This window comes from Momordica charantia (genome assembly GCF_013281855.1).
Source record: "Momordica charantia cultivar OHB3-1 chromosome 4 unlocalized genomic scaffold, Mcharantia_2.0 BLBB01000004.1, whole genome shotgun sequence".
Lineage (NCBI taxonomy): Eukaryota > Viridiplantae > Streptophyta > Magnoliopsida > Cucurbitales > Cucurbitaceae > Momordica > Momordica charantia.
The window spans coordinates 19,739,152-19,883,330 of NW_028275162.1; the positions used below are offsets into that span (position 1 = coordinate 19,739,152).

At 32.4% G+C, this 144,179-nt stretch overlaps 10 protein-coding genes, 1 long non-coding RNA gene, 1 other non-coding gene and 1 pseudogene across 16 annotated transcripts; 6 read left to right on the forward strand and 7 right to left on the reverse strand.

Moving 5' to 3' along the window:
* Positions 1-9,817: 9,817 nt before the first annotated feature.
* LOC111020043 (uncharacterized) lies at positions 9,818-13,948 on the forward strand. 2 transcript variants are annotated; one of them, XM_022296598.2, is made up of 6 exons: positions 9,819-10,595; positions 11,064-11,275; positions 11,748-12,036; positions 12,149-12,234; positions 12,316-12,407; positions 13,091-13,948. In XM_022296598.2, exons 1-6 carry the CDS (start codon positions 10,266-10,268, stop codon positions 13,321-13,323), a joined length of 1,242 nt encoding a protein of 413 aa, XP_022152290.1. In that variant the 5' UTR covers positions 9,819-10,265; the 3' UTR covers positions 13,324-13,948. The 2 variants fall into 2 exon arrangements, with proteins under 2 accessions (XP_087979018.1, XP_022152290.1); XM_088122892.1 differs by having other exon boundaries at positions 9,818-10,595; positions 12,149-12,407.
* Positions 13,949-15,234: 1,286 nt separating this feature from the next.
* Positions 15,235-17,099, reverse strand: LOC111020044 (uncharacterized). The gene is made up of 3 exons (XM_022296599.2): positions 16,853-17,099; positions 16,554-16,759; positions 15,235-15,814 (listed from the first exon to the last, which is right to left on the reverse strand). The coding sequence occupies exons 1-3, from the start codon at positions 16,943-16,945 to the stop codon at positions 15,502-15,504; spliced, it is 612 nt and encodes a 203-aa protein (XP_022152291.1). The 5' UTR covers positions 16,946-17,099; the 3' UTR covers positions 15,235-15,501.
* A 6,169-nt stretch (positions 17,100-23,268) lies between these two features.
* Positions 23,269-31,124, reverse strand: LOC111020072 (Nucleotidylyl transferase superfamily protein). Of its 3 annotated transcripts, XM_022296634.2 has the most exons (12): positions 30,955-31,124; positions 30,756-30,854; positions 29,844-29,928; positions 28,360-28,429; positions 27,542-27,602; positions 27,394-27,447; positions 26,671-26,827; positions 26,491-26,587; positions 25,014-25,126; positions 24,751-24,857; positions 23,752-23,862; positions 23,269-23,654 (listed from the first exon to the last, which is right to left on the reverse strand). In XM_022296634.2, the coding sequence occupies exons 1-12, from the start codon at positions 31,042-31,044 to the stop codon at positions 23,538-23,540; spliced, it is 1,161 nt and encodes a 386-aa protein (XP_022152326.1). In that variant the 5' UTR covers positions 31,045-31,124; the 3' UTR covers positions 23,269-23,537. The 3 variants fall into 3 exon arrangements, with proteins under 3 accessions (XP_022152326.1, XP_087979355.1, XP_087979356.1); XM_088123229.1 differs by lacking the exons at positions 30,756-30,854; positions 30,955-31,124 and adding an exon at positions 30,579-30,703; XM_088123230.1 differs by lacking the exons at positions 30,756-30,854; positions 30,955-31,124 and adding an exon at positions 30,426-30,485.
* A 7,098-nt stretch (positions 31,125-38,222) lies between these two features.
* On the forward strand, positions 38,223-41,171 carry LOC111020069 (receptor protein kinase-like protein ZAR1). Its single transcript, XM_022296630.2, has 2 exons — positions 38,223-40,050; positions 40,163-41,171. Exons 1-2 carry the CDS (start codon positions 38,556-38,558, stop codon positions 40,828-40,830), a joined length of 2,163 nt encoding a protein of 720 aa, XP_022152322.1. The 5' UTR covers positions 38,223-38,555; the 3' UTR covers positions 40,831-41,171.
* A 2,632-nt stretch (positions 41,172-43,803) lies between these two features.
* LOC111020046 (alpha/beta hydrolase family protein) lies at positions 43,804-53,168 on the reverse strand. Its single transcript, XM_022296601.2, has 9 exons — positions 52,745-53,168; positions 52,529-52,606; positions 51,188-51,895; positions 50,908-51,010; positions 48,852-48,952; positions 48,498-48,672; positions 44,868-45,038; positions 44,674-44,774; positions 43,804-44,524 (listed from the first exon to the last, which is right to left on the reverse strand). The coding sequence occupies exons 1-9, from the start codon at positions 53,015-53,017 to the stop codon at positions 44,465-44,467; spliced, it is 1,770 nt and encodes a 589-aa protein (XP_022152293.1). The 5' UTR covers positions 53,018-53,168; the 3' UTR covers positions 43,804-44,464.
* Positions 53,169-62,997: 9,829 nt separating this feature from the next.
* Positions 62,998-66,238, reverse strand: LOC148211988 (uncharacterized). Its single transcript, XM_088122976.1, has 3 exons — positions 66,051-66,238; positions 65,674-65,850; positions 62,998-63,523 (listed from the first exon to the last, which is right to left on the reverse strand). Exons 1-3 carry the CDS (start codon positions 66,236-66,238, stop codon positions 62,998-63,000), a joined length of 891 nt encoding a protein of 296 aa, XP_087979102.1.
* A 5,306-nt stretch (positions 66,239-71,544) lies between these two features.
* LOC148211989 (uncharacterized) lies at positions 71,545-72,108 on the reverse strand. Its single transcript, XM_088122977.1, has one exon. It carries the CDS (start codon positions 72,106-72,108, stop codon positions 71,545-71,547), a length of 564 nt encoding a protein of 187 aa, XP_087979103.1.
* Positions 72,109-73,443: 1,335 nt separating this feature from the next.
* Positions 73,444-73,550, forward strand: LOC148211990 (small nucleolar RNA R71). The gene has a single exon (XR_015790586.1). It is a non-coding gene; the product is annotated as a small nucleolar RNA R71 (small nucleolar RNA).
* A 9,822-nt stretch (positions 73,551-83,372) lies between these two features.
* On the forward strand, positions 83,373-84,070 carry LOC111020054 (uncharacterized). Its single transcript, XM_022296614.2, has one exon. It carries the CDS (start codon positions 83,417-83,419, stop codon positions 83,828-83,830), a length of 414 nt encoding a protein of 137 aa, XP_022152306.1. The 5' UTR covers positions 83,373-83,416; the 3' UTR covers positions 83,831-84,070.
* A 1,531-nt stretch (positions 84,071-85,601) lies between these two features.
* Positions 85,602-95,141, reverse strand: LOC111020038 (uncharacterized). Its single transcript, XM_088123179.1, has 7 exons — positions 94,984-95,141; positions 94,694-94,842; positions 87,774-87,923; positions 87,173-87,697; positions 86,968-87,041; positions 85,918-86,847; positions 85,602-85,799 (listed from the first exon to the last, which is right to left on the reverse strand). The coding sequence occupies exons 2-6, from the start codon at positions 94,815-94,817 to the stop codon at positions 85,918-85,920; spliced, it is 1,803 nt and encodes a 600-aa protein (XP_087979305.1). The 5' UTR covers positions 94,818-94,842; positions 94,984-95,141; the 3' UTR covers positions 85,602-85,799.
* A 16,693-nt stretch (positions 95,142-111,834) lies between these two features.
* On the reverse strand, positions 111,835-115,225 carry LOC148211991 (uncharacterized; annotated as a pseudogene). Its single transcript, XR_015790316.1, has 3 exons — positions 115,102-115,225; positions 112,975-113,117; positions 111,835-112,719 (listed from the first exon to the last, which is right to left on the reverse strand). The product of XR_015790316.1 is annotated as an uncharacterized LOC148211991 (transcript).
* A 22,002-nt stretch (positions 115,226-137,227) lies between these two features.
* LOC111020037 (zinc finger CCCH domain-containing protein 15) lies at positions 137,228-140,829 on the forward strand. Its single transcript, XM_022296583.2, has 3 exons — positions 137,228-137,339; positions 137,914-138,551; positions 140,117-140,829. The coding sequence occupies exons 2-3, from the start codon at positions 137,919-137,921 to the stop codon at positions 140,447-140,449; spliced, it is 966 nt and encodes a 321-aa protein (XP_022152275.1). The 5' UTR covers positions 137,228-137,339; positions 137,914-137,918; the 3' UTR covers positions 140,450-140,829.
* Positions 140,830-141,700: 871 nt separating this feature from the next.
* On the forward strand, positions 141,701-143,590 carry LOC111020031 (uncharacterized). The gene is made up of 2 exons (XR_002602610.2): positions 141,701-142,086; positions 143,137-143,590. It is a non-coding gene; the product is annotated as an uncharacterized LOC111020031 (long non-coding RNA).
* The last annotated feature ends 589 nt before the right edge of the window (positions 143,591-144,179 follow it).

Sequence of the window (144,179 nt, forward strand, 5' to 3'; positions counted from 1 at the left end):
AGGGATAGCGAACCCCCTACGAAGGGATCCGAGGTAGTGCTCAGGTATCCTAGAAGGGTATTCCAAACCCTGACCTGAAGTGGAGGCGTCACTATCCTCCCCGTCATCGGAGATTCTAAAGTTTTCTATCTCCTCGAGCTCGGACTCTAACCTACGAGCTAAATCGGATCCTAGGTTGCTGCTAATAGAGGATGACATGGCAATTACGTTCGAAAGAGAGAGGGAAGAGACCGACCTACCAAGGGTTCGAGCTGCCTTCAGATCGAACTCCAAGAATTCAAGGAACGTAAGGTATGATCTGAAGGATTGGGGCATTTATAGCCCGTCGGAAGAATTTCCCCACCGTACACGTGTAATCAACGAGTGGCTAGGATCCTTTCTGAGATCCGAAGCGTCGGAATATTTGAATATTCCGACGATAAATCTTCCGCGACGGTTGTATTTTTCCACGAATAGGAAGTCGCCACGTGTCCAAAGCAAGTCGAATGAACTTCTCTGCCAGGTCGAGATCGGACCAGACAGAGAGGGGGCCAATGTTTGGGGAAGGGAATACCCTGGACACGTGGAGGACCCCTATTGGTGCTCCAAGATGGCTCATGAGTCATGCCCAGCTCGGATAGCCGAGATGGCCGCCACCAACGCCGACAAATGCTAAGTATGAGGGCCGAGGTGAACCTGGCCTAGGTCTGACCTACCGGGGAGCTCGGTATGGGCCGAGATGAGCAACTGTCTGCGGCGTGATTATCGGGCGTAACCGTCGGTCCCGAGATTACCGGGTGTAACCGACGGTCCCGGGATTACCGAATGTAACCGTCGCTAGGTTAGCGGGACCACCACCCATAAGTAGAGGACCTCACTCCCCGATCAGGTACGATGATTTCTGGCTTCGAACTAAACTTGGAATCCGACCTATACTGACTTGATCGTCGAAGTGCTCACCTTTTTGTGCAGGTCCGCCCAAGTGTTCAGGTCGGTCCGGAGGCCGAGTTCGAGCTACAATCAGGAACATACTGTTGTGCACATCCTTGCATAAACATTTCATGCTACTCAAGTTTATGGGATGAAAAATGAATCTCCACAAATATTTATCTACAATTTAAAGGTGCACATAGTTTTAAATGATTGTCGAGAAGTTGCGTAAATTGCATAACATTTCTTTTCTATTATTTCGTTCTATGTCTTATTATCTTCTAATTTTAAACGGAGGTTTTCTGCAATTTGTTGATCATAGTCATTTTTGCAAATGAATGTAATTTGAAGAAATTTTGGGATATTGGATTAAAGTAGTTAAACTTATTTTTCTCCCTAGCTTCAGATGATCAATACCGAAAAAATATCGATTAGCACTCCTAACGATCTTGTTATTCATTTTCCGTGAAAATGGGAAAGCACGCATTTAGTGGAGGAAACGGTTGACACACTTTGAAATGAGCTCTATTTTTTTTTTTTGACCGCTGAGCTATTTTTAGTTGTTCTACTTTCTATTTTATATTTTTTACTTTTGAAAATACGTGTTTATAAATATTTTTTGTTTCTAGACAAACTGAAGACTGTAACTATTTTTTTTTCTTTTTTTGAAAAAAAATTTGGGAAATTAGAGAGATATTCTTGAAAGAGAAAATTCCATGTGGTGTGGAGACGGAAGGTGAACCGGGAAATACGATCCTTACGGAAAAATTACCTGTTTTAATTACTCTCTCTATATATATAAATAAAGGTTATAATAGTACGGACGGATCAAGGGCAGAGCAAAAAATACATTCCTCATCTCCATCCTTAAAAACAGTTCTCCCATCCTTGCCTCCACCCTTGTCCGAGATGAGGATTGCTCACTCTACTGGTTCCCTTGATGGTTCAAGAATGTGTGGTTGGCTGACTTTTGTTTGTTTGCTTACAGTTCATGTCCACTCGTCATGAATTTCCGCCCGCCCCGATGTGGAGTCGCAACTCTTCCTGTAGAAACCTCTTTCAACTTTTTCAAGTGATTCAGTTAGTAGGAAAGTAAGACGTCTCTCCTGCAGGCCGAAACATTTCTTTTGTCTCGATGTAGTTCTCCCATTGTAGATTGAGATATTCTTCGAACTTAATGCACAAATAGATAGAATAACAGCAAATATCATCTGTCTAGCCTGCATATTCGTGGAACTCCATCTCATTTATCAAGTTTTTTCTCGAGATTTCAGCAACTGAAAGGGAAGTGGTTTAGGAAAGGACTTTCGAATCGGATGTGCTTGTCCAACGAAAATGGCACTGACCTTGCCAACCAAGTCCAAATCAAAAAGAAAGAAGAGAACGTGTTTGGAGGGGGACCCAACGAAACTAGAAATATTGTTACCAAAGATAAAATAAAAGATTTATAGGAGTATAGTTAGTGAGTGAGAGATATGTCAAAGAGAATATTAGTTAAGAAAGGAAATGAAATGTTAGATAACCACTAGGAGGAGAAATTTTATTGAATAAACCTCGAACTAAACCTTCCCCAATAAAATATAGTGAGAGAAAATTGAATGAGAACAAATTTAGAAAAAAAAATTTGAGATTTATTTATTAGAGAAAAAAGTAAATTAAAAAAGAAATAAAAGTTATCGTGTGAGAGAAGATTTAAAGATAATAAAGATAGAGAAGTTGTATATTATGTCTTTTAGAGGAAAAATAAATTGGGAAAAAAGAAAAGAAAAGTTATAGTGGAGAAATCATAAAAGTAAAGTTAGAACATGACAAAAATAAAAATAAAAGTATTTTAAGGTGAAAAATTTAGAGAAAAAGGAGAAATAGAAGTTAAATATCCCGGTGGTAAAAATTTTAGAGGGAGAAAATATAAAATTTTTAGAGAAACTTAAAAGAGGAGGAAAAAATTTAAAAGAAATCGAAATTTGTTAGAAGAAATATGCTAGAAAAAAAAAATCACCGTAGGGAGAAAAAATGAGATTTAAAAAAAATCTGTTTAAAAATTATTTTTTTCAATTTACTAAAAATTTAGAAAAAAAAACAGAAAATACAAAATTGAATTAATTATCAAATAAATTTGTTTTTCAAAAATTAGAAAACAACTGTCAAGTGACCTCTAAAACAGTAGTTTCGAAAAATTAATAAATGTGTTTTTAAGAAATAAAAAAATAAAAAATAAAGTGAGAAAACATGCCCATTCTTTAAAAATTAAAAACTAAAATGAAATACTTATACCATGGAACCTTAAATTTTGAAGTTGAATTTCATTTATATGATTATTACATTTTTTTTAAACATATGATTATTACATCTACTTGCTTAATAAGCTAATTTTCAAACGTCACTTTAAACATTTTTAAATCATAACTAAATATTGAAAAACTTGAAAAAACAAATGATTTCCATGAATATGTTTTTTCAATTAAGGCGTCTGTTTATAAAATCTAAAATAAACAAAAGATACAGTTGGTCACTTTTTAAAATAGGCAGAGGATATTAAGTTCATAGATTTCGTGGGAAGAAAAATCAAGTACCCACCCGTGGACGCATCTACTCCGCTTGAGATAATAAAGGTGGAAATGTAAAGTCAGCAGAAACAAAGACCTGACTAAACCATCAAGCTGAGACGCGTGACATCGTCCCATCGACCTGGGGTCCCAATAGCCATAATCGTCGATCGAAGCGGTTACAACACCCATATCCTCCTTGCTTGCCTATAAAAGGGACACTTCATCTCATTACCTATATACACTATTTTGCTCCAAGAGCGACTTACTATAGCTCGTGCTCACTCTAACTTGGGCGTTAGAGTATTTGTTCCTTTTACAGGTTCTTCTTGCCTTAAGGTCACACCTCGATAGCTCGTCCAACTTGACACGTGATTGACCTATGAAGTAGCTCGACAGAATCTTGCATCACCCGATTGCATTTATATCATTTTGAAAAGTCGAGCCAATCTAAGAGTAAATTAATCTTGCCTTAACATTAATCAAAGTAAAGAGGCCATATATATAGACCATACAAAATAAGGCAGAGCTGCTACCAAAGTAAATGTTTAGTTACAAGTTTTAACTAATAAAGTAACTAATCCTAATTTTATAACCTCAAAATCCAACCCTTGCCTTACATTTAACTTTTACAAATCACAAATTCACAAACTATATAATACACGTATAAACTTTAAATATTAGAAATTAAATCTAATCAGTATAGTTCATAGAAATACAAATTCAAGTTTCTTAAACCTTCAAATTGAAAAAAAAAAAAAAAGAGAGAGAGAGAGAGAGTTTCTTAGGAATGGAAATAGATACCTAGTATGGAAAAGAAAAGGAAAAGAAAGAAAAAAGAAAAAGAAACATTTGATAGGGAGAGTAATATTAATTAAAATGAAACAATTCATTCTAAAATAAAAAATAAATAAATAAAAAGAAACCTCATGTCAAGAGATAATGGACATGAACATGCATGTGAGACACAATCAATAAAAGAATAATAATAATAATTCTTATATATATATTAAAAAGTCTACACACGTGACCAACTTTAATTATTTTCCTCTGTGGGGTCCAAAAAAAAAAAATTATTAGTTATTATTTTATCCTCTTGCTTAGATCTGTAATAATCTTATTTTATGTTCGAGCATGTGAATCCAAATAAAATGTTCAAAATGTAAACTAACCAAACATGCCAATAGAACACTTCCATATTAAGATTATTAATGAAAGTATTTACTTTTCCCCATATTTTCATCCCCTAATATAGAACTCAAATAAAATTAGATGATATTAAATCTAACTGTTTCTTTCTTTTATTTTTTATTTTTTGGAATCGAATGTCATGTGACTTATGTTGAATGGTTTCCTACCATCGAGATTTGTTGGCTAGACTGAACTACATTGTGACCAACACGCTCTAAGTTAGAATATTGAAAATTACTTCTGACCCTTTACCGCTACACCATCCCAAGATCCTAAAATACGGAAAAAAAAGTTTATTTAGGATGATTTCTTTATTTTATTATCAATCATCTAAAATAAATTGCTATACTTTTATTGTATACTATTTACTATATTTTTGTTATTATTAAAAAAAATAGACAAGTTTCTTAAATTGATAAGATTGAGTTCTTTTCTTTTGTTTTCTTTTTCAAATTCAACCATGTGTGAGAGGGGAGATTTTTATTCCTGATTTTTTTGGTCCATAATAAATGACTTAACTAGTTGATTTCAAATATAGCGAACCCATAAATTAGAAATTCCATTCATATCCTTTGTTTGGACATTAGAAAAAGAGATATTTGTTTATGTATACATCTATTGATTAGATAAATGAACAAAATATATGTTTTATCCCTAACTTTTAAAAAGTATTCAGTAAATTCGTGAACTTTCAAAATTTTCATTAAATAAATTCCTAAAATTTAAAAATTATCTAATTTAAATAGAGTTACTATAGGAAACAAAAATTAAAATTTATGAACTCATTAGATATAAACAAAATTGAAAGTTTTCTTTTAAAGAAAAAAATATTAATCATTTTAAAAATTTATAGATCCATTCAAGGAGAAAATTTATAATTTAGCTAAAAATGAATGATGAAAATTAAAAATCTTATTTATTCAAAGTTAGCAACATAATATTTGAAAGCTTATAGTCCAAAAATGGAATTACTCTTAATAGTTTTTAATTATTTAAAAAACAATTTTCTAACCCGCACTGAAATTCTTGGAACGTGAATTCAATAATGTTCTCTTTTCATATGCTATCTGACAACAATTCTGGAGCGTGCTCTACACGCTTAAACCGTCGCGTCCCAGGTCAGCAAAAAAACATAAAATACGGATTTCTTTTTTTTTTTTTTTTTTGGTTCCTCTTCAAATAATCGAATGGAGATAGGAAGGAGACAGAATTTTCTAAAGGAAGGCAAAACTCCGGTCGGACACGTGTCGAAATGACGAAATGACACGCGTATGAACCTGCCTGATTAACTAATCCTCATTTACCTAAAACCGACCAATCATAGTCCCTTTTTTATTATGTTTTTTTAAGTTATTTTTTCCCAATTAGATGACTCTGACTAATGGGGCCCACTCCAAAATTCTAAACTTGACCAGAATACCCTCTCATAATTTAATCTAAATTATTTTTCATTTCTCAAATATATATGTTCATTTTTGTACCCCTTTAACAACCATATTCATTTTAGTTTGTTAAATTATCAACTTAATCTATATAATTTAAATTTAATAATTGACTTTTAAAAATTTCAATTTGACCGTTAGAGTTTGGTTAGGTTTCACAAATTTATTTGTAATATGTGATCGTTTTATATTTACACGACAATGGTTGGTGCTTTCTATTTAATTACTTGCGTTAGTTAACAGTATTGGAGCCTAAAGTTGACTAAAAAAAAGATAAATTGATGAACTTTTAGGTAAATAAAAATATGTTTAAGGATGATTTATAAAATATAACTAAATCATAAGAATCAAGTTGTAATATTTAGCCAAAATAAGCATAGCTCAGCGATAATTGCTATATACCTTCAATCAAGAGGTTGTGAGTTCGAATCCTCTCTCTAACATGTTGTACTTAAAAAATACTAAAAAAATTGTAACATTTAACTCTTAAAAAAATGCAATGACATTTAAAACTATAGAGAAACTAAAATAAGAACACACCATATAAACTAAATTACAACTTTTAATACTAAAAAAATTTGTTCTATTATATAATTTCAATAATCTGTCCACATCAAATAGATAAAATTATACAGAATGCGTGTGAACTTTAGGATAAATTTCAATTATTTTTCTTGCATTTCAAAATTTTCATTTCTACCCTCAACCGTTAAAATTGTTTCAAAACAACAACTCTATTAACTTTAATTTTCTATTGAAAGGAAGACAAAAATCATACGACGGAGCAGTGAGTTATAATAAAGAAGGTTACATGTGGGTACAAATGACCGTCAAAAGTCTTAATCACACTCAAAATTATGTTGATTATAGAGAAAAGAAAATGAGTTTTGGTTGAAATTGTGTTATTAAAATGGAGAAGCCACACACGGTAAGAATTGATAAAGTCACAAAAACTAATAAAATTCAAAATCAAACGTTTGTAAAATTAAAGCAAGAGAAATATATAAGAGAAAAATTGTAGGAGAGTAGGGTATGTGAAAAGTATAGGTCTGAGGAAGCGAGGAAGAAAGAAAAACATGATTGTGTGATGGAGGAATGAGGTTTCCATATGTAAACATAAGAAATTTATCGATCGAGTGATTGTGATCTCTAAGTTCGATTGTCTTTGATTTATTTGTTAGTTTCTTCGCCCTCTTCCAGTTTAGCATTAGTCTAAATTTTTGTCAATTGATCATGAAAGGGAAGCCCCAAATTAAAACTTTGTCCACGGATAACAACACTTTTTGAACTACATTTTATGAGATTTATATTGGATTATTATTCATTAGGTTTAGTTTCTTTAGGACAAATTTATGCATATAAGATATATTTTTCAAGAATTAATAATCGAGAAGGAAACAAGACATAAATGGATCAAATGGAGAGGAAAATCATATCATAGCTCAAGCGAGTAAAGAAGATATCACAACACTTATTGGAGCCCAAATACTCAAGAGAACAGCGATGGAGTGCCCGAAAATGTGTTACGATGCCTGTAGCACAAAATAGAGAAAGATGCAAAATTCTCACTCGAAAGGGCAGAGCCTAGGTGCTACCACAGTACCGTGGCACTTTGAAGTTTGATGTCTGCCCGATTTTTCCTATGTAACATCATGGCACTCACTAATGGCATCATGACGCTGTTGCATGTTTGCTTTATAAATTTAGGTTTTACCGTTGCAAAAGGGACCTTTTACACATCTTTGGGAGAGAGAACATGATATAGCTCGAAAATAGAGGTAAAGGATAATAGAGAAGCTTAGAGAAGGGATTTTCAAGGCGTGGAATCGTGGAGATTGATTCAAGGACGATCAATCGACACAACAAAACTTTTATTTCTTTTCTCTTGAGTTTTGTAGTTTGTTATCGAACTTTCTTTGAGACTTGTGGTTTTTCATTAAATATGAGTAGCTAATTTCCTTTATCATAGGGATTGATGTAGTCATTGAACTTTATGGATTGATTGTTTAATTCTATCAAATGATTATAATGTTCTATTTATGTTTCTCACTGCTCAATGTCTTTAATCTATTTGCCATATATTTGAAATCTTACGTTTAGGAGGAGTGATTTAGAGTTAGAATTAGGATTCATAACCAAAGAGGTTTTAAGATCGGGAGATTTAGAAGTCCTTTAGAAGTCGTTAAACGACTTATTTTTTAGAACTCTTGCTTATTATTAAAACTAGATAGGGATATTGGTTTATCAATTAGTAAGTAGAATTGACTTGCACTCGGAGAGTCAATCGAGATTTTAGAGTTCTTAGCCTATAGAATTCATATTTTATTCAATCTTGAGTAATTAAGTAATTGTTTTATAAATTCAATAAGTAAAATAAATTTCTTAGTACCTTTATTTCAATTGATTTTCTCTTTATCATGACATGTTTATTTGCTTTGATTATATTTTTTTATTAAATTTTTTCTCTAAATAAAATTGAGCGATTGTATATGTGGTATCGGAGTGAGCTAGAAATCCAATCTAGAAAATGATATCGGTATTGACTTACTACTTTTATTAAAACTTGATTGCGGGAAACAATTTATGCTACATCCATCGTCTATGGTTTGTTTTTCCCTAAAAAATTTTGTTTCCTCCTATATATTTTGATGGTAGGAGGAGAAACAATGGTTTATCCTAACCCCAAAATTATTTCCTCAAATGATGTTACTTCAAATGTGTTTGGTTTTTCAATTCAGTACATTAGTTTCCCATCTTCGTTTTAATGGGATAAAATGATTATTTTGAAAAATTTTAAAAGTTAAAAGGTTAAAATAAAACTTTTGAAAACGATGGAGGTATAATTGAAAATTATCTTAAAATTTATAGGCACAATTGAAACCACTTAAGCTCACACTTACCTCTATTTTCACAACTCACTGTCACAAAACAACTCACCGCCACATTATCTGTCGCGTCACATTTCTCTTTTTCTTTTTAACAAAATGATTGTTTTAAAGTAATTTTAAATGTTAATTATAGAAATGAAACTTTTGAAATCTTAAGTGCTCGTTGAAACTTACCAACAATTTAACAAATATTTTACTCATCAAATAAATAAACACATCACTTACCATATTAGTGTTGGGTATATACAAAGCTAGTTAATAAACATTTGAATATGAATATACAATTTATTGTTTTTGTCGTATTGTCTTTAATCAACAATATTCAATCATAAAACGCTTCTAAGCTACTCGCTATAGATACAATTAAAAATTAAATAGGTAACGCATATACGAGAGAATTTTGTACGCCTAAAAATAGTTTGTTCCCTAAAATGTATACCACTTTAGTCCTAAAATTTTCAAACTCAAATTAACAACATGAATCTATTAAACACATGATTGAAAGTTTAAAAATCTATCGGATTCCATGGAATCTATAGAACAAAAATTTTGAAAATTTAAATACCTAGTAAAAACTTGTAAAAAAAATTAAATAGAGTACCTTGTAATTTAGAGAGAAAAAAAAACAAAAAGATAAAACAAGTATGTAACACTTTTATGGCAGGGGTATAATTGTCTTTCCATATAAAAGCAGCTAGTCCCAAATTCCCAATTTAATTAGGGCGCCTCTTCTGACTGCTTGAAGACAGTTGGTGAAGACCATGATATTATCCATTAAATATATATCTTTTTCTCCAAAAAGATAAAAATAAAAATAAAATGATATTAAATTAATTAGTGGCTATTTTGTTCCTTGCAAAAACCAGCGCACTGGTTCTTCTCCATCGCTCTCTCTCTCCCTGAATCGCTTCGTTTTTCTTCCATTGCTCTCTCTCTCTTTATCTCTTTCTCTCTCCTCTGTCTAATTCGACCCTTTTGAAACAAACCCTTTTGCTTGTTTAGATCCATTGCGTCTCAATCTGTGTGAGATTTCGCGTTATTCAAATCATTTTCTCCCATTCGATTCACCGATTTTGAAAACCTACAGCGGGCTCTGTTTTCGTTTTCTTCTCTTGCGATTTGGCAGCGATTGTCTGTCGAATTCAATCCTGCAATCGCCGTTTCTGTGCGCAGGGATTTGATATTGTTCATCCGATCAGTGTCCGGCGATTTCGTTGACTTTTATTGAGGATTGTAGGACTTTCGATTGAGATTTCTGAGGCTGTTTTCGGTTTGGTTTGGGAAATAGAATGTTGGGTGCAGGGTTGCAGTTTGCCCGTGGTTGTGGAGACGATAGGTTTTACAATCCGACGAAGGCTCGTAGGGCGCATCAGGGCCGCCAAAATGACGAGCTCCGGAGAGCTCAGAGCGATGTTTCTGCCGGCCAATCCCCTGCGGTTAAACCGAGCACGGTGTCCGCCGTGATTAGAGAATCCGAAAATGGGTCTGGGTGTGAAGAGCAAGAGCTCCCAAAATCGATTCCGGTGTCGGCTTTTGAGCCAGTGGTGTCGTCGCTGAGTAATCTGGAGCGGTTCTTGCAGTCTATCACGCCATCTGTTCCTGCGCAGTACCTCTCAAAGGTTTGCACTTTTCACCGATCGGAATTTGGGTTTTCTTTTTTGTTGGCTAGTATTTTGGTTTTAGTATGAAGAAGTTGCTTTTTAAATATTTTTCAGTTTTTGCCTTTTGCGGCTCTCAGTTTGACCCTCCTAGCTCAAATAAGCGGCCCAAATTTGTTTTGCTGATTGATGTCTAAGTTCTTTGTTTCAATTCTGAACCATACAAATAAAAGATTCTGCAAGGAAGAAACCGAGTTTGGTTTTGGCCCTGTGGGAGTTGCTGCGGTGGAAAATTTATAGATTGCAGTAAAAGTTGTAATTGTTTTTCTTTGTTTCTAATTCTTAACTTCTTCTCCATGACCTCTAGTTCATCATTGATCAGAGATGAGGGTGGTTTTTTCATAGCTAGCATCAACTTTAAAGCCTCAATCAATGATTCCAATAGTTTACAGCGCCAGTGATATTGTCTTCGATTGTTTTTCATTGCAGACAACGATGAGGGGGTGGAGGACTTGTGATGTGGAATTTCAACCATACTTTGTTCTTGGTGATTTGTGGGAGGCTTTTAAGGAATGGAGTGCTTATGGTGCAGGTGTGCCTCTTGTGTTAAACGACAGTGACAGTGTTGTCCAGTATTATGTACCATATCTATCCGGTATACAGATATATGGTGAATCCTTGAAGTCCTCTACAAAGTCAAGGTATTGTCGTTCGCAGGAAATAAATTCTCTCGATATTACCGTTGGGTGGTTGCTTTCTTTTTTTTTTTGGTAAGCTGTTGGTATAATTTATTTGTGAAATAAAACCAAATGTCCAAGTGAGAGTTTTCTGTATGTCATATTTTCATACCATGTATACTTACATTGCTTGGTCTAAACTTATACCATTGCTAGAAATGTGATTAAAATTAGAACTTTTTGAGGTTTTTTGGGTAAAATGAACTGAAAGGCCAGATAACAGGTGTTTTATAATCGACAGACTAGAATAAACTCATTCGGTTTGGTATCTGAAGTCTTCAATTTAAGCTCTGTGCAAGTTCACTGCTCCAATTTTGAGAGAAAATATGCTTTTAATTACCTAATGAGTTTCTCAATTGTTGTTTTAACAATGAATTGGTACATAATATGTTGAATACCTTAGTAACCTAAACATGATTTTTTCTATGTGATGTAGGCAACCAGGTGAGGACAGTGATAGTGATTTCAGAGATTCAAGTAGTGATGGTAGTAGTGATTCAGAACCTGAACGGGCACTAAAATACATGGGGAAACCACTCAATCATCACCATATATCGTTGGAGCTTCCTCGTAGAATGGAAAGGATATCGTTGCGGGACCAGCTGATTGGACTTCAAGAAGACTGTTCCAGTGATGAGGCGGAATCTTTTAATTCTCAAGGCCAGCTGCTATTTGAGCATCTTGAACGTGACTTGCCTTATAGTCGTGAACCTTTGGCAGATAAGGCAAGTTATACTCAAACAGAGCTCCCCTCCCCTTTTGAAATCGGAAGAAAATACCTAAATTCTTTCTTTTCATCCCATGTGACCTGTTTTCCGATTTCACTATTTTCTCCAGATATCAGATCTTGCCTTTCAGTTCCCTGAGCTCAAAACGTTACGAAGTTGTGATCTATTGCCTTCCAGCTGGTTTTCTGTGGCATGGTATTATCAAGCCTTAAACTTGATTGGAATTTTCTGTACATTCATGTATCACTTATTGTGCTTTGGTGAATTCATTTGCAGGTATCCAATTTATAGGATACCAACTGGACCAACATTAAGGGATCTAGATGCCTGTTTCCTCACCTTTCATTCTTTGTATACGCCAATTGGAGGTAATTAAAGATTCTTTCTGCTTCTTAAATGAGTAATATGTTGTGTAGAGGTCTTGTTCATTCAAATTCTTCATTTTTTTACTGCACAATTTAATGTTTTTATCTCTCTTTATTAATATGGAGAACTTTTTCTGTCTCTTATCGTCTGTATTAACTGGGGTTGATGGTAGGTTCAAACTCTATTTTGAATGGAAATGGTCTCTTGCATTTCCTTTGAAGTGGTTTCATTTATAAACTGGTATTTTACATACAATTGGTATCTTTAGAATGGAAATACCAACTGTTTATATTTTAGATAGTTCTACATAACAAAGTTTGGTGCACACATACCAACGATGACCCTCTTGACAAAAACCAGCAAATGTTAATTTATTAAGTTCTAATTCGCCAACATGAGCTTAGCTCAGCGATAATTGGCACCTGTTTCTGGCCAAGAGGTCATGAGTTTGAATCGATTAAGTTCTGATGGGCTATTATTTTGTTGCGTATGCACTTGTAATAAACTGGTAATTGGTAATGGTCTTCTCATGGTTCTAACTTTAAAGATAAGTTCTAGTGCTCCATGCAACTTTGGGAGTTGACGAACATAATTGTATCCTAATTGTTGGTACAACGATTGGCCTCTTTGAGTCAATTTACGTCTTAAACTCTTTGATACTGATCTTTGTATATTTTATTTTCAGGGGCACGTAGTGTTCAAGGCCCTGTAGTAACATATCCTAGTGAGATAGATGGTATCCCTAAGATGCCCCTACCAGTTTTCGGTCTAGCTTCATACAAGTTTAGAGGGTCTTTGTGGACTCCAAATGGCGGATTTGAGTGGCAATTGGCAAACTCACTTTTGCAGTCTGCTGAGAATTGGTTAAGACTGCTTCAAGTAAATCACCCTGACTTCATCTTCTTCAGCCGGCGGTGAAGTCCTTGCAACATCTATGAAGCCTAAAGGTGGGAATGAGGATATCGTAGCTCGGTACCGTGTTGTAATTTGCTCTTTTGGGGCGCTGTTCTACTTTCAGAAAATTGAAAGGAAAAAGAGGGAAAAAAAGGAAAAATGGGGAAAAAGTTTGTGATAGGACGGGTGAGGTGGCGGAGGGCGACTTAAAACAAGACTCAAGCAGAAGTCAAAAGGGGAAAAAGCAATAAAGGAAAGGCAAAAGATACAGTTGGAGGAAGAATGTCGAAGTTGTAGCCAAAACAGCCCAAAGTTGGTTCAACTTGCTGCTTCTGCTTGCATTGCAGGTTTTATCCTTTTTTATCTTTTTCCTTTTAATTATTGAAAGTTCTTTTTATAAATTATTTACTGTAGGTGAAATGCAAGAAAAAAAAGAAAAACAGGCCCTTTTTTACTGTCCTGATGATGTTAGAATGTAAACTATGTGAGTGAGGGGAATTTTGATAGGAAGGTTATGCTTAGGAGTAAGTTATGGATCCCCGCCAAAAAAATATATATATTTGAATGCGTGTTATGCTCTGTAGTTGCTACGAAAACTGTATAATTCGTTACGATGAGTGTCGTTATCAATGAACTGTCATTCAAGCTCTATCATTCTGTTGCTTCTTTTAGTCTGAATGGGGAGGGGTTGAAATGTTTTGTGCAGATTTGATACATTTTTTAGGTGTTTCAAACTACTTTGTATCAAATGACTGGTAGATTGGATCATTAACAAGATTACCTGCACCATTCTTAATACATTTCTTTGATGTTCTTTTTTTTTTTATTTGAATACAATATTTGGGGTCGAACCTACATATATGCTTTAACCAGTTAATCTATGTTTATGTTGATATTTCTACGGTGTTTCTTGAATGTGAAAGGATAGTCTATGTGAAGGGAGATTAAATAGAAATCATGCTCACGTTACACTTTTCCCAGATAGGAAAGGAAAAATGTTTCATAAATGTATTGCTTAAATCATTTTAACCTTGCATTTAAAGCTATGGGGGCAAAAAGGTCATTTTGCTGAAAAATATGAGACTCGGAGTGTAGATAATTTCTTTAGAATTGTTGTAGAAATTTTCAGCCTGATTCAAGAGTTCTGGATTTGAATTAGCATTTGCATTTGCATTTGCATTTGAATTTGAATTTGTCAGGTAGATTAAAGTCTCAACATTTGAGGAACCGTTTTATATTTTAGAGAAAAGGTTGAAAAATAGTTTTCGTACTCTAAATCCAGGAAAAATAAGTTTGGATAATTATTTTTTAGAAGCGGAGATTCATTCGTCTACGACTATATTATAGTTCATCCAGTCGGAAAGGGATCATGAATGGAAAGACAATTTACGGAAAGGGATCATGAATGGAAAGACAATCTACTTTTATTAAAGTGATTTATCAGAAAATTGAAAATAAATGATCTTTTAACTCCATTGAGTAGCTGGAAAAGTCATTTTGGATAAATAAGGATGAAAGAAATTACATTTCCGTTGTTTTAAATTTCAGTATATAAAAAGATTAAGATTATGATTTTGCCAATTGCTACAAAAAATTCAGAAAGTTTGAAGTTATCTTTCTTTTCAAAATTATGAGATGAAAAATGAATTCAAGATTTGCAATAATGATAACAAAATCAAAAGAATGTTTTTTAGAACAATTGTTTTCAAAGCATTTTAAAAGTATGTGTTTTAAAATAGTTTTATGTTTCCAAAGTAAAAATAAAATAGCAGAGAATAAAATCCAACAAACTTAAAAGTTCCCAAAACAAAAAAATTACTAAACAAATTTTTAAAAACCACACGCACCCAGAAAAACTCCAAATTTCACTCTTCCAAAAATAATGTATGAAACCAAATCAACATATTCCATCTGTAAGATCTGATGACAAACTAATAAATTGGAAGTATAAAGGTAATAATATAAAGGAGTGAAAATAGGCCAAAATTCATTTTAACTATGAATCTTGGAGTTCACAGTTAAAAACCAAAACATAAAGCAACTGCATTTTCCACATCTAGATTTAAGTATGAGATCACTTTACACATTCGTAGCTTAGCAAGAACAACCTGATACTTTGATCTACCTATCTTTCTTTCCCAGAATAAGCTCTAATCAACCTTGACCCTGCAAGCAACTTCTAATCATCCAAACCTGCCATAGCTAAACCTTCTCGAATCCAGCAGTTCGTCGATCATGCTGCTCATGCTGTGCAATATCAGAAGCCACCATGCCAACGCCACCTTCATTCTGGTGCTTCTGCCAGCCTCCAGTATCGGCTCTCGAGTGCGTTAAGTAGTAAAGGATTGAAAACACCAATGAGAGAAATGTAATTGCTGCTGCAGCAGCGAACACACCACAGCGGAGCGTGGTGCACGACAAGTTTTTGATGGGCAAAGCTCCTCTGAACTTTGTGTGGTAGGCATTCCTCACGGACCCAGCCAGCAACAAAGACTCCGCTCCCAAGAACAGACTCCTGGTTTCATTTTTCAAAACTTGGCGTTAAGAATATGTAAAAGAGATTAAGTTTACCATAATGGATCAACTTAAACTTTTGGATTTTGGATTTAATAGTGTGATGTAACACTTAGCACAGTTGTTACTTGGAGGCTTAGAATCAGTTCATAGTCCGAAACTGAATAAGAATCTCTAAATCATATCCTCATACAGACATTTTAAGAAGCAATAAGCAGAAACAGAATTCAACACCTCAAGACATGTCTAACTGATGATATTCAGTTTGGAAGGACTGAAAATGAATGCTGAAACAGATACTTGGATTAACCATTTTATAACTAAGATGGAATTATAACACTGTTTGACAATCAAGAAGTTCTTGGTGAAGTTCTTCTGAATATGGACTTCTATCACAAAATTAAGTAGGTTCAGAAACATCATTTGGACAAAGAAATAGTCTCAGAAGTAAAGATCATGCCAATGACTCGCAATTTTAATAATATCAACATGCCCTCGATCTGCTCTCACTTTACTCAAAACAATCCAAATCTCTAGGTTGAAGAACTCGGCCACATGACTCGCAATTAGATACGACAAACATCCAGGAATTAGCGAAACGGATCTGTCGGTAGCATAGAGTATAATTTGGGGACCGGAACAATTTCTTATCAATATTCAAATCAAATCGAGATACCGATTTAAAAAACAACTAGAGAGTGAGAGAATTAAGAGAGGAGAGAGAAAGAAGGGAAAATCACCAAGAAACGACGAAGAGGACGATGGCACAGACAGTGGATCCTCCACTTTTCAAGCCCTTGCCGCAGCAGAGACACCTGGTGACAGCCATAAGCAGTGTGTGGCTAATGAGTAGCAAACCAAACGCCGAAAGGCCGTACGCCGTGGAGGCATCGGAATCGTAGACGCAGTGAGTAGTCTCGTCGTACTCATCCGGCACTACAGTTGCCTTGAAGGTCCATGAACAAACACAAAGAAGAAGTTAGCAGCTTACAGAAGCCTCAATTTACAGAGAAATCAGGAAACAGAGAGACGGAGATACCGTGCTCCGGCGCATTTCAGCTCCGATGGCGAGGACGAAGGCGATGAGGTGCAGAGAGGCGATGATGGCTATGACGGACAGAGAGGTAGCCATTGTTGTACTGTACTGTACTACTCCAACTCAAACTCCGGCGAAGCTTCCGATCTGCGGCAGCCACTCTTCTTCTTCTTCTTCTTCTTCTTCTTCTTCTTCGTTCTTCGTTTTTCGTCTGTCAATTTTTCAAGAATAGGATGAATTTTCGGTTTTGATGCTTTTTGTTTTCTATTTGCTGATGTTTTTTTTTTTTTTTAAATTTTGTTTTTGTTTTTATTTTCTTATTTCTGAGTAAATGCACTTTCTTCTTACGTCACGTGTCCGATTTTTCAATTTCATCCTTTTAATTTGATTTTGTCTTTAATATTTTCAGATTTGTTTAATTAAATTTCTATTTAATATTGAAATTAAATAATTAAAAATTCTAACTTTGTCCAATGAAGTTTCAAAATATTCTTAAAAAGGAAAAAAAAATAGTAAACTATTATTTTAGGGATTTTTTAAAATAATTATTTTTTAAAAACAAATGTCAAAACTAGTGTAGGTTTCAAAGTAATTATAAAAATAGGATAGATAAATCACAGGGATAGACTGTGATTTGCCCAAAATCGTAGGCGATGGCTGCAATTTCATCGTAAATCGCAGCCATTACCTGCGACTAATGTTATTGACCGCGATTTAGCTAAAGTCGTACTCATTACTGCGACTTCTCTCGAATGTGGCACAAATGGAACCACGTGACGAACTCTTTATTCCTTTTTTTTATTTTGAATTTGGGGCTGCGACTTCTTTGTTTATTTTTTGTTAAATTTTAAAGTTGCAGCCGTATATACTTCCCCCACTTCTTAGATTGATTTACCTACAATATGATAGACATATTCCTGTAATGCAATAATTTCAAACAAAATAATTATAAAACAAACAAAATCCTAATTATACATATCCCAAAATTTGAGTTTTGTTTTAAAGCCATGTATTTCGTGATGCGAATGACAAAACATGTGAGTTTCATGTAATTTATACTTTGATTTTTATGTTTTTATTAATTTAATTATTTTTTATCGATTTAGTTTATATTAAATTTAAATATTATTTTATAAAACATACGAAGATGAAATAGAGAAGCTAAATGACATTTTGATCATCGAATTGGTTTTAATATAATTTTAAACTTTTAGACTTTAAATGACATTTTAATCCAAAGTTAAAATAAAATAACAAAAAATAAATAAATAATTTAATCGCATCTTAATTAAATTTCGCAATATTAATAAAATAACAATAAATAAATTAAAATATAAATAAAATAATAAAAAGGTGTTCCAAAAATAAAAAATAAAAAGATGAGACTTCCACCCAGTCACCTGCCACCTGAAGGCACGGTCGGAAGTATTGTAGGCGAATTTTGGACCTAACCTATTTTTATCGATAGTTTTGAAAATCTAACGTACATTTTATTTAAATTACATTTATTTTGTAATTATTTTTAAACTAACGTTATTTATGTAATTTAAAATTAGATTATTTTACAACTTTGTCCTTATTTTAGTTCTTATTGGATTGTTTTTTACCTAAAATTTACTTAGTATTTGACTCGGTTTGAACCTGCGTGGTTTTAAATTTTAATACATGATCAAATTAGATATTTTTAAAGATTAAAACAGATATTTGGACAAATGTAGAATAATCTTGAAAATGTAGGATTAAAATAAATTTAAAAAAATAAAACTTTAAACAAATAAGTCTATTTATTTGTGATGTTAAATAATATCTTGTTTGTTTGGTTGTTTCTTGAGTCTCGAGCTACCAAACCAAGTGTAAGACTTGAACTTGGGTCATGTACATTAAAAAACCAAACCTCTTACCACTATTCCAAATGTAAATATTATATCTATTTATAAAAACAAAACTTTTAATTTCTTTTTTAAAACTAAAAAAAGAAACTTACGAATTTGGTTAAATTAAAACAAAAAAAACAACGTTTTATTTATTTCGAAATTAAAAAGATTATTTAAAAGAAAAAACTTTTATTTCAAACTTTAACCAAATAAGATCAAATTTACTCAAAATTGATTTTCTGGGTTAAGATTCCTTTCAAAATCATAACAAAGTTAGACACAAAAAAATAAAATAAACCTTGTTGAAAATTTTCAATAAAAAACTAACTTTTAAACTTTAAATGGAAATTTAAAAGAATCCAAAATTTTTTTTAAAACAAGATTTATTTTATAAAACTCTTTTTTTTTTTAGATATTTTAAACAATATTTTAAAGTAATATCTTTTATTTAAACAAAATTAATTTTATATTTATTTTAAAAAAAGAAAAAAAAACTTCTTTATTAGAAAAAGAAAAACCTTTTTTATTTTAAAACAAAATTTAAAATATCAAATCCTTATTTTCTTTTCAAAACTTATTTAAAATTTCTTTGATATTTTAAAAAAAGGTTTCTTATTATAAAAAAGTTCTTTCCAACATATTTTTTTACTCACTTAAAAGTACATCATTGGGAAGGAGGTTACTGTAGTGCAGTGGGTCTGGAAGAAGTTGGAGTTCGTGATTGGAGGTCCTGTCGTGGGTATGAAGGAGAAAATGTGGTGGTGGGATAAGAAAGGAGAAGAGATAGTGTGGGGGTTATGGAGGAAAAAGACGAGTTTTATAGAGGGGGAAGAGATAGTGTGGTGGTTATAGAGGAAAAAGACGAGTTTTATAGGGAGAGAAAGAAGAAAAGGTGAGGGTGTGAATTTCTAACTCTTTCAACGGCCTCCCTTGTGTATTGTGTGCCCTTTAAAAATAAAATTATTTACTTAAAAACAAATCATTCTTATTTATCTATTTTTTATTTTAATAATAAAACAAAATCTAAACAAACCATTTTTTATTTTCTTATTAATAAAATTAAACATTTAAATAAATCTAACATTTTAATTTTAGTTAATTTATATTAAAACTAATAATAAAGTAAATCTATGTTATTCTTTAATTAAAATAAAATTTAATAAAGTAGAATACAATAATATAGATTAAAATTAAAATTAAAAATAAATCAGACGAAATACGTGTCATATAAAAATTTAATCATAATTACAAAAGTTAGCATTAAATGACCATTAAATAATTTAGGAAAGAATATATTTTTAGAAATATGTAGTAAGATGGCACTAATTGAGGGTAATTTGGGGACAAAAATCTTAATTTAAATTTATTTTTTAAATCTATATTTGTAAACCAACATCTGTGAAAATACGGAGATAATTTATTGTTTTCATATTGTAAGGGAGTGAAGTCGAGGTCTAAGATCTGTTTGGTAATTTTTCATTTCTGATTTTTTTTTTCCCTAGTTTTCTCTTTTTTAATAAATAAAAATAAGATTGTATTTCGCAACTATTTCTTTCTTTTTTATTGAAAAAGGAAAAACAAAATCGTGTTTGTCAACCTTTTTTTTTATATTATTTTCTAAATTTTTAATTAAAAAAGTAAAAAAATAATTTACAAATATTGATTTTTTTAAAATTATATTCAAAATTTGTATGTTATATTTATTTTTTTTAATATTTAATATGCATCTTATAAGCAAAGAATAATAAAATTGTTAAAGGTGAATTCTCAGCTTACACGTGGCATAAGACGGTTGGAGCAACAACCTTATGTGTGTCGTTTTGAACCAAGATGTCTGCTTCGTCATGAAGTCTCATGTCGAGCCGAGCCGTCGCGTAGGCCGAATCAATCTAATATTAAACCTTGGTTACCTATGCTCAGCCAATCATCCGACATACTCTGTGACAGCCCACGTGTTCTATGGCAACCTTAAAGAGCCGTTGAGGCCCTTCGTTTCATTTCGAGGTACGCAATCAGATCAATTCTCTCTCGGATTGACTTGAGCACTTGCTGACTTTAACATTGGAGTTTCTACTCTGTTTTGCAGGTCCTCTGCATAGCATCTGGAGCTCGCTGTCCAGTTCACCTTTGCTGAACTGAAGCTCGGAGACTTGGTTAAATTATTGATCAAACAAAAATAATATTTTAATTTATGTATTGGAAAAAATTGGGAAATGAACTAGAAACATGAAACTTGAGACGTGTTTGGCAACATTCTCACCGCTTATTTTTTATTTTTCTTTGTTTCTAATTTTGTAGAAACATAAGCCAACAATGTTTTTTTTTTCCTTTTTTTTTGTTTGTTAAAATCTGAACTTCTTTTCGGAAATTTTGGTTTTCTTAATGGATTGAATTTATTTGCTTATTTATATATTTAGATGTTCATATGGCTGGATCCATAATAGTTTGTATGTTGAATTTTGGATGACTGGTTGGTTATTTATTTAATTTTGACTAGCATATCAAACTTTTAATTTCATAAAATTATATCTAAAAGAAATTCATAAAAATTAAACATTGAAATTAAATACATAGTAAGATTAACATCCTCTTAAAACTAAATTTAAAATTTGTTTAGCTAATAAAAGACACAAATTTCAACCGACAATACATTTGTTTTTTTAAAGAACCGACAAAAAATTTAAATTAAACCAAAAAAATGCTCAAACTTTATTTATCTTTAATTTAATTTGTTTATTCTCAGTATATTTTTCTCTAAAAATTTTGTAACCTCTCTTAATTTTTAATTTCATCTCACTTTATTTATCTCTTTAAAATATGTCTCTCACTCTCTAAAATTTCTCTCTCAAGTTTTTGTTCCTCTCTCTAACTTTTCTCCTTTTAAAGCTTTCGTCAAATTCTCTCTTTAAACTTCAAATCCTAACCATTCAAAATCGTTTTTAACTATATAAAAATCACTTGAAAAAATGGTAAAATAATTATATAAAAATCACTTTCAATTGTTATTAAAATATAATTACAATTACATGGACTATAGTTGAGAAAATATTAAAGATAGGAAGTAGGGCAATGCAAATGAGATATTCCCACATCTGCTTTTGAAGCACCAATCAAATCCAAGAGCTCACTATCTTTCAATTCCACACCACTTCTCACCCGAAAAGGGAAACCCTTTCTTGGGATTATGAACAATTCTCATCTCTAAAATATCAAAGATATTTCATATTGATGAGAAGAAACAACAAGTAATGATAAGAGTTTTTGTCATTAGTGGGTCAAATTATGAAATAGTTATTAGATTAAATATTTGCAAATCTAGATTTTCAATTTTAAATTATGTTATTTTATCCCAAAATTACCTTTAATTGATACCAATTTATTTGATGGGATTAATTTTGTATTTGAATAATTATATTGAATATATATTCATATCTTTCCGTCTTTCGTAGACACCAAATTTGATTTTTAATTTCAAGTTTTCAAATTTGAAATCTCTAGGTTATATTCAAATATTAAAAAAAAATCAAAATTTGGTGGGTCTCATCCAATTCCTTCTCATAATTTGTTCTATAAATAGTCTATATGTGTGAATAATTTTAGAGCCTTTATAAAAAAATAATAATAAATAAATAAATATTAGTGTCCATTGACCCAATATATCAGGTCGTAAAGGGGAAAATAATTGTAGTAAGAACATTTATATTCTCGCTTTTTTTTTTTAATTTTTTACTTTTGGCTTTGAGTAATTTTCGCATCACAATGGTAAATAAATTAGCAAGTGAAATAAATTGCTAAAATTTTACTGAGGTATAATTTCAACAATTGTTTTTATTTAAAGCAAAACCATATAAGACACACCATGGGCAAATTATTTGACCGTGTGATTAAAATTCGATTTCATTTTGATTCCTTGAAAGTTTAACATAGTTTTTATGGTTACATTTTCTTATGTAACATGTTTTCATTAGATGCAATACAATATGTTGGCATTTAGTATAATGTATAGTGATTGAATTAGTCAACTATCTATTATAGTATGGATTGGGTGGATTTTTTATTAAAAATATATATCCTTGAAAACGTTTTCTTTATTCATTTATTTGATGAAAAAAACCCACAAACAAATATTTGAAAGCTAGCTCAAATGCTAGACTTCAAACAAATATGAACCTTATGATAAATGATAAATTAACTGCATAATTAAAATGACTTCTTATGAAAAGTTTAGGACTCTGTTGGGTAACATTCTCATTTCATGTTTCTCGTTTCCAATTTTCGTAAGAAATTTAAGTATTTTTCAACTAACATTGTTTCTTGTTTCTCATTTTTTGAGAACATTCTCATAATTGTATAGAGATTTTGGAAACAACCAAAACTAGTTCCAATTTGCTCCAAAACATAAATAAAAAAAATTGTTTTATCGTACTTGAGTTCTTAGAGGTTAGAATCATGTAATACATTTTTCTTCATTAAAAATAAAGAAACGGAAACAAGAAACAATAACGTTTTCAAACCAGCCCTTAGTCTAAGATTCGAGAATTGATGTACCAAAATAGAACCTTTGAAAATTATAAAAGCCAAAATAAATTCAAACCATTTACACTTCACCAGTCACTGCTGAGAATAGCATATAGGGTATGTTTAGTATAGTCCGAAAACAAGCAAATTCAATTCTTGAATACAAAAAAATGACATATCCCTACTCTACAATGCCTTCATTGCACCAATATAAAAATCTATTTCAACTGCATGTACATTCTATAATTTTAAAATAGATTTTAATCATTCTAACCTTAAAAATGGAGCATTGGATTTCACTTTCCAAGTTGTTTTCTGATTTGGGTGGAGGAAATGTCCATACGAAATTTGTCTGGAGGAATTGGGATGAACATGTCTCTTAGCTCTTCTGGAATCTTAAAATCTTCAAGAACCTGAGTCAAACCATTCAAAATAAATAATGGGGGAGAAAAAAGAGCGTCGGGATAAATCCAGAGGTACAGACGTTTTAAAACACTTAATCTTACGTACTTTGAAAACACCGTCTATATTTCGACCACCGACAAGGAAGGTGCACCCCGTGCTTTTACATCGGACCAAAATATCCAGCATCTTCTTGTAATCCCCATCGTAGTATTTGGGCTGCAAATCAATGTAAAGCCATGTAAAGAAACCATGCTCATTTACAATCATTTTTCTCTGTTTTTTAAACTAATTAAAAGAAACGATTTCGAATCTCTAACCAAAATTTAAAAACTAAAACAAGTATTTTTTACTTTTTGATTTTTAATTTTTTATAAGAAATCAAGCTTCCATTGAGAAGATAGGAAGGAATAGACAAGGAACATAAAAAAAAAAAAAAAATGTCCTGACAAATAGAGATCCACCTACCTATGAGAATGGATTCTATTTTTATTACGGTGAAACAAAGAATATATAGGTTTAAATTTTCTTCCTAAGCTTAAGTTTTAAAAATACAAGACTAAAAATAAAATTGAAGCCAAGAAAATCACAGATCTAATTTTTAACGGCCTGAAATAATTTCCACAATCAATATAGGGAATTACCATCTAGGGAGTAGTCTAGTTGGCAAGGATTTGGGGTCTCTTGATCATACTAGTTTAGAGGTTTCAAGTTCAAACATTCTGATAAACTTAATACCAAAAGTCATTGATGTCTCCTGCGTCAGGATTTTGGGACGGACGCGGGCGCACCTGGATATAGGGGAGCAAAGTTCCAACTCCCAATTATGAAGAAAAAAGAAAAAGAGATATATGGGGATTAGTGATGGCAGCATTAACACGTGCCATCACATATATTCTGTAATTTTATGTTGGGTTTCCTAAGACCTGCTTTTTTACCTAAAAGATAAAAAAGAATAAAGAATAAGATAAAATAGAGAAAAAGAAACACCAAACAAAAGGTCACATTTGGAGGAAAGGAAGTAAAGTTATTCGCTCCTAATATGTTAAACCAGATAACGGATCAATGAGAGCAACTAAAGATGTGGTTCCAGTAATCAAAACTTACATCTATCAACCTTGCTGCAGTATCAGCACCAATGACAAAAGCACTACCAGGAAAAAGTTCGGCTTTCTTGTAAAAGTAAGGCTGGTTAGATATGATCACTGACTTTCCTGCCATGCAGATTAAAATTGAAAGATAAATATTCACTTTAATCAATGTCCTCCGGCTTTCAAAAAAAAAAAAAAAAATAGAAGGAAAAAAAACAGGTCTAGTATAAGCTACACGAAATATTACAAAATAGGCAACATTCTAGAAACAAGACTCACCAACATTTTTAAATTTCTCAACACGATCTTTGATTTGTGATACTGATAGGGGTGGTTTATCAGCATTCACGGCTGATATTTCAAAGCAAGGATACCCATCATCACCACAAATGCTGCAAAAAAAAAAAAAAGTTTTAGATATGGAAGAAGGACTAGGGAGAGGAAAATATTGGGATTAGTCTTAGGAATGAACAAACCACCACTCAACCCAAAAGCTTAAGTTAATGGGTTGGGTAAATTTAATTAATTTATATAGATTCTAACACTCCCCCTCACTTGTGGGCTTGGAAAACAACATCAAGACCCAACAAGTGGAAATCATAATAAATAGGGAAGAAACGACTACGGAACATAGGACCTCCTGCTCTGATACCATCTTAGGGATGAATAAACCACCACTCAACCCAAAAGCTTAAGCTGATGGATTGTGTAAATTTAATTCATTTATATGGATTCTAACAATTAGATATAGAAAAGAGATAGTTCTTGAGAAAGACTATCAGCCGCATTATGTCATCCATATTCCCTTAATTCCCTACTTAAATTTCTGGTAAATTTCAAGTAGGTATGTTCACAGGGCAACGGAGGGACGGGGAAGTCTTCCCCTACCCTGTTCCCCAATTCCCCCCACAAAATTTTGCGGGGATCGGGGCATGGATTTACCATGGGAAATCACAGGGACTCGTAGAGAATCTTTTCACGTTTATTTATTTTTTAAAATTATTCTCAATTAAATATTTTTTCCTAAAGAAATTTCTAATTAATTGCTTAATTTCTAATGATTGAAATCTCATTTACATGATCTAATCCTCCTCTATATATATTAGGCGGATGGATAGAGAAGAATACGGTTTTTTAGTATACGTATGTATAGAGAGAATAATAGGATTATTTTAGTATGTGTGTGTAAATATATTAGGGGAAAAAAAGCAAGGCAAGGTGGGGAACGGGTTCCCCGTTTAAGTGGCGGGGAAAAAACTTCCCCATCCCCGCCCCGCGGCATCTAAACGGGGGTTTCCTACCACGTTTATGTAGGTCCCCATGGAGAAAATGGACCTCCCTAATTTCAAGTGGTTGATGGAAGGACTAGGGAGAGAAAAATATTGGGATCAGATAAGGAAGAGAGATAGTTCTTAAGAAAGACTGGGAAAAAGTCTAGTCCTCCCGTTGTATTGTACTCCCTTTTGTTTACACAATAAATGAAAGGAATGAACTCCACATCCTTTTTAATACTGACGTGGCAAGCAATGAATGAAAGGAGTATGGTACTCCCATGGGACTAGAAATTTTCTCGAAAGACTATCAGCCTTGTTATGTCATCCATGTTCTCTAAATTCTCTACTTCAATTTCTCGTAAATTTCGAGTGGTTGATGGAAGCTTCCGGCAGATGTTGGATATCAGTCAAGAGTGAGTCTAGATATAGAGACTAGAGAGTTATCGTAAACTGAAAAATATTAAACAACTCCACACATGTACCTTGTTGCAACCTCTAAGAGCTTGAGGTGACCATCATGTAATGGATTGAAGGAACCAGATAGAATTATTTTTCTTTCTGCATTTGATGCATATTCCTCTGCAAAAAATAATCGATATGAGCACTAGAAAACTTTAGTTGCCGCCATATATAACACCGATGCAAATCAATAGAAATTATACCACTTAAAAATGGATAAACCTTAAAGCAAACTTCCCCCCTTATAATTTGCTCTAATTCTTGATCCTCAGTGAATAGCGTTTCACATTCATCTAATAAATCAGATTGAGTCAAATCTGGAACGAAGGTTCCAGGAACTTTACAAGCGTTCGCAATTGCCTAAGACCAGAAAAAGTACAAAAGGCTGTCTAAGATGTTAATGATATAAACAAGAAAACAAACTAAACGTCAAATTTCAGAAAATTAAGCAGCATAAAAATTACATTTTCCACTTTGACATAAATATCGCATCCAAGAAACCTTTATGAGCAATTGGATGATGTATATCTGATGCAACATAGCATCAGTCAGGAATTTATTTAAATTTTGAAACTAGGGTGTACTACAAAAAATCCTACTACTGGCCGACAGAACGCTACTGACATTAATCATCAACTTATTCATGAGGTTTATCTCCTCCTACCTACTTCTATTCACTTCGAATCTTCAATTCTCTCATTATTTCCTATACTACCACTTTATTATCTAATGTTCTAGCTATATCTCCCAACTTGGTTTTACATCATCTTTACTCTCAGAAATCAATTTATGGCTAATTTATAGCAAAATGTTCTTATGAAGAATATACTTCAACTACAAATTACAATAGTAGAAGAGTATATAAGCTTTTAAGATGCCTGGACCTGGAGTTAATGATACGATACCAATTGCATTTTTTAACATACCTTAAGCAAAAGATGACCTGAGAGTATCTCCTCTTGCTGCCGCGTGCGTAAACCCTAAAATAATGAAGTAATAACTAATAAACGATCAGATGATCGACTTAAAGCCAAGGTTAGATGAATTTGTTTCTTTATTTACCCAGAAAATTACCTTCGATAGTGTGACTGTGGACACCCAGTGCCGGTTAGATGATCTTGTTGACATATGCATCCTAGACATAATAAAAGAGAGAAGAGGGCTAGTGAGTAAAAAGAAAACCTTAAGGTGACATGACCGTTATATAATAGTATATATTGGAACTAGGGGAAAATTTTCTAGGAGTAGGTATGCTATTAGGCATTACACTACATAAGAACGGAAATATGCTTCATTATCATCTATGCTTACTCAAGTCAATGCTGTCAAAATCCAATTGCCTATTTATGCTATAATTGGCTATTGTCAATTCTATAAAAACCCAAAATATGATCAAATTGCTGACATATTAATGGTCATTAATGAAGAAGTTTGTTGGTATGAGTTGGTTATAAATAGAGTGGGTGAGAGGGGATGAAGGTGCAATAGTTCCATTGTTTAGGCTTGACCATACTCAAAAAAGGACTCCAAGTTCCTTGAATTACTTGGATATTTTACCATATTTAATTTCATTCGATACTACAATTGATAGAAACTAGAGAATTGGAAAATAAATAGTAATGAATAGAAGAAAATAAAGTATAATGTCCAAGTAATTCGAGGAAGTTGGAGCCATCTCTCTTTTGAATACTCAAGCCTAAACAATTGAACTATCGCCTATCTCCATTCTGCCACCCATTCTGTTGATAATCAATTCATATGAACAAACTCCTTAGATAATACTATTATCCCCTTACTAACCTAGTAGTAGTGTCTCTAACTTCTACCTAATAGTATTTCTAACACCTTATGGAATGAAAGCATCTAATTCGATCTAAACTTTGACAACTTACCTATGATCACCAAATTTTGGATGAGTGGTCGCCAAAGAACCAGTAAAACCAACACCAAGAACGGGATAACCTGTTAATCAGATCATCAAATAAAGCAACTTTTCATTGAAACACAACAAAGAATTCTGTTAGACCAATATTTTTGGATTTCGTATTACACCCTTTTACTGTCACTCATTTAACAATATCAAAATCCAATAGAAGAAAAATACATAAATTCATCTCTCCAATCTCTGTGACTAATTTTCAATAATGATAATCCAGACTAACCATCATGGGTTGCCCATTGGTCCAAGGGGCTAGGGTTAATTAAGAGGGAATGGATTCATGGCCACCTATCTTGGGAATAATGATTCTTATGTATTTCCCGACACCAAATATTGTAGGGCCAGGCAGTTGCCCCGTGAAATTAGTCGAGGTGCGCGTAAGCTGGCCCAGACACTCACGGATATAAGAAGAAGAAAAAATGATAATCCATACTTCAAATTTCTGTTTGTTGATGCAATACATACTAGGTCCTAAAACACAATAAAAGAATTCAATTCAACATACTCTTTGTTAAAATTCATTTAACTCACTGCAACGTTTGCTCCTTTAACTCGTGCTCTAATTTTCATTTCAAAAATCAGGTCCATAACTTTTGATCTAGTTGCAAGTTGGAGTATCCTAGTATTCTTTGGTAATTACTCAGTTAAGATTGGGGCTGTCTGCTTCCTATAAAGCCAACCTCCTTTCTGTCTCTACCTTTTGACAGCAGTGAATATTGAAACAAAGTACAAAGATAAAAAAACGTTTCAGAGACATTGGAGGTCAACGTCCCGAGTATCTCTCAAGATAGTGGGTTTTTGGAAAAGGTAGAGTGCTCTAGAAAAAAGCATCAATATCTCTTTTCGCTATTTGGATTGGAAGGAAGAAAAGGACTTCAATAACAACTACAATGTTTTTTTTTTCTAAATTCTATTGACTTAGCACAGTACACAACCTCTACCGAGAGTGTTTTACACAAGTAACTTTGTAATTACACCATTTTCTTGATCAATGTATAATGGGGGAGTTTGTTATATAACTCTTTCGCTGTCAAGGGGATGCTGACCTATCCACCTAAGTTTCCCTTTTCTTATTGGAAAACGTCTCTCATTTAAAATGAAATGCTCAGAGATAAATAACAGGAACAAGTAATCAAGTTAGATTCCAAAATCACGGCAATCAAGGAAGTGTCAAGCAATTATACAGCAACTATGTCCCATGCCCAAATTGATTACTGCATAGTGTACAGATAATTGAGTTGCAATTTGATGTACCAAGTAAAACAAGTAAACACGTTATCATATGCGTATAAATCAAATAGCCTTTGAAAAATTCCATATGAAATTGGATCATTTTTTATTTTCATCCTGTTGAATTTAAATTCCATAGATATTATTTTATTATTTTTATTGTGCCAAAATGTTGTAGAGATAAATTTTACAACAGCAGTAATAGACCTGGACTAGATAGCTTCAGAGCACGATTATAAGCAAGCAAAGCCATTTCTTCCGTAGTTTTAAGGCTGCAAAATTGAGAGGGGACCTGCACCAAAGAAATAAAAGTATCAGCAACGATAGTAGCTATATTTGGTACTCTTCAGTGGGATTCTTCCATTAAGATTTTGACAAATAGCTTGCTTCGGAGCACGATTATATGCCAGCAAAGCCATTTCTTCCATAGTTTCAACTTATAAAGACTGTAGGAAGGGTTTGGTTCATTTTATAGATATATGTGTGACTTACATTTTGGATAGAGGTTTTAGTTCATAGTGGAATTGTTAATCCCTTTATCTAGAGCTTCTCAATCCTTTTTTTCCTATTGAAAACATGTTAAGTACAATATCATTCCCTGATGGCTGCAGGTTAAGGTCTATAGAACTATCAACGATCTCTAGCATGCATTAATTCTTCAAATTCCAGACTCTAGTTCTAGTTGTTTCTACAAATTGATCTTCTACATCAACTTTCTTTTCTTAAACAAACATGTGATAAATTCCTCGGTTCCTTATAATCATCAAAACTGAAACGGAAACTACCAACCTAACTATATGCCCCAGGACCACTCTTTTATTGGACACTTCGTTTACAAAAATCAAATTCCACCGCTGTCCAGAAAGGTGTCGAGCAAGGAATCATCCTAAAATTTCAGGAAGAGTAAAAATTCATAATCTTCTTTAGGAGTCAATTTCATACAGTTTATCTGCCGCTAGAGCAAGAATTAGCTGAATTGCAATCAACTACTGCATAAGACCGCCGCTAAAGCCGATTTCAGTCACCAGGTCTTCATGTTCATCTTAAATGAAATTACGCATTTATCATAAAAACAAGAAAACCGAAGCGTGAATAAAGAATTCTGAAGGGCAGTGTAACCTTGCCGAGTAACTGGATCATGGAATGCCTGGAGTAAGGTACGACGGCCTCTAGGACTGTGCCGGAAGCTCCAGGAACTGAAAGTAACCATCCTATGGCCTAAATTTAGAGACGTCAAAATCCGAAAGCAGGTAAGAAGAGGGTGAAGAAGAGAAATGGATGCAGAAATGCGCGAAATAGAGAGAAGTTCTAGGGAGACCTGAGAAGCGCCGCCGGAAAGGTAGAGAACGGCCTGAGTCGGATTGGAGTGGACGGCGTCGACGGCGGCTCTGACCCACGTATCTGCCATTGCTTCTCCCTCTACCACTGGCCACTCTTCTCCAGCATCTTCCCCTGAAAACGACGCCAGCTGAAATTGAAAATCACCAGTAATTTTTTTTCTTAATTGTTATTTTTGAAATTACAAGTTGATTTTTATGGAAAAACCAAAAAAAAAAAAAAAAGGTTTTACCCAATGTTCCATGGATGTCGATGCCTTCGTTTTATCGTCATGAAAATTAAAAAGTAGCAAAAATATTTAAATCGATAAATAAACATTTCTTTATTCCTATTCTAAATAAGTTTAAAATAATTAATATTAATATTATGTATATATTTTAATTGCTATTTTGTCGATTTATTTTTTTATAGCATAGAAATGTTGATTTACCCCTGAATGTCAAATCTATTGAAACATGAAAATGTTGATATACATCAAAATATTAGTTCTACTCTGAAAACTTATCACTTTTTACCTCAAATTTTCCATTCTAAAGCTAAATAATTATTTGATTTTTTTAATAGAGTTGCATTTATGATTGGGTTTTTGGTGGGCTTTGAAGAATTGTTAAAATAAAATAGAAAATCAAGTTGGGCCGTCAAACCCAATTGGTCCGTCACGCCCACTCGATTTGTCAAACCCACTTGGCCCATCAACCCCACGCATAAAGTGATATATAAGTAAAAGTATAAAAATTTGAGTTTGAAAAAAGTGGTCACAAATCTTGTAGGCATGGGTATCCATGCTATTGCTAATTTCCCAATTAGTAATAGTTTTAATTTTTAATTATTTCAATTTAAAACGCATCTTTAGAGGACGAAAGCCTCTGGAACGAAGGATCAGAAGACGTTTTATACTTCCGCCGGAATCGTCGTTGAAAAAAGTCTGCTTCATCGTGGAAATTCTAGTACATGGGAATTGGAAATTTTCTTGCTGGGTTTGATTCTCCCGAAATTTTCTTGGGCCGGATGGTGTTCAAATTCCCGAAATGCAGTCTAGACAGTGGGCCCTCCCCTTTCTGACTGGACTGACTCTCAGGGTCAATCTCCTCCGAAGCATGCTGCACAGCCACTCATTCGTCTGGATCCATGGGTCAAGTGAGAATTGATTCGTTTAAGTTTCTGAAGCAAGTTCGCATAGTTTTAGGTTTTAGCACCTTCGTTGTAGAAGTACCTCTTTCCGACGAATGATTTTGGGTTTGGGAGAAGTGGTGCAAATTGTCCGATAAGATTTTGAAGACGACAAATCTAACCTCCGCATCAATTTTTTTTGTTAGTCAACTAATGATCAATCGAGTGGAGTGACCATTTAAAACTATTTCTTAAATCTCGACAAAAAAATGTTACTTTTCAAAATTTAAGGACTAAATTGACACCTATCCTAAACTCCTAAACTCCTCGAGAATCAAAAGTGTACTTATTATTAAATTTTATGTTAACTAAAATATTTTACAAAATAATTAATGGTTAAAATTTAGAAATTAACATAGAATTAAAAGAGGTAGGAAAATTGCAAAAAAAAAAAAAGACACCTCATTAATTATAAAAATATTACAAATACATCATTAAATTTTCAATTTTTGTCAATTACCCTATAAATTTATGGAATTGCAGGAATTTAATCTTATGTTTATAATTTTTTTTGGTACGATAAAGGTGTGATGAGAAATTGAACCTTCAATTTTAGAAAAAGAACAAGATACTAGTATAAGTTCAGATTGACTAATATTATTAATATTTGACTTTTATTCTCTTTTTTTAGCTTATATTGTAAGGGGTGTTCTTTTTCTAAGACACTATCGTAGCAACAAAATCCTAAAAGAAATCTAGCCAACTATTAAAAGTATGAGATAAGTAGTATAACAATCCCTAGTTTTGGATATTATACTTATTATATATGGAAATTATTTTGCATAAAAAAAATAACTTTTTGGTTTAGTTAATCAACAATTACGATAATAAAGTTCATACTATCAACTTTTGAGATGGTAATAATTGGTGCTTTATCCCACTGAACATAGATAATTGAATGTAGATCTCTTCTCAAAATCATACACTCTAATTGTGACGACGAACATGCTTCATTCTAACTATTTTGATTTGAATTATATAATATACTATAACAATAGGTTCATCTATCTTTGTCAACTCACGACTTTGAAAAGTATAATTACTCAAAGAGTCAAATAAAAAGTTTGAAAATACTAGTTTTTTTTGTTATGGTTTGGTAATTACGTGTAGTTTTCTCAAATAAAGTAAATAGAAAGCTAAATATGTTTTATTATCTTCTCATATTTGAGTTTTTTTTAATTAAATTTCTATTGTTTGAAAATTTTCAATTAAAATTTTTATATTATAATATTTATCAATTTAAGTATGGATAAATGTTAAAATTTATTAATGACATGATAAAATTTTCTAATCCATCGAAATTTTAAGAAATTAATAGAAAGTTCTATTTTTATTCTCTTTACAATACCTTTTCCTCTTCTAAATTAGAAAATGTTTCTTTAATACAATATATTGGAGAGAGGATTCGAACTCACAACCTCATGGTTGGAAGTATATGAATTACAAAAGGTTGAAACATAAAAAAAAAAAAATTGAATAATATGAACTCAATTAAAAAATTTAAACAATAAAAATTAAATTGAAAAAAAAACGAATAAATATAGTTGAGGGCATTTGGACAGTAAACCCGTGGACTTCAAGATTCGTCGTTCGAGGCAAAGAAAGCTCCGATTACTTTCTCTATTTTACAAATTCATCCTTACAAAATTCTATAATTCCTATTTAATCCCTTCAAAATTTGCTGATTCACCCCTCCACCAGCGCGCCCGTAAAGTTTATCAGGTGGGGTTCTTCACGTGTCAATTTATCGCATTTTCCCTTCGATTTATAATATCACGATATAAAAAAAAAAAAAAGATCGTTATTTGTTGTTCTTTTATTTTAAAAAATTCATAATTGTTATAAACAAAAACTACGTAAAAGGAAATGCTTGAAAAATTATTATAAACTCATTTATCTAAATTAAGAAAAAACCATTGAAAAAAACTCAATGCAGTAAAATTTATGTGAGAACAGAAAATTTCCTTTAATTTTACTTCTAACTCATATCATATTATATTGTTGTACAATTTGTTGGCCGACGACTAGAATTTCTCAATCTCGTCTCTTATCTAAATTGGGAACTAGTTTCCAAGATCCATCTATTTTGCGACTCATTTCATCCTTTTTGGATCGACCTATCATAGACAATAAGGGATCCAATTTGACACCAAAAATGGGAATCCCGAGAATGCACACCCATCTTATAGAATTTCTTTCGTCACAGCTTTGAAAGAGGGTTTACAACCAACTTTCCATTTACACATTCGTTATTGTCATGACGTTTTTGTTCCTATTTCGGTAAGCAAAAAGAGTTTTCAGCACAAGGATTTTCAGATCTTTTGAGCAAGGTAGGTCTCTATCTTTCACTCATGTGTATAGTACCCGGAGGATCACCAGTTGATTGTAGCAGAGGTATCATACATTTATAATAGAATTACTTTTGTTACTTATAATTTTATTGAAGTAATGGTATAGTCTCTAAAGTTTAGTTTGTAATGATTTAACCCATATTCTTTAGATTTATAACAATTTAGTCCATAAACTTTAGTATATAGCAACTTAGTCCTTGTAGCTTAAAAATTTGTAATGATCGAATGCTTATTGTGAAAAATATGGTTAAAATCTAATGAAGTTTTTTTTTATATATGTAGATCAATTAAATGATAAGAGATCAAATGCATGTGTTTATAAACTACAAAGACTAAGTTCTTATATAATAAAAATCGACAATTAATTTTGATGAATCTTTTCATAGTAGGGACTAAATTGCTATAATTTTTAAATTACAATAAATAAATTGTTACATATTAAAGTTCAGATAATAAATTGTTATAAATTTTAAATTACAGTGATTAAATTGTAACATATTAAAGTTGAGGACTAAGTTGTCACTAATTTGAAAGTACAATAACTAAAACTTAACAAGCTAAAGTGTAGAGACCGAATCATTACTCCAATAAAAATATAGAAACCAAAAGTGTTAAAAAGTTTTTGTCATCTTTTCCTTTGAAATAAGAAATATGAATTCATTTCTTCAAGAAATTGAGATGCCACGGGAGCTACAAATCTAGGTTAAAAGTTCATACCTACCCTAATATTTCTTAAGCTCAAAAAAAGAAAAAGTTAGTTGAAATATACTTCTCTTCTAAAGGTTAGTTCTAACCAAAGATTATATATTAAGAAAGATTTTATGATATTTTGATTAGTTTATGTTAAGGATTCCACGTTGAAAAAAGATAGGACCTAACAATGGTTTATAATAGACATGAGTTACTCCTTTCATTGTCAATTGATTTTGAGATGGAACCCCATAAATATTAATATGATATCAAAGTTCAACAAGCTCAAACCAACATGTTAAAGAATCCCACAGACAGAAAAGAAATTATGATTATAGTTCAAAGAAAAAAAGAATCAATAATTATGATTATAAGCAACAGAGGTTGATAATGTAACCTATTAATTGTTAATCAAATTTCTTCCCCATGAATTTTGGGACCATCTGTTTGTTTCTCGAGAAAAACTTTCTTCTTGGAGTTTGAAAAATTACAAATTAAAATACTTTGACAAGTTTTTAATTTCCGGTAAAGATTTGAATTTTTTATTTTTTGGTCGAAACTATGCTATTTTTACCTTCTCGATCAATTTTGCTTTCAATTTATTTTTAGTCATTGTAATTGAATTCTTGAAATATATTTAATTTAAATATTATGTAAAATACAACACAATTAATTTGTATTTTAAGCTGCATATATATTGGATCGGATATTTTGGACGTGGGACACAGAGAAGTGATGAGCACTATAATCACACAGATTTCTCCATCGACTTCAGTTACACAAAACACTCTTTCAAAACAAATACACCTAAGACCATGAGCTATATTAGTTGGAACACACCTCGTACCTTTCTAATGTGGGACAACTTCTTACTTCATCCTTACTTTTTCAATGTGGGACAACTCTCGTTTCAATATTTTGCCAAAATCCAATACTAAGTGTCCTTTTTTCAGGGGAGCCAGTCCATGTGGTGGAGGGCCCGACGAACAAAGTATAGTGTGCTTATGTTGGAAGTGACCAAACGGGTGAATAAATCACCAACTAAATGGGACACTTGGTAACTAGGGGTGTCTCTTCATCTTCATAGTTGGGATGCTTCGAGGTTCTGGACCTTGGAAACTGCAATAGAATCTCGTAACTCGAGTGTAGGGTGAATCTGCTTCTACTTCCAGACAACTGACTTGATTCTTGTGACCCTCGCACAAATCTTAGTTTGTTTTTTACCTATAACTAGTGGCGTATGAGAGGGGAGCCTAAATACCATGCACCCATACTGGTGCAAAAACATACCACTTAAAAGAAAATTGTCTGATATTTTCCAAATTCAACGATGATCTGAGAGATTTGACGAAATTGTTAAATGCACGTGAGAATATATTCTTTTTTCAATAATTCTTCAAATGAAAGTCTAATAAAAATTAAAAATTGTAACTCTTATTCACAAGTTTAAAAGTAAATATTACAACACTAATCCAAATTTAAAGTCTAATTAAAAGAAATTGAAAGTTTATGATAAAAAAATTTAAAGTCTAATTAAAAGAAATTGAAAGTTTATGATAAAAATTGATATATACGAGTAAAAAATTCGTTTTAAAAAACAAATTAAATTATAGGTATTTTTATTTTATGATATGATTTCGTTTAAAGAGCTGTAAATAAAAAAAAAAAAAGAAAAAAAAAACTCTTGTGCATCTAATGAGTTACAAAATGAGACTTCAAAATATGATAAAGAAGTTGGATTTTAATTGGAATTTTTTAGTTTATGAGATTTATTTAATGGTCAATATTATAGATTGATAATGCTTAATTTATTTTGTGCGAAGACTTGACTTTTATATTGAAATTTGAGAGTTTTGATAGATTTTTTACCTTGTTTTTTTTTTAATATACACCATGGACGTAGGTAGCGAATTTTAACTCAATGTAATAATTGTAACATTTGTATAAGTCTAAGGTTCAATGTAATGAAATTAAGTGTTTAGGATGAAAATTGTTACATGTTCTCAAATTTATAGGTAAGAGTTAACTTTTTTTCTCCCATACGGACAAAATTATCCAATGATGGTTAATTGATAGGTTAAATTTGAAGTTTAGTTTTAAAACTTTTCATTAGATCTATAAACTTAAAAAAGTGTTAATGCCCTTAAACTTTAAAATCTATCTAGTATATTTTTCAGCTTTCAATTTTTTGTTTAATAGATTTTTTTTATATATTTTTTTTTAACTTAATGAATTGAAAGGTGTGAAACCTACTTAGAAACTGACTTTTAAAAAAGTTTAATATATCAATGACTAATTAGACACCAAATTAAAATCTAATGGCTTACTAAACATTAATTTCAATTACTATTTGACATAATATTGATAGTTTAAAGTCCTACTAATACTTTTTGGAGTTCAATGACATATTAAACAACTACTTGATCCTTTTCACTTTTCAGAGTTTATCGAATTATTTGACACAATATTGGAACGGTAAGGATTTACTAGACACTTTTTACCATTTATGAAACTATTAGATACAATCTTAAAAGTTCGAGACTAAATTTATAATTTAACGCATATTTTATTAAAGATTTAGATACTATTTCAGTCAATGTGCTATTGTCTTTGATTCATTTTGATTTGTGTGCTTTCAATTTTTGTTTATTTTAATCATTGTATTTTCAAAACGTCCGTTTGTAGTTTCTATACTTTTAAAATATTACAAATTAGGTTCATATCATACGAAAATGAATATTTTAAGCACAAACACCGATAAAACCAAAATGTGTTGGGGTTGTAAGGCGTGCAACCAAAGTCCTTTGTTAGTTAGAGAAGAAAGTGATCCATAATATATAAAGAAGGACAATTATCTTCATTGGTAGAGATACTTGAATACGAGAGATACCGTTGTCCTCATTTGAATACGAGAGATACCGTTGTCCTCGAAGAAATGAAAATTTCATACTATTATTTAAACATTTATTTGATACGTTTGATGTTAGGAAAAATTTCATTTTAGTTCTAAAAAGTCTCGAGTCGCTTCTCCTGACACCACCGCTCATTCTTTATCTTTCTTCTCAACGGCTGCTTGGCGAACGCTTTGCTGCAAAATGTCGCGATAAATAAAACCCATCAATTGCATGGCGAAGTGAGCCAATTCCATAAGAGTAGACTTAGAGGCACAGGCTACACACACCCCTTCTCTGTTACTTTATAACAATTCTCTTTTTCCCTTCTTTTTCTTCTTCCTCCTCTCCATCCTCAGCCTTCAATTCAACACTCTTTTTCCAAATCACTGTCAAACCCTCCTCCATTGTCTTTCCCGAAGCTTCATTCTCTGTTAGAATAAAGGAAAAAGTAAGTGATTGCGTTTTCGTTCTTGGAAATGCTTGTGGGTCCGTTTCTGACTCTTCTGTGCAGCTATGGTTTTCTTCTTCTTCTTCTTCTTCTTCTTCCAGTCAGTTCTTTGAATGATGAAGGGTTTGTGCTTCTGTCCTTAAAACACTCCATTTTGCAGGACCCAGAAGGGGTTTTTGCCAATTGGGATTCTTCTCATGAAACCCCCTGTTCTTGGAATGGAGTTGGCTGCCAAGAGGAAGCGGTTGTTTCTCTTACCATTCCCAAGAAGAATTTGTACGGTTCTCTTCCCTCTTCTCTTGGGGCTCTTTCTGGGCTTCGCCATCTGAATTTGAGGAACAATAGGCTTTATGGGAACTTGCCCTTTCAGCTCTTCTCGGCTCAAGGGCTTCAGAGTTTGGTTCTTTATGGGAATTCCTTTTCTGGGTCTGTTCCAAATGGGATTGGGAAGCTTAAGTACCTTCAAACTCTGGATTTGTCTCAAAATTTCTTCAATGGGTCATTACCCACTTCCATTATTCAATGCAAGAGACTTAGAACCCTTGATATTAGGCAGAATAACTTCTCTGGTTCACTGCCTCATGGGTTTGGAACCAGTTTGAGTTCTTTGGAGAAACTGGATCTTTCGTTTAATAAGTTTAGTGGTTCTCTTTCTAGTGATTTGGGGAATTTGTCTAGCTTACAGGGCACTTTTGACTTGTCTTATAATCTATTTTCTGGTCTAATTCCAGCTAGCCTTGGAAATCTACCTGAAAAGGTTTATATTGATCTTAGCCATAACAATTTAAGTGGTCCAATACCCCAAACTGGTGCTCTGATGAACAGAGGACCCACTGCTTTTGTTGGGAATCCTGGGCTCTGTGGTTCCCCTTTGAAGAACTCATGTTCTTCAGAAGAAACTCTTAGTGCTAGCTCACCGTCCTTGCTTCCGTTTCTCCCGGACGATAATTTGCCCGGGATTTCTGGTGAAAGTGCTAAGAAATCCAGGGGATTGAGTAAGAGTTCTGTTATTGCTATAGTACTTGGTGATGTGGTTGGCATATGCCTAGTTGGGTTATTGTTCTCATATTGCTATTCTAAAGTGTGTAATTCAAGAAAGAGCAAAGATGAGAGCGGGCATGGTTCCGATAAGGGGAAGGGGAGGAACGGCTGCTTATGCTTTAGTAGGAAGGATGAATCTGAGACGGTTTCACAAAATGTGGAGCAGTATGATCTTGTGGCTTTGGATGGGCAGGTAGCATTTGATCTTGATGAACTTCTCAAGGCCACAGCCTTTGTTCTTGGCAAGAGTGGGATTGGGATAGTGTACAAAGTGGTGCTCGAAGACGCGGTTACGTTGGCCGTTCGACGATTGGGCGAAGGCGGTTCTCAGAGGTTCAAGGAGTTTCAAACCGAAGTAGAAGCTATAGCAAAGCTAAGGCACCCAAATCTTGTCACTCTTAGAGCCTATTACTGGTCTGTTGATGAGAAGCTCCTCATTTATGATTTCATACCCAATGGAAACCTTGCCCTTGCCATTCATGGTAAAAGATTAGAACTGAACTTTTCATTTGGGAGTTATGATCTCTTTTCCTAGTTAGTTCTTTGCCTTATTTATACTCATGTGTGTTTCCTTGTTTACGATTATATCAACAGGAAAGCCAGGAACGGTAGCTTTCACGCCGTTATCATGGTCCACTCGGTTAAAGATCATTGAAGGAGTTGCCAAAGGGATGGTCTATCTCCATGAATTTAGCCCCAAGAAGTATGTTCATGGAGATTTGAAACCCAACAACATACTACTCAGCCAGAAGATGGAAGCCACAATTTCTGACTTCGGCCTTGCTCGACTGGCGAATATCGCAGGAGGAACCCCAACCTCACGATCAGGTCGAATGGCATCCGAGAAACCGAAGACCGCCGACACCATTTGCAGTTCATCATCCAACACAGGAACAGGAACTTGTTATCAAGCCCCTGAATCACTCAAAGCCTTGATGAAACCATCCCAAAAATGGGATGTCTACTCATATGGTGTGATCTTACTAGAAATGATCACAGGAAGATTCCCAATAATCCAAATGGGATCTTCCTCTGAAATGGATCTTGTCCATTGGATTCAACTCTGCATTGAACAACAGAAGCCTCTTTCAGAAGTCATAGATCCATACTTAGTTCAAGATGTTGCATATGAAGAAGAAGAGGTGATATCTGTACTAAAAATTGCTATGGCTTGTGTCCATGGAAGCCCTGAAAGGAGACCTCCAATGAGACACATCTCCGACGCCCTCGAAAGGGTATCGTCGTTGGCGTCGAGGAACTAAAAGAAGTGGGGAAGTTTGAGTATTTGATTAAGATAAGATGAGATAAAGAAGGGTAATTAGTGAGAGTTTATTTTGATGTGTGTGAGATTCTTCATTCTTGTGTTTGTTAGCTGTCATTTTGAATAGAGTTTAGGGAAAGGAGAAGAGTGTGGTCTGCCCCAAGAGCATGCTAATTCTGATTTATAGGGTTTAATTATCTTATTAATAATGTTTAGATTATGGTGGGAAGTTGTCTTCTTCTTCTTGCTCTTTTTGCAGACCTCTGCCATTCCTTTTCTTTTTGGTTTTTCATTTTATCAATACAATTATCCAATAAAGTATTTTCCCTATTATTTGCTTCATCTTACTTTATTGTTATGCTATATTTTTTTAAATAAGAATCACTAAGTAATGGAAATAATAATACAAGGATTGGCTGAGTGAACTTATTATTTTCTCTATTGATTTTATAATATTTTAGGGATGATCATGTGATAATATATATATATATTTTTAATTGTATATGCTTCTTGCTTATGCATAACATCAGATTAATAAATTATTACTACATTAGTCTGAATAGCTATATATTTTACTATTGGGGTTGAAGAATTCAAACCTTAGATGAATATTTTGAAATAACTAAACTTTACCATTGAAGATTACTGAGAGAAGAAATATTTCCTTGTTATGAGTTTTTGTTAAGGCAAGCATGTTGAACAATGGTACGGGATCGAATGATTGAAACCCTAAATTAATACTTCAAATCAACTAAACTTTACTATTGAAATGATCATTGGTAAATATCATATAATTGCTCTATTAACAGAAAATAAATAATCTTTCCTCGTTGTAGATTTTATGAACGCAAGCATGTTTGGCCAATGTTACGAAAAAGAGGTCGAATATCAATACTATTGAACCATCATTGGTATTTGGTAGATATCATCTAGCTTCTTTCTAGAAGAAATACTCTTTCCACATGAAATCCTTCCTTCAACGAATTTTGTGGATATAAATAAATAAAGTTAAACTATTTTAAAGTTGTGTATAATAATTCTATAAACTTTACAGCATTGAATCAATCCATAAACTTTCAATCTTAGGAGGCCCATTAGACATTTGGATCAAAATAAATGACCTTATACAGGTTTATAATAGATATGGACTACTCATTTAATTGTCAATTGATTTTGAGATGAAACCCCTGATATGGTATCAGAGTCTAAAAGCTCAAACGAGCATCCAGTCAAAAAGTGGGATCCAACCAAGATCGATGAGCCAAAATGGTTTGTTACCATCTTCGAAGTCAAACCGAAGAAAAAAGAGTATAAAAAATACAAAAATGAAAGTTATGAGTTTGGACAGAGCAAAGGTTATGAAAAAGGGATGGATGTGTTAGTTTTGTATTATATGTTGGAATTGGAATGGACATTATGGTTAAATTAATACATGAAATGACACTTCTTTTGAGATGCCAACCAAACCTCACACTCACAGCTCAACTTTGTCCATTTTCTCACTCCGAAACAAAATATTTTTCTGTTCTCTTCTGTCTCAGCTTTATTCTCTCCATCCTAATTCCTAATACAATATTATTTGTCCAGTTTAGGACTGTTCAATTTTCTCTTTTTCTTTCCCCTAACTGTTTATTTGTCAAATTTGGAAAATAGTTTGAAATTTGCTATCCTGTTTTCCCATCTGCCGCGATTTGAGGGAATTTTTCTTAGAAGAAAATGTCTCACAATTCAAAATTTTGCTTTTGTTTTGGTATTCCTATTTGTTGTCTTTTGGCGCCTCAGGTTTCTAAGTCAGGTGATACACATACAGAGTACCAATTGTGTTCTATTATTATTATTATTTTGATGAAATCTTCTTTTCACAATAAAAAAATAATGATATACAAAAAGATTGAAAACATTTTTTTTAATAGGATTGAAAACAATTTAAGTGGTTTGAGTAGGTAAACATATAAAAATAAAAATTGGACTAAAGTTGTCAAAATAATAAAATAGTGACCCTTCATTTGTCTGAAATAAATGAAATCGTCTAAACTATTTTTCAAAACTATTTCTCAAATCACCCTACCATATATCCGCACAAAACCCTCAATAATCAATAATGTAGTATCTTTTTTAATACAACATGTATGGAAGAAATCCGAACTCATGACCTTCCTATCGAAGGTAAGTACCTTAACCTACTGAACTATGTTCTAACTATGTTCAAGTTGACCAACGATGTAGTATCAAATCTACTATTTTCTCTACCTAATTGAGATTATTCTGTGGGGTAAAGTTTAAAACTTTGAAAACAACTTTTCTTCCGATGGAAAAAAGAAAATCAGATTTATTATTTACTTTTCAATTATATTTTTACATATTCAACTTTTTCAAATAAGTAGCAATTGGAAATTTTAATTTTTATCTTCAATCTACTTTGATGAGAAGGAATCTTTGTCACACATGATTATATTCCCTTTAGTAAAAGTGTCTGGCAATTGAAAAGGTTAGTTTTACCTTAATTAATTTTTGACAAACAAAATCTAAAACATTATAAATAGAGCATTTGAACCTATAACATATGGAAATTACAAGCATAAAAGAAGAATATTTCAGTCTTCTATCACAAGTTATCTTAAGTTCTTATTTGTTCACTGTAAACACAAAAGTTAGACATTTGCACCCAACTTCTTTTAAGTTTTAACCAAAGAATAATATATATACACTCCATATCGACCGCTCCGTAGGGGCATCTTCCAACTAACCACCGTTAAAAAGTTACAACTATTTGTTTATTTTGAAAAAAAGAAAAAATTTCTCCTCTCACCTCTTAATGCATTCCTCAAAAACATTTTGATGGTCTATAGAACATACCTACTAATTAGTCGGTACACGATTGTATAAGAAACCACAGGCAAGAGTAAAATACCTGTGTCTTCACTAGGAACATGATCCACCAAAAATATCAGAATCATAATCCCTGCACATTAGATTAGTCAGAAGCTGAGTTTTACTTTTGGTAAAAGAAACGATCAGGATTCAGGACCAGAATATATTACAAAGAATACAACAATACTTCACAAAAAAAAGAGCAAGAACCTTTCTCTCTTTTCCATCATGAATGATATGTTACTAATTTACCAATAATCTCCTTTGACCATTGGACCTGCTCCGTCGTTGAAAGAATCAGAGTAGAAATTTATAGGTTCTTGTGAGTGTAAAAGCTGAACAGAGATCTACAAGTTCTTCAAGCAATAAATGATATGATGTCTTCAAGTTTAAATATCTATGTATATGATACAATGAACATTCATGCTTCATTCTCTACGTTTTCTTTTGTGTGATCCGGAAACTGGTACATTAATTATCTTGACCTTTTCCTGATTCATCTTCGGTAAATAGAATAAGAGAACCTGGATTCAGCAGGGGTTTAAAGTCGAGCTCCTCAAAAGTCTTCGAAACCCTCTCTGCACAGAATCTCAATCCACCACCAAATTTAATGCAGAATCAACAACAGTTATTGTGATGAGGAAATTTTATCTGCAAGCATGCACGAACAGTAACTGAAAACGACTCAAACCCAGGATAAGTATTAAGGATGAGGTGAATTTGAACAAATCACGCATAAAGAAATTTTGTTGATCGGTTGATAATCAAATTGCATCGTGCTTGCTAATAAATTCGATAATGCATGGGTACACCTGCTCCGCCGCCTGCATATTTTAGAGGGAAGTGAATAAAGGCAATATCAACTTGAAATATAAAACAAAAGATTGAAAAAGAATTTCGTGAAATATAACTCAAATCAAATCCACCATGAAGTCCATGTCAATGAATAAATGGAAGGGAAAGAGAAGCCTACCAATCGTCCTCCAACTAAATCGTAATGGGCATAATGTGGACCTCCTGCTTCTCCGAAAACTTTATAAGTTACCAGGTGCTCAGGAATAAGCTTTGCCGTTGCTGATTCATTTAAATTACCATAAGCAAGAAGAGAAAGTTAGTATAATTATGAAGAAAAGAAAATTATATTCCACGCCAGAGTAATGAATGTACCTTCTACAGCTTCAGGTGGACAGATTAGATCTTGGTCTCCAGCAAGCGCTAAGACTGGGACATGGCATTTATGAATATGGTCATTGTAAAAAAAGGTATTACTTCTGTCTCGTAAACCACCCTCTCGAAAAGCAGTAGTAAGTTGTAAGATAAGTTTAGCGGGAATGGTACCTGCATTTATAGTTGAACTTGAGCTATGTGACAATTGACATAGTAATTATAGTATGAGCACGAGGAAAAAGAAAAGTAAAAGGGGAGGATGGAGTCATTGTCTGGACCTAATTCACTTGTTTGCTCACATGTGAATTTCCAATAACTGACAGTAGATAAGAGATATATCTCTATGTTGAAAATTTGACATTTTCCCAACATTTTCTTAACATTACTTGAACTTGCAGTGAGGATCGAGAAAGTTCCTGGCACCAAACAGATTTTTTTTCTAAAAAAATATTCGTGAGCGTCCAGGCCATACATTTAAAAGGCCATGGAACTGTTGTGGTTAATTGCAAAAATATTCTCTTGTAAAATTGACATCCGATATCTTAAAGCATGTTCATGTTAAGTATCAGAAAGACTCTTAGAACAACTATAGATGCTACCATTCCAGCCTCTTTGTAATTAACAAGTCATTTCCATTTACATGTTAATGTTAACTCAAGAATAGAACTTATTCATGATGAACTAAAGGATTATTTCACAAAAAGAATCTTATAAATGATCCAAAAATTATATCACCAAAATTACCTCTGGCAAGCTCACTCTTATCCAAATCTCCTAAGACCTTGAACAGTGGATGGCCATTTTACTTGGCTCCATGAAATTCCGGGAAATTTTCTTGTAAATATTGTTAAAGGAACCTTCTCGCCCGGCAGTTAGGCTATCACCCCTTCAAAATTATGCCAAGTTGTTTGGAAATCTAAGAGTCTTAAAGGAGGTTAAGGTCTTTGAATGGAAGTATTAAGGATCTTACGGGTTAATGAAATTATGAAATCTAGGATATTAACTTTGCAGGATGGTATTAAAGTAAAAAGTACAATTCCTGGTTATCTTAATTATCAAATTTCTATGATTCTCACTTTATTGTTGTAAATTTAAAATTATCATTTTCTTAGTTCAACCATTGCAGAGTAGGAAATTAAACCATCGACCTTAGAGATTATTTTTACTATTGAAATTTAAGAACTTTTATGTATAAAAATATCTCTGTTTCATCCGGGAAAGCCTACCAGAAAGAGAGAAAGATGTTTCTCCAATAAAACTAACCATCAAATCCTACTAAACCCAATTCTTCTTGCTCCCTTTCTCCAAGTCAGTGCCGCCTGTGAAAAACTAACAGCATAAATGCGAATAATTTATTCTTGCAGCGTCTAGTCTCTCAACAGTAAGGCCAAAATTCTGTGAACTAATGCAGCCAAACTATTCTGGACTACTAGAGTGTTTTGTTATCTACCTTAACCTTGTTTCTAGCTTTTTTGTAATGTTATTTACGTTGTTAACGAAATACTGCTACTTATTCAAAACACAAGAAAAATGTATCTCACATATTTATTATCCTGAAATGAAGTCTCACTAATTGGTAGAAAGGGGGCCAATTAACCCTTATCGTCTACCCTCACAAACCTTCCTATCTACAATATGTCACTTTTCCACATGCCATCTAGAGTTGTGAATCAATGAGAGGCTCTTCAAAAATTTTCTTTAGGAAGGAGCTAAAAATAAAGGAGGCAGGCATCTTGTTGGCAAGGCTCAGCTTCCTTCTGATTGCACCAGGCTCAGTATAGGCCAACATCAAGAAAAGCATTGGAGATTTTATGCTGGAAAAACGGCTCAAAGAGGAAATGGAAATTTTTGGGACTTCCCCTTTTGCTTTTTGGGCTGGTTCGTCTTCTACCTCATCTTCAAAGCGTCCATGGTCATGTCAAAGAGGATAAAAATGATTGTTTTTTTTTTTATGAGAAACTGCACTTTCATTGAAATAAATGAATAAAGACTACAAAAAGAGGGCATACAAAAAAACAGCCCAGCAAAAGGAAACCCCTAAAGAAACGGACTCCAATCCAAAAGAATGACTCCTAACTGATAATTACAAAAAGCCTTAGTGACCGATCCCCATAGAGAAGTGTTAAATCTAATAAGATCCCACACATAATCCACAGATCTCTCCACTCCCCTAAAAATTTTATTGTTTCTCCCCTGCCAAATACCCCATAGAGTAGCCAGAAAACACGCTTGCCAAAGAAAACGTCCTTTGTCTCGAAATGGAGGGAATAACAATACTTCCTCCATCATCGTCCTACAATCTCTGGAACGGGCCCAAACAATCCCAAAACATCTAAAGAAACGAAGCCATAACTCCTGCACGAACTGACAAGACCACAACAAATGATCAAGATCCTCCCGAGACTAATTTCTTGCATGACTTATGCATTAAAGCTCCACTATCAGTCTTTCCCTGAGGTGTATGCTGTGGTCAATATTAAAAATATTTCGGTGAGAGATTCTTGGATCTCCAGCTCCTCTACATGAAATTGGGCTACATAAGGCCTCTACATGAAATTTGGGCCTTAGAAGGAATCTAGATGATGAAGAACCCCAGCAATGGATCTCTCCTACCTCTATACTTCCATTTCATCATTTCCTTTTAATGCTCGATCTGACAGGTGGCTCCAGCTAGCTGATAATTCGAGGTCCTCTTGCGGCTACCTCTTTTTTGATTTGGTGGACAAAGGTAGGACCAGCAACCTTTCCATCTTCCATACGATTTGGAGAGGCAACTATAAAAGCTTACCGCTTATGGGAACTCTCATATGGCAGCATCAACACCCTTGATGTCATCCAAAAACAAAGCCCCTTTGCAGTTCCACCACCTGGTTGGTGCTCCCATTGTAAAAATGATGCTGAGACTCAACACCATCGCTTCAACCACTGGAATCCTCTTCTGGAATGCTCAATAAATACCCTGCCCAAACAAACAGCTCCACAAGTCTACTCTCCACGTTCCTTGAAGCCCATCCTTCATCAAAGGAGAAGGAAATTCTTTGGCTTAATCTTGGGCTGAAACTTGGTGTCCGACTTGAGAGAAATGATATCAACAAGTCTAAGTCCTTTGGGAAACTCTCCAATCACCTTTTTATCAGTCTCTCTTGGTGTAAATTTTATGCTCAATTTCCTTCTTACAACTTATCTTTTCTATGTGCTAATTGGACAACATTTTTGTAACTTCCTTGGCATTGGAGTTTTTTGTTATCCTCCCTCTTTAGTAATTTAATTCTATCAATGTAATTGGTTTGCCATTAGAAAAATAAAATAAAGTAAAGACAAGCTATATGAACAAGTGACTCAAGGATAAATAAATATACATATATTGTCAATTCGCTCTTCTTACCAGGGGCTTCTCTCTTTTTTTAGGGGAAAAAAAAAAAAGATAAATGAAGCCACTTCTTTCACCTTGTTGATAGACCAGTTGAAATGGACCTATACCATATAATAGAAGCATGCATTAAAGCATTCTTACTACAAGAAGACGATTTAGAAGACTTTGTGCATGGGGTATCACAGACGTGGCTAATTCTCTTAATTTAATGCTAATATAATCTCACTAAGGAGAAAAGTTCAAGAAGGACCACTTACAGAAGTTGTTCAAGACAAGCTTTTTTAACATTTCAGGCTGCATCATATCTTCTGCCGAAATCAGATTATTTAACCAAGACAAGACATAAGGAGGACGAGATGAAAGGGGATATGAAGCCGATAGCAGAGCTCCTAATGGAACAACTGGAACATTAAGAGCCTGAGCAGGATCTGCCTGTAATTCAAATACAGTAATGTTGCTGCATAATCACGATATTTATGACATTGAAGTGTAGAACTAATAAAAAGAAAGACACAGTTGATGATATTTGCTAATAATAAAAACTTTCTGGGTCAAAGACATTTGCTAATTACTCAGTTGAAACATTTGCTTAAAAACTTGCTTTCACTCACAAGGGGCAATAGCAATTTCAGGGCTGATTTCGAAGAAGTATAGTCAAGGGATGACGCCAAAGTAACAATAGCAGCCAATCTGGGGTCTTGTCCTTCGAAACCTTATAAGAGAATAGATAAATGTGTAAGAAACTACTCATTCCAGCTAACAGGAAGAAAAAAGAGAAGGTCAAGGTAGTAATGCATATAAATAACTTTTTTCCCCCTAATATACGTAAATTTACACATTAAGGATTATTAAAGGAATAATCTGGTAGATAATAATATCAAAGAATAAAAATGATAATGAAAATATAAAAACTCACTGCTTAAAGTGGCTGCTAAAACTTAAGTTATGCAACTCTTAAGTTCAAGGACTTCACAAATAATAAACACCACAAAATAATTTAATCATATCAACTTTACTGATGCATAATGAGGCATAGCAGAAGCAGTCATCCTTCGTCATATGAAAGAAAAATAAACCTAAAACATGTAGTGCCATTCCAATGTGTAAAAATTGTTAAGAGAAGAATTTTTATGTAAAAAGAAAGATAACAAATCTCTAAACTTTAGAGATGTTCAATGGATTACAAATTTTATTACAAAGGAGGCTAGAACACCGTAAGGGGCAAGGGTGGAGGGAACCCTGCCCAAAGAACTACAAAAGAAAAGGGCTGCGCTGGCCATTGGTTTGACCTTTCCTCTGTTTTATTTTTTCTTCTTATTTGCAGGTGGTCTTATTCATCTTTTCTTCTGCAGCCATGAAAATGCTACAAACAGTTATGCCAATTTTTTTTCAATATTTCTGTCTGTCATGTGTTTAATGGCACTTTAATCCTTAGCTTCTCCGTACTTGAACATCTAATCTGTAATATGTATGCTAGCAAATTATGATAGAACTAATATTGATTACTGATCTTAAGCACACAATTACAGTCTTACATCACATGCAAGTAGGGTTATTAAAAAATTGTCCACAGTTGTAATTTCTAAACAGCCTAGAAGGAAAACCTACTAAAAAGGGCTAAATACCAAAGAGACTTTTGTGTGCATAGGAGTGTGTGCTTGTTAGAGAGAGAGAGGGAGAGAAGAAAAGCAGCAATATTTATATAAAATAAAAAGTATAGTTCGGTGAGAAAAAAACAAAGGATGCATAAATATAGCATTTAGCCACAGAAACATGGTATCAAAAAAAAAAAAATAATAATAATAATAAATATCATGTGATTATTGATTAATGGCACTTCCATCATTAGTTTCTCCGGACTTGAACACATCTAATCTGTAATATGTATGCTAGCATCGTAAGTATGATAGAGCTAATATTGATTACTGATCTTAAGCACACAATTATAGTCTTACATCACATGCAAGTAGGTTATTCAAAAATTGTCCACAGTTGTAATTTCTAAACAGCCTAGAAGGAAAACCCACTAAAAAGGGTTAAATACCAAAGAGACTTTTGTGTGCATAGGAGTGTGTGCTTGTTAGAGAGATAGAGGAAGAGAGGAAAAGCGGCAATATTTACATAAAATAAAAAGTATAGTTTGGGGAGAAAAAAACAAAGGATGCATACATATAGCATTTAGTCACGGAAACATGGATATCAAAAAAAAAAAAAAGGATGTGATTAATGGCACTTCCATCATTATCTTCTCCAGACTTGAACATCTAATCTGTAATGTTATGCTAATTGCTAGCATCTTAAGTATGATAGAGCTAATATTGATTACTGATCTAAAGCACACAATTATAGTCTTACATCACATGCAAGTAGGCTTATTCAAAAATTGTCCAGAGTTGTAATATCTAAACAGCCTAGAAGGAAAACCTACTAAAAGGGGCTAAATACCAAAGAGACTTTTGTGTGCACAGGAGTGTGTGCTTGTTAGATAGAGAGGGAGGGAGAGAGGAAAAGCAGCAATATTTACATAAAATATATATGTATATATAGTTTGGGAAGAAAAAAACAAAGGATGCATAAATATAGCAATATGGCCCGGACGCTCACGAATATCAAAAGAAAGAAAAAGTCATAGAAACATGAAATGCACGAGAAAGTACACAAACTTACCACAACGAGAAAGTTTTGCATAAAGCAAGATACCACCCATGGAGTGCCCTATAGCAAGCAATTTACCATCCTTTGGCTTGCTTACAGCCCTTATATAATCAATCTGCAATGAACATTGAAAAATTTAAATTCTTAGTACGGATGAATCTAATTCAAATTCAAATTTAGTTAAAATATAAGATGAATCAGTGAGATCTAAAACGTTCAAGTTCAGTGCAGAAACTAGCCACACTTAGCCACTCTAGATATGCCTTTTAAACAAGATAAAATGTCACCTCACCGCAGCAGGAACGTCCTCCAGCAGGTAATGGTCAAAGTCCCAGTCATACTTTACTATTAAATCAAGTTGTTTCTGAAAATCGTCGATCGTTGAAGAAAATCGATCTTGCAAATTGAACAATGGAGGTGAAACAGATCGCTGACCTTCTTCGATAATTTCTACAAGCCTTTGACTCAAATCCCTGATCTGGCCAGCAATGACTGAGGTCTGCCCTGTTTCCAACAAATTCAAAAGTCTTCCCCTTACCTCATTAAAACGTTCAGATAATTGGGAGTCAACTAATAGTTTTGACATTTGATCAAATAGTTTAGCTGACATAATCTTTGATTGACCTTCACTTAAAAAGCCAGATAACCGTTCTGACAAACGCATAAAAGTTTCTGTTAACTCTGTCACCAGACTTGACTCATCCCAAATTGTTCCTATTCCTGGGAAGTACTCTTCTTCAACCATAGAAAGGTCAGATTCTTTCCCGTTTGTGCAACTATTTGATTTTGAGAGGTCATTTAGAATTTTTGTTGACTCTTCTGCCATTTGTAAAGTTCCATTAACTTTGCTCTCAGAGACTGCTTCCATTTGCTCAGACTTAACATTAGCTGAATGTTCAATTTCTTTCGAATCTGGTTCCTGCAAGCTCAGTCCTGCACCTCGAACTTCAAGAATCCATGTATCATACCCCTGACCAGACATATGCCGTGCAAAAGAACACTGCAAACATGTAAAAGTACATGACTAAAAGGACCATGTAGGTTGTTGAATCCAATGAGGATGAAAAAATTAATTCTTAGTGGATGATGTCATCTTTGAATACATTAGCACAGACAATCCGATGGACTAAGACAAATATGACTCATTAAATGCAACTTTTCATAGCATGGGAATATGACAACTGTGGTGGCTCAAGGAAAGAAAATGGACAGACAGAGGAACAGAGAGAACATGAACATAAACTCATATGCTTGAAATAACCAATGAACAGAACTTCAAGATAGTCTGAACAAACATTTAAAAGTAGTAGTGATGGCAACAATGTTGGATCTACTGTGAGAGTAAATGTTGAAAGATTTGGCCTATAAGGAGAACAGAAAATTTTGTAGACAATAAAAGTGCCAAATGAAGAACAGTGAGTTGCTAAGTTCAAATTTTTATAGCCTCCCCTTGGTTCTGATTGTGTTTTTCAATAATTATAAAACTTATCATCTACTAGGTGGAAAGGGAACTATCATTCAGCACGGAACTAAATACAATTTAAAAAAAATAATAAAAAACACAAGCTCTTAAACATTAATAACCGCTTCTCGAGAAACTTAAAAGTTAAAACTAAAGCACAAGATAATTTACCCCAGGGGCGAGATCATAACCAATGGCATTAGTCCCGACTCCTGACAATAGCAACAGCGGGTGATTCCTCGGCGGCGCCTGTCCATCGCGTTTTAAACAGAAAAACAATTCAAACTCAAGCGACTACTAAATCGCATCGCAAAATCACAATCCGCAAACAAAAACCCGAAGCTCTCTTGTGTGACTACGCAATCGAATAGGAATCTAAAAAATTACCTGAGGAGAGGAATGGTAGCGCCAGAGAGCAAGCCTCCAGTCGGAGTTCGGAACGGAGACATAATGAAGCTCGTCGGCCGTACAAATCGACGGCTTCTCGGAAACTTTGACGTTGGCGGCGGCAGTGGAGAAGGCTCTCAACTTGAACGACGGCGAGAAAACGTGACCTGGAACAGCGGCCGTTCGCCGTAGCACGAGATTGGGGGAGAGGGAGCGGAAGGTGGAGGAAGCTATGTGATAAGCACAGCGAAGATCGGATTGCACCGTCGCCATCGCCGGAGCAGGAGGAGAGCGTCGTCACCGACCAACGTGCTCTTCTTCTTCTTTTCTTTCTCTTTGTTCCGATGAGTAAATTAAAAAGAAAAAACGGAAAAAGAAAATAAAAGAATCCTCTTTTTTCCTTTTTCTTTTTTCTTTTTTTCCTTTATTTGATTTTCTTCGGGTGGCCGCATTCTCCCTCTGCCCTTTTTGCCTCTTCGCGGTTTGGGATCCTGTGGATGGTTACGTGGACTTCCGTACGGGTGAAAACGTGGCACTACAGCAGCCAAACACGGGAAACTCGTGTCAAAATAAAACTTCCTGGAATAATCTAAAAGAAAAAACAATTCACCAATAAATGATGTGATGCTTACATAAATAGCCCTTCTTTAGTCAAACCTTGATTTTAAAGTAATTAATTGGAGCCGGTGGTAACGTTTTCTTTTCTTTCCCTTATTTTTAATAAAGGAAAATAAAATGGCATAGTTTCTAACTTCCAAAAATTCAATCACGGTGAAACAATAATTCTATTTATACTTTTGTAATAAATTTTTCGAAATTTTTATACCATTTTGAAATTTTTTTTTTTGGTTTAAATACATGTATTCTAAGCGTCCAACGGATAAAAGGAGGCTGACAAAATTTTGCTTGTCCCAAGTCAAAAAAATTGTATATAAATTAATATTTTGTAATTTTAATTTTATTTTTTCTCTTGATTTCTTATCTTTAAAAGCTTACAGAATTAAAAATTTTGGATGTGAGAATGTGAATAGCGGTTAAGCCCTTAAATTTTTATATTTATTTTATTTTTTCAATTAATATATTGACTAAAGGAGAAGGATAAAGAATGCTCGAGTTTTGGTGAAAAAATGGTTGGGAGAAAGACTAAGAAAAAACTCTTTATATAGTTGTAGAAAATAAATAATTACAAAACTTTTGAAATTCTTATTAATTATAATTAAAAATAAGTTAAAATTTTTAAATTAATTCATAGAAACAAAGAGAGATACTATATATATTATAATTTACATTCCAACATTTGACATTATTAAATTATAAAAATAAAGTGGAATTAAGAGAGAAAAAAGAGTGAGAAATGGAGGGAGTGGCGTGTGGGAGAAAAAGGAGAGAATGAGAAAGAAAATTCTATATTTAAAGGATAAAATTTTCCCAAAATAACTATGAAAATGTTTAAATTAAAAGGCAATATGGAGAGAAAATTTATTCCTATAACCCCTTTTATATGTAGTATAGATTTACACGAGCGATAGGTACCTATGTTTGAAACTTTAGAAAAAGAAAGAGAATTGAAGGAGGAAAAAAGTAACACTAGACGGTGAATATACAAATCTTTTATAGAAAAAAAATAAAGAAATAGAGTCTTCATATAATTGTATAAGTGAAAGAAGGTTGTGAAACTATTAAGATTGATCGTAAAACTATTCAAATTTCAAAACTTTTCAAATTCTATTATTAATTATATTTAAATTGTGTCATCATAAATTTTAGGGAAATTGCATTGGCTAGCAAATGAGTTTTATATATTTAACAATATAGCACCTTTTTTTACATTTTCAAATATAGCAAATTTTTTAGATTTATGATTTTGAATGTTTAAGTATTCCCAAATTACCCTTTCCAGACATACATATTATAAATATATCAGACACGCATATCAGTAGTATATCAAATGTATATCATACATTTATATTTCAAATATATCAAACACTCATATCAATAGTATATCACATACATATCCAAGTATATCAGAATATCATATCAATAGTATATCGGATTTATATCAGACATATATCACATAGAAACTCACATAATGTATATAAGAATATCATATCAATAATATATCAGATGTATATCATATATATATCGTATTTAATAGTTTTTTTGTTCATCGTTGGGATTCTTTTTCGCAAGCTAGGGTTTAATTTTTTAGAATCTCAAAAAATTCATATCGTATTTAATAGATTTTTTGTTCATCTCGTTCTTCATTCTAGTTTAAATTAGTGAAGTGTTTATGTTCTTCATTCTATTCTAATAGGAAGTATATTAGTTGAGTATATTAGTGTGATATACTAAATATTTTAGGTATATCAGTGTTATATATGACATATATCATGACTATATCAGTGATAAATCTATAAATGGTAAATCATATAACCATATAAGAAGTTATATAAGTGGTATATCATTTGTATATACCAATAATTCCAACATGCAGTCACATGTTATATATACCAACAACATGTAATCACATCAGTTGTTCATTTTGAACCAAAATTTTGATCTCAAAAACAATTTTTTTTCATGAAACATCATACAATCATATCAGAAGTATATATATTAATACACATATATCATAGTTATATCAGAAGTATATCACTGGTAAATTGGAAGTGTATCAAGTACATATCAAACATATATCAGTGGTAAATAAATGATAAATCATATAAGACATATATCAGTACTACATCAGTGGTAAATCTCATATTAGAAGTTATATCAGTAGATCGATCAATGGTAAATCATATAATCACATCAGATGTTATATTAATAGACATCATAGTTATATCAAAAGTAAATCAATTGTATATTAAATGTATTTCAAATATATATTAGACATATATCAAGGTTGTAGTAAATCATATAATCATATAAGAAGTTATATTAGTAGATATCATCGTTATATTAGAGGTATACTAGTGGTAAATCAGATACATATCATGTATATATCACAAATATATCAGTGTTATATTAGTGGTAAATCAATACATGATAAATCATATAATAAGTTAAATTATATAAAGTAAATATCACTAATAAATATGTTTATTAGTTGTAGTATCACTAATAAATAAAAAGTATATAAAGTAAATATCAGACGTATATAATAGTGGAAATTGAAGGGAAATCGAAATGTAGGGTTTTATGGACTTATTTTTGGGTTTCTTGTGCTTAGGTTTGAGCTTGCAGAGCAAAGTTTTCATTTAATGTGAGCCTTCGTTTTTCTTTTTTTGAAAAAAAGTACTATATTTGAACAAAACATAGTTGATATTTTGCTTATTTTACTAATTTTTTTTTTTGTCATATCTCAAGTTGTCCCTTGAATAATTGATACTAAGAAATAAATTTTATTAAGTTTTAACATTCCATTGTCATTTATAAATTTTATGAACTTATTTAAATTATTAATTTTAAATATTTTGATACTTTTGTTTTGAAACAATATTAAATATTAAATTTTTGGAGAATTTGTGTGAGTGTCGTAAAGAATTTAACTTTTAAAAAATATGAAAGGATTTATTTATGCATGAGTAGATGAGTTATTATTACTACTATTCAAGATCATATTATTTGAATGAGTAGTCTCTTTATATCTATACTATATCTAAATGGGGCTATAGAGGAGAATTTTTACCTCTCTATTCTGCCCCCAACTTTTTAAGATATACCCAATTTATCCTTCGTATATACTATATACTCTTCTACAGGATGCTATTATTTGAATGAGGTGTCTCTTTATCTATATCTATACTATATCTAAATGGGGCTATGGAGGAGAATCTTTACCTCTCCATTTTATCTCTAACTTTTTAAGATATACCTAGCTTATATGAAATAAAAAAAAGTTTTCATTTAAATCAATACATACTCTGTGCATTATGATTAACATGTTTGACTACATCTTCTTGGTGAGCGTTTTCTATGGTTTGACAACGACATCCTGTAACATAATAATGGAAAAAATAAAACTCTAATTAATAATGTGCCACTAGACATAAAAATCAAAACTATAATTAATAATGTTTTGTTATAATCCATATCCAACGTGAACTTCAAAATCGAAAACTTAATGATCCAATCAAATAAACTTCAAAATTCATCAAACTCAGCACATAAAATCCACCACCATACTCACACATAAACTTCAAAATCCATCACTAAAATCCAGGGAAATTTGGCTTAATAGCCTTTTTCAAAGGCTAACTATAAAATGTATCACCACCTCTAAATTTTATGTTTTCTAACAATTTGGTTCTGTCACTTTTGCATGAAATTACAAATTACCAATTTTTATTTTATCTCTCCTTTTCTCTGCTCTTTCTCCTTCTTCTCAACTCTATCTCTCTCTCTTTTTCATTCTTCCATTTTTGTGCAGATCCTCTTCTTTGTGATTTTTTTTTCACTTTCAGATTTTTCAAGGACGTGCACTCCTCTCTCTCTCTTCCATTTTTTCTACACCACATTCCATTCCATTTTTTTGCTTTCCTTTGATTTTGGATTTTTTTGTTTTGATTTTGAAGGCATGCATTTTTCTCTCTCCTCCTCTCTCTTCCTTATTCTTCATCCATCTCCTCTCAATCTTGACTATATTGTTGGACCTTAAAATTCAAAAAACAAAATAACAAATACATAGCACAAAAGAACGGGGTCACACCTCAGAGAGAGATTAAAACTCAACAAAGAACACCAAGAACAAGGAGTTCACATAAACCCCCCAAATAAAAAAAGAAAAAAACAGAACACAAGCTCTCGCTCTCTCGCTCCCGCTCCCGCTCTTGACGCTCTCGCTCCCGCTCTCGGCCCTCTTGCTCCCGCTCTCGCCCCTCTCGCTCTCGCTCTCGCTCTCGGTGCTCTCGTTCTCGCTCTCGACGCTCTCGCTCTCGCTCTCGACGTCTGTTTCTCATCGGAAAAAAATGGTAAATGGAGCAACTTGTTGCTGGTTTTTTCAGAGAAGATGAAAGAGAAAAGAATGGGAATGGGAGGAGGCAGCTTAGGAGGGATAAGGAGGAAGATAACAATAAATATTTAGGTTTTTTTATGGTGAGAATAGTTTTCATATAGCCTACAAGAAAGAGGGGGAAATTGAGATTTATGACCCCTCCAATAATTCATTGTGGATTTATATCCCCTTTTGAAAAAAACTAGTTTGTGACCACACTCCCCCTTTTATTTTTTTTTTACCAATTTCATAATTTTTAAATGGGAAATTACTGTAGTAGTATCCTTATGTTTCAAAATAACAATCTCTCCCCCCTCATTATAAAAAAACAAATTTCTTTTCAATCTTTATTCCTTCCACAAGACTTAAAAAATCTAACTTTTAAATTTGAAAAATCAACTACGAAAAGAAAACAATCTAACTCAAAAAGTTAATTAAAATTCTAATATGGAAAAAATCGATAACAAAAAGTTGAAATTACAAAATGAAATACTAGATATTTAATTGTTTAATATGGAAAATCGAATATACATAATTACATATGATTTGTCCGAATTTAATTTAAAAAAAGTCAAGATTTCATAAATCTCGGGCCAATATTGCATTAAATGCCCGAGATTTAATTGACAATAAGAGAACCAAGAGGAGAGGGAAGGCAAAAAAAAAAAAAAAACTAGAATGGTGATTGTGCTATCCTGGTCCGGGATAGTAGTTTCAGTTTTTTTTTTTTTTAATAGAAGATTTGTGTGAATTATGTTATTGGAAGATTTATATATGTGAAGATTGTTTACTTATGGGAGGGTTTTTGTGTATTTGTTGAATTGGTACTTGATTCTCAAATTAAAATGTTGATATTTGTTTCTATATTAAATGATGGAGGGAATCAAGATGGAGAGAACTTTACTTAAAAAAAGGGATATTTTGATAATGTTGGATCGGTATGACAACCCTAGAGGGGGTGAATAGGGTTTAATTAAACTTTATAATCTTTTTACTACGGTGGGCCCAAATTTAAACAAATAAGTAAACTTTTTTAGGAACAATTAATTTTATCACAAATTAAACAATAAATTAGAAATACAAACACCCTAATTAATTTCACCACCCAAATAATTCAAATATAAACATTGAGCATAAATATGAATAACAAATTCGAACAATTAATTTTATGCAATTTGTAATAAAGAAAATTAATTGCAAAAAAAATAGAGTAGGGTTAGAGAAAATGACACCGGAAATTTTATAGTGGTTCGGCAACAACCGGCCTACTCCACTCCCCAAGCGCTTCTTGGGTATTCGATTAAGAAACTTTGACTCTTTCCACGGTAGGAGTCAAACCGGTATAAAACCTTCTTTTTCCGGGAGCAAGAAAAAACCCGATCCTTTCCACGGTTCAGGATCAAACCGTTACAACGCTCTTTTTCGGGGTCAAGAGCAACCCTTACAAAGGATATGAAAATTTGAGAACGAACTTACAAACTCTCTCAAAGAGTAGGTATACAAATATTTGCTCACAAATTTGTAAGAAAAAATTCTTACAAATAAAAGCCCTCAAATTGGCTAAAAGAAATAAAATTGGAAGCTCAAATATCTCTCAAATAAAAAATCTCCCTCAAGAATATAGAACAAAAATTAAAGCTTTGAAGAGAGATTAACAATGTAGAAATTTGGAGAGAAAATTGGGAGAGAATGAGTTGTATAAAATGTTGAAGGAAGTGGGGTTTAAATAGGTGAGGAAAAGTTGAAAATAAATTTGAAATCGAAATTGAATTTGGGCCATTAGATCTTTAATGATTGAAAATCAAAGGTTGAGATTTAATTGAATAAAATAATAAAATAATAATAAAATATTATATATGGATGTGTCAAACGACTATATATATATATATATATTATAATATAATATATATATATTTTTTAAAACAAATATGCATTTAATGTGATGTGACATATATATATATATATATTTTTATTATTATTTTTTTCTTTCTTTTAAGTTACCCTCAACGGTAACTTTGTTTTTTTTCTTTTCCTTTTTTTTGACACCATGCCACATGTCAACATTTTGTTGGACCACTTAGTTGATTCAGCTGCCACGTCATCCATCTCGGGTAATTTTTCTTCTAATTTCTTTCGATCATAATTTCTTCGTTTGAGCTCCGATTTGGGTAATTCAAAATTCGTTGGAATCATCGTATCGAGCTCTACGCTGTGGACACTTTAAAACACTAAAATTATCAATAAACAAAATATGTATTATCAGTAAATCATATAATATTATTGAAGCTCATAATAAATTTATGTTTTATAACAATAATTCTTACACACCAAAAACAATTAATACTAAGTGTGTTTGTTATCATCAAAACATTAATTAATTAAATTAATTAACCGACATTAAGGGCCAAAAAGCCAACAGATAATTTTACAAAGACAAAAAGTAGAAAAAGGTGATAGAGGTCACAAATTAGGTTTTTTTAGAAACGGGTTAAAAATCCAAATGGGTGATATAATGAGGTTAGAAACCTCAATTTCTCAAGAAAGAGATCAAAATTGGAGGTAAAATTTGAATCATATATATTCTTAAACAATTAGAGTTTAAGAATGAAAAACTCTAAAATATAAACATCAAATTCATATATATAAACTTCTATGTCCAGCATAAATTTAAAATATAAAATTTTAGAATTTATATCCAAAGATAAACTTCAAACTCATAAACATTCCCCATAAACAAGACAAAAGAATACAACGTTAGTGTTGGATCACCACAAAAGCTAAAGCTCTAACCGAAAAAATTATGTTGAGGGAAAAGAATAACTTAGTGATCTCCTCAAAACATCACCTTAAATTTGGCCCCAAGAGCTAAAATATTAGCCATCCATTTTCATTTCTCCGAAATCAATTCACAAACAAATTTTCTGTTTCAATACACAGTTACCAGTTCAATACAACCTACTTCACAAAAATTTCAACTTCAACTCCCTTCCATACAACTTCGTTCGACCCAACTCACTTCCATTGTTTTTTTGCTCCCATAAACCACATCAAAATAAATTTTAGCAACATCTCAACACAATAAACATTCAATTTACATCATAATCAGTACACAAACACTTCAATACTTATTTTCAATTCAGGTCCATAATGTCGATTTCAACGAAAATGTAAAAGACATCCATAGTTTTGAAGCAAACCTCAACGCAGTGACAAAACCCATGGAGAAAAGGCACGACAATACCCATGGCAGGACCCACTGTGACAACAACGGTGGTGATGAGATGGTAGTGGCAATGTTAGCGACCCACGGTGAAAATCGCCAACGACGTAACTGCGAAGGAGCGGCGAAGACTGACGACAAGACCCACAGTGACACAACGGCGATGGAGCGAAGACAGAATGGCTAAGGAGCGACGACTGACAGCTGAAGAACGAAATGACGAGGGTTTGGAAGAAAATCACGAATGAGGGAGGGGAAGGGGTTGGAGTTTCCAATCTAAAATTTTCAGCGACGCCCCCTAAATAATGTGTCGCTGAAAGTATTTTCTGCGACACCTTTAATAATTGTGTAGCTAAAAATTGTTTTCAGCAACATCCTTAATAGTGGTGTCACTGAAAACTATTTTAAGTGACATTGAAAGTCAACGGTGCGTCGTTGAAAATCTAATTAGCGACGCTGCTATTAATGGCCAGCGACATCCATTATTAAAAATGTCGCTGAAAATCAGTTATAGCGACATCCTTAGTAAAACGTCACTAAAACACCGCCGCAGAAACTGTTATTTCTTGTAGTGATACTCTTCTATGTACCTTTTCTACGAGATGCTATGATTTGAATGAAGTGTCTGTTTACAGGAGTAGTGCGTCCGTTCAATGTGATTGATCAAAAGGTATGACTGTTCTTCTTTTATAAATCATTTAATAAAATAAAAGAGTGGAAATTAAAGAACTCATATCTTCTTTCTCCCAAAATGTCTACGAAATCCCTTCTTTTATCAAAGAACTCATACCTTTAAAAAAAGAGTGGAAATTAAAAATTTTTGTTCTTCGTAAGGGAAGAATTGAAGCATGCCAAACCAAAATTTGCGAATACAAAAATTAATTTTAGCCAATGAAGAGGTAAAGTATAAAAATTGATGTGAATTTTAAGCGTTATGTTTTAATAAATTTCTTTGAATTATTGTATTGTTATCATATTCTGTGAGTATTTTTTTTTTTTTATAAACTGACATGAAGTTCTTTTCTCTTAATTATTCCTATAAAATTATATTTAATATCTATATTTATCCCACTTGTTGTTTTTGGATTTCTTATTTTATGTTTATATATTTTTTTAATTAAAAACAAATCTTGTTGATTTAAATGGAAATATATTTCAACTAATTTTGGAAACGTTAACCCAAAAGACGGTCATTGAGTTTCCACAATTGCTTCAACTAAAACAGAAAAATTAAACATTAAAATATTCCATCCCTTAAGAGTAACAGAAGACCTCTTAAGAATCTTAAGATAAATGATTCTTCAAATCACAAAAAAAAAAAAAAATTGTATTTATTATTCTTAATTTGTTTTCATGATCTTAACTACTTTTGGATTTTTAAATTGATGTTAGTTTTGTACGTACTCTGATCATATATGTTTCCTAAATTGATATGGAGTGATCATATATGTTTCCTAAATTGATATGGAGTGGTTGTTGTTTGCTTGATCTTATTTTGTACGTACCGATCATATTTTGAGTATCTGTTTCCTAAATTGATTTGTGTGGTTGATGTTTGCTTGATCTTAACTACTGTTAGATTCTTTATTTTATGTTTATATTTTTTTTTAATTAATTAACTTGAATTTCTATACTGAGTTGGAATTTTGACCAATAGATTGTACTATTATTGCACTGATTAGTATTAAATGTTTATATTTTAATTGTGATAGTTGAATGCAACGTTTTCTATTATGCAATGGAAATTCAATAGGTACCTATAAAAAAATCCCTACAAAAAAAAATTTTAACGTCTTTTGTTTGTTGAATGCAATTTTCAGGAGAAGAAAGAGAATTCCACATTTATCGAAATTTCATCCTCACACAAGGAAAAAATTTCAAATTTAAGGGCACATATGACATTGAATAAAAATAGAAGATTAATATTGTTAAAAAAGTTTTGTTTATATACGTACTTTTATAAATACTACTTGATTTTTTTTTAGAGACTGAAACTTACATAAGAAAATAAGCAAGAAAACATAAACTAAACATAAACTAAATAAGAAACACACGATCTGCCTCCAAAGCTCCAAAAATTTCCAACGGTGCTTCCTCCAACCAGATCTGAAAACTAGGAGATGTCACGGCCTGTTGAGCAAGCATATGAGTTGCTCTATTGCCGTATCTGCGCGTAAAACTAAATGTAACTTGAATATTATGAGATTGAAGAAACCCTTTGATAACAGAACTCAGGGCCCCGACCTCCGAATCGTCCACAATATCCGATTCCAGCAGATTAAAAATCCGAAGGGAGTCTGTCTCAATCTGAAGCAGAAGAAAACCAGACTCTAGATTTAGACGCATACCATCATACACCGTGAAACATTTCGCCCAATTGACGCTTGAAACAAAGGAAAGAGGACGCACCGCTGCAAGATACACGAGCCCATTAGAATCCCGGAGGAGCACCCCCATACCTGTCCCAACAGACTCCGTAACAGCAGCGTCCACATTGACCTTGAGGAAAGGATCCACCAGTGGATGCCAAACTATTGCCTGATGCTGCCTTGAAGAGTCCAACCTAGGATGAGAAACCCCTTGCGCCCACTTATACACACGGAGACAATTTTCCAACCAAGCTCATGTGTTCGCGAGTGAACCACCTGCATGAGAAATCAAAAGAGATTAGCAATTTTGAGCATTCCAAATCGACCATAACGTAACCATCAAACACTCCAAGTTAGCCCAAGATACCAAATCCTTCCATCCACGAATAAAGTTACATATCAGAAGAAACCCTTCCTCTTAGAATTGGAATGAGGTGAAAAAATTTATAACAAACCCACATTTGTTGAACATTTTTACAATGCCAAAACACATGAAGTATGTTCTCCCCCTTCTGCCCAAAGAATTTGCAGAGAGGTAGAACATCAAGCCCCCGTACCAACAGGTTATCCCTAGTTGGCAAACGATCAAGACACAAACGCCACCCAAAATGTTTAATTTTGTTGGGAATTTGATGATTACAGAACCCTCTATACCATTTGAGTACAAAAGCTATGGATGAAGACGACGAGAAATGATGAATGAATTCCTGTTCTGCCACCCGATAACCAGTTTTCACGGTGTAAATCCCTCATTTTTTCGAAATGCCAGATACGTTTATCAATCAAACTAACCCCAAGCAGGATCGACAGAATCAAGATGGCCTTCTCTTCGGAAAAGTGCATTCTAATTTTACTCTCATCCCGTTGCCTTCACGGGGTAGCGAAGACACAGAGCGAACTGAAAGTATCCCATCACGTGGTATCCAGTTATCCGCATATATTATGATATTCTCCTTGTTACCCACCCACCAATGGAGACCAACCTGTAAAAGGTCTCGGCCTCACATAAGGCTGCTCCAAATAAACGATGAATGGGAACCCACAGAAGCTTCCATAAAACTATAATTTTTAAAGTACTTAAATCTCAACACCCGGGCAAGAAGAAAGGACGGATTCGAAAAAATCCATCACCCTTGTTTAGCAAGTAATTAGGCTTGGTTAAAGAGTTTCAAGTCTCAAAACCCCAAACCGCCCAGACACTTCGGTAGACACATGTGATTCCATCTAACCCAATGGATCTTACGGTCTTTATCCCCATCCCCCCACCAAAATCGAGCCATTAACATATGCACTTCATGAATTAAGCTCTTAGGAAATCTAAAACAATTCATTGAATAACAAGGAATAGCCTGAATCACGAATTTTAGAAGTACCTCTTTTCCACCCACCGAGAAGAGTTTTCCTTTCCAACCTTGGAGACGAGTCCACATGCAGTCCTTAAGAAAGATTAAGTGCCCTCGCCAATTCCGGCGCATAAAAGTCGATAGACCCAAGTAACGTTGATGACATTTCTCTTGAAGCACCCCTAAAAATGAACAAATAACTGCCTACATGTCAGGTGGCGTACTCTTACCGAAAGAAATCAACGACTTATCCAGATTAATTGTTTGGCCCGAAGCTTGTTTGTAGAGACCGAGAATATCCTTAACAACCCGGCCCTTTGTCGGTGTTGCCTAAAGAAAAGCAGGCTATCATCGGTAAAATATAGGTGCGAAACAGGTGGTCCCTTCCGAGATAATTTGAGGCCCGAAAGTGTATGCCACTCCTCGGCCCTCTGTCAATAAACTAGATAGACCCTGGGCATATAATAAAAATAGATATGGGGAAAGAGGGTAACCTTGTTGAAGCCCAAGATTTGGTTGCACCCGACCCACCCGATTGCCATTAACCTTAAAAGAAAAGGAAACATATGAGATACACCGGAGAATTAGATCCACCTATAGCGATGCGTATCCCATATTTAACATAATCTGTTCCAAAAATGAAAATTCAACCCGGTCGTAGGCCTTACTCATATCAAGTTGCAGTGCGACCCAACCTGTCTTACCCCCTGTTTTGAAACGAAGCGAGTGAATACATTCATACCCCAAGATGACATTATCCACCACACACTGACCTGGAATAAAGGCACTATGATTCGACGAGATGACTGCATTCAAAACTGTCTTCATTCTATTCACCAAGGCTTGGATATTAGTTTATAACTGACATTACAAAGAGAAATCGACCGGAATTCTGAAATACGTCGCGGGTGCTTGACTTTTGGGATAAGGATAATAAGCGTATCATTAAGGGCCCGCAGAGATTTTTGACCGTTCAAAACTTGCAGACAACAACAAATCACATCAGAACCAACAATGTCCTAATAATGTCTATAGATAGGCCATCCGGACCCGGCGCCTTATTCGGGTGAATCTGTTTCAAAGTGGTCGCTATATCGAGTTTAGTAAATGGACGAACAACTGTTGATTCATTCAGTCTTTTGCACACAATTTCACATCTACCAAGGCACTCTGTAAAACTGAAACAGAAATGAAGGATGAGGTAAAAGTATCTGTAAAATAGGATTAAATCATAGCACCTATGGTCTCCGATCGTTGATGCCATATCCCGGAAGCATCCTCCAAGCCATAAATAGTATTCACCCACTTCCAAAACGAAGCACGATTATGAAACCAATGCGTGTTCTTATCTCTCCATTTAAGCTGACATTCCTGTTACCGTTGTTGCCAATAAATTTCTTCCTCCACAAGTAACTGCTCCAGATTCGCCTCAGTAGAAATCAAAGCCTCCTGAGATCCCTTCATAGATAGGTTGTTAATAGCCGATTGAACTTGCAACGAGGCCTCCCGAATGCGGCAGCCATAACCACCGACTTTTGACTTACCCCATTGGTGAAGAGTAGTCATACAATTTTTTATTGTTTACACCTAATAGGAAGGGACACAGTCCATGGGAGCCGCTTGTCAACCTCAAATTACCACAGATTTGCAATCAGAATGAGACATCCATGCCTCCTCAAAATGATGAATATTATTAACGTACCGTTTAGAAGAAGCAGGAAAATCGCCCATATGAGCCTCAATAGTCCGATGGTCAGAGAGAAAAAAAATCCAAATGAAGGACTGAAGCACGTGGAAACATGTCTAGCTATACAGAGTTGCAAAAACACCGATCCAACCGTTCAAAGATTGTCTCACCCTCATCTCGCCGATTTACCCACGTATGTGTCACTGGAAAACCTCATATCAATCAGATCACAATCATCCACTGCCAAACGAAAGTCCAACAACACGTGATCAAATTTGGCTCAACCCCCGATCTTCTCATGATGGTGAAGAATTTCATTAAAATCCCTGCCAATAAGCCATGGGACATCGCTACTCCCTCTGAGATGTTTCAGTAACGTCCAAGAAAAGGAACGCGATTGATCATCGGGGCTACCATAAAACCCCGTGAGACGCCACTGCTTACCTCCATGATTCACCCAACCATCAATGTGTGAAGAAGAGAATGAGATTAGGTGGAAATCAATCTCACGATGCCATAGAAGAGCAATACCACCGCCTTTACCCACACAGTCCATTACAAAGCACCCAAAGAAACTGAATCGATGATGAATAAATTCCATTATGTCCTCCCTAGATTTTAGTTTCAGATAAAAACACAAACCGAGGTTTATGTAGTTGCATCGCCTTGGACAACTTTCGGAATGAACAAGAAGACCCCACCCCCCAAACATTCCAAAATAAGCCATTCATAATGAGCAGCGGGGCTGGTCACCAGCCACCGCCAGAATCGAACAGAGATTCGTCTGGCTATCAGAGATGTTCGTTCTATCGACAATACCCAAATTAGAAGCCCATGCCGTAACTTCTTAAATACAGAAATCAAACGTATTCCGTTGTCATAAGAAATTACATGTTTACCCAGATTTAATGTGGGAGAGGAATTGACATTGGAAGACCCAGATTAAATGTCATGGGTGACTCACTTCCATTTCTTGCCTCGTGGGCCATGGATAGAGCAAACATGGGAAACAGTGGAACGTATTCCGTTGTAGAAGAGCCACTCGCAAATACGCCACCAAACCTCCCATCTGGAACAACTACCTCTGTAATTGAAGGAGACCCACTTACCCCCTGAACATCGTGTTTGTTAGAGGTTGAAGAACGTGATATTGTAGCTTCATCGACCGAAAAGTCAGAGAGTCCCTCCGCCACCTCTACTGGCGCAAGATCCGACCGACAAAGCTCAAGAACGGGAACTACCGGCATCGTTCCTCCCAACGGCGGTGTCGCAGAATCCGGTGCGTCCGTACCAGATCCCGCCTAGGCCAAATGCAAACCGCCCGTTCGAATGCCCAAAGACTCGCTGGCTCTCTCTGAGCTGTCGGGATGAATGGCCACCCCCTGATCGGGATATAGTCCTATTGATAACCAACACCCGTAACCAAGCTCCATATTGAAAGATTTCTGTCGTAGTAGAAGTCGGGGTGTGGACCTCACATTCTCGCAGTGTATGCCTGAGGAACCTACAATGATAACAAAAATCTGATAATCTTTCATATCTAATGAGGCACCAGACGTCCCTTATCGCATCCAACCGGATCTTGATTCCCCGGCGAAGCAGCTTCACAATATCGATAGTCACCAGAAGCAGCAGAAAGACCCCAATCCAATTACAAAACCATCATTGTTCACCATCTCAGCCTGACCCATAACTGATCCCAGCCAAAAAGTCATCTCCTTATTCAAATAATTAAAGGGAACATTATGAATCTGTAACCAAAAGGACGCATTAGTGAACCGTAAGTCAGATAATTCCTCGGTAGCCTTGGGAGAAACCATCACTAGCAGACCCTTATCAAAGGACCACGGGCCAAAGTTCATCACCCGGATCTTATCTGCCCGGGAATGGAAATGAATCACAAATAAATTATCCCCTGCCGCCGCAAACTGAGTACCCTGATGAACACGCCACAAGGAATTCATAACCGAACCAAAGCTTTCGGATTAACTCGCGTACGTAGTAAAACACGACCCACTGCACACAAATTGACACTCTCTGCCATGATTAAAATACCGCCAAAATCAACTCGAACGATCTCCTCCTCATCACTTGTCAGAGTAAGACCTTTCCACAAATCAACAATTTCCTCCATCTCCACCGTCGCCGCGCAAGTCCCATAACCCAAAGTCCAAAAAACAAAACCCTTTCAAGTAGAGAGAAAACCTGTATTTAGACAGGACACAGTAGGCTACTAAGTTACTTTCATTTCGTGATAAATACTAGTTAGCAACACGTGAAATGCACGTAAAATTTTATAGTATTATTTTAAAATATAAAAATATGTAAAAAATAATATCGTTACAAATTATAATATAAATTACTTTTATAAAAATGTCATTGATTTCATAATTAACTTGATGTAAATTGAATAATACAAATTTAAAAAGACAAATAAATTGATTACATATGTAATTTAAATACAACATTGCGAGGGTGGGGATCAAACTCACAATCTCTTGGTTGAAGATATATGACAATTACCTTTGAGTTATGTGTTCGGTTCCTCACAACTTAGAGAAAATTAGTGTAAGTATACACTAAATAATCCGTTGTAGTATAAAAACAAGGTCGCCTCCACAAGGATTACAATTTTACTTGAAATAGTAAATTAGAATACCAAAAAGACAAATTAAAAATAAAATATTAAAGTTGTATGACTGCTGTAAAGGAAATCAACAAAAACAATAAATAAGCAAAAACAAAAATATTCTGCAATTCTGCTCTGGAGCATCCGAAAACGGAAAACAGATAGAAATATGAAATCTGATGCGAAATTAGGGCAAATCGATGGGGAATCACTCTAATGCCCTCGCTCATGTCTAGCTATGCTCTAGTAAACTCAAAATGCTGAATGTCCAAACCAACATGGCTCTCTCCCGAGATACCTAAACATGTTTAACCCCAAATCCCGTTGTAGACTAAACAGGCAATACGAACAGTTTATAGGCACGAAAGGCAAGTCTCATCCCTAATTACTCACCATTCTACTTCAAAGAGAGAAATCTTACACAAATAGAGGCAAACACGCAACATAAGAACTTTCCCAAGCCTCAAGTGAGTATAACAAACCAATAATGTTGGCTAAGAGTAAGGAAGCTTTAGCAGCAGTGAAGATTCCCCCAGCTCAGTGGGACGCAAGGTTCAGCTTCCCTTCGAAATGGATGGGGAATGTACTCTAATTTCGATGCCGAAATGGATTTTCTGTTCTGGGGCTCTCTAAGGCGGCTGGGCACTGTTCTTCTATTTATATCGCGTCCTTAAAAATTAGGGCACCACCAGGAGGCTGTATTGACACGGTAAAACTGGTGCAAATCAATTACTGCACAGTCACACGTTCTAGAGCATCCTGAGCGACTTTAGGCTCCAACATAAATCCATCTTCCTGCCATGCTACAACAACACTTTTACAACCTTGAAAGCACTTGGCTTGCCCTCAACAAATTCTCCAATTCCTCAAAACATTCATAATTAAGTGTAATTCATTCAAAATGAGGGAATTGAGTCTAATGCTCAAGGACCTAACTAAGTGATTTCTTCTATTTTCCATGGTCTTTTGATAAGGACTCTCACATTTATACAACAAAATTGTCCAAATTATACCACAAAACACTCTCTTATGGAGAGTTATCACACCCCCAAACTTAAAACCTTGCTTGTCCCCAAGCAAGATTAAATCCAACATCCCAGAAATATGAAAAGCATTTGCAACTATTGAACATACATCTTGCATCAAACACTGCTTTCTGCTTTCACACTTACTGCCAGCACATACTTAAGCCATGAATCTGCTTTCGCTAAAAACATCTACAAGAGAGCAGCTAGATTCTTGCTCCAGCTCTAGCAAAGGCTCTTTCCTACAGCTCTAGCATCATCCTATTTTCCTTTTCAAAAACATCAACTCACATAGAGATAAACTTTTCAAACTCCCTCTTGCTCGCCTAAGGCACTACCCTTTTATTACCATTCTAGCTTTTCAACTATGGGCTACTAGCCCTTCCTAGCCCTGCAGCCTCTTTAAGAGCTTTTTTTTTTTGGCTGAATTACAGGACTAGAAAGATTCATAGTTATACATTACAAGCTTATCCTTACAAAAACAAAGCAAGTGTGTACACCCCCAAACTTAGATGTAGCATTGTCTCAAATGCGACTGACAGCAGGATATAGGATGCTCTCTCATACCCCTAAACTTAGAACTAAGAAAAATGGAGATACAGAGGGGCATTTTTCGCAGGTCAAATATAGATGGTGTAAGAAGGACATAAAAAAAGGGTGCAAAATAGAAGGATTGACTCTCTGGTGATACTAAGGTATTGTCCGGCTTTGATAAATGAGCTATGAAAGCTTCTCATCTAAGTGCTCTATATTTTTGAATTGTACTCACAGGATGTTGTTGGGCCTTTGTATTTGGGCATATGCTAGGGCAGAACAAAAACTGTTGCTGCCTGCAAGCGGATGCTCTAGCACAAAACTTTATTTAAGACTAAACATCTACTGGCAGAATTATTACTTAAGAAATCAGGGCAAGAACAAGATGCACAGAACAACAGATGCAAGAACAATCATATTTCAATTCATTTAAGCACTTAAAATTTAATTTGTGGGAGGGGTAGACATATCTAGCTACAAAAATCTAAAGATGAATGTGTGGAAAATTAAATCGCAAAAATTAAGACATGAAAATAAACGACATAAAGTAAAAACATAAATTTTAAAATATCATGCGGGTGGGGTCATTCAATAGGAGCAAAAAGGAAATGGATTTCCTCTTATAGATCAATCTTCTTCATCTTCTTTCTCATCCAATGAGTCGCCCGTGGGCTGATCTTCCTCTTTGGTCCATCATATTTTTCTCTCTCTTTTCCACTAGGGTAGGCTCCTGCAAAATATATGTAGCATACCTCTTCCCCTCGGTTGAGGAAACAGAAGTTCCCTTTACTACCTTTTTCTTTTTCTTGGAGGCGGTGACTGGAGTTGCTTCCACTTGAGGTTTTGCCTTTTTCTCTTTGCTGGTGATGTTTCTAACTCTCTTTTTGGTTTCCTCGTCCTTGATGCATGACCTTTTAGAGTAGGTTCGATGTCGGGTGGCTCTTCTACAAGTAAGCTTGGTGGCTTTTCCTCTACAATGATGTGCACTTTATCTCCATTAGTAAAACCTTCTTGAGCTCCAGTATCCTTGCTTACAGTATGCTCCAACACAGCTCTTCCTCTGCCACCGGACTGCTCCAGCATAGTTTGAGTTGAATGTCTCTATCAATGTTTCATCTAGAATTTTCAGCACAGAGCACTCTTCAGCTTCTACTGGATACTTCATGGAGTCATACACTGAAAATTTGATCTTCTGGTCTTGCACACGCATGGTGACCTCTCCTTTGTGTACGTTCACTAATGCTCTCCCTGTGGCTAGGAATGGTCTTCCAAGGATGATTGGCACTTCTTTATCTGCATCATAGTCAAGTATTATGAAATCATCAGGAAATATAAACTTATCTACCTGTACCAATACATCTTCAATCTTCCCTTCTGGATGAGTGATGGAATGGTCTGCCAGTTGAAGAGTTATAGTGGTAGGCCTAGCTTCTCCCATGCCTAGCTTCTTGTAAATAGATAAAGACATTAAGTTAATGCTCGCTCCCAAGTCACACAGTGCTTGTCCAATTTTCTGATCTCCAATAGCTACTAGAATTGTGAAACTTCCAGGATCTTTCATTTACTTCGGTATTTTACTAGTCAAAATTATACTACACTCCTTGGTTAAGTAGACTATTTCAAACTCTCCCAGCCTGCACTTCTTAGTGAGCACATCCTTCAAAAACTTCACATATGTAGGCATCTGCTCCAAAGCTTCCACCAATGGGATATTAATATGTATCTGCTTAAGTACCTCAAGAAATCGTGTAAACTGCCCATCTTGATTCTTTTTCGACAGCCTTTTAGGAACATATTTTGTTGTGGTTGCTGGAGCAGTGGCTTGTTCTGGATGCTTTGGCTTTTCAATTGCCTTGACACGGATGCTTCAGCATTGTCTGTCTTAGCAACTTGGTTGTCCTCTTCGCTTGTGTTGCTTTGGGGATCCACTATCTGCTTAGTGTTCACTAACTCCCTGAGGTTTGTCCTTTTTTTAACTGGCATGGTTATAGGTGTCATGTTTGCCTCAATTTCTTCTTCTTGATTTAGTTCATCATAAAGTCTTAGAGCATTTGGATGGGTAGGAGGTAATGTCTTCCCGCTTTTCAATGTAATGGCCTTACATTGCTTCTTCCCACCTCTTTTTTACTGTTCAGTGTCACTAAGAAGCACTCCTCGTGGACGACTTTTCAATTATGTGGCTAGCTGACCTATTTGCACCTCCATATTCCCCAATGATGCAGCTAGACTTTGAACAATAGTACCATTCTTCTCTATATAAGCATCGTTCTTTACCATATACGCCTTAAACATATCCTCTAGGGTCATAGTCTCTTGATGCTTTGGAGTGGCCTGTTGATTCTGCCCAGAAAAACCAGGTGGGTACTGCACCTTCTGTTGGTATGCTGGAGCATAGCTTGTTCCAGCTGCTCCAGCATTCTACCCTGATTGATTTCCGCCACAGCTAAAATTCAGATTATAAATGTTTCCATAAACATTATTCCTGTTTGGCTGTTGATTACCCAAACAAAATATTGAAGTTGGGTTGCCCGGACAATCCTCAAAACGATGCTCTCCTTCGTAATAAGGGCATGAAACATTATGCACACTGTTTTCCTTACCCTTGGGTGCTCCAGCATCTGAGTGCGATATGCTCATCATCACAATGTTTGCTAGCTTTGAAATTTGTGAATTTCAATCTGCCACGACGTCATCCTCTACTAATCCCTTAGATGTAGTTGCTGAAGCAACCTTGGACTTTGACCATTGGTGCTTATTGCGCGAGATTCTCTCCAAAATGTCGAATGTTTCAGCATATGACTTTGACAATAATGCTCCATTCGCTGAGGTATCTATCACCAACTGCGTGGACTCATTCAAATCATTATAATACGTATCTATTTGAATGCACCGTGGGATTCCATGATGAGGGCACTTTTGGAGCAGTCCTTTAAATCTGTCCCATTACTCGCTCAAGGACTCCCCAAGGAGTTATTGAAAATTGTTTATCTTGTTCCTAAGCTCCGCATTTTTCGATGGTTGGAAGTATTGCATCAGGAACTTCTCTGTTAAATCATTCCATGAAGTGATTGACTCTGCAGGTAAAAAATCCAACCATGCTCCATCACTATCCCTCAAGGAATAAGGAAACAATTTCAACCGCATAGCCTCCTTAGTTACCCTACGGTCTGGGGCCGCAAAGCTCTAATTTCCTGCTCTATATCATCCGCGAGCAGAACAACATTCAGAGGAGGTGCTGGAACATGTCTTCCAACTACAACCCCTTGAGATTCCCTCTACTCTCAACTCTGGTGGATGTTGTGGGTTATCCATTTTAATTTCTTCTCTACGATGGACTCTTTGCTTGGCCCTTCTCCTGTTGGGTGTGTTGCCCTAAACTCGTAGTTTGTATTTTGTAAAAACAAATGTCTATTTAATAAAGTTTTATTCAATAAATTTGTTGTTGAATCATAGCTTTGCATTGTCCAAAATCCAATAAACTAAACATCCAAGGTTATTTTTGATGTAATCGGGACAGTATATATACTGGGTATATAGTTGATATACGGGGTATATATTTGATATACCCCTGATATATGAATGGATAATGTCCCGTGAATAACCTAAAGGGTCTATAGTATATGGATAAGGCTGGGTAGCTTATCCTGGCAACACTATGGATACGGCCCACTCTGTAAAGGTTACAGACGACTCGATCTAGGTCGTTCGTGTGGAGACATGCGAGTGGGGGTATCCTATACAATGAGTTTGTATAAGACCGGACCGCGAAATAGACAATCTTTAGGTGTAACACCGTTGACTAATAGATTGCCATTTCTTAGGATGACCAGGCAACTCATTCTCAATCCTGAGTGAGTTATGAACTCCTGCCCGTGAGGGCTCGTCCTTTGATCTGTATGGGTGAGAGTGGCCCGAGTCGCCGACTTAATATTCCTATCATTTTGGGGACGAGACCGAGTGGGGAGCGGGGAACATAACTTCACAAGATGAAATTCACTCCTCCCCGACTTTAGAGGAGTAGATGAGTGTTCCCTTAAATGCTGACTCCGGGACTTGAACAAGGGGCCCCACCCTCTCATTGGCCGAGAGGGACTTCCGGTTATTGGTTGGACCATAACCGGGTTGTTCATTAGAGGAGCAGTGGTGTTTAAGGAGTAAGATGTAACTCAGGGGTAAAACGGTAATTTGACCCAACTTGAGTTACGAACAGTCGTGAAGGATTGACTCGTCATTAATGGTCATATATCCATAGACACGAAAACGTTCTGCAGTGAGAAGAGTGCAACTGCGGGTCTTTAGTGGAATGACCTGTAGTTAACGAATCTAGATTAACTCGGTCAATGAGTTTTACCGATTAATCTTGCATCGTTGGAGCGTCGGATCTGTAGGTCCATTAGGTCCCCTTGCTAGCTCATAACGGGTAAAACGAGGATCAAGTTTTTGGAAGAATTTGAATTGTTCAAATTATTTAAGGGATTATATGTATATTGATACATTATAATATATAGTTAATTGTGAATTAAAACTATATATTATGAGAGATATTATTTGAATGAGATTCAAATAAAATTAATATGAATGAGATTCATATTAAAACTATAGGTTAAAAATAATGTGCATAAGATGTACATTAAAACTATAGGTTATACGAGAGAAATGTTTTAGAATATGATTCTAATTTTATAATAAATAATTAAGTGTTAATTATTTATGTATATATATATTTATTAATTATTAATTGGATTAATAATTAATTATATTGATTAATTTGATTAATTAATTATATATATATACTAATTATTATATATATATATTAATTATTGTTATATTATATATATATATATATATTAATATTATTATTAATATTAACTCCCCTGCAAAATTGCAGGGGAGTGGGAGGTGTTGTGACGTACCCCACGTCACCCTTCTTCTTCCTCTCCAAGTGTTGGAGAAGGTGAAGAACATAACAGAACAACAAGAAAAAAAAACTCCCAGGATTTCTCTCAACCTCTTTCAATCTCTCCCTGACATTCCAAACAAGTTGCTCCCACCAGCATGATCCCGAGACCCAAGAGGATAGCTAGGAAGATATTTTGGTGGTGTTAATTGGGAAAAAGTTGAAGAAACATTGTTCAAAGGTAATGGTTTCCCCTGTATTTTCCCTCTTTCAATTTCTTTTTTGTATCTCAAAAAACAGCAACGAAAGTCCGCTTCCGCTCCGGGATTCACATGCCTTCATCTCCTTCCAAAAGTTCGTTCAATTTCTGGGTCAAACTCAACTTCCAAAGTAGGAAAATCGTTCATTCACTGCACAAATCAACAAGAGAGAGATTAAGAGAGCTCTTTAAGTCTCGTATTCTAATTTGCTAAATGAAGTAAGAAAACTCAATCTCCGGCAACGACGCCAAAAACTTGTTCGATTCCTCACAAGTTGGAGAAAATTAGTGCAAGTATACACTAAATAATCTGTTGTAGTATAAAAACAAGGTCGTCTCCACAAGGCTTACAGTTTTACTTGAAATAGTAAATTAGAATACCAAAAAGACAAATTAAAAATAAAATATTAAAGTTGTATAGCTGCTGTAAAGGAAATCAACAAAAACAGTAAATAAGCAAAAACACGAATATTCTGCGATTCTGCTCTGGAGCATCCGAAAATGGAAAACAGGTAGAAATATGAAATATGATGTGAAATGAGGGCAAATCGAGGGGAAATCACTCTAATGCTCTCACTCACGTCTAGCTATGCTCTACTAAACTCAAAATGTTGAATGCCCAAACCGACATGGCTCTCTCCCGAGATACCCAAACATGTTTAACCCTAACTTCTGTTGTAGACTAAACAATTTATAGGCACGAAAGGGTGAGTCTCATCCCTAAGTACTCACCATTCTACTTCAAAGAGAGAAATCTTACACAAATAGAGGCAAACACGCAACACAAGGACTTTCCCAAGCCTCACAAGTGAGAACAACAAAGTAATAATGTTGGCCAAACAAAATCAATACAATGAAAGAATAAAAACACCTCTATTAAATCAGCATAAATATATATGAGTTACTAAAACATAAATAATCAAGAGCTACAACGTACTAAAGCATAAATAAACAAGAGCTACAACGAGTTCATCCCCCTGAAGGTGGGGTTTAGTTCATAACAAAAGAAAAGAGAAGAGTGGGTAGAGAAGAAATGTGGCCAATTGAGTAAGGAAGCTTTAGCAGCAGTAAAGATTCCCCCAGTTTAGTGAGACGCGAGGTTCGGCTTCTTCTTCGTTGGCTTCCCCTCGAAATGGGTGAGGAATGTTCTCTAATTTCGATGCCCAAATGGATTTTCTGTTTTAGGGCTCTCTGTGGCGGCTGTGCAATGTTCTTCTATTTATATCGCGTCCTTAAAAATTAGGGCACCACCAGGAGGCTATACGAACATGGTAAAACTAGTGCAAATAAATTACTGCGCGGTCACACGCTCTAGAGCATCCTGAGCGGCTTTAGGCTCCAACATAAATGCATCTTCCTGCCATGCTCCAACAACACTTTCACGGCCTTGAAAGCACTTGGCTTGCCCTCAACAACTTCTCCAATTCCTATACAAAACATCCATAATTAAGCATAATTCATTGAAAATGAGAAAATTGAGAATTCTAATAGCTTAGGGACCTAACTAAGTGATTTCTTCTATTTGTCATGGTGTTTTGTTAAGGACTCTCACATTTATACAACGAAATTGCCCAAATTATACCACAAAACAGTCTCTTATGGAGAGTTATCACTATGCTCGCTTTGACATTGATTAAATATGTATTCGCTAATAATCTTTCGTACTTTTAATAATCAAATATAAAATTAGACATTTATAATTGTCTAGATATGTTATTATTTAAATTAAAATGTCACTTAAAAAGATTAATTTAAATTAAAATATATTTATTTAAATAATACAAACTATAAAATGCTAAAAGTAAAAAAACTCATTAAAGTGATCTATCGTAGCCTAATAACTCATCCAATTTTATAAAATAAAATAAAAATACATAAAAGAAAGATTAAACTCTTAGGTACACACTCTTTCATCTCACTCTCACACTTCACATTGTCCTCTTCTTCTTCACATAGGCTCTCCCTCTTTTAGAAATTAAGGATCACCAACGCCATCCTACAATATAATAATGCAATTCTCATAATCTTGATATTTTCTTCCCTATTAAAAATCTTTAACATAAATGAAAAATATTGACCACAGGAGGAAAACATATCTAAGAAAAGAAAAAGAAGGGAGTTATGCAGTTGCAAGAGATAACGAGTTACCAAACTTCTAAAATTTTCCTTTTAATTATAATTAAAAATAATTCATACCATTTAATTAACTTATAGAAATTAAGAAACAAAGATATTTACCAATTCAAACTCTTTATATCCTTTTATATTCTTTTTTTTAGATAAGTTATTTATATTTGAACTTTTAAAATTATTAAATAATAAAAATAATTTTTGAAAAATATTAAATTTGAGAGAAAATTAATGAGGGGAGAGAGAAAGTTCGTTGAGGAGAATGTGGATGGGTGAGTGAGGAAGGTGATGGTTGAGGTGAGAGAAAGTGAAGAAGTGTAAATTAGTTTGAGAGAAATAATGGAATTGGGCGAGAGATGAATTTGAAGGGCAAAATTGTCATAAAAATGATAAAAGTGTAAATAAAGTTTCTCAAACTACTAACTATTATATATAGCATAGGTACACAAGAAACATCATTTTATGGGGCGGTTGTAGAATCATAGTTTTGGTGAATTATAGTAGTAGTCGATCATTTTGACGATAGTGAAACTATTATTTATAGCAACAGTTAGACTTAGGGTGAAATTGTTGATTATCAAAAGAAACTGCAAGAGTGAGAGAGTAAAAAGTTAAAAAAAAAAAATCACAAATGTTTGGTAATAACATTTTGAAAATGAAAAAAAGCGTAAGTACCAAAAAAAATTTAGAGAAAAAAAAAGAATAAAAAAATATATAGTTAGAAATGAAAAAGAGTCTTTGAGAAAATGAAAGAGTTTATAGTTAGAAATGAAAAAGAGTCTTTGAGAAAATGAAAGAGTTACTAAAATCTTGAAATTCCAAAACTTTTGAAATTCAAAAATTAAATATAATTAGAGGATTATTCAATTAATTTAAGTCAAAATAAGACTTTTCATTTAAAAAAACTTCTCATATTATTAATTAAATTAATGTAATTATGATATTAATTTAAATTTATATGCTAATTTTTTATTTTCTATTTTTGTAGAATTTTTTTTGTCATTGTAATGCAGAGCATTACAGTAGAACATAATATACAATAATTAGGTTCTTTATGCGAGAATTTTATATCACTGAAAAAAGAATGTTCGTTGTAGGCACCAAATTCGGCGGGCAATTTAAGTTTGCATACTTTCCGAATTCAGCCGGTAAATTATTATGGTTAATAAATTTTACAAAAAAATAAAAAAAAATTTGCGTGAACCTGTGTACGTTACACGATTTACCTTTCCAACTTTGAGAGAAGACGCGCTCGTTGTAGGCACCAAATTCAACTGACAAATTTAAGTTTGTATATTTTCCGAATTCGACTAGCAAATTATTATGGTTAATAATTAAAAAAAAATTGGGTGAACTCATGAAATCGTGTACAACGTACACGAGTTCAGTAGATTTAGTCCACTCACCTTCCACACGTAAAACGTTAACATTGTACACGATTTTTGACTTTGACTCCACTACCCTACTTTTGTTAGTAGTTTTGAAATTCACCCTATTTCAGATTTTTATTATTTTATTTACATTTTTTTTAATTTTATTTTATAATTTACATTAAATTTGTAATTTCTTTTCTAATTTGTATTATTTGAAAAATTTGTCCACTTTAAAATTAAAAATTTTATAGAAAAATAAAATTGTCCAAAAAATATTTTGTTAGATAGTAGATGCTTTTAATCTATTTTCAATCTATAAATTTATAATTATTTTTTAAAATAAATTGAATTTTATACTTTCAAATTTTCACAACTTTGTCATTTCAAATTTTTTTTTATCAAGTGATTTCAATTTATAAAGACATCTAATTATTAATTTTAATATATTTTAATATTTTGTTTTTCTAAACATAAGTTACTTAACAATTAAAAAATTATAACTCTTTTTTGCTTTGATTTTTATTCATTCTTTTTTATTTTCTCACCTTTTTTTCCCTCTGCTCTTAAGATTAAAATTTTAGTTTTTTCTGTCTCGAAATAAAATCAAAATCTTGACTTAGTTTCTAACGTCGAATAAAATCAAAATCTTGAGTTCAGTTCTTTTCCTATTCCTATTGCTCGACCTCTCTATTAGCAATTCCTTTTGTATTAGATTTCTATTGGCATCAATACGAAAATGAAAATGAGGGTTGAATTGACATTTTCACCGTATTATAAGAAAAAAATTTATCATCCTCCTCTGCAAAACAATCTTTTCATTTATTCTTCTTATTATTTTTGGTTGCTTGCTTTGAATTAGTCTTACTTACAAAGCATTTGACACGAACTAAAAACTTTATAAAATTAAAAATTCCATAATCATTCTCTCATATTTATTTCGATAAAAATAAGATGACAGCGGGTCAAAGCATACCATTTGATTAATATTAATATTTTCCGTCAAAAGAATTTATTAATAATAAATATTTTTGGACTTTGGAATTTTAATTGTCCCATAAAAAATATTCCAAAGCCTTTGATTCCACATTGATTCACGTGATATATAATTATTATTTGGATAACGATGAAAATAAATGAGAATTTAAATATGTAGTACCTTTAAACTATAGTTTAATCATTTTTATGAGTTCAAACTCTACCTTATAATTAACATTTTAACATAATGAAATTGAAACGTTTTTAATTCGTCTATTTTAATTTCATATCATCTTTTTATCCGTTCACATGAAATAGAAGTTGCTTATTTAAGATTTTTATTAAAGTCAAGTGGATGAGATATCCATTTTTGATAGATATTTTTTTTAAAAAATTATAAAAAAAAATTGTAACGAATATTTAAATTAACAAATAAATATTTCGCTATGTTTAAATAAGTTAAAAATTATTAATATTAATATTGTGTTTATATTAGTGATAATTTATCGAATTGTTTGGTATAAATGTTGACTTACCTCTTATGTTGATGTTTAATTATGAAAATATGAAATGTGAAATGTCGAAATGTAGATATCTCAATAAAAGTTTAAAACCATAACATTTTCGTTTTTGTTTCTTTTTTAATAATTTAAACTTTTACTTTTAGAAAATTAAATCTATTTACTATCCATTTTTCATTCTTTTTTGTACCTTACCTTGTGAAATTTAATTCAATTATATTCATATAAATTAAAACGTCCTTTCCCCTTTGACCGAATCAAACCCTATTCATACATGAAATTAAATATACTTTGTTATATTTGAATGAAAAAGAGAGGAACTTTTTTTTTTTAAAAATCTCTTTGACCTTTTAACAATATTGATATTAAATCCACAAGAACAGACAAAAGCAAATTGCTTAAGCGAGAGTGATTTTTCAGTGATGTCATTTCTATAGATCGATGGTGATGCAAATTATACCCCTCCTCAAGTAGTAAATTGAAAATTTTAAGTTTTTAAAGAGACTTCCTTTAAATATTGTTGATGCAATAATTCACCGGTTGGTTGGTCACGTGTTAATCGGGACGAGTAGTGGGGATGCGATCTTTGAGACAGTGAGACCTGTATAAGGAACAAACACTCCGACTCCTAAATTAGCATGAGCACCATCTATAGCAAGTTGGTCTTGGAGCATAATAGTGTACCTGGAACGTGGGGTTCATATGTTTAGTCTTTGTTTAAAGAATTATGAGCTTCTTGATTGGAGGTATATGTCAATTACCACATAACATACCGAGACTAAAATGTTACTAGAGCCATATTATATAAATTAAAAATGTATTTTCTTCGAGATAATAATAGATACATTATTCATTGTGCTATTTCAAAATTAACTATCAATTCCAGAAAGAGATTCGATTCGGAACTATTATATGTCCAAGGTCCAATATTGAAAGAATTTCAGAGGTTTTTCTCGACTTTGTCCGTGTCAACAAACAATTCGAAATGCCTCGATTTTTTTAGAACAGGTCCGAGTCAAATAGTAATGATTCGAAGTACCTCTTTTTACACAATTTCGGAAACCAAAAGACTCAATCGTATGGATATGTAGGCTACTTGACCTCACTTGAGGCGATCCTTGGGGTACCTAGAGGTAGGCTACTTCGAGTTTCCGATATCCAAGTCAGTATATTATTCGAGCTCACTAGATCAGCATCAGACAGATTTCGTATTTGGGTCTATGGGTGAGTGGTGTATTTATAGCGGTCGACGGATAGATACACGTCCCATCAGAGTATTCCACTGCTCGGACAAGGTTCTCCCAAGGGACCTCCGATCCTTGTCATTAATCAGTTCATTCCCTGTAGTGGTAGGTGGTTCACCTGTTCGTCTAAGTTGTCAAGACCGACCTAACAGGTCGCCTTTTCCAGCTGTGCTTGAATCAGGTCAGTCGCATGCGGGTCAGCCCCCAACAGTTAACATAAATTATGTACGAAGATTTCATTAAACGGCCTAATTTAACATAATAAGAGTAAAACAACATCGAAAAGACAATGTTGTAGAATTTTAAGAACTAAACTATGGGTGTAGTTTGTAATTAACTATATTTTTTAATGATGCTCTTGTCTCGTCATGTAGAGATAAATACAAAAGAAAAGCTTGATTAAAAAACTATATTACAAATCTTTTGGAATCAGTGAAGAGTTTTCAGACAAAGATGAATCCAATGCAGGCCGAGGCCAATTGACTAAAACAAAACATTCATTAAGTAAAATAATAAAATAATAAAAACTGAATATTATACAATGAAATCAATTGAATTGAAGCTCTCTCACTCCACTATTTCCAATTATTTTTGACCAAGTCCCCAAACTTATTCCCCATCAGAAACTCCACCATTTTTTTAAAAGCTTTGAATCCAAGCTTAGAGTCGGTCTTCCTCAAGAACCCATCTCGAATTTTGCAAGGGGCAATCATAACTCTCTTTTGATTTTGCTTTTATAAATAATTTTTTAATGTTAGTAAATCACATCATTTTTAATACGATGCTAATATGGTAGATAGCGAGTAGAAGAAGTATCCATATTCGTCATGTTTTCTTGTTTTTTTCTTCTAAAATCTATGTTTAACCGTTGCTTTATTAATTTTTTTTTTAAAACTTGTTAACTATTTCTGATTTCTTATTCCAGTGAAGTTTTAGTAAAAAAAAAAGTAGTAATAAAGTGTCATTTTTAGATTTTTAAAATATTATTATTCATTTTGTAATTATAAAAAGATAATTTTACTTATTTTTTAAAAATAATAAAAATGAAAGACAAAAAGAAAAGGAAAAAAAAACGGAAATGTGATGTTTTTAAAATTTCTGATAAATAAAAAATAAATAAATCTAATGAGATATTTGTCTGGACCTACAATATTTGGTGCTCGAAAACACATAGAAATTAATTACTAAAGTAGGTGTCTATCAACGGGGTTCCATTTTTTTTTTTAAAAATGACGAGCTGTCAATTTTTCAACGGTGTTCAACGTCGGCACCTAAGTATTTTTTATGGTCTCACGTAGTCAACTCTCTCTCTTCCCCCTCTTTTGAAACTCAACCGTATGTTTTAATCCTCCAAGCTCAAAGAACAAGTCTTCTTAAAAAACCTTCTATATAAACTCTCTGCCTCCCTCTCTCAGAGCCACTCAATTCCCTCTTGCATTTTTCTCTCTTTCCCTCCAAAAGAAGCTAACAATGGAGATCATTGCAACCCCATCTTCAGAAAGCATAAGGAGGACATGGAGAAGGAGAAAATACCAGAGGTTAGGTAGTAGTAATGGCCCTACAAGATCAAGGAGTTTCAGGTTGGGGCGGCTATGGCGGATGAGAAGAGGCGCTCCAAGGCTGCGGTTTAAAATGGCATCGCCGTTGAAGCTTCTGGCGAGGTTCCACGATGCGTACGTCGAGATGATGATGAGGGTGGCGAACGGTGTCGGGAATATGTACGCGATCGGAGCGTTTGGTGGTGGTGGGAAGAGGAGGATGATCCCAAAACCAGGAAATCAAGTGTCCTTGGTTTCTTGTGGGGGAGAACAAGTTGATGCTAAATTGGTTTTGGAAATCTATAACAAACTTGCTGCCTCCAAGAACTTAGCTGCTGCTTTTTGAAGCAAAAAAAGTACTACAAAAGTTCTCTCCTAATGAATTGATGGGAAATGAAATGAAAGAAGAGAGTGGATGAATTCAAACTCATGTTGTATAGTTTTGAAGGGAATAAGGTTATTTATTTTACTTTGTTTTGGTTTTGGTTTCATTGTCTTTCTAACAATCCCTACAAGAGGGGAAAGGGATTTGTTAGAAACTCTTGTACTAAGAGATTGGCAAAGATGATGGTTTATGTTTTGACAAGTACTATACATGATATATAAATCTACTTTTGGGAATGAAATTTAAGTCTAAGTTGAACAAATCTTGCCTTAACTTCTATTCAAGAATAGGTAATTTACTTTTAACTTTAAACTTTCAATTTCATCCAACTTAATCCTTTTCCAACTGAATCCTAAACTTTAAAGGTGTGATATAATTAGTATTCTCAATTACCACGGGTGGGTGGTGGCATAGTGAGCTTGTGGCCGAATGAAGATACCAGCCCTCCCCGATTTGAGCCTCATGGGGTGCGTAGTCGAGGCTTTCCCCTCTTTCGAAGACGAGTCCTGCAACCTCGATTATAGTGTTGTGTGCCCGTCGACAACCCTCAATTATAGGGATCCAACTGACGAAACTACAATAGCATCGATTCCAAATTATAAAAGAAAACTAATATTCTCATTACTTAGGAATTGTCAGATAACTAGTTCAGGTTGTTTTAGTTTTCTGTTTTAAAAAATTTATGACAATTTTATTAGTAAGTTTTTCATTCCTCTTGAAAATATATTTGAATTTTAGTCAAATTTCAAAAATAAAAACTACTTTTTGAAACCTACTTTTTTCCTTCCGAATTTAAAAAAGAAAACAATGTTTCTAACTTTAATTTTTACAAACAGAAAACAGAAGGGTTATCAAAGGAAGCTTTTATAAGTTTATGTTTCTTTCACGAAGATTCGGCTTGGCAATTCAGTTCTGATGTGAATTCATTCTTCTGGTTATGTTAGGGTGCTTTTTAGTTCAATTTCAATGTTTTTTTGTTGAGTTTTATTTGTTAGTTCGTATGTGATTTTTATAATATAGTTGTGAAGAGGTATTAGTTACATTGCACCAATATAATTATGCTCACGTTTAAGAATAGAAATACAAGTTTAAGGTTAAAATCGACATATTGAACAACTATAAGAGTCAAAAAAGTCATTTTCACCCCTAAACAGAGTAGGCCTGTGCTCCAGAGGATATAAACTTTTGAAGAAAGAAGCTTTATTTTATGTGTAAAGAGATGCCAACTAATTTAATTATTATAAGCCTCTCCTAAAGGAAGAAAAAAACAACTTATTTCATTTGTTGTTGAAAGGACCATATTCTGCTTTTTAAAGAAAAAGAACCCATCAAAAAAGAAGTAAATAATTAATTTTAATGCTTTCTTTTTAAGAAAAAAAAATCTTTTAAAAGATGATCGTTGGTATCAAGATTTGATATCTTAGCTTGTTGACTATGATGGCATATGCATCTCGAAGGAGAGAGTAATATTGTTCCACTCATCACTTGAGGTTCTTCCTATCAATCTCGATTTGACTTTATACTCTGATATCATTTTGCTATGCTCTAATAATAACCTATCATTTTTCTATTCTTTAAGTTTATGCTATGACGGTTTTTCCTTAGATTTTCAATACTAAGGACTGGTTTATATGTCTTAATAGTCAATCTAAATTCACGAATATATAGTAATATCATGAGTACTGAACATCTACCTATAGCAATAAAGATGAGAAAAAAAAGGCTCTCCACATTACAACATAAGAAACTTATTATTACTAAATATTTATTGTTTATAGAGTACTATTAAACTATTATTTAGTCTTATGTACACTTCAGAAATTTTAACTTTATATTATCTCTCCCTCTATATATAATTAGCTAGTAACTTTCTATCCGATTCTCATTCACGTCTCTGGAGAGTGCATCAGCAGCGTGGTTTTGTAAGTACCTAAATAGAAACCAATCATGTTATATTATTGCATGACAATTAAAACATAAAAGAAGTAAAAACATTTTGGACAGTCCTACATTATTTCCAAGTTGTTTCAATGGCAATATATACTTACTTATTGAGCATTTCCAATTGGAACCTTCTCTGCATTGTCACAGATAAAGTTGTTTGGACTGCTTCCATCTTCGAGTACTGTGCTCCTTAGCCATTCGCAATATTTATCAACGTCGCTTAAACTTAAGTCGCTGCCAAGATTGTATGGATCATCTTCTAGTACATTTAAGATCATATCAGCATACTCTGTTAATGGTTGGCTTCCTTCATTTCCAAAAGTAGTGGGAAGCTCTGGTTCCCAATCAATAAAATCTGGAGCAACATTGTTCGAGTCGGGTACAGTGATCTCCCTAAATGGCGATGGAATCTCTTTTGATATACCACTACATTCCATTGCTTTTTGGTTTTCAATTTCAGAAGCACTCAAATATAGTTGATGATCAACTACATCAAGAAGATTATCTGGGAGTTGGATTTCATCAAATATGCGAGAACAAGCTACCTCCGATGCCATTGTAGAGACATTTGGAAAGTTCAACTCAGATATTTGAACCTCCTCTCCTACTAAAGCAAACTTCTCACTAACGTCAGAGCATAAAACATTCCCAGCTTCCTTCTCAAATGTTTGGATGTTATAAGGGTATAATCCAACTTCCTTATTGTTGTTAAATGGAATTGAATTGTAGTTTAAGTAGCTGTCAACTTGCTGGAAATTGTGGTTAAGCATTCCGAGACCACAATTTGCAAAGTTGCTAACAGGCAATCCAGGAATAGGTTGAGTTTTAGGGACAATAGGTCGGAGTTTATCCCCACCTAAAAAACAGGTCGATCTAGCTGATCCATCTCTAATTCTTCTCATCTTGTGATGCTGCTTTTGAAGTAGAGGAGAAAGTTGAGTTCTAGCGGAGGAATTGGATTTGGATGTCTCCCCCTTGAAAGCTAATTTATTTTCTCTCCTCCTTTTAATGCACTCTACTTGAGCTTTGTGTTTCTTATATATGATATAATACATTGTTAGAAGAAATTTTATACTATCAAGAAATACATATATAATTATAATATAGGTTAAGAAAAAAAAAAAAAACAGTACGCAAACCTGATAGAAGAATACCTGCAAGTGGTTTGCGACTTGGCGGAGGGTCAAACATGGTTCATTCATCATCTTGAGTATAAGCTTGGGGCGAGCTTCCAAATTGAAGGGGAACATCATAAAGAGTAATTAGAAATGCATCATTGAATTTTAAATGCAAACTGAATCAATGAGAAATTTGGTAGGCAATAAGCAATAATAATGACTTGTGAGAAAGTGAAATTACATCTATCACCTAGCTTGTTGAGGGCGTAGGTGAACTTGCGATGTCGTTCTGCATTCCAAAGAAGACATGATCTACCGTCACTGGGAATATAATATTCGTTTCTTCTTTCATGATCCTTGTCAATTCTTTGACTTCCAAACTTAATTCTCTTCTCCTTGATCGTTCCTTCTATGTCGTGACTTGATCTTCTTCCTCCAAAGTTTGACCCAACTAGGCCATCCTGATATTCAGTTTGCTTCGTTCTCTCTTTTCCCTTATAGTTCGTAGGTTGGTAATTAATGTAGCTATTATTATTAGCGTCAGACCCAGACAAATCTATGGTGTCTGCAATTTTGATACCTCCAGATTTGGATTTTTCTATAAAATTTACTTTCTGGGCTAGTTTGGTTACATTTATGTTACGGTGATATATGTGTTGCCATACGTATTTGAGATCATCCTTGGAAATCGGGTTTTGAAGGAAATAGGATTTTCCTCCTGCCGATGGTTTGGTAGCCACGTCCAAATTCATCCCCGACAACATAACTGCTATGCAAATAAGTAGCTTGAGAATAAAGAAAACATAAAATTGTATGAGATAACCATGCAAAATCAAACTTACAAATGACAGCAATATTCTTCTTAAGGAGCGCGTGCAAAAACGAAAATTTGTCCATATCGGGCATGCTCGCGTTGGCCATGACAAGGTCGAATCGGTCACCTTTTTCCTCAATCATTGATAGAGCTACAGATGCTTGTTGAGTGGTGGTTACTGATAAGAAATTCAAGTTAGAAAATTTTTATCTATCATATAATTGAGTTTGTTTTTCTCCCTATGAAATTGACCAAAGTTTTTTGGTAGAGAAAAAAAGTGCATAGATGGATAAACGAATCCTAAATAAGCATGATATGCACATCAAATTCATGAAAAGACAGAAAAAAAAAATATTTATGTAATTAGACTCATAAATGAAAGTTCAAATTAAAACAATTATACTTAAGGAAAAGGATAAATTGCATTTCAAGCCACACAAAGTTGTTAAACTTAAACTAGGACATCATTCATCTTTGTACTTTTATGCTCTAAATTTACGGATGACAAAAAAAAAAAAAATCCACGGATCCGATTCCCGCGAGTACCCGACTTGGCCGGGTGGGGGAATCCCCAGTTTGATCTCCGAGATCAAACCGGAGACTCTAAACGGGATCCCTTGTTTAATATTTTATTAATATTTATATTTTTTTAATAATACTTTAAAAAAAGCTAACGTCCAGTCGATTTAGCCTTTTTTTTCTTTAATTTTAATTTCCATAAAAATAAATAATATATATAAAAAAGGTAAGAAATATATTTATCAGAGAATCCCGTCCCGTCTCCGTCCCAAAATTTCGAAGACAGGGACAGAGATGGAAAAAAAATCCCTAACGAAGGGAGGATGGGAATACGTTGTCATCCCCCTTCTAAAAATTCAATGCTGGTTTTCAAAGAAAGAAACTAATTGAGCAATGTTAAGAGAGCTCATTAGGAGGTGTATTTTTGTATAATCTTTTCTCTTATAACTAAATTCAGTTAGTGTAATCTTTGTTTGTTAGTGTTAGTTATTTAGTCCTACTATCGTGCCTCTTTTGTATTTAGTAGTACTACTATATAGATAGTTTCTCTAATTTTTCACTCCTGTAGAGAAACTATTATGGTATGAGAGCCATCTTAGGTCAAACGACCACTATTTTTTTTTCTCTCTCTTCTCAATATGACTACTCGTGAAGAAACTTCTTCAGATTCGATTTCTTCATCGACATCGTTCAAACTCTTTCATCCAGGGAATAAAATCGCCACAGTAAAACTTGATGAGGAGAATTTTCTTCTCTGGAAACTTCAAATTCTTACCACTCTCAGAGGCTATGGCTTGGAGGATTATGTCAATCCGGATGCAACTGTTCCATCACAACTCCTCCCTTCTTCGGGTGATACACTGGCAACTCCGATTCTCAATACTGAGTACTCTCACTGGATTCGTCAAGATAGTTTGATTACGGCGTGGCTCTTGGGTTCTATGTCCAATTCTCTCCTCTCAGAAATGTTAGACTGCAAGACTGCTAGGGAGGTATGGCAAGTTTTGAATGCTCGGTTTTCTTCACGAAATATGGCACGATTAATGGATTTGAAATCCAAACTCGAAACAAGGAAGAAATGAGGTCTGAAACTTGAAGAGTATTTTCAAAAGATTAAAAATCTGGTTGATGCCTTGGCTGCGGCTGGACGCAAAATTTCGCATGAGGATCATGTATTACATATTTTGCAAGGCTTAGGTTCTGAGTATGATTCTGTAGTCTCTGTAATTACTGATAAATATATCTCTCCCTCCTTACAGAAAGTTTATTCACTTTTGCTGGCTCAAGAAAATAGAATTGAACGTCACTCTACCATCAATCCCGATGGTTCTCTGCCTTCAGCAAACCTTACCATTCACAATCCAGTCAAACAGTCATCAAACAATGATCCAAATCGAAGAGGGAAAAATTCGGGACAGAAGTTCAATAATCGACGATTCTGGAACAACAATGGTAGGGCCCAATGTCAAATTTGTGGACGCTTTGGCCACACTACTGCACGTTGCTACTTCAGATTTGAGCGAAATTTTCAAGGTTCGAATGCTCACTCACCTCATCAGAATACCAATCAATTTTCTCAAATATCAGGGCAAAGTTCTTCTCAACCTCCTTTCAATGCCTTTACTCTACAACATGAATTGAACAAGGAAAGTCAGTGGTTCCAATATTCTGGTGCGTCGAACCATGTTACGAATGATTTTGGCAATTTAACAATTGGATCTGAGTATCTTGGAGATAAAAAAGTTTTGGTTGGCAATGGTGCAGGTTTGGATGTTCTTAATGTTGGATCTTCCTTTCTTATACCGTCAAATTCTTCCTCTTCCACTCATATTTTTCATTTACATAATTTGCTTCATGTCCCTACTATCACTAAAAATCTTATTAGTGTGAGTCAATTTGTCAACGATAATAACGTCTATTTTGAATTTCACTCTTCTCATTGTTTTGTGAAGGATCTCAATGGCCAAATTCTTCTCTAAGGCAAGCTTAAGGATGGTCTATATAGTTTCAATTTGGAAAAGGCTCATTCTCCGACTTCCAATGTGACTAACTACTCTTCCACAGCCATGCCCTCACAAATATTTCACACCATCTCAAATTTTGGAACTCATGCTTGTAATTCTTTTTCTCCTCTTTATTCTCCTTCTTGTTCTGTTCTTGATTTATGGCATAATAGATTGGGTCATTCGGCCATTCCTACTGTGAAGCATGTTCTTTCTTCTTGTAATATTTCTTATTCCAATAATAAGTTTCACTCTATATGCCATGCTTGTGCTGTTGGCAAAAGCCACAATTTGCCTTTTGTTGATTCTACTACTATTTATACTGCCCCTCTTCAATTGATTGTTGCCGATGTATGGGGTCCCTCATTCAAACTCTCTCGAAATGGTTTTCGATGTTATATTAGTTTTGTTGATGTTTACTCTAGGTATACTTGGATTTACTTCCTTACTGCCAAATCTGAGGCTTTTCAAGCTTTTCTAATTTTTAAAACTCATGTTGAAAAGCTCTTTGGTCAATCTATACTTCGTCTACAAACCAATGGTGGGGGCGAATTTCGTTCTTTTGCTCCATATCTTAAAACTAATGGAATTGAATATCGATTGACATGCCCCTATACCTCTCAGTAAAATGGTATAGTGGAACGTAAACATCGACACATTGTAGATATGGGTCTTACACTCCTATCGCATGCTTCATTGTCTTTGGAATTTTGGGATGATCCTTTTCCACCGCCACATATATCATTAACAGACTTCCTACTTTAATACATCATCGTATGTCTCCCTTGGAGAATTTGTTTGGCCACACTCCTAACTTTTCCTTTCTAAAGATATTTGGTTGTCTTTGTTATCCATCATTGAGATCTTATAATCGTCACAAAATTGAGCCAAGGTCTACTCCCTGTCTATTCCTTGGTTATAGTTTTGTACATAAAGGGTACAAATGTCTATCTTCTACAGGACGCTTGTACATTTCTCGTCATGTTCTTTTTGATGAAACCAAATTTCCCACATCCCAATTTTTGTCTTTCTCCTCCACTCTTATGCCTTTGTCCTCTTCCATTACAAATAATTTTCCTTTGGTCTCACAAATTCCATTAATCAAAAATTGTGATCCTTTGTCAGACCACTCATCACTTTCATCTCCGCCTTTAATAAATGAACCTTCACCATTGGGAGTTGCTCCTTTGTCCTCTTCTAATGTTTCATTAGCTCCTTCTTCAAGTCATCAAACTTCACATGTTTCACGTGATATTGCCCAATCTTCACCTGAAATTTCACCTTGTTTGGATCCTATATTACAAACATCTCTTCCTGCATCTATCTATTCTCCATCTGCACAAGATTCTTTGCCATCTCCCATTATTTCTCCTCCACCAGCTGCTTCGACATCAGCTTCTCCAACAAATGGTGGTAACCAGCATCCCATGGTTACTCGGAGTAAGAATGGGATTTTCAAACCTAAAGTCTTCTTAACTGAATACAGTGAAGTGGAGCCACCAAATGTCAAGGAACCTTGCGTTGTCCTCAGTGGGTTCAAGCTATGCAAGCGGAGTATAATGCCTATGCAAGCGGAGTATAATGCCTTGCTTACAAATAACACATGGTCTTTAGTTTCTCCTCCTCTTGATAAAAATATCATAGGTTGTAAGTGTGTGTTTAAGATTAAACGTCATTCTGATGGCACCGTTGCTCGTTATAAAGCTCGACTTGTTGCTCAGGGATTTCATCAAGAAGTTGATCTTGATTACACTGAGACGTTTAGTCCAGTGGTTAAGCCGACTACAATTTGCGTGCTATTGACTCTTGCTTTATCTCATGGTTGGCCTCTACGACAATTTGATATTAATAATGCATTTTTGCATGGTGTTCTGAATGAAGAAGTGTATATGGTTCAACCTCCCGGTATGGTACTTCCCTCTCAAGAAGGACTGGTTTGTCGTTTAACAAAGGCGATGTATTGCCTGAAGCAAGCACCTCGAGCTTGGTTTGACAGATTGAGTACGTTTCTTCACTCTCTTGGCTTTGTTAACTCTAAAGCTGACTCTTCTTTGCTTGTCTATCATCAGAATGGAACTCGATGTTATATTTTAGTCTATGTCGATGACATTGTTATAACCGGCAACTCATGTGCTGTTATTGAGAATCTCATTTGTTTGTTACATAAAAGCTTTTCTCACAAGGATCTTGGAAGCCTGAGCTATTTTTTGGGGGTTGAAGTATCCTATCCATCAAATGGTGGGATTTTTCTTTCTCAACAGAAATATATCTCTGACTTGCTATACAAAACAAAAATGAGTCAAGCTAATGCTATTTCCTCACCTATGGTGAGTGGGAGTGTCTTGTCTCCTTTTCAAGGAGAGAAGTTTTCTGATGTTCGGCTGTATCTTAGTACTGTGGGTGCTTTACAATATGCTACTCTTACACGGCCTGAAATTTCTTATAGTGTGAACAAAGTATGTCAGTTTATGCATTCTCCTACAATTGTACATTGGCAAGCTGTCAAGAGAATCCTTCGGTACTTAGGTGGTACTCTTGATCATGGATTGGTTTTTCGAAAGTCTAGAGATTTGTTGCTTCAGGGATTTGCAGATGCAGATTGGGCGTCTAATCTGGATGATAGAAAGTCTACATCAGGATTTTGTGTGTATTTCGGTGGCAATCTAATTCAATGGGCATCCAAGAAACAAAGTATTATTTCTCGCTCCAGTACTGAAGCAGAATACAGAAGTTGCAACAGCCCCCAATAATTTGGTGTGACAATCTTAGTACGGTTCATCTAAGTGCTAATCCCATTCTTCATTCACGAACTAAACATGTGGAAATTGACATTTACTTTGTTCGAGATCTTGTTTTGCAGAAAAGTTACAAGTATGTCATTTACCATCTCATGCACAGATTGCAGATGTATTTACCAAGCCACTTTCTGCATCTCAATTTCATCCTATTCGATCCAACCTCAATGTTTGCTCTACATCATCCATTGGCTTGAGGGGGGTGTTAAGAGAGCTCATTAGGAGTTGTATTTTTGTATAATCTTTTCTGTTATAACTAAATTCAGTTAGTGTAATCTTTGTTTGTTAGTGTTAGTTATTTAGTCCTACTATCGTGCCTTTTTGTATTTAGTAGTACTACTATATAGATACTGTAATTTTATCAAAAGTCAGTGAAGAAATATTAATTGATTATTCGTATGTTTCTCTAATTTTTCACTTCTGTAGAGAAACTATTAAGCAAAATAGAACATACTCTTGACATTAACTCTATCGTTAAAGGAAAATATCCCAATATGAAAATATAGTATAAATTAAAAGCATAGCTGAAGTCCGATTAACGATGCAGCTAAGATAAAGTATTATGATGAAAGAGAGAAACTAAGAGATAAGAAGGATTAAAAAATTAAGTTAAAGTTCTTCCCATTTGTCAACAATGATCCATAACAATTTTCTAGAAATGAGGTATATGTGAAGTATGAAAGTTCCTTTAAACATTGCCATTCAAATTCGTCCATTTGTCTTCCTATATATTTTAAATTTAGTCCCTATTATTTAAACAATTTGTATTTCGTCTTTTATATTTTACTTCCTTTCATTTTTGTTTAAATTGGATACGAACAAACTCAAAATTTCTACCAATTTAATAGGAGAAATAAAAAACTTTTCGTTTATATAATGATATATATACTCCACGGGAATGAGATGGACAAGTTTTGTGGACTTCAAAGGCAACCTCTCCATCGACTTCCACATAAGTGAGCATACACAATTGGAGATATTTCGCGAGATGCTCAATAACAACTCCAGAGATGTTGATCTCCCCTTTAGCCTCTGGTGTCCCACCCACAACAATTTTCTTTATTTCTTTTAAGCATTGGAATTCTCGCTTCTTTAATTTTTAAAACAAAAAACTTTTGTTTTGATTCGGTTTATGTATAGAAAACTGAACCGAACCAAAGTTACATATAGAACCAAGCACTCTTTTCTACATCTCTAACACCGTCATCATTCCATCCCTCGTTCCTTTCGATGTTCCGTAAAGATTCAAACTTGACTTAGTGACATCCTAATTCTCCCTCCAAAGCCTAGCTCTAACGCCAAAATGAGAAGAACCAAAACGTCGGTTCGATTCTTTATTTGAAAAAATTGAGTACCTCGATTCAGTCTTTGTATGGTTTAAAATGGAAAAAGGGACTGAACCAATAAAATATATTACGGTCCTATAGAAAAACGAGATTGATTGGAAAAGAATTAAGAAATCAAGTTAAAAATTTTCATTTCTCAACAATGATCCACTGTAATTTTCTTAAAACCCTCCCATAAAAATATGTCACTAAAATTTACTAAATTACTTTCTAAATTAGACATGCACAGGTTTAGTCCCTAATATAAAGAAGCATTAATAATTGAAATACAGTGAAGTATAGTACCCTTGTAGAACTGTTGCTCAAGCAAAGAAGCCATCTGCATAAGAGAGAGGGGATCATGATCCACCACCAAAATATTGAGATTTTTGTCAAGTCTAGGGAGATAATCAGTCACCCAATAACCCATTTCTTCCGCTTTCCACAAAGATAGTCTAAAAAGGGGAGACGAGGTTAGACTTCTAAGATATGAGAGAGAGCAAATTTGGGAGAGACGACCAAAATAGAAGAAATAGAGGTTAACATGCACCGACATAGAGCAAGAAAACAGAGAGTGAGAGTGAGAAAGCACTAACGGTGACTGAAACGCGGCATCATTAGAGGTAAGCAAGAGAGAAGATGGCTGTTGTTCAATGGAAGAGAGATTGAGCTCAAAGAATCTTACTTCAAAACTCAAAATTCCATGATATAAGCCATTTTTTTCACTCAAATTGGGAACTTCCCTTGGAGATAACTGACAAAATAAAAGAAATCATAAATGGAAAGCGTTAAATAGAGGTTAGAAGGATCATTGTAGACAAAATGAGGTGAAGGAGCAATAAATTGCATAGTAAGAGCACAAATTTTGAAGGGGACATTGAACAAACACGTAGAGGGCAAAGAGGAAATGAGGTGTGTTTATAATTTCCGTGGTTGGGCTACTACTTTGTGAGTATATGAACCTCACCAAAGTGACAGTCAGCCACTACCATTGATCTATAAAATTCAACGTCCATCATCTGATTGCCATAACTATGAAAAGACAGAGGAGAGAAATTATTCAACATGGCCGTGCCTCTGGAGTAATTTCTCCCTCCTTTTGAGTCCTTGGTTTCTTCTCTCTTCTATTTCAAACTAAATCCTTACCAGAGTTTTCATTGTCGATTCCTCACTCTCCTATTGAATCAATTAAGAATCTATTAAATAAAATTTAAAGATATAAAAATCCTATTAACATAAATTTGAAAGGTGAGGGATAAAACTATCCACATTTTTTAGGTTGCCAAAAATTTGAGCATACCTTTGGCAAAGTAAAAAGCAACTGGTAAAGGGAAAGTTTAAAAATAATGTAATTAAAAAAAAAATTATGGTAGATTTGAAAGTAAACAGTTTTAAAATTTAGTTTAAATTAAAAAAAAATCTCAACAGTACTTTTTGAAACTAATGTTAAAAGTCAGATAGTTTTTGCCACGTAGAAGATCTGATCATCATGCAAATCCTATCTATCTTAAGCCATTTAGTGTTGTCTGTAATTTAGAAAATCGAGGACTTTTTAAAATATTTACTTTTTTAAAAAATAAATTTAAAAATTTATTTTAATGTTTAACTATTTTGTTATGTTAAATTGATCTATTTTGTTCTCTTCACCTCCTATGGTCGTTTGCCAACCATTATTTCTAATTTGTTCATTGCCATGTCATATTTACTTTTTTTCCTATTTTTTTCTCATTCGACGTCCAACGGTTGCCATCCTGCACCCTCATTTTGTTGGAAGATTTGTTCAATTTTATTTCAATTCGAGAATTGAGAGAAGGAAGGAGAAGGGAAAGGGAGGTGAAAGCAAAATGAAGAGGAGCATGGAAAAAGGAACGACAGACACAAATAATTAAAATACAATAATGTATGATCCGCAGGCATGGTTGTTAGGTACCATCATAATGGTATGAAATGTCTAATGTCCACGATTTAGAAAATTAAAATCACATAAAATTTCCACTATTTATTTGAATCGTATCCGATTCTCACGATTTATTTTTTTTATCAGATTCAAAACTATTAGAAAATAAAATTTAATAACTTATTAGATACGATATAAAAAATTTAGAGATTTATGATATGTTTTTTAAAGTTTAAAGATCTAGACGACCTATCAAACTTAAATCTAAAAATCGATTTGATGTAACTCCTTTTATGTTGCCTTTTCTTTTTTGGAAAAAATATCTTTAGGAAAGTAAAACTACCGGAAATGGTAGGGAAAGTTTAAAATAATGTAACTAAAATAAAAGAACTTCTAAATTTTGGGCAGTTCTAAAGATAAATATTAAAAAAATGGTAGTTTAAATAAAAAAAAAATCTTAACAGTATCAAACTAACTACAAATTCAATCTAATTATAAAATTCAAATAGTTTTTGTCACGTAGAAGATTTGGTAGCCATGTAAATTGCACTTGTTTTACTTATTTAATGTTGCCTACTGTTTGTTCAGATAGTTTTTGCCAGATAGAAGATCGGATAGCCGTATAAATCGTGTCTATCTTAAGTCTTTTAATGTTACTTACAATTTAAGTAAATCTCAAAAATCGATGACTTTTAAAAATATAAATTTTATTTTTTGTAAATTTAAAATACTTATTTTAACTTCTTACTATTTAACTACCTTAAATTTATCTTGCCTAAAAAAAAGAAGTTAAATTTATCTATTTCTTCCTCTTCTCTTCATTGAAATAGTTGTTTGTTGTCATTTATTTTTTTGTTTCGCTCTTCCCTTATTCTCGTTTGTTCGTCGCCTCAAAGAAAAAAAAATAGTATTATATTTAGAAAAACAAAGAAAAAACTAAATTATTGAAAAATGGTATTTTCATTTTAAAAAAATAATAATTATATTTTTCTGAAAAAATTACATTTCTGCAGCTTTGGAGATTCGAAGCAACGTCGGCGTGAATCTACAACCAACCGAACAACAGACTGAACGATTTATTAGACCGAAATGAAAATTATTTAACCGAATAAAAAAGGAAACGTGCCCCGTGGATCCGCATCCGCTCCTGCGTCACGTGGCTGCCATCATAATCGACTAGGAAAATCGTGTAGAACTCCCACGATTTATTTGAATTACTATCCCCACAATCCCTCAAAAGTCAAACCTACTATTTCACTGGTGTCAAATTTGGGAGAGAGGCCTCAAAAAGAAGAAATAAAAGCCAATCTGCACCGAGATAGAGCAAGAAAACAAATAGTGAGAGGGAGAAAGTTACTAACAGTGGTTGAAACGGAATATCAATTAAAGGTAAACGAGAAAGAATGATTGTTGCTCAATGAAGGAGAGACTGAACTGAAAGAATCTTATTTCAAAATTCAAAATTCCATGATATAAATAATTTTTTCATTCAAATTGGGAACTTCCCTTAGAGATAATGGACAAAATAAAAGAAATCATAAATGAAATGCGTTAAATAGGGGTTAGAAGGATCATTGTGGACAAAATGGGGTGAGCACAAATTTTGAAGGGGACATTTAACAAACACGTAGAGGGCAAAGAGAAAATGAGGTGGGTATAGAGTTTCCGTAGCCATGCTACTACTTTGAGAGTATATGAATTTCACAAAAGTGACAACCGACCACTACTGTTGTGGGTGTGGATTTGAGTGAGGATTATAGATTACAGATTTTGATTTTGAATCGATAAAGTTAAATATCCATCCTCGGACTTTTTTTATTGCCATAACTGTGAAAAGATAGAGCAAGGAAGGGGAGGCCATGACAAAGAATTATTTAACATGGCCGCCCTTCTTGAGTAATTTGTCCCTCCTTTGAGTTTTCGGTTTCTTCTCTCCTATTTCAAACTAAATTTTCCAACTTCCTATCTCTCTAATATTTAATTGATTATGATATTAAAAAGTTGAAATTAGCGTATGAAAAATAAATTTTACAAAGTGTTATGGACTCAACCATTCATTTTGAGAGTCTTGTAATGGAATAGGAAATTCCAATAATCTTTTTGTTAAATTACAAATTTATTGTTCAAACTTTCAATTGGATTCCTTAAATTTTTAATTTTGTGTCTGATAAATTATTGACGTATTCATTTAAAAAAATCAATAGATCTGTTTGACATAAAATTAAATTTTGCATCAAATATATAGAACCTAAATTTTCAATTAGTGTCCATTAAGTTTGTGAATTTTTCAAAAAGTTGCATAAGTTGAGAACTCATTTGACACAAAATTAAAAACTAAAAACTTATCTGATACAAAATTGAAAATTTAGGAATCTATGGAATATTTTTTTAAAGTTCAACCTATTAAACATAAATCTTCAATTTTGTGATATTTTTTAAAGTTTAAAAATATAAACAACCTACCCAAACATAAATCTTTAATTTTGTGATCTATTAAATATTTTTTAAAGTTCAAAGATATAAACAACATATCCAACATAAACCTTCAATTTTGTGGTCTTTTAAATATTTTTTTTAAAGTTTAAAGATATAAAGAATCTATTAAACATAAATTGTCAGAGAACAAACACTCTGACGCCCAATTAGGTCATTCTTAGAGGAAATAGTGTACCTGGTAATGGGGTGGAGTGTCTCTTTTATAAGTAGGTGGGGGAGACAGAGCCGTTGGGTTGTTACGACCAGTTACGGTTGTCGGACCCCCTAGATCGGTGGTCGAGTCTGAGGTTAGATTCCCCAGGTCGATGGATGCATCCTTTCATCTCAGCTCGGTATGGGTCAGATCGGTGGGTACTGATCGTTTCTATAGTTTGAATACTCCGAATTGAGTAGATTATTACACGTGTCGAATCTGATTTTGACCACCAACACTATTAACATAAATCTAAAAGTTGAGGGATATTAAATTTCAATGTTGAACTTTTTTATTATGTTAAATTTATGTATTCTTTCTCTTCACCTCCTTTAATTGTTTGATAACCATTCCCGGTTTGTTCATTGTCATGTTATATTTACTTTTGTTTTTCCTATTCTCTTCTCATTCGTTTCCTCTCCTGCATTCAACGGTCGTCACCTGCCCTCGCATCCTCCATTTGTTATTTCTAGCACTTTGTTGAAAGATTTGTTCAAGATCTATAATATTTTATTTCAAATTTGGAGAAGGGAGAGGATGAACGAGGGAGGGAAAAGGAGAGAGAAAAAGGAGAAAAAAACAATTAAAATATAAAATATACATGATCGACAGGTAGTTGTCAGATGTCATCATAACTGTATTATGGTCCAATTACCGCTAAGTTATGCTTGCTCTCACGTCTCTCTATGTTAATGTCAATTTGTTACCACTTTTAATTTTCTGTCCTAGGTTATTTACCTATTCATTTTTTTAAAAATTTAATAGATCTATTTGACCGGTTGAGTTTTGTATCTAATAAGATACAAAATTTCGTTAAGGTTGTGAATTTTTTAAAAAAGCAGTATAGATCACAAATATTATTAGGCACAAATTGAAAATTTTTTAAATAAAAAGATTTAATAACTTTTATTAGATACAAAATTAAAAATTTGAAATTTTTTTAAATAAAAAGATTTAATAACTTATTAGATACAAAATTAAAAATTTAGAGATTTATTAGAGATTTTTTTTAAGGTTGCTAAATGACCGGATGAAATTATAATTTGATGTAACCTTATTTATGTGTCCAGAAATTAATTTCAGCATATCTTTTGGTAATGTAATTAAAATAGAAAAACTTCTAAAATTTGGTAGTTCTAAAAATAAATATTTAAAAAATTGGTAGTTTAAATAAGAAAAAAAAATCTTAACAATACTTTGTCAAACTAATTACAAATTCAAATCAATCATAGAATTCAAATAGTTTTTGTCACGACAAAGATTTGATAGCCATATAAGTTGTTCGTGTTTTACTCATTTAATATTAGCTGTGATCTATTCAAATAGTTTTTGCCTTGTAGAAAATCTGACAGTCATGTAAATCGTGCCTGTCTTAAACCATTTAGAGGTGTTTGCAAAGTAAATTTCGGAACACGAGGACTTTTAAAAATATATTTTTTATTTTTAATAAATTGGAAGTATTTATTTTAATTTCTAACTATTTATTAAGTTAAATTTATCTATTTCTTTCACTTCTCTTTCTTGCATTGATTTTTGCCAATCACCCCAATTGTTTGTTGTGATGCCATCTTTACTTTTTTTTTTTGTGGCAAAATACATTTTCTGTCAGGAGTTAAGTAGGTATTTATTTGATCTCTAAAGTTTAAAATTAGAAAATTTTTTAAATGGTCCATCAACATCAACTCCTTTCCTTGTTAATAGACTAATCGTAATATGAGTTCGTGGTTAGTTAAGTTGCTACTGGACTTGATTGAGTTGGCAACATATATTATTTAATAATATTGTGTTGGTGAATGGACTATTCTCTCCTTTCCCTTCTTCCATCAAACTTTGCGTCTTCCTCCTTGGCCATCGTTGTCGTCGGAAGCCTTCACCACCTGCCAGAAACTCTCGCCAGCCCGTCCTCATTCCACTTGCATGCAATCGTCATCCTCGTTTTAGAAAATAGTATTTTTTTTAAAAAATATATATAAATATATTTTTTGAAATTGTCATCCTAGTCAACAAGCTAAGATATCATACCTTCAAATAATAATAGTTATTATTTCTCAACTAAGTTTATATTTTGAAACATATTTTTTTAAAAGATTTAAGATAAATTTGCGAAATAACTCATTTATGTGTTACTATAAGAATTGGTTGAATTCTTCAACTCACCAAAAGGTAAAAATTGTAACTAGTTGCATTACTCACTTGGAAGATTTGAATCTTTCCATTTCTCGTTAAATTAAAATATAAAATAAATAGTTGAAAGAGAGAAATTAAGAGATAAGAAGGATTAAAAAATTAAGTTAAAGTTCTTCCCATTTCTCAACAATGATCAATAGCAATTTTCTAGAAATGAGGTATGTGTGAACTGTGAAAGTGCCTTTAATCATTGCCATTCAAATGTGTCCATTTGTCTTGCTGTATATTTTTTCGGCTAAATATGTCTCTCCTTTCAATTGAGTCCCTATTATTTAAACAATTTGTATTTCGTCCTTTATATTTTAAATTTTTTCACTTTTATTTTAATTCAACATGAGAAAATTTTAAATAAGTAGCTCATGTCTATTATAAAACCTTGCTAGGTCCCTTGTCTTTTCAAGATGGGATCCTTAACATACGTCACTAAAATTTACTAAATTACTTTCTAAATTAGACATGCACAGTATAACAGGCTTAGTCCTAATATAAAGAAGCATAAACATTAGCATTAATAATTGAAAGAGATTAATTGAAATATAGTGAAGGATTAGCCATCTGCATAAGAGAGACGGAATCATGATCCACCACCAAAATATTGAGATTTTTGTCTAGTCTAGGGAGATAATCAGTCACCCAATAACCTATTTCTTCCGCTTTCCACAAAGATAGTCTGAAAAGGGGAGACGAGGTTAGACTTCTAAGATACGAGAGAGAGCAAATTTGGGAGAGACGACCAAAACAGAAGAAATAGAGGTTAACATGCACCGACATAGAGCAAGAAAACAGAGAGTGAGAGTGAGAAAGCACTAACGGTGACTGAAACGCGGCATCATTAGAGGTGAACAAGAAACCAGAAAGAAGATAGTTGTTGCTTAATGGAAGAGAGATTGAGTTCAAGAACCTTACTTCAAAACTCAAGCAATTTTTTTCACTCAAATTGGGAACTTCCATTAGAGATAAATGACAAAAATAAAAGAAATCATAAATGGAAAGCGTTAAATAGAGGTTAGAAGGATCAATATTGTAGACAAAATGGGGTGAAGGAGCAATAAATTGCATAGTAAGAGCACAAATTTTGAAGGGGACATTGAACAAACACGTAAAGGGCAAAGAGGAAATGAGGTGGGTATAGAATTTCCGTAGATGGGCTACTACTTTGTGAGTATATGAACTTTAGTGACAGTCAGCCACTACCATTGATCAAGAAACTTCAACATCCATCATTCGATTGCCATAACTGTGAAAGGATATAGAGGAGAGAAATTATTCAACAATGGCCAGAGTAATTTCTCCCTCCTTTGAGTCTTCAGTTTCTACTCTCTCTTCTATTTTAAACTAAATCCTTATCAGAATTGGCCCTTTTCACCCCCTTTCTCTGATATTGAATCAATTAAGAATTTATTAAATTTTTTTTTTTAAAGTTTAAAGATATAAAAACCCTACTAAACATAAATTTGAAAGGTGAGGGATAAAACATCACATTTTTTAGGTTGCCAAAAATTTGAGCATACCTTTGACAAAGTAAAAAAAAAACAACCGGAAATAGTAAGGGGAAAGTTTAAAAATAATGTAATTTAAAAAAAAAAAAACTTCTACAATTGGAGTAGATTTGAAAGTAAACAGTTTCAAATTTTAGTTTAAATTAAAAAAAAATCTCAGTACATTTTTTAACTAATGGTAAAATATAGATAGTTTTTGCCATAGAGAAGATCTGTGCAAACCCTGTCTATCTTACGCCATTTAGTCTAGTCTATGATTTCGAAAATCGATGAATTTTTAAAATATTTATTTTTCTAATAAGTTTAAAATATTTATTTTAATGTTTAACTATTTTGCTAGGTTAAATTTATCTATTCTTTCTATTCACCTCCTATGTCGTTCGCCCACCATTATTTCTAATTTGTTTACTGTCATGTGATATTTACTTTATTTCCTTTCTCCTTTGTTTCCGTTGGACGTCGCCTCCGTCCAACGGTTGTCATTTCTGTACTCTCACTTTCTTGGAAGAATCGGTTCAAAATTTAGACGTGCTTTTATTTCACATTTGGATGAGAGAATCGGGAAAAAGAAGGGGAATGCAACAGATTTCAATTTTATCTCTAAACTTTTAATTTTGTCTCTAATAAGTCCTTTTAATTATTGGAACATGAAATTTTTAGCTAATAAGATATAAATTTTGAATTTGGTGTCTGATTAAGTTTGTGAATTTTTTAAAAAACATGCATAGACTAGGATTTAAAGATAAAATTAAAAATATTTTTAGAAAAAAATTTTAATAACTTATTAAATACAAAATAAAAAATTTAAAGATCTATTAGATGCCTTTTAAAATTTAAAGATCTAGACAACGTATCAAACTTAAATCTAAAAATTGATGGATAAAACTTTTTAAATTGATACAACTTTTTTTATGTTGCCAAAAATTTGAGCGTATCTTTTGGCAAATTTTTCTCTTTTTTTTTGGAAAAAATATCTTTTGGAAAGTAAAACTACCGGAAATGGTAGGGGAACGTTTAAAAATAATGTAACTAAAATATAAAACTTCTAAATTTTGGGCAGTTCTAAAATTAAATATTAAAAAAATGGTAGTTTAAATAAAAAATATCTTTTTCTTTTGAAGTATAAATAAAGAAAAAATATTAACAATATAAATTAAGGCCACATTTACTTAACCAGTCAGTAATGAAAATCAATAAATCCATTGGAATCATAATGTTATTCCATTGATGATGTTTACTAGGAATCAGATCAGATATATGACAATTACTAATATACCCCTTTCCCTTTTTTAGCCAATTACAAATATATTATTGTGCTAATCTTTTTTAAATTACAATAATAATAAATTTTAATTTAATCTATTACTATATTATTGATAGTAAATATTTTTTATTATAACAATTTATCTAATATTAATACATACTGAATAATTAAAATAAAATTACATCAAATAAACTATTTTTTATTATAACAACCAAATTTTAATAAAACATATTATTAAGTTTTATTATTCTAATATTTAAAAGCAATAATATCTATTTGAAAATTTAATATTATATAATAAAATTACATCAACTAATAAAAATGGGAGTATAAATGGAGAAGAAATTATAAAAGCATAAAAAAACTAATTAAAAATTATTTGAATCTAATCCATAGATGAGAGAGAAAGGGTAAAATTGGTACATTAATTATAGTATATATATGCGGGGTACATGAAATAAGGAATCGGAATGAGATTGTAAGAGTGCAATGAGATTACAAATTTTTATGTAATAGGATCACAAAGTTTGAGGTGGGTCCCACCATTTGATTACATTCCTACAATTTGGTAAACACCAAAAGAAATCAAAGTTTTTATTACGATTCATTGATTATACGGGTAAGTAAATGAGGCCTAATTCCAAATTCAAACTAATTATAAAATTCAAATAGGTTTTGTAGAAGATTTGGTAATCATGTGAATTGTACTTGTTTTACTCATTTAATGTTGCCTACTGTTTGTTCAGATAGTTTTTTCTAGGTAGAAGATCTGATAGCTATGTAAATCGTGCCTATCTCAACTGTTGTCTGCCATTTAAGTAAATCTCCAAAATCATGACTTTTAAAAATATATATTTTATTTTAATAAATTTTAAAAAATTATTTTAATTTCTTACTATTTTACCGAATTAAACTTATCTATTTCATTCTCCTCTCTACTTTTTTTTCTTTCTCTTCCCTTATTCTCGTTCGTTCCTCCTAAAAAAAGTATTATATTTAAAAAAACAAAGAAAAAACTAAATTATTGAAAAATAGTATTTTTATTTTAAAAAATAATTATTATATTTTTCTGAAAAAATAAAATTTCTGCAGCTTCGAGAATTTGAATTTGGGATGGTGGGAGGGAAAGCGCCAACCGAACAAGAAACTGAATTATTTATTGAACGCATAACACATATTATTTAATTAAATCAAAGAGGGCACGTGCCGCGTGGATCCCCATCCAGCATCCGCTCATGGGTCACGTGGGTGCCATCATAATCGACTAGGAAAATCGTGAAGAACTCCCACGATTTATTGAATTACTATCCCGACAATCTATCAAACCTACTCTTTCACTAGTGTCAAATTTGGGAGAGATGCCAAAAAAAAAAAGAAGAAATAAAAACTAACATGCACCAAAGAGCAGGAAAACAGACGGTGGGAGAGAGAGTCACTGATGGTGATTGAAATGAGGTATTAGAAATAGGAAAAAAATTTCAGAAATTAAGAGTTGAGCAATTAAAAGTAAACGAGAAATAAGATGACTGTTGTTCAATAGAAGAGTGACTGAATTCAAAAAATCTTACTTCAAAACTCAAAATTAGGTGCAAAATTTGGATTCCAAATCCCTGGTTCATGGAGATAATCAGTCACCCAATAACCCATTTCTTCCACTCTCCACAAAGATAGTTTGAAAAGGGGAACAATGTTAGACTTCTAAGATACCAAAGAGAGAGAGAGCCAATTTGAGAGAAACACCCAAAAGAGAAGAAATAGAGGTTAACATGCACCGACATAGAGCAAGAAAAAAGAGAGTGAGAAAGCACTAACGGTGGCTGAAACGCAGCATCATTAGAGGTAAACAAGAAATAAGATGTGGCTGTTGCTCAATGGAAGAGAGTTTGAGCTCAAAGAATCTTACTTCAAAACTCAAAATTCCATGATCTAAGTACTTTTTTTTCGCTCAAATTGGAAACTTCTTTAAGCGATAATTGACAGAGTAAAAGAAATCGTAAATGGAAAGCGTTAAATTGAGGTTAGAAGAATTGTTAGTAGACAAAATGGGGAGAATGAGCAATAAATTGCATTGTAAGAGCACAAGTTTTGAAGGAGACATTTAAATATGTTTGGTACAATGAGATTTTAGATATGTATTACATCAAAATTGGTTTTTCTTTTAAAATTAATCTCTCTAATACTGAACCAATTATGATACTAAAAATTGAAATTAGCACATGAAAAGAAAAATATTTACAAAAACTTGAGGACTCAACCATTCATTATCCAGCCTTATACAATAGGAAATTCTAATAATATTTTTGTTAAATTATAGATTTAGTCTTTTTAACTGATTTCAATTTTATCTTTACTTTTAATTCTGCATCTAATAAGTTATTGACCTATATTTTTTTAATTATTAGATCTATTTAATAGGTTGAATTTTGTAGCTAATAATATATAATTTTTAATTTTGTGTCTCATTAAATTTGTGAATTTTTTAAAAAAGATGTATAGATAAGGATTTATTAGAGACAAAATTGAAAATGTTTTTAGTAAAAGAATTCAATGACGTATTGTATACAAAATAAAAAAAAATTTAGAGATCTATTAGATGCTTTTTAAAGTTTAAACATTTAGACTGACCTACCAAACATAAATCTAAAAATTCAGGGATAAAACTTTTAAATTGATGTAACCTTTTTATGTAGCCAAAAATTTGAGCACATCTTTTGGCAAGGTAAAACTACGGCAAATGGTAGGGTAAAGTTTAAAAATAATGTAATTAAAATAAAATAAAAAACTTATAAATTTTGGGTACTTCTAAAAATAAATATTTAAAAAAATAGTAATTTAATCGAGATTTGGTAGCCATGTGAATTGTTAGTAGCAAAACTCATTTAATGTTGTCTGCTGTTTGTTTAGATAATTTTTGCCAGGTAGAATATTTGATAACTATGTAAATCGTGTCTATCTTAACTCATTAATGTTGCCAATAAATCTCGAAAATCGATGACTTTTAAAAATATATATTTTATTTTTTAAAAATTAAAAAATTTTATTTTAATTTCTAAGTTAAATTTATCTACTTCTTTCTTTCTTTTTTCATTAAAATAGTTGTTTGCCATACATTTCAAATTGTTTGGTGTCATGCCATCGTTACTTTTTTTTTCTCTCTCTCTCCCCTTATTCTTGTTGGTCTCTTAAAAAGGAAAAACCTTATATTTAAAAAAATAAAGAAAAAACTAAATTGTAGAAAAATAGTATTTTTATTAAAAAAAACATAATTATATTTTTCTGAAAAAAAAAATAATTTCTGCAGCTTTGGGATGGTGATAAGAAAAGTACCGCCGGCGCGAGTCCACGGCCAACCGAACAACAAACTGAACGATTTATTGGAACCAAAATACAAATTATTTTGCTTCAAAAAAAAAAAACAAATTATTTAACTAAATCAAAAAGGGCACGTGCCCCGTGGATCCGCATCCAGCATCACGTGAGTGCCAGACTAAGAAAATCGTGTAGGACTCCCACGATTTATTTGAATTACTATCCCCACAATTTATCAAACCTACTATTTCACTGGTGTCAAATTTGGGAGAGATGCCTAAAACAGAATAAATAAAAGCTAATATGAGGAAGAAAACAAAGAGCGGGAGAGAGAAAGTCACTAACAGTGGCTGACTAGGGGTATCGATTAAAGGTAAACAAGAAAGAAGATACTGTTGTTCAATGGGAGTGACTGAACTTTAAAAAATCTTACTTAAACCTCAAAATTCCATGATATAAGTAATATTTTCACTTAATTTGGGAACTTCCCTAAGAGATAATCGACAAAATAAAAAAAATCATAAATGGAAATCGTGAAATAAGGTTAGAAGGATCATTGTAGACAAAATGGGATGAAGGAGCAATAAATTGCATAGTAAAAACACAACTTTTTAATGGGACATTTGACAAACACGTAGAAGGCAAAGAGGGAATGAGGTGGGTATAGAGTTTCGGTTGCTAGGCTACTAGTTTGAGAGTATATGAATCTCACAAAAGTGACAGTCAACCACCGCTGTGGATGTAGATGAGAACTTTTCTAACGATTATAGATTACAGATTTTGATTTTGAATCTATAGAGTTCAATATCCATCCTCCATGATTTAACATGACCGTTCTTCTTAATTGAGTAATTTCTCCCTCCTTTGAGTTTTCGGTTTCTTTTCTACCTCCTATTTCAAACTAAGTCCTTTCTAGGCACCAATGCACTATTTTCCATTTTAACTTCCTGTCTCTCTCATAATTATGATACTAAAAATTGAAATTATCACATGAAAAATAAATTTTACCAAAGTTTTATGGACTCAACCATTCATTTTGAGAGTCTTACAATAGGAAATTCTAACTGTCTTTTCATTAAATTTACAAGTTTAGTTCTTAAACTTTCAATTGGATCCTTAAATTTGTAATTTTGTGTCTAATAAGTTATTGACATATTCATTTAAAAAAGTCAATGAATCTATTTTACATAAAATTACATTTTGCATCTAATACATAGAACCTAATTTTTCAATTATGTGTCCTTTAAGTTTGTCAACTTTTCAAAAAGTTGCATAAGTTAGAGAACTCATTTGACACAAAATTAGAAACCAACGATCGGAAATTGAAAATTTAGAAATCTATTAAATATTTTTTAAAGTTCAAAGATATAAAGAACCTATTAAACATAAATCTTTGTTATTATTAAATATTTTTTAAAGTTCAAAATATAACCAACCCATCAAACATAAATCTTCAATTTTGTGGCCTATTAAATATTTTTCTAAAGTTCAAAGATGTAAAGAACCTATTAAACATAAATCTTCAATTTTAATATCTATTAAATATTTTTTTAAAGTGGAAAGATATAAACAACCTATTAAACATAAATCTTTTCGTTAAATCTAAAAGTTGAGGGATATTAAATTTCACCCAAAAAGGTTGCCAAAAATTTGAACATATTTTGGCAAAGTAAAAAACAAGGAAAGTTTACAAATAATGTATTTAAGATTAAAAAAAAATTCAAGAATTCGGGTAGATTTAAATATTAAATATTTTTAAAATGTAGTTGAAAAAAAATCTGAAACCAACTACAAAAGTCTGGATAGTTTTTGCCACGTAGCAGATCTGAAATGGTGTCTATCTTAGCCATTTAGTGTTACTTGTGATTTCAAAAATCTAATATTTTATTACGTTACATTTATGTATTTCTTTCTCTTCGCCTCTTTGTTTGTTGCTAATTCGTTTCCTCTCCTACATCCAATTGTGGACACCCTGCACTCTCGTCCTCCATTTGTTATTTCCAGTATTTTGTTGAAAGATTTGTTCAAGATAAATAAAATATTTTAGATGATACAATTAAAATATAATATATACATGATCGACACGTAGTTGTAGGTGTCGTCGTATCTGTATTATGTGTGGAATGTTCATGTCAGTGATGATAGGAAATCATACTGAATTCTCACTATTTATTTGAATGGTACCGATTCGAACGATTTATCAAATCTACTTTTTTCATTAGTTTAAAAAATTATCCTACATTTGTTTTTTATTTTGTAAAGTTACATTTTTTTTTTCAAATCCAAAATGGTAATGGGCAATGCAAAATTTCAATGCAGTAATTGGAAGTTGGAGCAGCCTTTTAAACTTTCATAAAATCACTTACATACTCCATTCCCCAATTTATTTATGAAGTTTTAAAGATACAAGAAGAAAAAAAATCTTCATAAACTTGATAATCGAAAATCAAAATTTTGTTATAAACTATATTTGGATGAGTATAACACACTTTTTGTTGTTACAAATTTATTTTATTTTTCTAAAATAAGAGGTGGGAAGATTGAACCTTACAAAGGAATAGTACAACTAGTTATAATTTTTACTTTTTGATGAGGTGAAGAATTGATCAAATCTCATGTGCATTTAATGAGTTATAAAATACTTCATTAAAAAAAGTATATGTTTGGTACAAAATTAATGATATTTTAGAGAAATATTATATCAAAATTAATTTTTCTTTTAAAATTATGCAGCAACTAGTACATGACACTTTTCCTTTTTATATTTCCTCCCGATTACGATATAACGATACAAATAATTGAAATTAGCGTATGAAACAAAAATTAAAAAGAGTTCAAGACTCAACTATTTATTTGCCAGCTCTATAATAGAATTGGAAATTCTAATAGTATTTTTGTTAAATTAAAAATTTAGTCTAGGTCAATTTGATACCAACCTATTCATTTTTTAAAGAAAACTTTAATAGATCTATTTTACTATAATTTTAAAAGTCCTCGAGCTCCAAAATTTACTTAAAAATTGCAGACAACTTTAAATAGCTTAAGATAGGCAACACTAAAGGAGTAAAATAGAAACCACTTACATGGCTATCAAATTTTCTATCTGACAAAAACTATTTGAATTCTACGATTTGTTTGAATTTGTAATTAGTTTGACAGTATTGTTAAGATTTTTTTTAATTTAAACTACGATTTCTTGGTGGTCGTGACTTTTGGTGGTCTTTCTTTTTGGCTTACTCCTCTTCCTGTTCTATTGATCAGAAGCATCCAGCAGCGCCACGCCGGTTTAGAATTTGATTCTCAGGGCTAAGGCTCTCCTTATCCCCCCTCCCTTTTCTTTCCTCCCTGGCCGTGTGTGGGCCACACTTCTGAAAGGCCCTACAGGGGTCCTTCACTTACTTGTGTGAGCCCCCCGCCCGCTCACGTTCTAACAAAAAATCATTTTTTTAGTAAATAAGTTTTGTTAAAGTAAATTTGATTTTGTTTTTAAATAATTTTTTTTCTTTTAAATAATTTTGTTAATTTCGAAATAAATAAAAAAAAGATATATTTTTTTGTTTAAATTTAACAAAATTCGTAGTTTTTTTTTAGTTTAAAAAAATAAATTAAAACTTTTGTTTGTGTAAAAGAATATGATGTTTACATCGACCCAAGTTCAAGTTTTTGAATGCTACATTTTATCGTTGTTTTTACTAAATAATTATTTTAAATAAAAGATTTCATTTAGAGTTTTTTTTCTTTTTTTTAAACAAAATTCAAAAATACAAAATATGTATTTTAAAAAAGAGTATAGCTTATATCTCAAAATGGTGACACATTGGTGTGATGTTTTAGTGTCTCATGTCGCAAGTTCAAGTTCAAGTTTAATGTTTCATAAAATTAAAATTATTTTTTTATTTATTATTTTTTTTTTACTAAATAATTATTTCAAAAATTCCAATGATGGGAACTGGAACCTATGTCAAAATTTTTCTAATGGCTTTCGTGCCACTCATATCTATTAATTCATATCTAAAATGTGAATTAATATAATATGAGACATTTAAAATAAAAAAATATTTTTTTGGATCAAATAACATAATAGGATAATTTTTGACAAAATGTGGTACCGTTTTCGAACGGGTGTTGTAGGGTGCTAACACCTTCCCTACGCTCAGTCGACTCCCGAACCAACAATCTGTTTTCGCAGACCTTGTCTTTATTTTTAGATGACCCATCACACCTCGTAGATGATTGGTGGCGACTCCAAACCCTTATCTCGAAAGAGACCCTTCAGGGGATGACGTCGGCCACTCCGCGTCGCGATGACGTTGCGACAACAACAATGGAAAACTTATGCGTACCAAATATTTGTTGTTTATAAGCCACTCTTCAACTATTATCTAGTCCTGTGTACACTTCCTAAATTTTAACTTTTTATCTCTCTCCCCGTACATATAATTCTAGCTACTAACTTTTTATCTGATTCTCGTTCATATCTCTGGAGCATCGGCAACCTGATTTTGCAAGTACGTAAATACAAACCAATCATGTTATATCATTGCATGACAACCAGAACATAGAAGAAGTAAAAACATTTTGGACAGAATAAGCATACAAATATCTTACATTATTTCCAAGGTTTCAACGGCAATACATACTTATTGGGCATTTCCAATTGGAACCATCTTTGCATTGTCACAATTAATAAAGCTGTCTGGACCACTTCCATCTTCTATTACTGTGCTTCTTAACCATTCGCAGTATTTATCAATGTCGCTTAAATTTAAGGCGCTGTTAAGATTGTATGTATCATCTTCTAGTACATTTAAGATCAAATCAGCATACTCTATTAATGTTGCTTTCCTTCACTTCCAAAAGTAGTGGGAAGCTCCGATCCCCAGTCAATAAAATCTGGAGCAACATTGTTCGAGACGGGCAAAGTGATATCCCTCAATCCTGACTGAATCTCTTCTGCTGTACCAGTACATTTAGTTGCTTTTTGGTCTTCAATTCCAAAAGCACTCAAATCTAGCTCCGGATCAATTACGGGAACTGGATTTCATCAAATATGCAAGAACAGGTTACCTCCGAAGTTGTTGTAGAATCATTTGGAAAGTTCAACTCAGATATTTGAACACCCTCTCCGACTAAAGCAAACTTCTCACTAACGTCAGCGCATAAAACACTCCTTTCATTTTCAAATGTTTGGATGTTATAAGGGTATAATCCAACTTCCTTATTGTTGTTGAATGGAATTGAATTGTAGTTTAAGCCAACTTGCTGGAAATTGTGGTCAGGTATTTTGAAACCACAATTTACAAAGTCGCTAACAGGCAATCTAGGAATAGGTTGGAGTTTATCCGCCCCTAAAACAGAGGTCAATCTATCTCCATCTCTAAATCTTCTCATCTTGTGATGCTGCTTTTGAAGTAGAGGAGAAATTTGAGTTCTAGCGGAGGAATTGGATTTGGATGCCTGTAGATTCTTTTCCAAATTTTGATTTTTCTATATAATTTACTTTATGGGTTTGTTTGGTTACATTTGTGTGTGTTATTTTGATATATGTGTTGCCATGCGTATTTGAGATCATCCTTTGAAATCGGTTTCTGAAGAAAATAGGATTTTCCTCCCTCCGACGCTTTTGTAGCCACGTCCAAATTCATCCCCGACAGCATAATTGCTTTGCAATTAAGTAGCTTAAGAATAAAGAAAACATAAAATTGTATGAGATAACCATGTAAATGCAAGCTTACAAATGACAGCAATATTCTTCTTAAGAAGCGCGTGCAAGAACGAAAATTTGTCCATATCGGGCATGCTCGCGTTGGCCATGACAAGATCGGATCGGTCACCTTTTTCCTGAATCATTGATAGAGCTACAGATGCTTGTTGAGTGACGGTAACTGATAAGAAATTCAAGTTAGGAAAATTTCATCTTTCATATCATATAATTGAGTTTTGCTTTTCTCCCAATAAAATTGACCAAAGTTGTTTGGTAGAGCAAAAAAGTGCATATATGGATAAATGAATACTAAATAAGGATTATAAGCACATCAAATTCATGAAAAGACAGAAAAAAAAGGGGAATATTTATGTAATTAGACTAATAAATGAAAGTTCAAAACAATTATACTTGAAGGAAAAGGATAAATTGCAGACCAGTGCACATAAAGTTGTTAAACTTAAACTATAGGACATCATTCATCTTTTGTACTTTTATGCTCTAAATTTATGGATGACAAAAAAAAACGTAGGATCCGATTCCCGCCAGTATCCAACCTGATCGGGTGGGAGAATCTCCAATTTGATTGGGGACAAAATCAAACCGGAAATTCTAAACAGGATCCCAGGTGAGGATGGGGGAAGTCTCCTTGTCCCGTCTCCATATCCCCGACTCTGCCTTGTTTAATATTTTTTTAATATTTATATTTTTTTAATAAATACTTTTAAAAAAGCTAAAGTCGAGTACCGATTTAGCCTTTTTTTTCTTTAATTTTAATTTCCATAAAAATAAATAATATATATAAAAAAAGTAATAAATATATTTACTAGAGAATTCCGTCCCGTCTCCGCCCAAAATTTCGAAGATAGAGACAGAGGTGGAAAAAAAATTCCCAACGGAGGGAGGATGGGAATACGTTGCCATCCCTCTTCTAAAAATTCAATGCTGGTTTTCAAAGAAAGAAACTAATGGAGCAAAATAGCACATACTCTTACCATTAACTCTATCATTAAGGAAAATATCCTAATATGAAAATATAGTATAAATTAAAAGCATAGCTGAAGTCCGATTAACGATGCAGCTAAGATAAAGTATTATGATGAAAGAGAGAAACTAAGAGATAAGAAGGATTAAAAAATTAAGTTAAAGTTCTTCCCATTTGTCAACAATGATCCATAACAATTTTCTAGAAATGAGGTATATGTGAAGTATGAAAGTTCCTTTAAACATTGCCATTCAAATTCGTCCATTTGTCTTCCTATATATTTTAAATTTAGTCCCTATTATTTAAACAATTTGTATTTCGTCTTTTATATTTTACTTCCTTTCACTTTTGTTTAAATTGGATACGAACAAACTCAAAATTTCTACCAATTTAATAGGAGAAATAAAAAACTTTTCGTTTATATAATGATATATATACTCCATGGGAATGGGATGGACAAGTTTTGTGGACTTCAAAGGCAACCTCTCCATCGACTTCCACATAAGTGAGCATACACAATTGGAGATATTTCGCGAGATGCTCAATAACAACTCCAGAGATGTTGATCTCCCCTTTAGCCTCTGGTGTCCCACCCACAACAATTTTCTTTATTTCTTTTAAGCATTGGAATTCTCGCTTCTTTAATTTTTAAAACAAAAAACTTTTGTTTTGATTCGGTTTATGTATAGAAAACTGAACCGAACCAAAGTTACATATAGAACCAAGCACTCTTTTCTACATCTCTAACACCGTCATCATTCCATCCCTCGTTCCTTTCGATGTTCCGTAAAGATTCAAACTTGACTTAGTGACATCCTAATTCTCCCTCCAAAGCCTAGCTCTAACGCCAAAATGAGAAGAACCAAAACGTCGGTTCGATTCTTTATTTGAAAAAATTGAGTACCTCGATTCAGTCTTTGTATGGTTTAAAATGGAAAAAGGGACTGAACCAATAAAATATATTACGGTCCTATAGAAAAACGAGATTGATTGGAAAAGAATTAAGAAATCAAGTTAAAAATTTTCATTTCTCAACAATGATCCACTGTAATTTTCTTAAAACCCTCCCATAAAAATATGTCACTAAAATTTACTAAATTACTTTCTAAATTAGACATGCACAGGTTTAGTCCCTAATATAAAGAAGCATTAATAATTGAAATACAGTGAAGTATAGTACCCTTGTAGAACTGTTGCTCAAGCAAAGAAGCCATCTGCATAAGAGAGAGGGGATCATGATCCACCACCAAAATATTGAGATTTTTGTCAAGTCTAGGGAGATAATCAGTCACCCAATAACCCATTTCTTCCGCTTTCCACAAAGATAGTCTAAAAAGGGGAGACGATGTTAGACTTCTAAGATATGAGAGAGAGCAAATTTGGGAGAGACGACCAAAATAGAAGAAATAGAGGTTAACATGCACCGACATAGAGCAAGAAAACAGAGAGTGAGAGTGAGAAAGCACTAACGGTGACTGAAACGCGGCATCATTAGAGGTAAACAAGAGAGAATATGGCTGTTGTTCAATGGAAGAGAGATTGAGCTCAAAGAATCTTACTTCAAAACTCAAAATTCCATGATATAAGTCATTTTTTTCACTCAAATTGGGAACTTCCCTTGGAGATAACTGACAAAATAAAAGAAATCATAAATGGAAAGCATTAAATAGAGGTTAGAAGGATATTGTAGACAAAATGAAGTGAACGAGCAATAAATTTCATAGTAAGAGAGCACAAATGTTGAAGGGAACATTGAACAAACACGTAGAGGACAACATTTATAGAAGCCATGCCTCTTGCGTAATTTCTCCCTCCTTTGAGTCTTTGGTTTCTTCTCTCTTCTATTTCAAACATACCATGCAATCAAGCACTGAATTTTAAACCTATTAAACAATAAATTTGAAAGTTGATGAATGAAAATTTTAGTTTCATCCTTCATTTTTTACGTTGCCAAAAATTTGAGCATACCTTTGGCAAAAATAAAGAAGGACGGAAAATGGTAGGGAGAAAGTTTAAAAATAATGTAAATAAAATTTAAAATAATAAAATAATAAAAAACTTCTGGGGTAGATTTGAAAGTAATTCATTTTAAATTTTAGTTTAAATAAAAAAAAATCTCAACAATACATTTTCAAACTAATTACCAATAGATTTTGTCTGCGATTTCGAGAATCGAGGACTTTTTAAAATATTTAATTTATTTTTAATAATTTAAAATATTTATTTTAATGTTTAACTATTCCGTTTAGTTAAATTCATCCTTTTTTTTTTCTCAACTACCATGGTCGTTTACCAACCATTTTTAATTTGTTGACATTCTACACTCTCACTTTATTGGAAGATCGTTCAAGATCTAGAATATTTTATTTCAAATTTGGAGAAGAGGAGAGAATGGAAAGAAAGGGAAGAGAGGTGAATGAAAATGAAAGAGAAACATGGAAAAATAAATAACATATATAAAATTAATTTGATCCACACCGTTCATTATCGAGCCTTATAAAGCAATAGGAAATTTTAATAATCTTTTTGTTAAATTACAGATTTAGGCTCTTGACTCATTTAAATTTTATCTTCGAACTTTTAATTTGGTGTCTAATAGATTATTTTCTTTTTTTAATTACTAGTGTATCACCACGTGCAATGCACGTAATATTTTTTATTTAATTTTTTATTAACAAAAATATCACTATTTATTGAAAAAAGAATATATCAAAATTAAAAAACTTAAAAAGAAATGTTTATAAATGAATAGAATTATATAACTCAATTTTTGTTAATAATGTTGGAAGAAAAATCTACTTTATATTTTAGAAAAAAAGTATTAAAATTTTTCAAGAAAGTAAAATGATTTTTTTCACATCCAATATTTTAAAAATTCTATACATTTATTAGGTGCATTTAAATTTTCATTTATTCAAATTGATTTTCTTTTCACTTAATAAAAATATGATTGATTTTTTTCCCTAATTAATTTTTAGCATTAAGAACTTATCCATTTTTCTTTAAAACAATAGATACTCATAAATTTATATCTACAAGTTAATTTTACTTATTATACTTGGGTATTTAATAAAAAAATATATAATAATTACTGTAATAAAAATTATTATATTATAATATTTCTATAATATTTATTTTTAATCCACTTTTAATTTGTTGTATTAATGTTAATGAGTAATAATAAATTTACAATTGTGAATAGAAAGAGTTTTAATTTAACAGCACAAAATATTCCTATGCATGATAGGATATCATTTTTTAGCTACAATATGCTATTTCCTTTGAATGAAACTCAACCGATAAAAATAATAGCATTATTTCTTAATAGTAGTAGAAGATAATTTTTTATTTTTTTTAATCTACAAATAGGATAGAAAGTTGATTATAATTTTTTATTTTTTTTAATCTACAAATAGGAGAGAAAGTTGATTGAATAATCCATATTACATAGAATAAAAAAATCATAACTGTAAAATAATTTATAGCATTTATAGGAATGATTAATACCTGAATTTCTCAGAAATTGCCCACCTTTGATTAATGTTTGAGATAAAATTGTAAGATTCAATGACTTCTACTTATAAGCAACATTATGCTGCAACTCTTATAAATAGAGATGCTCAACGTGCTACGTTATTGTACACTATGATGCTACTAAATCTATATGTATAAAATTTAAAAGAATTGATCAAGAAATGAAAAGAAGCAAACTAAGGAAGAGAGCTAAATTATGGTGAGAAGAAGAAGGGAGGAACTCATATATATACACACATGTAGGAGATGGATATGAGTTGAAAAACTTTTGAGATTCCAATACCTTTTAATTCCATTAATTTCAATTAAAGTAAAATCATAAATTTTTAGGAGTAAATATACGTAACTTTTCATATTCAAGCTTTTCATATTCATAACTTTTATGTTTTTATTAAATAAAGTTATTAAAAATAAGAGATGACATTCTTAGTAAATTAAAATCGATAGGTGGGTAGAATAGTCCAAAATTGCTTTTCCAAGATACTCCTTTTTTTAATATATTATAGATTAAATCTATTTAACATGTTGACTTTTGTAGCTAATAAGACATAAATTTTTTATTTTGTATCTCAATAAGTTTGTGGTTTAAAGAAAAAGGTTGTATAGATCACGACTGGTTAGACACAAAATTGAAAATATTTTTAGTAAAAAATTTTGATGACTTATTAAATACAAAATAAGAAATTAAAGATCTATTATATATTTTTTAAGGTTTAAAGTTCTAGACCAAACATAAATCTAAAAGTCAGGGGATAAAACTTTTTAATTTGATGTAACTTTTTTATGTTGCAAAAAAATAGAGTATCTTTTGGCAAAGTAAATCTACCGGAAATGGTCGGCGAAAGTTTAAAAATAATGTAATTAAAATTTAAAAAAAAAACCTCTAAATTTTGGGTAGTTCTGCAAATAAATATTTAAAAAAATGGTAGTTTAAATTTAAAAAAAAAAAAAAAAAAAATCTTAACAGTATTTTTTCAAACTTCAAATAGTTTTTGTCATGTACAATATTTGCCATGTAAAAGATATGATAGCCATACCCATTTTAAGCGATTTAGTGTTGCCGCAATTTTAGTAAATCTCGAAAATCGAGAATATTTAAAAATATATTTTTTTATTTTTAATAAATTTAAATATTTTATTTTATTTTCTAACTACTTTACTCATTTAAATTTATTTATTTCTTTCTAGTTGAAAATCTAGAAAGTTTTATTTTAAATTTGGAGAGGACGACAGAAGTAGGGAGAGATAAGGAAGGAAAAAGAAAGAGAGAAAAATTAAAACAAAATCAAAAACAAAAAAGAGAAAAATTCTATACTATATATAAATGGGCTACAAAGGATAATTTTTCTCTACCAATTTTACTCTCAATTTTTTAATATATACTAATCTTGTCTTTTAAACTTCTAGGAGATACTATTGGTCGATCGTGTCTGTTGATTCAATATGCATGTCTTACCCATATCTATTTTACCTTTCAAATTTCTATAAGATGCGACTATTTGGATCAAAGTGTCTATTGAAAGAATTGGTGCGATCAAAACCGTAGAAGTTGTGTCTATTCGAACATATCGATGTGATGGAGATCAGTTAATACAATAAAGGTGCAACTCTTCGACAAAGTGATCTGTATATTCACATATAGGTGCGATTGCAAACCATCTATAAAACGAAAGAAAACTAAAGCGATTATACATAAAAATTGTATCTTTTTTTTCTTTCGTCGAGAATATCTATGAATTTTTTTTTCTTTGATCAGATAACTCGTTGATATTTAGTTCATGTATTATTTTTAAGTTTTAAAATATAAAATATTCAATTTATATTTTAATTTGAATGTTCGTATCTATTATAATATGGCTCTCTTAATTATGTTAGTTTTGTATTCTCTTGTAAACTGATGTTGTAGTTTTGATTAATAATTTATGTACTGTGATCATATTTAGGTGTAATTGGTCCTAAAACTAACAAAACAAAATAAGATTCAATCATTTTTGTGAAGAAAAATCACCCAAAAGTATGAGATCTTATCATATTCTTGAAGGAAAATCAACAAAAATTGGAGGTCCTACCAATTTTGGGGAAAAAAATCAACAAGAACACACGATTATATGAAAGTTATTAAAAGAATACAATTGATGGAGGTATATGCCAAAGCGAGTACAGCGCAGCGGTAATTGGCATAAAAACTAAATAATTTACATCATTTTTTTAATAAAGATATTCCACTTGAATAAATGAAAGAAATTACCTACTTCAAGTTTTAGTACAATAATTACCTATTAATTCTTACATTTAATAGTTATTCCATGATTAGCATAATTCACTTTTTTTTTAATTTCTAACTTTTTTTTATGTCAATCATACAGTATATTACTATTTTAAAATGACGATTAATTTGAATTTTAGTATCGACTATTAACATGGAAAAGGTTCTTCAAAAAAAAGATACGAAACTATACATATATATGTACTTAAACTTTAATTATCTATGATGTTTTTTATTATTTTATCGCTTTCATTATTTTTAAAATTCATGTCAAATATTTAATAGTTAAGCATTAATAAAAGGTATATTCATTCAAATATGAAATTTCACAGTATAAAATTATATTCTAAAAATGTTAATCAACGTGCAACACACGTGAATCTAACTAGTACTACTAAAATACAATTCACACGTCAGTGGCAGATCCAAGATTTAACGTTAGGAGACACAACTACATATAAACATAATGCAAAAACAAAAAGTCAATTTTAATCCTAAACTCAGTGTGTATCACTTTTTACTAAAAATTTTCAATTTTATCAAAGGTATTGCAATATTCACTTTTGTAGTTTTTACTCTCCGATAAATTTTCAAATATTTGTTTTTTTTTTGACAGAAAATATTTGTTGAAAATGTATTCTTATACATCAAGTGTATTAGAAAACATATATTTATTATAAAATTGATAGCATTCAAATAAAAACGATACTGTGTTAGCTTTATGAGCTTCAATCATACCGAATGTTTTGATGATAACAAACTTTATTTACTAATGATTTTAGTGTTTCAAAGTGTCTATTTCATAGAACTCGAAAAGACAAATCCAACGTTTTTTGAATCAATAGAGTTGGAGTTTAAATGAAAATTATGGGAAAAACAAGTCAAGTGTACCTATCCTACGTGATAGGGGATGTGACATTTAATAGTCAAATTATGCCACCGTGGCAATGATGTGGCAGTAACGTGGCATCGACAATTTTGGTGACGTGGTGGATGATGTGGACAGATCATGTGACGACACGCTTTCAATCTAAACAAATCAAATTCTCACAATTCTCTCAATTCCACATTCTTCTCTCAATTTCATATAATTTCTCAATCTCCATCATCCCTCATTTGTTACCCTAAATCCAACGGCCAAATTTCATCTTTGAAACCCTATTTAAAACCACCAAATTTCACCATTCTACACACCAATTATCAAAGCAAACATTATTCTCTCTTCAAATCATTTTGCTCTCATTAATAGAAAATAAAATTTCTATACATATGAAAAATAAAATTTTCTTTACATATGAAAAATTTAGAAAATAAAATTTCAAAATTTTCTTTACATATGAAAATAATATTTTTATTTTTAAATAAAAAACACATTTATATTTAAAAAAAACATTAATTCGGCAGCTTTGAGGATTTGAATTTGAGATGGTGATATGGAAAGTAACGCCCCTGCCTCGTCACGTCACGTGGGTGCCATCATAATTGACTAATCGTATGGAATTATAGGAAAATCGTGTAGAAATCCCACGATTTATGTGAATTACTATCCCCACAATTTATCAAACCTACTATTTCATTTGTGTCAAATTTGGGAGAGATGCTTGAAAAAGAAGAAATAAAAGTTAAAATCCACCGACATAGAGCAAGAAAATACAAAGAGTGAGAGAGAGAAAGTTACTAACAATGGCTGAAATGAGGCATCAATAAGGTAAACAAGAAAGAATACGACTGTGTTGTTCAATAGAAAAGAAACTGAACTCAAAGAATTTTACTTCAAAACTCAAAATTTCATGATATAAGTAATTTTTTTCACTCAAATTGGGAACTTCCCCAAGAGATAATTGACAAAATAAAAGAAATTCTAAATGGAAAGTGTTAAAATAGAGGTTAGAAGGATTATTAGAGACAAAATAGGGTGAAGGAACAATAAATTGCATAGTAAGAGCATAAATTTTGAAGGAGACATTTAACAAACACGTGGAAGGCAAAGAGGAAATGAGGTGGGTTTAGAGTTTTCATGATTAGGCTACTACTTTGTGAGTATCTGAATATCAAGTGACAGTGTGTCACTATTGCTGTGGCTAGGCTACTACTTTGTGAGTACATGAATCTCACCAAAATGTCAGTCAGCTACTGTCATTGTGACTAAACTATTACTTTACGAGTACATGGATCTCACAAAGTGACCGTCACTATTGAGTGACGATTAGTCAATTGTGGGTTTGAGTGAGGATTACATGGCCACCTCTTGAGTAATTTCTCCCTCGTTTGAGTCCTTGGTTTCTTCTCTCTCCTATTTCAAACTGAATCCGTATCCTGCAAACTGTGCCGCTAAACTTTCCATTTTCACTTCCTCTCTTTAATATTTAATCGATTATGACAATAAATTTAAATTAGCATATGAAAAATAAATTTTAGAAAGTTTGATGGACTCAGCTATTCATTTGGGAGCCTTATAATGGAACAGAAATTTATAATAATCATTTTCGTTAAATTACAAATTTAGTACTTAAACTTTCAATTTGATCCCTAAAATTTTATTTTTAGGTCTAATAGATTATTGACATATTCATTTTCTCAAAAAAAAATAATAATAAAATTAATGGATCTATTTCATTTAAAATTAAATGTTATATCTAATATATACAACTTTAAGTTTTCAATTCTATGTCCGTTAAGTTTGTGAATTTTTCAAAAAGTTGCATGGATTGAAATACACACAATTAAAAACTAAAAATTTATTAGACACAAAATTAAAAATGTAAGAATCTATTTAATGTTTTTTAAAATTTAAATATATAGAGAAGCTATTAAACATAAATCTGAAGTTGAGGATCAAACTTTTAATTTCATCAGACTTTTTTTTAAATACTTTAAAAGGTAGTTTAAATAAATAAAAAAAAAGTCTCAACGGTACTTTTTCAAATTTATTACAAAATTCAAATAGTTATTGCATATGAATTGTCATGTAAATGGTGCCCATTATAAGCCATTTGATGTTGACCGGTGATTTCGAATAGGACTTTTTAAAATATATATTTTGTCTTTAATAAATTGAATATATTTCTTTTAATGTTTACCTATTCTTTCTCTTCACCTCTCGTGTTGGTTCGTCAATCATTTCTAATTTATGTCGTGTTTACTTTTTCTTTTTTCCTATTTATATCTCAATTGTTTCCTTGCCTCCATCCCATGGTTGTCATCTTGCACTCTCACTTGGTTGGAATTTTTTTTTAAGATCTAGAACGTGTTATTTCAAATTTAAGAAAATGAAAGAGAAACCTGAAAAAAGAAAGGAAAGAGAAAAAATATATATATATATATGCATGATTCCACCCGTGGTTGTCACATACCATCGTAATATCCGATTGTGGAGGAATCATATAGAATTCTCATGATTTATTTGAACCCAATTCTCACGATCTCATTAGTTTCAAAACTATCCGAGTTTTGCTTTATTTTTTTGTCATAAAACTTGATAATTGAGGATCAATTTTTTACTATAAATTAAATTTGGATAACTATAACAACCTTTGTCTTGAACTTGTGAAATCCGACTAGCTAATTACAATTGTGCATTTAATGAGTTATAAAAAATCTTGTTTGGTACAAAGTTAAGGAGATTTCAGAGAAATATTACATAAAATTTGGTTTTTCTTCTAAAATTACGCTGCAGCCAGTGCACTACACTTCCTCTTATCTCTTTAATACATAACCGATTCATACTAAAAATTGAAATTACCTTATGAAAAAATATTTACAAAGATTTCAGGACTCAACCATTTATTTCTGATCCTTATGATGCATATGGAAATTCTAATAATCTTTTTGTTTAACAAATTTAGTCTCTAAACTAATTTAAATTTGATCTCTAAACTTTTAATTTATTGTCTAATAGGTTATTGATTTATTCACTCTATTAAAATATAAATTTAATAGATCTAATTGACACGTTGAATTTTGTATCTAATAAAACATAAATTTTCAATTTTGTGACGGATTAAGTTTGTGAATTCTTTAAAAATATTGTATAGATCAAGATTCATTAGAGGCAAATTGAAATTTTTTAGTTAAAGGATTGAATGAGTTATTAGATAATAAAAATTAAAATTTGGAGATCTATTAAATACATTTTAAGGTTTAAAGATCAAAGACGTACTATAAACAAAATAAATTTCAAAATTGAGGGATGAAATTTTTAATTTCATGTAACCTTTTCTATGTTGCAAAAAATTTGAGCATTTCTTTTAAATAAAAAAAAATATATATATATATTTATACTTTTCTGAAAAAACTTTTTTTTTTAGTAGTTTTCTGAAGAAAACATTAATTCCGCAGTTTTGACTTTGAGGATTCGAATTTGAGATGGTAGTAACGCCCGCGCAAGTCCACAGCCAACCGAATAATAACAAATATTATTTAACTAAATCAAGAGGGCACGTGCCCCATAGATCGGCATCCGCCCCTGGGTCACGTGGGTGCCATCATAATCGACTAATCGTGTGGAATTCTACTAAAATCGTATTGAACGCCCACGATTTAAGTGAATTACTATCCCCCACAACTTATCAAACCTACTATTTTATTAGCGTCAAATTTTGGAGAGACGCCCAAAAAAGAATAAATAGAAGCTGATATGTACTGTTATAGAGCAATAAAACAAAGAGTAAGAGAGAGAAAATCACTGAGGATGGTTCAAACGAGGCATTAATTAAAGGTAAATAAAAAAGAAGATGGCTGCTGCTCAACAGAAGAGAGACTGAACTAAAAAAATCTTACTTCAAAACTCAAAATTCCATGATATAAGTAAATTTTTTCACTCAAATTGGGAACTTCCCTGATAGATAATTGACAAAATAAAAGAAACCCTAAACGGAAAGCATTAAAATAGAGGTTAGAATGATCATTATAGATAAAATGGGGTGAAGGAGCAATAAATTGCATAGTAAGAGCACAAATTTTGAAGGAGACATTGAACAAACAAACAGAGGCAGAGAGGAAATAATGTGGGTTTAGAGTTTCTGTGGCTAGGCTACTACTTTGTGAGTGCGTGAATCTCACCAAAATGACAGTTAGACACTGTCGCTGTGACTAATCTACTACTTTATGAGTATATGAATATCACTAAAATGACAGTCAGTCTCTGTCGCTGTGGCTAGACTACTACTTTATGAGTACATGAATCTCACCACAGTGATAGTCGGCCACTACTCTTGTAGGTGTAAGTAAGGGTTATAAATTATAGATTTTGATTTTGGATCCATAAAGTTCAACATACATCCTCCGAATTTCTTTTATTGCCATAACTGTGAAAGAGCAGAGGAAGGAAATTATTCAACATGGTCACCTCTCTCCTCCTTTGAGTTTTTGGTTTCTTCTCTCTCTCCTATTCCATACTGAATCTGCTTAACCTTCCCTTTTCACTAGATATTCCTAATATTTAATCGATTATGACACTAAATTGAAATTAGCATATGAAAAAAAAATTACAAAGTTTCATGGACTCAACTATTCATTTGGGAACTTTACAGTGGAATAGAAAATTCTAATAATCTTTTCGTTAAATTACAAATTTAGTACTTAAACTTTTAATTTGATCCCTAAAATTTTACAGGTTCATTTTCTTAAAGAAAAAAAAATTAAAATTAATAGATCTATTTGATATAAAATTAAATTCTATATAGAACATAAGTTTTCAATTCTATGTCCATTTAAGTTTTTGAACTTTTCTATAGTTGTATAAGTTGAGAATCTGTTAGACACAAAATTAAAAACTAAAAACTTATTAGACATAAAATTAAAAATTCAAGAATCTATTTAATATTTTTTAAAATTTAAAGATATAGAGAAACTATTAAACATAAATCCAAAAGTTGAGGATCAAACTTTTAATTTCATCCAAACCTTTTTTAGGTTGCCAAAAATTCTAGCATATTTTTGCAAAGTAAAAAACAATCGGAAATAGGAAGGCAAAGTTTAAAAATAATGTAATTAAAATTAAAATTCTAGAATTGGGGTAGATTTAAAAATAAATATTTTTAAAAAGTAGTTTAAATTATAAAAAAAAAAATCCAACCCTACTTTTTCAAACTAATTACAAAAGTTAGATAGTTTTTGCTAGTGATTTCGAAAATGGAGGACTGTTTGTCAATTTTGCCAAGTTAGATAGTTTTTTTTTTTTTTTTTTTGAAGTCCCATCAATTTTCGTATAAGACATATGCTTTATATAATTTATCAAATGCACAAAGCTAATGTTTTAAAATAATTCTCTAATTTTCCTCTCCTGGAAAAATTATTCAACATGGTTGACGCTCGAGTAATTTCTCGAGTCTTTGGTTAATGTTTTCATGTTACCATGCAGCCGCAGTACATTACTTTGCCCTCTAATACTCAACCGTTTATGATACTAAAAATTGAAATTAACTTATGAAGAATAAATATTTTTACGACGCTTTCTAAACTCAACAATTCATCTGGTAACCTTATAATATGACATGAAATTTTAATAATCCATTCGTAAAATTACAAGTTTAGTTCTTAAACTTTCAATTTGATCTCTAATTTACTTTCATTGTTGTTTCTAATAGGTCATGGACGTATTAAAAGAAAATTCTAATAATCTTTGCGTAAGATTACCAGTTTAGTTCCTTAAACTTTCAACTTGATCTCTAAACTCTCGATTGTTGTGTCGAATAGGTGTGCGATTTATTAAAAAGAAAATTAATTAGATTTATTTGACATTCAATTGAATTTTATATCTAATAATACTTAATTTTTCAAATTTACGTCTCATTAAGTTTGTGAATTTTTTAAAAAGTCCTATGGATTCAACATCAAAGACTCATTAGATAAAAATTTAAAAATTATTGATCCAAAATTTAAATTTAAAAATACACGAGATATGTTTGAGCTTGGATTTGTCAGGGTTGGAGTGATCGGAATGATCTTCTCTGAGCTACTAAACGACCTCTCAGAGCACTTGAGGAACCTACAAAACAAGGTTAGCACTCCGACGAGCAAAGTAGTTTCAATCCGATCTAACTTGCCGAGTCGGAATAGACACCGTTACGGACATTACTGAAGGTCAACTCGGCTTCTTAGGTCGTGTCCTAACTACCGACCTCAGTATTTTTAGGTTAATTTCTATATTTTGCACGGATGCTAATTCTATCCACATTTTCAATTCTGAGACGTGGCAGGTCAAAATCCACATCCCACATCCAACCAGATAGTTTCAAAAATTCAAGGATATAGAAAATCTATTAAACATGAATCTAAAAGTTTGAGCATGTCTTTGGCAAAGTAAAACAGCCGGAAATGGCGAGGGGAAAGTTCTAAAATAATGCAATTAAAACATAACTTATAAAATTGGGGTAGTTTCAAAAATAAATATTTTAAAAATATAGTTTAAATAAAAACTTTTTAACTGTCAAACTAATTACAAAAGTAGTTCCATTTGAATTGTATCTACCTTGCTCATTTTCAACCTAAAGGGCTTGTCCGGCCCAATCCAACCCAAATAATTCTTTTTCGAAAAAGAGGTTTGAGCTCGGCCCAAGTCCAAGACTTACAGACTTCAAGTATTGTTTGGGTCAGTCTCACTACTAAAACCTAAGTCCATTGTCAAATCCATGGATCTAATTCAATGGGTCAAAGTTGGATTGAATTTAGATTGACTATTTGGATCGGGTTTGAATTAGCTCATACAATAAGTTCTTTTTTAAATATTTTTTCAAACCAAATTATTGAATTATTGAATTTGTGTTTTTATTTTATTCTTTTGTAATTTTTTTTCATTTTTAGAAAAATTATTAATAAATTTTGGATCATAGTTTACAATTTTATTTATTTTATTTTTAAATAAGTAAATTGTATTATTATATCAATATAAAAAAATTTAGAGAATGTGAATCACAGTTCTAACTAATTATATATTGATAATTAATATTAATATTATTATGTGATTATATTATTGGGATCAGACCTTTGGACCGCTCCAATAGGTCGATCTAAATATGGTCCAAACGAGACCGGATTTAAAAAAGCAAATCTCCATATCCAATCCAATTTAGTTAGACCATTTAGACGTTGACCTTTGGACCAAGCTTGGATTGTACCTAGATTGAGCTTGGGCTAGCTTTTGAACTTCAAACCCAATAATGAAGCTGAGCTTATTTATTGTTGCCTTCAATTTAAGTAAATCTCAAAATATGAAAACATTTTAAAGTATTAGATACTTAGATAGTTACCACGCAGAAGATCTTGTAGTCATAGAAACAATGTCTTTACCTTACTTTTTCAAACTAATTACAAAAGTAGTTTTTGCCCCATCTCATAGCCACTTAAATTCCGTCTATCTTACTCATTTAGTGTTGCCAGCGACTTAAGTAAAAATCTCAAAAACCGAGGATTTTTAAAAATATTTATTTAAATTTTTAACTATTTTATTAGGTTAAATTTATCCTTTTTTTTCTCCTCTCCTCTAGATCTCAAAAACCAAGGATTTTTAAAAATATTTATTTAAATTTTTAACTATTTTATTAGGTTAAATTTATCCTTTTTTTTTTCTCCTCCCCTCTAGTAATCATGGAGTTATCCCTAAACTCTGATCGTTTATGGTCATGCCATCTTTGGTCTTTTTTTCCTCTCATTTTTCCTTCTCCTCATTCCTTTTGTCTCCTCCGTAAACGCTCGTCACCCCACACCCTCATCCTACATTTGTTATTTCGAGCACTTGTTGTATTTTGTTCAATATTTTTATTTCAAGGTAAGGAAGGAAAAGAAGGAAATAGAGAAATATGGAAAAATGAAGACAAAAAAAAAAAACACTATTAAAATACAATATATTTGCCTTCAAAGGGAGAAAAATAAATTTTTACTCGTATACTTGATAATCGAGAGATAATCAATGATCAATCTTTTTTTTCAGCAATATTCAATAGTCAATCTTGTGTATTTGGTTAGAATTAATTTTATAACTATTTAGAAAAAATTAATTTATAATGCTTGATTATATGATTACTATAATTTGTGCGTTTTGAAGACTTTTACTTTATTTTTATTATTGGGTGAATTAGATGAAATTGAAAATAGGGTCCAAATTGAACCATAAATTTAAATAAATTTTGCAATTTTTACCTTCAATTAATTTTTTAAAAAGGAAGTAAAAACTTTTCAATATTCACTCATTTCAACGAAAATTGAGTCTGGCATAAAATTAAGCCCAATAAGTATACTGTGTATGCAAAAAGTTTGACCAGTATGCCCTGGTCAAGGTTGGCCACGCGGAAGAACTTGACCTACTTCAGGTATGATGGTTGAAGAGCTTGACCTACTCCAGGTATGATTGCGGGAAGAGCTTGGGTGTCCTTGGAAAGGGATGACCAGCTTAATGAGTCAAGGTCGGCTGACTAGAATAAGGAAGTGTAAGGAATGAGCTGAAAGGCCACTTGACAAGGAAAGACCTGTACAACGGAACAAACACTCCGACGTTCAAGTCAGTTTTGTGTCCGACCTTAGTATGGAGACCGAGCTATAACATACCTCACTGAAGAGTGAAGTGCCCTATTTATAAGTTGAAGTACCGGACAAGGAATCTGAGCATGTCGGGACCAAGGTCGGCCTGTCAGGAGTAGCTATTCCAGTTCATACTCTTGTCATCTAGAATTTGGCTAAGCATGGAAGGTCATTCCTCCCTTAATGATCTTTAGCGAGGACCTTTAAGGAAGGCCTCAGGCCGACCATTAGACAAGACCATGACCAAAGGGAAGATCTTCAAAGCTAGACATTTCTTTGTGACAGTACGATTTTCAACCCAAACATATACGAGAAGAATAAAATCTCTCAAAATTTATTAATTTTCAACAAAATCTCAGCTCTAGCAGTGTTTTTCTTTGAAGTCCGATCAATTTTTGCATCAAATATATGATTCACATAATTTATCAAATGCATAAAGTTCATGTTTTTTTTTTAAATAATTTATCAAACGGAAAGTCTATAAAAACGTAACAAATTGTCCAACTTAATTTAAGGCAAAAATGGTAACAATTATCTAAGTTTAAGAATCAAAGTTTTTTTTTTCTTAAAGAAGGTTGAGGTACTAAAATAGTATTTTAAAACTTCAAAAATAAAAATGAAACAAAAAAATAACTTTTTGAAACTTCAGGAATAAAAAATGAGATTTAAAACTATTATTAACAAAATAATAAATTATTGAAAATTTAAAATCGTTCTCTACCATCTGGAATAATAACATAATTTTTTTTCTTCTTTTGAAAATTAAAAACATTTTCCTCAACCATTAAAGTTGTTGTAATCATACCCTTAAATTTTCAATTTAATCAATCATCCCATAAACTAACGAAGTTATTGCAGTTAAACTTTTAGATAAGGCAAAATGTACAAACCGCCCCAACCTTCAAAGGATGGATTGTTACCATCAAACCCAATTTTTCTACCACAATTTTTTGTTTCTTAAATAGAGACGTTGTCTAAAAACTAAAATTTGTGATGACCAATATTTTAGTTTTTAAATTTTATAGAGTTAAAAATATTTGGATTAAATTATAATAATCCTATAATTCAAGAGTTTAATTATAATAATCTTTTATAGTTTCCGACACCAAATGTTATAGGCTCAGGTGGTTGTCTCGTGAGGTTGGTTGAAATATTTAAGGATGTGTTTGAAGCCATTTATGAAAAATCAGCCAAATAATCATTTTAAAAATTTTAATTTTCCGTCCTTACGGCCTAGGGGCCCGTATTTAGGCTCATTTTCTGTCCTCCATCGGCCCAAATTCTTCATTTTCATTGGGCAGGCTTATTCCTGGTCGGCGGGTATGGCCTTTTTAAAATGTAAAATTAAAGAATGGCCTAATTTAATAGCATATATTTGAGTAAATTCGTGGTTGTTGTTTTTGTTAAAATATTATGCAATTGGGTATTTTTTTTTCCTTCATATTTCTGATTTATTGTTTCTTGTTTTTAGTCTCCTCTTTTTCAATTAACAAAAATGTAAGCATGTTTAAAAGTGCTTCTTATTTATTATTCTATCTTTTTTTTAATTGAAAAAAGAAACAAAAATATTTTAAATTTAATGGAAATTAACTTTTCAATTTTTTTAATGTTTGTATATTTATTATACATTTTATAAATCAATAATAATTTTATCTATGTTTTATAAAAATTGGAAACAAGAAATTTGACGTTGTTGTTTCTAAAAATTCTAAATAATTTTAGAAACATTTCTTAAAAATTCTACATAATTTTGGAAACATTTTTTAAAAATAAAAAACAAGAAAGAAAAATATAGCTACACAATGCTTAAAAAAAAAAAAGAAACATGAATGTCACCGAACAGGTTTAACCACACCTCAACCAATTATTGGCATCTATGTCAAGTTTTAAATATTTTTAATAAAGGAATGACATGGACTAAAATAAGATGTTTTAAATTTAGAGGCATTTATATTAATACTATAAAACAAATATATTTTTTAAATATAGCAAAATTTTTGAAGAAAAAAGGCATAATCCAAACATCAAATCGAGGAACTAAAAAAAATCACATTTAAGCTATATTTAAAAAAAGAAAGTTGTGATATTTTAAAAAATATGTATTAATTTTTTGCTGTGGAGTAAAAGTTGTCAAATTTTAACCCAAACAATAATTAAAAAAAAAAGGATTTAAACCTTAACAAATTAACTAAAATAGTTTTTAGATTCTTAAAAAAAAAATTGGTAGATAAGAGATGAAAATGGGGTGATTGGTTTATGGTTTAGAAAAGAGAGCCTATATGGCAATGATGTAAGGAACCTAAATTAAGAATATTTTTTTTTTTAATCTTGTCGATCACATTAAATAATCTAGCTCAGCTTATTAGTAGAATGAATTGAGATAAAATGAGAATAGATTGTTTTAAATCTCGTGATGCCCACGTACTTTAGGAATAGAAATTTCTATAGTCACCTATCAAATATTGTAGGATCAAGTGGCTGTCTCATAAGATTAGTCGAGGTGCACGTAAATCGACTCGGACACTCACGAATATCAAAAAATAATAATAATAATTTTTTTAATATTTTTTGCAAGCTATGAAGTAAGTAAAATTCTAAAAATATAGTTATTAATTTACTTTTAATATAATTATACATACATTAACAAAAATTAGACAACATTTTGTAAAACTAATGATGACAAAAAGTTACCTTCTCTAATTTCCAAATATGGTTCGATTTTTTATCCTGAATTTTAGATGAGGGTAGAAAGGATATTTCCATAGGCCAGGTGACTTCTAATATATAAGTTATAACCACCTTTTTTCAGCCAAAAAAAAATCATGCAAAATGACTTTTTTGCATTATTAAAAAAAAAAAAAACTTTATAAATGATTATAGGGCAATTGTTTAAGCTAGCTGTCTCGTGCAGATATCTTAACCTCTTTGCATATAATTTTCCAACAACCGCTTACATGGATTGGCATGCCCAAACGGTTCCGAAAATGAAAATCAAACCAAAAAAAAAAAAACTTTTTTTTTCTTTTTGTTTTTGTTTATAGTTCAAACAAACACATGGATGTAAAATAGGAACCACCATCTTTGATCAAATATATTTCTTTAATCCGTTGAGTTACGATAAAATTAATTAGTTATTGTTATGTTATTTTTATTTTGAATTAAAATTTTAAAACATTTCTTTAGTCAACACTTTAAAAATTAGAGATAATGTGTTAGATGAGCTATTTTGGAAACTTATTTTCACAAATCTCCAATGTTTACAAATTTCCCTTATTTAGGCATTTATATTTATTATAATTAATCTTTTATTTAAATGCAAAAGATTAATATTTAAATCTCATTTTGTAAACATTAAATTATTGTGGGGCCTAAATCAATCATTCTCATAATCCCTCAATTTACTCCTTAACATATTCTACCAAAGAATGAAATTTATTATAAAATATTATTCTCAAATTTACTCCTTAATATATTCTACTAAATAATGAAATTTATTACAAAAATATTTTTTCATTTCATTACAATTTTTGGCCAAATTTCAATAATATATCATTATAACATACACATATATGTATATATACACATACATACATACATACATATATGTATATCGGAGACATGAACTATATCCGGTTACCTTTTCATTTATATGAAAATATAAACTATATCTAAATATGAACTTAAGCAACATACTCAATGATGATATAAACTATATCTATTATAACATATACTTATACGAAGATATAACCTATAGCTAACTATAAAGTATATACGACTATATCCCTTTACAATTAACAAACAAAACAAATAACTTACAAACCTTCTGGTCGGTGACTAGACAATGATCGGGATGAAAGGAAGGCTCGAATGGTCGACGGGCGGCCGATGACAAAAAAGAAACCTGACGGAAACAATAGACAGATGGTTGGAGACGAAGGAGAAACTAGACAGACTATTCCGACAACAAAGAAGAATGGAGGCGGCGGCCGGAAACGAAGGAATGAACGGAAACAGAACAACAGAGGAAGAAGAAAAGTCAGAAGGAGGAGGCTTTCGAATTTTTTCAATAATAGAGGATTTTAGAGATTTGATATTTTTTACTTTTAAAAAGTCTAATTAGGCAAAATTTAAGGGTTTAAAATGTAACCTTCAAGTAACCAATTTTGAATTTTAAAAATTAATTAATATTGAGGTGAGATACAAAATGATATATTAGTAAATTGAGTAATGGATACCATAGAATTGTTTTTGACAAAAGTGTAAATTTTATATCATTTAATCCTTTTATGTAATTATAGTATCTGAATAGCCTATTAATGTACTAAACCTTAAAAAATAGGAAAAAAATTGGTGTCTATACACCTTGGTTCCATTGATATTTTGAGTTTTTTTTTTTTTGAGTTCATTAATATTAACGGTTGATATCAACGAATTTTATTATAATGATATCATATGAATTTGTGTTAACTTGAGTCAATTGGTTAAAACATATATTCGTGGATCAAATGGTTGGAAGTTCGAATCTTACCTCCTAAAATATTTTTGAACTAAAGAAAGAAATAATATGAATTTTCTGGAAGTTGAATCACGTTTGATTTATGCCTTCACACAATTTTCAATTTTAGCAATATCAAATACTTTAAATTCTCAATACCTCTAATATATTGAAAATTCTTAATTACATCAATCCATAAAAAATTGTGTTAAATTTTTCTTTTTTCTTTTTTTTTTTTTTATTTTTTTACCAAAGTTGATATATTATTAAATACATAATCAATCTCAATTCACCCATCAATAAATTCTAACCCTCAATCAACAAAGATCTTACTTCTTCCGTGTGGTATGTCCAAATTATTTCTCATGTGTTTAAATATGTTAATAAAACAATAATTTAACGTCATATTAATTTTTTTGTTAATAAATTTAAAAAACTCATTATTATCCCGTTATATAAATATAAGTTGAAATTGAACTGTATATTTAATTTGGAGTCGTAGGAGGCCCATTGGCATTATCCACTTGTACATGCATAGGTTTTTTTTTTCTAATTCTATAATTATAATGAACATTTTAACTCGGAGACTTAATTGTCATAATTTTTAAGGTATAAAGAGTAAATAAACCGTTATGAAAAGTTCAACATATCATGAGAAATCAAAGTATTTCAAATTTTATTTTATTACCATAAGCTCAATCTCCCTAATGGGTTTGCTTCCAAAATTATTATTTGTGGAAACATTATAAATTAATTTGGTTAACATAACAACCCTATTAGAAAGGGATGGACATGACTTGGTTTTATGGGAACCTAAAGGTAGGATTTAGGTTGGTGTTAGGAGCTTAATGAATAAGAAAGCAAACAATTTTTTTACTCTACTCTCCCATTTAATTTGTTGTACAACAATTTTTGGAAACTTTTTTTTTTCTTTTTAACATTTTGAATAAAACTTCATGTGGTTCTATATACGTACGATTTTTTCCTTTAATCGGAAGTAAGTGATGTTAAAATTTTGTTTGGTATGATGCATTTAACCAAAAAAAGAACAAGGGAAAAAAAGTAAGTTTTAAGAATAAAAAGAACATCAAACACCAACAATACAAATTCTTATTTTAAGTTCATTGTTCGTTGGATGAGAAAAGTTCTATTTCGACCAAAATATGAGGAGATTTATGGTATATGAATAAAAGAACAACATTTTGGCTCATATGAAGCTTTAGGAATGAAATAAAAACAAATTATTCGCATAGATTTAGGTTTGAAGTAAATAGAGCCCGTCAAACAAATGTGGTAAAAATAATAGAGGTTGATTGTTCTAACCATAGAACTATTTTTTTAGAACTAAATAAACACTAGAATAAATAAAAATCATTAAGCAATACGAACTAAATAAACAATAGAATAAATAAAAACCAAATTATTTTTATGCGAAGTTTGTGACTAATATAATCATGAAAAGTACCCAAAAAAAAAAGAAAAGAGGTGGAAACGGACAAAAGACATCTCTTGTTACCTTTTTAAAATTATAAAAAAATAAAAGTATATCAAAAACCAAAACAATTTTTATGTAAAGTTTGAGAATAGAGTACAAAAATTAAATTAAAATTAATTTAAAAGTTTAGAAGCCAAAATAAAAATTTTATCCAAAAGAAAAGAAACATTTTTAACAAGAATTTTTGTCAAAGATCAATTTATCCAAGTTGAATACCCAATTAATAAAAAAAAAAAAAAGAGAGCCATTTAAGATCTGAGATCATTGAATGAACCAAGAGTTTCACCAAACAAAATTTGATGTGGGATCTTAAAAGAAAAGAAAAAAAAAACATTTGACAATAGAAAACCCAAGTTTGTTAAAGTTGTGATACAGAAGCAAACCCCATTTTTATCTTAATAATAATAATATTTAATTAACTTATTTCTTAATCTATTATTAAAAAAATTAATAATAATAAAATAAAAAAGACTCGCCTCACCACCAAATTAATCCTTCCCTTTTAAGCTTCTAACTGAAGCAACATTATATCATCAAATTCTTCCCTAACCGCCACTGACCTTTCACGGTCTTTCCTGGGCCCCACTCCCCCATTTTTTTTTCTATTTTTATTTTTTTTATAAATAATTTTAATTTAGTCAAAAGTATAATACAAGCTCAAATTATGTAAACCAACCATTACTGTAAAAAGTTAGAAAGGGAGTGAATTACTTTAATCAATTCAATTAATGATGAATTCTTTTTAAATTTTAATCCTATCTCGATTCTTAAATTTGTCGGATGTTTTAAATTTTGTGTCTTGAAATCAACTTGAGCTATTGTCAAATGACTAATAAAAAAATATCCTAATAATGACTGTAATAATACTTTTTTTTCTTAAATATAAAATTTAGAATCTAAAATAGAACATTTAAAAATTGAAACTTTTATTTTTAATAATTGGTTGATAATATATGTCTTAATGATAATCCGTTAAACTATATTGAAATTATTACTTAAGACCACATTTCAATTGATTTGATAATGATTTGTTTTTTTAATTTGGGTAAAAAATAAAGAGGATTAATTAACTATGGCCAGCTAAATATGCCATAGAATTTGATTTTTGCTGCTTGCTGATTTCATAATTATTTTACTTTGAATTTTAAATTATATATTCTTTTAAATAAGTAATTTTACTTACAAAGTACCGTTTTTTAATTAGCATTAAAAAATTATTCAAAATTGTAAAACAGAATCATTTTTTAAATTTAAATGTTAATTATTTTCCGGTATTAAAATTTGATTCCAATATTTATAAAACGCGTGAAAAAAAATATCTGAAAAATGGGTGTAGAAATTTAGAGTTTTTATTTAATACAATTGTATTAGATGAATATTATTTCATAATTCTTTTTTAAATTTTCGTCCTGTTTTCTTCACAATTTTTTTTCTTTTGCATCTATTCTATTTAAGTCTCCAATATATTCCAAAATGATGGTCAATTAGATTTAATTATTATCATTTAAATTTTTGCAGGTATTTAAGGACTTGATTAGATAAAATAATGAAAATTAATATATAATACGGTGAATTGAACTGTATATATATATTTTTTCATGGGTTAAATCTTAAATTATCTGTCAAAAGGAAAAATGGGAAAACTTTTCAGAATTTTCGAGGAGGGCCATGGGAAGGGAAGGGGAGCTGTTGAGGGACAGCATCGTTATTAGAAGAGAAAAATGAGGGTATTTGAGTAATTTGGGGTCGAAATTACTTTCACTGACGCATGTGGCTGATAACAGACTTACACGAGGCAAAGCAGTCACTTGATTGTCATCTCCCTCCCCTCCCTCCAAAATTTAATCATTAAATCAATGTTAATCACACGGCTGAGATTTAATTACAGGAGTGGACCCCACTATAAGACCTATATTTGTCATAAAAGGACTAAAATGCCCCTGAGGAGGGGTAAAAAGTTGGAGAAAAGAAACTAACCTTTTAATAAGCGGTGAAATTAATTAGTTTTTAAAATTAAATTAAAAAAATTGTTTATAAAACCACTTCTTCTTCTCCATTTCTCAACTCTCTCCTTTCTCCTTCTTCTTCGGCTGCGTTTTCTTCGCCGATTCAGTGAGTTCTTCCTTCATTTTTCTTCCTATAATGCGATTGTTTTCATCAATATATGTTACTTCCATTAATCAGTACATCATTTGATTCGATCTTCTTTAATAGGATGTTTCGTTTTAGTTTTGTTCGATATGATGTGGTACTACTTTGTGGTTTGTCGATTACTGTTAACTGTGGAAAATTTTCTTGATCGATCATTTTTTGTCAATCTGTTTCTTGCATGCTTGCTTTGGATGCTGCTTCCTCTGTTTGTTGCTTCCATTAATCAGTACATCAAGTGATTTGATCTTCGATGCTTTCTTGTTAGTTTGGTTGGATGTGTTCTGGAACTACTTCGATATACGGATTATGGAAAATGTTCTTGACCGATCGTTTTTTTTTTCCTCAAACTGTTTCTTGAATTCTTGCTTTGGAATTTTATATCTCCGTCAATCTCTGTTTTGTTTTCCTTGTTTTTGTGGATCTGGTGGAAGGGATTAGATTGTATCGCGAACTATTTGTAATCGTATGTTTATTTCGTTTACTAATATTGGAGAAATTGCGTTATCTCTGATTAATGCGCGGCGTGATTTTGCAGTTGAAATGCACAAGAGCACCACCTCTGCAACTGCTATGTCATCGTCGTCGCAGCTTAAGTCTCAGCATCGAACAAACGATGTTTATGCTTCCCTCTATAATTCTCCAATCTTTGCTCCCAAACAATCCGTTCCAGTCTCTCTTCCATTGACTCTCTATGGAGACTCGAATCACCGAGTCGTTCAAGATCACCAGGAAATGGTTAATCGACATAGCCTCTGCCTCACTCATCTTCGGGAAGCAACCGAAGAAGCGGACGCTCTTAGACAAGAGAATATCCACCTCAGAAGTATTAACCACGAGCTTAGCAAACACCTGAGCCTCCTGATCCACGCTTCGGTTCAGAAACAGTACGCCTCCCCTGATCAAGCTCCCTCGTTTAATTTAGTGGAGGGATTCGGCGGACTCTGTGTTGGGGAGAAGGGAGCAAGCAGTTCGACATGGGAAGAAGTTTGCGATGAGAGCCCGACGAGCGTAATGGAGGGTGGAAGGGTAGAGGGCGTTGAAGTGGAGAGATTTTCGCTCCCAAAAAGCATCTCTGTGAGGTCCAATGGGTACCTGAAGATTGCTCAAGGAGGCACCACCCAGGGCGGAAAGATCCGCACCTCATCTCGTCCCAGAACTGCAAGTCCTGCCAAGGTTAGTAAAATTATGACTCGTTATTCATTTTACTAAATTGCCATTCTCTTCAACTGAAATTATGTGCCAATATATTTCAAGAAAAAAATATATATACGTGCCAATACAACTCAGAATTTAATTGAGCTCTGGTATCCTAATTATTATTATTTTTTAATCACATTTAGCTACAGTGACTAAAAATCTGATAGCAGACTCTAGGGAGATTATAGTTCTCTTTGTGACCAATTGCTTTAAGAAGAAGAAAGTCACCGGGTATGTGGGAGGATGAGGAATTCTTTTCATCTTTGCTTCCATTATTATTTTTTTCCCTTAAAATATTTTCATATAACTAATTAACTGCATTAAACAGTATCAAATTCTTTGTTATGGGTGGTTCGATCCCCCGTATCTATAAATTGTTATACTAAAAAAAACTTCTTTGTTATTTATGACAAGTAGTCATGGAAAGTAATCGAATGAAAGTTTCTAATCTTTTCAAATTGTAGTATTGAAATGGGCACTGGGGAATAAAACATTGTGAATGGGGGGTTCAAGTTATAATTTTAAACAAAATAGACAAGGATATACAAAAGAAAATCACATATATATAATGATTACAACGTAGTTGAGTCCATGGAGGAGCTTGGGTGGTTCTAGACCTGACGACAAACCAAGAAATAACCCAATTGAAAAGGTCCATTTTTTGGTTGGTGAATTTTACAAGTTTTTATAAATTAATAAATTTATAAATTCTCTTTCCTACAAAAAAATTATTAGAAATTCAATAGAACTGCTAAGTTAAATAGTTATACAACTTAAAAGGTAGAGACTGTTATTATCATTGTGATATTAAAAATTTGACTGCACATTAATTTGTAGTTAATATAGAGTCGCATTAGGCTGAATTTGTTGTTTTTTCTTTATCTTTTATTAGAACTGTGCAGTCAAGTGTTTTCTTGTTGTTCAATAATATTGTCACACAGGTTGATTTTTTTTCCCTGTTTTTAGATCCGATGTCTATTGGGTAAGTATGTAGTCAATTTATTTTTCTGATTATGTGGGCCTTATTTCTAGTTCGAGAGGAAAATGGTGTATTTAAGGTGTAAGTTTAGAGTCGTTCTTTGTAACTTCCTTTTTTTTTTCCCTTCTGTTTTCTCTTTTTGAACAAAGAAAAAAGAAAAATAAAGTTTAGAGTCGTTCTTTGTAACTTTCTTTTTTTTTTTTCCTTCTGTTTTCTCTTTTTGAACAAAGAAAAAAGAAAAATAAAATTGCATAAGCTTGAACACCCATGAGTTTAAGAATGATACAAGAAAATTTTTATTTATGTTGGAACAAATTGAAAATGGGACGGGATAGGAAACAAGAAACTTGTTTTTGTAATTGTCTTTTCCAAAATTTCTTTACAATTTTGAGATTGTTTCAAACGTAAATAGCTTGTCAAAAAGTTTAGATTTCTTAATAAAATTGTAAACCAGAACGAGAAACAAAAAGATTATTAAACGGGCTCTTGATTATCATCCGTTCCTTTAGGCATTGTAGTATTCATTGTATTAATGGTGTGTTGTTCTGTTCTGAAAAAACAGCAAAAGGTGTACGTGCAAGGAGTGAAAGAAGAGGAAAAGCCACTGGAACTGGAGGTGTACAACCAGGGGATGTTCAAGACGGAGCTCTGTAACAAATGGCAAGAAACGGGCAGCTGCCCTTATGGAGACCACTGCCAGTTCGCCCACGGCATAGAGGAGCTCCGCCCTGTCATCCGCCACCCCCGCTACAAGACGGAGGTGTGTCGGATGGTCCTGGCCGGAGTCGTCTGCCCGTACGGTCACCGCTGCCACTTCCGCCATGCCCTCACTGACCAGGAAAGGCTCATGGGGCCGCTGAAGCCCTCCGCCAGGACCCCCAAGCTCGACAGGTGAAAATATTATTTTACCAACTCTTTGGACATACAAAAACAATGATATAAAAACCAATGCATAGTGATTGTTTGTTTGTTTGTAAGCCTCAAATGAGAGCGGTAAATAACATTCCATTCCATAATGCAGCTATAAGAAGTAAAGAACATATATATATATATCATAGATACAAGTTAGGTAGATATTGAGGGGGGGAAAAACAGTCTCAAGTCTCAAGGGCTTTCTTTTTGCTATATTTTGCTGTTCTTTTTTTTTTTTTTTGTTCAAATCCGGATTTGAAACTTAGTGGTTGGATAACTGTTGAGCTCTGTATTTTTGGCAGAGCAAACTATGTAAAGAGTTTTGGGGATGTTAATTGATGATGCTCATTGATTTTCCGGACATGTTCTTGTGCATTTTTACGATAATAATTCAATCACTTTTGGGTTTGTTTCTTTAAGAATTTTCGAAATAATTTTTCCATTGAGTAATTAAAAAATATGAAAATTTTAGACAGCACTTTTATTCCTTCGAAATCATATTAATCTCATTCTCAACCTTTAATTTTCCATAAAATTTAGAAAGTACTTTTTAAAATAGGAAAGAAAATCAATAATCATATTCCTAGTATGATTTTATTTTCAACCTCATTACACCATTATCATGAATGACTATTTACTAAGAATTATTTTCTATAATTCATGCTAATTAGTAGACGAACAACCAGGCATTTATCAGAATTCGTCCCCAAACTTTTTACCAAATTATGAATTTCACTTATAAAATGGGCCATGTTGTTAAATGAGCTAGTAGTACGGTAGGTAAATCGTCTACATATACTATAAACGGCATGTAAATCACAAGTAACTTAGTGCGGAAGTGGACAACGTGGGCCTACCCCTCCCTCCCGATCTCTCGCTCTCCCCTCTACCTTACTCATTAAATCCGTCCACTGCTACCTCTTAGTTTTTGTCCATTGCGATCGTACGCCGCACTGAATTTATCTAAATTGTGCATCACTTCCATCTCAACACTAACTTATACATCAACTTATACGTGGTATACAAAATTCGTGTGTGACACATATGAGTTTTGACTTTGACCAAAATTTACTTCTAAATATTTTATTTAATTTGTATTTTTGCATTATTACTTAAAAACTACTATATTTTTAGATTTTTTATAATTTAAATCACATTATTCTTGAATTTCCCCCATAAAAGTTGTACACTTTATTAACTTGATTACAGTATATATATATATTATAACTGAACTTTGACCCACTCAAATTTTGGGCTTTGGGTTGGATATGGATTAAACGTGGGCCGACTTCGGGCCACAATGACTTTTTGATCTACAGCGAAGAAACCCAAAATTTTGCCCTAATTTTTTATGTTGTTTCTACATAAGCTCAAACTTCAGAATCTCCAAGTTCAAGATGGAGATCAATCGGAAGCTCAAGGCCTTGTTTGTGCGAGAAATCAGAGGCGAGCGGGAAAGGGCGTAAGATTGAGGAAATTTTTTGGCATCGGTGACTTGGAAGATGAACACCGATTCTCCATTTTCCAAGTCCACCCATGCCCGCTGATTTTCTAATCTCTTCCCCCTTTCCCTTCACCCTCACCACATCCGCAGATCCGTTTGCCATGGATGTTGGTCTGGTAAAATTCTTTCATCTCTTTAAATGTTCCATCTCCTGTCTAGATTTGCCACAGTTCTTCTGTTGAAATTGGTTATCAGATCTGATTTAGAACACTTGTTTAAAGCAAACATGTTATCTGTCAGTGAATCGCGGAATATGACCTATGTTAAAGGAGCTTTTGTTTGCTGCCATATTTCTATGGATAACTGGTTGGGCTAAAAAAATCTTTGACTTATGTGATCGGCTATGGAAATTAAGGGCAATTTGATCCAATTTTAAGGTCCACTATTATTCTACCAGATTAACCTAAGGAAAATCTACATTTTAATTAAATTATTTGATATGCAAAGGTCATCTACTTAAACTGTCATCTTTTCCCCCCTATATTTGGAGCTTGTATACATTCCAAATCTTGATGAATTTAGTTTTCATGGTTTCCAGCTCCATCCTTTGGGCAGTTTTATTATTTCCAACAGAGGATTTATATTTTATTTAGTTAAGCAGATAGAATTAAGAACACTTTTGGCATGATCATTGCATGTTATGCGCTTTGTCTTAACATAAGTGTGTGAAATCATGATATAATTGGATTGTAAATTATGTGGATACCTTTGAATCAAATATCACTTAGTAGCAGTACAGAGATAGATGTGTGTTTAAATCCCTCTTGGGATTGGGAAAAAGTTCAATCAGGCTGCTCCAATAAGAGTTGGATGCTTGATGCAGTTTGTAATTTGTTTGCTCCATTTCCCTAATAGTAGTGTAATTACTTGAGCTCCCTCGAATAGTTTCTTAGGTGAAAAAGGCTTTTTCTTTCTCTATAACATTTGGCTTGAGAAGTTACAAGAACCTAGGGGCTTGACAGCAGCAGCCCTACGGGTATTGTCTATTTGTATTATTTTACTCATCTTATTGAAAGGAGTTTCCTTGGATTACATAACTAGTTATTATTGCGAAAGCAAAGATTATAACTTAGTGTTGCTTAGTTCCATAACCATTGGTCAGTTTAAATTATTGGCAATGAAACACAAAATTGCATACGCGGTTTTAACTGTCTGACAATTTGTAGAGGGTTTTCTTGAAGATCTCCTGCCCTCCAGAAGGCAAAGATTAGAAGAAGATTATTGTTCACCATTTTTTTGGTTGATTGTCTCATCGTCTAGTAAGGATACAATCTCCGTAGCTAATGACAGCAGCACCAACCTATGAAACTCTTTTTAGGTAATCTAAAGGTAGGTTTGATTGGTTCAAGATCTTAAAATAAGTTGTGTAAAACAAGAATTTTATGGTATCCAGATAATGTGTTGGGTTCAAAGTTTTTGTTCTGCTCTATTTTATTATTAGGTTCTTTTTGAGTAAACGTCAAGTCTATTGTGTCAATAAAAGTGGGTTCCTTTTTGTGGGATTTGGAGGGAATGAATTGTTTTTTTATTTTTGGGTCAAATATGAGGAGGTGATAATTCGAATTCACAACCTTTTGATTGGAAATAGATATTCTCGAGCTATGCTTGGTTTGGTTTGAAGGGATTGGTTTTATTCACACTATAATTTTTTTTTTTAATAATTCAATGGTCCTTGAGACAATTTTCGAACCTTTACCATTGAAACACCAAAAGATTCCCTCCCCTTCTTGGGCTGTGTGTGGCAGCTAAGTACAACGACACATCTTATTACATTATGCAAAGTATTGAATACGAGGGTATGATATTAAACTTATGTAGACATGATGATATTTTTATTTGTTCATGAATTTTACATTCTTATGAGAGAGGTGAATCGATATTTTCATAGTATCGTAAAAAAATCAATAAAATATAAAAAATATCAACAATATTAATAGTTTTTTAATTCTTAACTTATTTGAAAATTATGAAATGCTTATTTATTTATTTAAATTCTTGTTATGAATTTTTTTTTATTTTATAATTTTCTAATATCCATTCATTGACTTAGACGTTTTCATCAATATTAAAACCTTGAATGAGTGGATGAATCCACATGGATAAAATATAAGCAATTTCCTTTGCAAAAAAAAAAGTATATATATAATTTTAAACTTATTTAAAAATTGTGAGTTGTTTATTTGTTAATTTATATATTTGGGATGAATCT

Coding starts and splice junctions, on each gene's coding strand:
- LOC111020043 (XM_088122892.1), top strand. CDS start 10,266: ATGTTGGGTGCAGGGTTGCAGTTTGCCCGTGGTTGTGGAGACGATAGG. Junction 10,596..11,063: donor CTGCGCAGTACCTCTCAAAG/GTTTGCACTTTT, acceptor TTTTCATTGCAG/ACAACGATGAGGGGGTGGAG. Junction 11,276..11,747: donor AAGTCCTCTACAAAGTCAAG/GTATTGTCGTTC, acceptor TATGTGATGTAG/GCAACCAGGTGAGGACAGTG.
- LOC111020044 (XM_022296599.2), bottom strand. CDS start 16,945: ATGGCTACCTCTCTGTCCGTCATAGCCATCATCGCCTCTCTGCACCTC. Junction 16,760..16,852: donor CTGAAATGCGCCGGAGCACG/GTATCTCCGTCT, acceptor TGGACCTTCAAG/GCAACTGTAGTGCCGGATGA. Junction 15,815..16,553: donor GTCCTCTTCGTCGTTTCTTG/GTGATTTTCCCT, acceptor AAATGAAACCAG/GAGTCTGTTCTTGGGAGCGG.
- LOC111020072 (XM_022296634.2), bottom strand. CDS start 31,044: ATGGCAGATACGTGGGTCAGAGCCGCCGTCGACGCCGTCCACTCCAAT. Junction 30,855..30,954: donor TTTCCGGCGGCGCTTCTCAG/GTCTCCCTAGAA, acceptor CTCTAAATTTAG/GCCATAGGATGGTTACTTTC. Junction 29,929..30,755: donor TGATCCAGTTACTCGGCAAG/GTTACACTGCCC, acceptor TCTTTGGTGCAG/GTCCCCTCTCAATTTTGCAG.
- LOC111020069 (XM_022296630.2), top strand. CDS start 38,556: ATGCTTGTGGGTCCGTTTCTGACTCTTCTGTGCAGCTATGGTTTTCTT. Junction 40,051..40,162: donor CCTTGCCCTTGCCATTCATG/GTAAAAGATTAG, acceptor TTATATCAACAG/GAAAGCCAGGAACGGTAGCT.
- LOC111020046 (XM_022296601.2), bottom strand. CDS start 53,017: ATGGCGACGGTGCAATCCGATCTTCGCTGTGCTTATCACATAGCTTCC. Junction 51,011..51,187: donor TGGAGGACGTTCCTGCTGCG/GTGAGGTGACAT, acceptor TGTTCATTGCAG/ATTGATTATATAAGGGCTGT. Junction 48,953..50,907: donor TGCAAAACTTTCTCGTTGTG/GTAAGTTTGTGT, acceptor TTCTCTTATAAG/GTTTCGAAGGACAAGACCCC.
- LOC148211988 (XM_088122976.1), bottom strand. CDS start 66,238: ATGACTACTCTTCACCAATGGGGTAAGTCAAAAGTCGGTGGTTATGGC. Junction 65,851..66,050: donor GAAATTTATTGGCAACAACG/GTAACAGGAATG, acceptor TTTCTGTTTCAG/TTTTACAGAGTGCCTTGGTA. Junction 63,524..65,673: donor AGGACATTGTTGGTTCTGAT/GTGATTTGTTGT, acceptor TTCTCATCCTAG/GTTGGACTCTTCAAGGCAGC.
- LOC148211989 (XM_088122977.1), bottom strand. CDS start 72,108: ATGAAAGATCCTGGAAGTTTCACAATTCTAGTAGCTATTGGAGATCAG.
- LOC111020054 (XM_022296614.2), top strand. CDS start 83,417: ATGGAGATCATTGCAACCCCATCTTCAGAAAGCATAAGGAGGACATGG.
- LOC111020038 (XM_088123179.1), bottom strand. CDS start 94,817: ATGGGTTATTGGGTGACTGATTATCTCCCTAGACTTGACAAAAATCTC. Junction 87,924..94,693: donor TGAGCAACAGTTCTACAAGG/GTACTATACTTC, acceptor ATTTCTTATCAG/TAACCACCACTCAACAAGCA. Junction 87,042..87,172: donor CAACAAGCTAGGTGATAGAT/GTAATTTCACTT, acceptor TCAATTTGGAAG/CTCGCCCCAAGCTTATACTC.
- LOC111020037 (XM_022296583.2), top strand. CDS start 137,919: ATGCACAAGAGCACCACCTCTGCAACTGCTATGTCATCGTCGTCGCAG. Junction 138,552..140,116: donor GAACTGCAAGTCCTGCCAAG/GTTAGTAAAATT, acceptor CTGAAAAAACAG/CAAAAGGTGTACGTGCAAGG.